The sequence below is a fragment of the Oncorhynchus kisutch genome, linkage group LG25 (assembly GCF_002021735.2).
Source record: "Oncorhynchus kisutch isolate 150728-3 linkage group LG25, Okis_V2, whole genome shotgun sequence".
Lineage (NCBI taxonomy): Eukaryota > Metazoa > Chordata > Actinopteri > Salmoniformes > Salmonidae > Oncorhynchus > Oncorhynchus kisutch.
Window position 1 is genome coordinate 17,083,902 of NC_034198.2, and position 125,131 is coordinate 17,209,032.

At 44.5% G+C, this 125,131-nt stretch overlaps 4 protein-coding genes and 1 non-coding gene across 10 annotated transcripts; 1 reads left to right on the plus strand and 4 right to left on the minus strand.

Annotated features, from left to right (window-relative positions):
- Positions 1-18,767: 18,767 nt before the first annotated feature.
- LOC109870480 (transmembrane protein 94-like) lies at positions 18,768-48,899 on the minus strand. 5 transcript variants are annotated; one of them, XM_031804788.1, is made up of 31 exons: positions 48,650-48,898; positions 47,198-47,575; positions 41,382-41,504; positions 40,909-41,036; positions 37,620-37,756; positions 37,225-37,439; positions 36,304-36,455; positions 35,720-35,822; positions 35,528-35,614; positions 35,245-35,361; positions 35,109-35,165; positions 33,657-33,761; positions 27,904-28,080; positions 27,250-27,459; positions 27,041-27,133; positions 26,824-26,932; positions 26,548-26,721; positions 26,271-26,373; positions 25,395-25,603; positions 25,044-25,225; positions 24,689-24,904; positions 24,485-24,584; positions 23,072-23,180; positions 22,683-22,872; positions 22,533-22,610; positions 22,283-22,368; positions 22,109-22,190; positions 21,300-21,558; positions 20,578-20,671; positions 20,242-20,412; positions 18,768-19,990 (listed from the first exon to the last, which is right to left on the minus strand). In XM_031804788.1, the coding sequence occupies exons 2-31, from the start codon at positions 47,219-47,221 to the stop codon at positions 19,918-19,920; spliced, it is 3,963 nt and encodes a 1,320-aa protein (XP_031660648.1). In that variant the 5' UTR covers positions 47,222-47,575; positions 48,650-48,898; the 3' UTR covers positions 18,768-19,917. The 5 variants fall into 5 exon arrangements, with proteins under 5 accessions (XP_031660648.1, XP_020316587.1, XP_020316588.1 ...); XM_020460998.2 differs by having other exon boundaries at positions 26,824-27,133; positions 48,650-48,691; XM_020460999.2 differs by having other exon boundaries at positions 19,918-19,990; positions 26,824-27,133; positions 48,646-48,899.
- A 3,713-nt stretch (positions 48,900-52,612) lies between these two features.
- LOC109869995 (unconventional myosin-XV) lies at positions 52,613-83,798 on the minus strand. The gene is made up of 58 exons (XM_031804584.1): positions 81,396-83,798; positions 81,010-81,186; positions 80,381-80,445; positions 79,801-79,864; positions 79,569-79,678; positions 79,295-79,369; positions 78,971-79,168; positions 78,788-78,851; positions 78,576-78,689; positions 78,240-78,419; positions 77,925-78,038; positions 76,408-76,466; positions 76,163-76,286; positions 75,865-75,960; positions 75,463-75,720; positions 75,303-75,358; positions 75,041-75,259; positions 74,896-74,941; positions 74,677-74,801; positions 74,352-74,466; positions 72,339-72,514; positions 72,120-72,210; positions 64,652-64,723; positions 64,481-64,538; positions 64,041-64,261; positions 63,723-63,958; positions 63,355-63,524; positions 62,937-63,183; positions 62,643-62,823; positions 62,365-62,428; positions 62,237-62,269; positions 61,902-62,083; positions 61,385-61,666; positions 61,063-61,141; positions 60,691-60,949; positions 60,102-60,189; positions 59,646-59,919; positions 59,370-59,473; positions 59,201-59,260; positions 59,042-59,117; positions 58,792-58,910; positions 58,585-58,703; positions 58,284-58,425; positions 58,048-58,159; positions 57,579-57,909; positions 57,245-57,381; positions 56,901-56,977; positions 56,692-56,768; positions 56,471-56,601; positions 56,165-56,259; positions 55,999-56,076; positions 55,813-55,909; positions 55,476-55,624; positions 55,217-55,341; positions 54,879-55,012; positions 54,592-54,725; positions 54,268-54,405; positions 52,613-53,249 (listed from the first exon to the last, which is right to left on the minus strand). The coding sequence occupies exons 1-58, from the start codon at positions 83,796-83,798 to the stop codon at positions 53,160-53,162; spliced, it is 9,900 nt and encodes a 3,299-aa protein (XP_031660444.1). The 3' UTR covers positions 52,613-53,159.
- A 3,582-nt stretch (positions 83,799-87,380) lies between these two features.
- LOC109870169 (LLGL scribble cell polarity complex component 2) lies at positions 87,381-112,104 on the minus strand. Of its 2 annotated transcripts, XM_020460553.2 has the most exons (27): positions 111,777-112,104; positions 102,941-103,050; positions 102,699-102,796; positions 101,961-102,042; positions 100,843-100,958; positions 100,466-100,624; positions 100,136-100,298; positions 99,920-100,052; positions 99,727-99,781; positions 99,430-99,584; positions 99,138-99,349; positions 96,896-96,963; positions 96,579-96,732; positions 96,244-96,348; positions 95,853-95,948; positions 95,519-95,715; positions 95,252-95,399; positions 94,955-95,102; positions 90,955-91,071; positions 90,672-90,838; positions 90,257-90,521; positions 90,001-90,151; positions 89,870-89,892; positions 89,556-89,603; positions 89,204-89,246; positions 89,061-89,119; positions 87,381-88,917 (listed from the first exon to the last, which is right to left on the minus strand). In XM_020460553.2, the coding sequence occupies exons 2-26, from the start codon at positions 103,013-103,015 to the stop codon at positions 89,062-89,064; spliced, it is 3,036 nt and encodes a 1,011-aa protein (XP_020316142.1). In that variant the 5' UTR covers positions 103,016-103,050; positions 111,777-112,104; the 3' UTR covers positions 87,381-88,917; position 89,061. The 2 variants fall into 2 exon arrangements, with proteins under 2 accessions (XP_020316142.1, XP_020316143.1); XM_020460554.2 differs by lacking the exon at positions 89,556-89,603 and having other exon boundaries at positions 111,777-112,102.
- Positions 112,105-112,256: 152 nt separating this feature from the next.
- LOC109869881 (BTB/POZ domain-containing protein KCTD21-like) lies at positions 112,257-115,516 on the minus strand. The gene is made up of 2 exons (XM_020460165.2): positions 114,634-115,516; positions 112,257-114,495 (listed from the first exon to the last, which is right to left on the minus strand). The coding sequence occupies exons 1-2, from the start codon at positions 115,039-115,041 to the stop codon at positions 114,019-114,021; spliced, it is 885 nt and encodes a 294-aa protein (XP_020315754.1). The 5' UTR covers positions 115,042-115,516; the 3' UTR covers positions 112,257-114,018.
- Positions 115,517-120,932: 5,416 nt separating this feature from the next.
- trnaa-agc (transfer RNA alanine (anticodon AGC)) lies at positions 120,933-121,005 on the plus strand. Its single transcript has one exon. It is a non-coding gene; the product is annotated as a tRNA-Ala (tRNA).
- The last annotated feature ends 4,126 nt before the right edge of the window (positions 121,006-125,131 follow it).

Here is a 125,131-nt window from a genome sequence, read left to right on the forward strand (position 1 = left end):
GTTTGTTGCTAAAATCCCCACTGGGTACTGGTGATGTTAGGAAACTTTGCAGTATTTCATTTTTTATGTATTATTTCATACATTGTTAGCCCAGAAAATCTTAAGTGTTATTAAATGGAATATGACTTTCCCGAAGCGGATCCTTTGTCCGCAACACCCGAGGCATTTGAACTGATTCCAGAGGCCGACCCAAAACAACACTGCAGTCTTCTAGTCAGACTTCGGTAGGCTTATATCCACCGCTTCCGAGTATATTACTCGCTAATGTCCAGTCCTTAGATAACAAAGTTAACAAAATCAGGGCACGGGTTGCTTTCCAGAGAGATATCAGGGATTGTAACATACTCTGTTTCACGGAAATATGGCTCTCTCAGGATATGCTGTTGCTGTCGGTACAGCCGCCTGGATTCTCAGTGCATCGCGCCGAATGGAATAAACATCTCTCCAGGAAGAAGAAGGGCGGGGGTGTATGTTTCATGATTAACAACTCATGGTGTAATTGTAACAACATTGAGGAACTCAAGTCATTTTGTTAATCTGACCTAGAATTCCTCACAATCAAACACCGACCATATTATCTCCCAAAATAATTATCTGCGGTTGTTGTTACAGCCGTGTATATCCCCCCTCAAGCCGATACCACAAAGGCCCTCAAGGAACTTCGCTGGACTTTATGCAAACTGGAAACCATATATCCTGAGGCTGCATTTATTGTAACTGGGGATTTTAACAAAGCAATTTTGAGGAAAAGGATACCTAAATTCTATCAGCATATCGACTGTAGCACTCGCACTGGAAAAACGCTGGACCATTGTTATTCTAACTTCCGTGATGCATACAAGGCCCTCCCTTCGACAAATCTGACCACGACTCCATTTTGCTCCTCCCTTCCTATAGGCAGAATCTCAAGGACTATTCAACACTGGTCTGACCAATCGGAATCCATGCTTCAAGATTGTTTTGATCACGCAGACTGGGATATGTTCCAGGTAGCCTCAGAGAACAATATCGACGTATACGCTGATTCGGTGAGTGAGTTTATAAGGAAATGTATAGGAGATGTTGTACCCACTGACTATTAAAACCTACCCTAACCAGAAACTGTGGATGGATGGCAGCATTCGTGCAAAACTGAAAGAGTGTACCACTGGAATTAACCATGGCAAGGTGACTGGGAATATGGCAGAATAAAAAAAGAGTAGTCATTCCCTCCACAGGACAATCAAACAAGCAAAATGTCAGTATAGAGACAAAGTGGAGTCGCCATTCAACGGCTCAGACACAAGATGTATGTGTCAGGGTCTACAGACAATCATGGACTACAAAAGGAAAACCAGCCACGACGCGGACACTGTCTTGCTTCCAGACAAACTAAACACCTTCTTTTCCCACTTTGATGATAATACAGTGCCACTGACGCAGCCCACAACCAAGGACTGTGGGCTATCCTTCTCCGTGGCCGACGTGAGTAAGACATTTAAATGTGTTAATCCTTGCAAGGCTGCCGGCCCAGACGGCATCCCGAGCTGAGTCCTCAGAGCATGCGCAGACCAGCTGGCTGGTGTGTTTACGGACATATTCAATCTCTCCCTATCCCAGTCTGCTGTCCCCACATGCTTCAAGATGGCCACCATTGTTCCTGTACCCAAGAATGCAAAGGTAACTGAACTAAATGACTATCGCCCCGTAGCACTCACTTCTGTCATCATGAAGTGCTTTGAGAGACTAGTTTTTTTCAGCAGGATAGAACAGCTGCCTCCGGTAAGACAAGGGCTGGCGGTCTGTGTATATTTGTAAAAATAAAGCTGGTGCATGAAATCTAAGGAAGTTTCGAGGTTTTGCTCGCTTGAGTTAGAGTATCTCATGATAACGTGTAGACCACACTATTTACCGAGAGAGTTTATCAATTATTTTTAGCTGTCTATTTACCACAACAAACCGATTCTGAAACTTGGACCACACTCAATGAGGAGTATACGGCCATAAAAAAAACAGGAAAGCGCCAGTCCAGAGTCTGGGGACTTTAATGAAGGGTAAATAAAATTGATTTTACCTCATTTCTACCAGCATGTTCAACCTTTTAAGCATCAGACACTTGTTTTCAATTTTCACCAAAAATGACATACCCATATTCTAACTAGCTCAGGACCTGAAGCAAGGATATGCATATTATTGATACAATTAGAAAGGAAACACTTTGAAGTTTGTGGAAATGTGAAATTAATGTAGGATGTAATGTAATTAATATAACACATTAGATGTGGTAAAAGATAATGCAAACAAAAAAACATGTGTTTTTTATTTTTATTTAATCATTCATCATCTTTGAAATAAATCCATAATGTATTATTGGAGATTAGGCCCAATTTATGCCACTAGATGGCGGCAGTGTTTATGCGAAGTTTCAGATTGAGCCAGTGAAGCATTTCAATACTGGACAATATTTTGTATCAAGTCTGCCCAAATGTGCGGAATTGGTCAATTGATACATTTAAGTACATAACTATAGAGAACAAACTAAAATTATATGGTAATACACAATTTAAGTTTACACACTCCCAGGAATGTCATACATGATGGATCATTAGCTTATACACTAACCTTCACACATCGAGATGGCTGGGTGGGGTGGGTGTGGCGCCAGAGACAGTAGGGGTTCAAACTGTAGAACCCAGTTCCTACATTTGAATTTAAAAATTGATTTTATCAAACAGAACTATAGTACATTTTATCTCGGGACCCTCAGGAAGACAAATCAGAGCAAGATTTGATTTGGATCTCTTTGTGTCCCCATTTAGACTAATCTTCCAAGAGTCCTTAAACATTCAAATACAATTCATAATACGAACACATTTCCACATATAACACACTATTACAAACACACATAATATACTAACATAATGACCCAATAAATACTCAATCTAAAAATAAAAATGGATTCTTCATCTACTATAGTCCCACAACATTTCTATGTTGTGCCTAAAAATGCATCAGGTCAATGGCTTGGCCTGACAAATAAATATTTTTGAAGTAGTATCCTAATAAAATCACCTTGCTATAGGTTTATATCACCCCAATTATGCATAGCTTTCCAACGAGTTTCTTAAACCCTTGGTTTGCCTCTTGGACTTGGGTTTTGGACTGAATCATGGCCTATTTCTCCAAATTGTCTTTTGTGAGAAAATAAAATGTTATTACTTAGCCTTCGTCTTATTATAACTCCTGTCTTAAAGTCCTATGCAATGGTTGTTTGGTTGTTTTAACTTGTGCTCCTTCCAACCTCCCTTTCAATTGCTGGATAGCATTTCTTACAGAAATCTCTCATTTGATAGGCCTAGCTGTAAAAGAGGAGAGGTGGCATAGCCCCCCAACAAGAGAAATGGGACAATGGATATTTACACACACCTTTGTTGGACACCTTGATTAACTCAGCTTGGTGATTCAACCTTCTTCAACTTGATCTATTTCGAGACTATTGGTGAGAGACCCTGTTACTTTAGCAGGTAGGCTACAAAGCTTTTGTTGTTGTTGGTACTATTACTGTTTGTGTATGTAGGCATATGTGTTGATAATTTAATATTCCTACTTGAGTTGGGGTCAATTGGAGGAAGTTCTCAACAAAATTGAGAGAACTTGACATAAATATATTTTCCTTATCAGCCTATTAAGAAGTAAATTAAAATAGATATGACTACCTCTTTTCAATGATTGCATTGGAATATAATTTATCTTCCTGAATTGATTGCCAAAAAAATTCAAATTGATCCCAATCCTGAGGCCCAAATCCGACACTCAAATGAGATGAGGATCCTACTGCACTCAATGCATTACGGTTTCATAGGCTACCCAAGTCACTTGCATTTATAGTTTTACTCTGTGTTCAAGTAGACATAGTTATTCGAAAGCTTGTTTCTTTATTATTGTTAATCATTCAAAATGTACAGGCCTACAGTGGTTTAATTGGCATAACTGTGTAAATGCCCAAAAATATATACATAATGCAAATAAGGATGTTCTCTTTTGTAGTGCATGTTCTCTGGTTTACATGTTTTGCATTTTATCTACTGAGTATTTCAAACCCCAAAGTTCTCTAAAAGCCAATGTGTATTGCATTGTGGGCTATGGGGGGGGGGGTAAAATAAAGTGCTGATGGATATGTAGGATACAGTCCCCCTCCAAAACAACACTTACAATATAGACCCTACTGAGTATTTTCCAACACACTTTAGCTGAGACAGGTCAAAAAGTTCTCTCTACAAGCCAATATCGACCCCATGTACTGACTATAACAGTGTATTATTGCATTGGAGGCTATTTAGTGGGCGGAGTGAAAAGCCTGCAGCAGGCCGTGCTACACAGCCCCCCTCCAAAACTACACTGAGTACTTCCCACCCAACTTTAGCTGAGACAGGTAGAAAAGTTCTCTCTCAATAATCTCAACATACTAGAGTCAACATTGTATCATTGTATTCATTATTGATTTTAGTTTTTATTAACCATATTTTGTATTTGTTTTCAAAACTGTCTTATTGCCTTCTCTTGTTGGCACAATAAAAGTGTCAATTGATTCAAATGCTATATCTTTTGAAGGAGTTTTGAAATACGGGCTGTTATTTTGAAGGTTTGACATGAACATACAAACGTGATGTCATCATTTGTGCTGCTGGCAGAATACTAGTTTCAAAAATAAATTTAAGACTTGATGATTGCAAACTGTAAGAAAAAGTATGTGTACAGTCAGTGTGCTAATGTATTGATGTCAACAAAAAATAAAGCAAATATACAGACGAACGATCGATACCGATCACGTTTCAATGTCATTTATATAATATCATTTCACACGAATCAAAAGTGAAACTAAACTGATACAGGCTACCACACCCACAGTGAATATATTTGTTGTTTGCCAGTTGAAGTTATTCAGGCTGCAATGGCAGATGCATACGCATTTGGACTGCTTGTTGAGAAGGAGGGGAAACCCAATATTCCCAAACTGAAAAACAAGTTGGTAAAATACACTTTACATAAAAAAGTATGTGGACACCCCTTCAAGTTAGTGAATTCGGCTATTTCAGCCACACCCGTTGCTGACAGGTGTATAAAATCGAGCACACAGCTATGCGATCTCCATAGAGAAACATTGGCAGTAGAATGGCCTTACTGAAGAGCTCAGTGACTTTCAATGTGGCGCCATCATAGGATGCCAGGTTTCCAACAAGTCAGTTTGTAACATTTCTGTTGTCCTAGATCTGCCTAGGTCAACTGTATCAAATCAAAGTTTATTTGTCAAGTGCGCAAAATACAACCTTACAGTGAAATGCATACTTACAAGCCCTAACCAACAGTGCAATTTTTAAGTAAAAAATATATTAGGTAAACAATAGATTTTAAAAATATATTTAAAAAAAATAGTCGATATACAGGTGGTACCGGTACAGAGTCAATTTGCGGGGGCACAGGTTAGTCGGGCTAATTGAGGTAATATGTAGATGTAGGTATAGTTCAATGGACTATGGATAGATGATAAACAGAGAGTAGCAGCATCGAAAAAGAGGGGGTGGCGGGACACAATGCAAATAGTCAGGGTAGCCAATGTGCGGGGGGGGGGGGGGGGGGGGGGGGCACTTGTTAGCCGGGCTAATTGAGGTAATATGTACATGAATGTATAGTTAAAGTGAATATGCATAGATAATAAACAGAGTAGCAGCAGTGTAAAAGAGGGGGTGGCGGGACACAATGCAAATAGTCTGGGTAGCCATTTGATTACCTGTTCATGAGTCGTATGGCTTGGGGGTAAAAGCTGTTTGAGAAGCCTTTTGGTCCTAGACTTGGCGCTCTGATACCGTTTGCCATGCGGTAGCATAGAGAACAGTCTATGACTGGGGTGGCTGGGGTCTTGGACAATTTTTAGGGCCTTCCTCTGACACCGCCTGGTGTAGTGGTCCTGGATGGCAGGCAGATTAGCCCCAGTGATGTACTGGGCTGTACGCACTACCCTCTGTAGTGCCTTGCGGTCAGAGGCCGAGCAGCTGCCGTACCAGGCAGTGATGCAACTAGTCAGGATGCTCTCGATGTTGCAGTTGTAGAACCTATTGAGGATCTGAGGACCCATGCCAAATCTTTTCAGTCTCCTGAGGGAGAATAGGTTTTGTCATGCCCTCTTCACAACTGTCTTGGTGTGTTTAGACCATTCTAGTTTGTTGGTGAGGAACTTGAAGCTCTCAACCTGCTCCACTACAGCCCCGTCGATGAGAATGGGGGTGTGCTCGGTCCTCCTTTTCCTGTAGTCCACAATCATCTCCTTTGTCTTGATTACGTTAAGGGACAGGTTGTTATTCTGACACCACCCGGCCAGGTCTCTGACCTCCTCCCTATAGGCTGTCTTGTCATTGTTGGTGATCAGGCCTACCACTGTTGTGTCGTCTGCAAACTTAATGATGGTGTTGGAGTCGTGGGTGAACAGGGAGTACAGGAGGGGACTGAGCACGCACCATTGTGGAGCCCCAGTGTTGAGGATCAGCAAAGTGGAGATGTTCCTACCTACCCTTACCACCTGGGGGCGGCCCATCAGGAAGTCCAGGATCCAGTTGCAGAGGGAGGTGTTTAGTCCCAGGATCCTTAGCTTAGTGATGAGCTTTGAGGGCAATATGGTGTTGAACGCTGAGCTGTAGTCAATTAATTACATTCTCACGTAGGTGTTCCTTTTGCCCAGGTGGGAAAGGGCAGTGTGGAGTGCAATAGAGATTGCATCATCTGTGGATCTGTTTGAGCGGTATGCAAATTGGAGTGGGTCAAGGGTTTCTGGGATAATGGTGTTGATGTGAGCCACTACCAGCCTTTCAAAGCACTTCATGGCTATGGACGTGAGTGCTACGGGTCTGTAGTCATTTAGGCAGGTTGCCTTTGTGTTCTTGGGCACAAGGACTTTGGTGGTCTGCTTGAAGCATGTTGGTATTAGACTTAATCAGGGACATGTTGAAAATATCAGTGAAGACACCTGCCAGTTGGTCAGCACATGCCCGGAGCACACGTCCTGGTTTAAAGGTCTTACTCGCGTCAGCTACGGCGAGTGCGATCACAGTTGTCCGGAACAGCTGATGCTCTCATGCATGCTGCAGTGTTGCTTGCCTCGAAGCGAGCATAGAAGTGATTTAGCTCGACTGGTAGGCTTGTGTCACTGGGCAGCTCGCGGCTGTGCTTCCCTTTGTAGTCTGTAATAGTTTGCAGGCCCTGCCACATCTGACGAACGTCGGAGCCGGTGTAGTATGATTCAATCTTACTCCTGTATTGGCGCTTTGCCTGTTTGATGGTTCATCTGAGGGCATAGCAGGATTTCTTATAAGCTTCCGGGTTGGAGTCCTGCACCTTGAAAGCGGCAGCTCTACCCTTTAGCTCAGTGCAAATGTTGCCACAGTCACTGTGGGGACAACGTCCTCGATGCACTTATTGATAAAGCCAGTGACTGATGTGGCGTACTCATCAATGCCAAAAGTCCCGGGAACATATTCCAATCTGTGCTAGCAAAACAGTCCTGTCGTTTAGCATCTGCTTCATCTGACCACTTTTTTATAGAGCAAGTCACTGGTGCTTCCAGCTTTAATTTTTGCTTGTAAGCAGGAATCAGAAGGATAGAATTGTGGTCAGATTTTCCAAATGGAGGGCGACATTGTTGCAAATGTCCTGTATTCATGGATGATTATGTTGAGCATGATTTTTTATTTTTTACATCTGTGCGAGGGGTTATTTTGTATCCCATGCAGCCAGGTAAAGAGTTCTTGAGAAGCAAGAGCACGAGATCAGGTGGGAGCGTAGCCCAAAGGCCGGCAGATGGCAATATTGAATCGTTTCATCTTTCCCTCCAAAGGGAATGCATGCAGCTAGCTATACACTCCTATATCCTGTGGGCCAGTTTGTACATAAAACATTCTCCATTCAGGGTACAAATGCAATGATTTCCTCTTCAACAGCGAGAAGGCAGGAAAAAAAAGGGGAAAATATGGGTACTTTATGAAACAGGAGTTTTCCATGCTAGAGTGGTCCCAGACATTGCCATCTGCCGGCCTTTGGGCTAGTTGGATTGAGGAATGCTGAAACTGACCGTTGCAATGCCATCAGATGAGGTCAACACAAGTGCACAGTGGTGATGTGCAGTTTGCAAACAATTGGTTATTTTTGAACGACTCTTTACTGATGTGAGTCATGATTCGTTTTTCTGAGTGACTCGTAAATTTTTGTGGTTCGTTTGACCTGCTGGCTGCAATGAGTCCTACAGTATGATACATGCTCCTCTGGCTCAGCGGCTCCAGATACATTGCCTGGATGACGCGACCCATGCGACAACAAAGCGAAGAGCTGGTGTGCATGGCCAAAGAGCTCTATTTTCATGTAATTTGATCATAGCACCGGGTCCAAACCAAGTGCCAAAGCCTTTTAGCAAACTCCATGCGTTTACATTTGTTGGATGACAGGAAAATTAAGCTCTTTAGCCATGCAAACCAGAGTTGGGTTTTCCATGAAAAAGAAAGAATTATATGCAGAAGATTCCCATACCTACTGCAAAATATGTTGGTGGATCTTTGATGTTAGGGAGCTATTTTGCTTCTGGTTGCCTCTTGCTTGACGACTAAAACGGAATTATTCCGCTGCCTTGTAGTTGCTACATACTTAAGTCGGAGACTGCCATCGCTGAAGTCATTTGTGGTGATGTCGAAATGAGTGGTTTTGTTCAAAACAATCTCTAACCAATAAGAGTATCAAAGCCAGACACATTTTCTAAACGCTGCATACCCACATATGTCCTGGCTCAACCCATTGGTTTTTGGGACCAATCAGAACGGTTAGAATGTTTGCGTTCTAGAAATCATAGGAGAGGTACTCAGTCTCTTTTCCGCAATGAGTCCCTAACGTCCATGGTTGTGGAGTTTGGTCGGAGAAAGGAGTCTGGGTAGCCAGGTCAGGTTGCCAGGAGGCAAAAACTTGGCCGGAAGTGGATCTTCCAGCAGGACAATAACCCCAAGCACCCATCAAAATCCACAATTAAAGTTAATTGACCACAAAATCAAAATTTTGCAATGGCCATCTCAGTCGCCAGACTTGAACCACATTGAAAACCTGTGGTTTGAATTGATGAGGGCAGTCCTTAAGCGCAGGCTAAGGATATCATAGATCTGGAAAGATTCTATATGGAGGAATGGTCTAAGATCCCTCCCAAAAGGCTCAGTGCCATTACCCTCACAAGTTGAGGTATTGAAAACAGGTGCCAATAATTTTGACCCCTATCTTTGAGAACTACATTTTTCTGAGCAATTGTATTAGTATAATATTTTTTTGCATACAATATAGCTCCCTATTTGTAATTTCTTTGTCGTTTTTGCTCACCTTTATCGTGCCAACAATTTTGGACCGGCCTGTAGATAATTGGACAGTGATGTTCCATCCAAGACCTTTAAACCCCATTAGGTTACTCTGTCTAATGTGTGTCCTGTATCATGGGAGAAGAGGCAAATCTGACTGTACTCTGGTGCTGTTCAGGCCACAGGTCTGATTTATAGGGTCAGTGTAGACCTTATACATTTATCTAGTTTTGTTGTGTTGAATAAAAATAGTTGCACTCCCATGTAATTGTTATTCAAAGACATTTTCAATAAGTGCATTCTATCCAATCTCAAAATGTCCTTCTCTTAAGCCTCAAGCAGCCACCTTTATCTGAACACCACAATATCCCTTTTTATTGCTACGGGCATTGTACGCTTGTAATTCATGTGGTATACAAAGCTAGGTGGAATCAATACATTCATATAGGCCTACTGTTTTATTTTAAAATACCATATTTATTGACAATTCGATTCAAAAATCAACTTTTGCAACAAACAAAAAACTGAAATCATTTTACATTTAGAGCTTTAAAAAAAATATATACAAAATATAAATTTGAAGTACAACAAATAATCAATCACAGCAAGTCAATCGACACAGGGTTCAGCTTCAAGCATTTGTATGAACACAGACAGAGTTCCAGAGCCTTGGTTGCTTCACCCAAATTGGTGTATTCCCATCCCAATCAACCCATAGCATGTACCTTCAACACCTCACAAAGTGTCTTCAGAAAATATTCACACCCCTAGACTTGTTCCACATTTTGTGTTAGACTGAATTTAATTGATTAAATTGAGATGTTTTTCATCACTGTCCTACACGCAACTTATGTCATAGTGAATTATGTTTTTAATTTCTTTCCCACACAAATTAATAAAATATGCCTTGAGGTAACTATTCAACCCCTTTATGGCAAGCCAAAATAAGTTCAGGAGTAAACATTAGGTTAAGTCAAATAAGTTGCATGGACTCACTCTGTGTGCAATAAGTGTTTAAACATGATTTTTGAATGACTACCTCATCTCTGCACCCCACACATACCGATAATTGTAAAGGTCCCTCAGTGGAGCAGTGAATTTCCAAAACACAGATTCAACCACAAAGACCAGGGAGATATTCCAATGCCTTGCAAAGGGCACAGATTGGTAGATGCAGAAAAAAAAAAGACATTGAATATCCCTTTGAGGATGGTGAAGTTTTTAATTACACTTTGGATGGTGTAGCAATACACCCAGTCACTACAAACATACAGGCGTCCTTTCTAACTCTGTTACGGGACAGGAAGGAAACCACCTAGGTATTTTACCATGGAGGCCAATGGTGACTTTAAAATTGAGTTTAAATGGCTGTAATAGGAAAAAAAACTGAGGATGGATCAACAACATTGTAGTTACTCCACAGTACTAACCTAATTGGCAGAGTGAAAAGGAAGTTTTTACAGAATAAAATATTTCAAAACATGCATTGTTTGCAACAAGGCACTAAAGTCATCTAAAACATTTTGTGGCAAAGCAATTCACTTTTTGTCCTGAATACAAAGAGCTCGTTATGTGTGGGGCAAATCCAACACGTCACATTAGTGAGAACCACTCTCCATATTTTCAAGCATAGTGGTGGCTGCGTCATCTTATTAGGTAGTCTTGTAATTGTTAAGGACTGGGTCGTTTTTCAGGATAAAAAAGAAATGGAGCTAAGTTTAGGCAAAATCCAAGAGGAAAACCTGATTCAGTCTGCTTTTCCACCAGATACTGGGAGATGAATTCACCTTTCAGCAGGACAATAACCTAAAACACAAGGCCAAATCTACATGAATTGCTTATTGAAATTCTACTAGGCAAATCGGTTAAGAACAAATTCTTATCTACAATGACAGCCTACTCCGGCCAAACACAAACGACGCTGGGCCAATTGTGCGCCGCCCTATGGGACTACCAATCACGGCCGGATGTGATACAGCCTGGATTCGAACCAGGTACTATAGTGACGCCTCTTGCACTGAGATGCAGTGCCTTGGACCGCTGCGCCACTCGGGAGTCCCAAGGAAACAGTGAATGTTCCTGAGTGGCAGAGTTACAGTTTTGGCTCAAATCTGCATATGGCATGACCTGAAAATGGTTTTCTAGCAATGATCAACAACCAATTTGACAGAGCTTGAAGAATTTTGAAAATAATAAAATGGGCTAACGATGCACAATACAGGTGTGGAAAGCTCTTAGAGACTTACCCAGAAAGACTCACAGTCAGGGGGTTGAATCTAATCAAGATTTAATAGGGTTTCTTTTTCTTTAAATAATAATTTTTCTTCCACTTTGACAGAGTATTTTGTGCAGATCTGTGACAAAAACAACAACATTTAAATCACACTTTGGAAAAAAAGGTTGTGAACTTTCTTAAAGATTGGATAGGTGTGAGCAACATGGATTTTTATGGCCGTGTTGCTTATGCCGATCCAATCCTTTCAGATCTACACGTGCCTAGGGGTAGATCTGGAGCTGGGCCGTAGAAGAGGGTTAAGTAAGTAGGTGTCTAGGTCGGTCAGTGTGGTGAAAAAAACGCTAGCGACACCTGCAGTCCCATGCTCCACTGAGTTCACATTACATACTCAAACTGAAACAATATTATCATGACCAAGACCGGGCATCCATAAGGTCTTATTCATGCATATATTTAAAGCAATGAATATCAAATGGGAAATTAAAACAATGCATTGAAATGTACTGTATGTGCAACGTGTGGATGCATTCTACTGTAGTGTATAAAAATCAACATATTCAGTTGCTGACTTCAGACATCCGTTTTCCCTCGTAAACTAGGCTCATTCAACAACAGTAGGATAGACTGGGGGCAGTTGTAACGGGGGTCAATTGTAACACCTTGCATATCTCCAAACTTGCTGTGATGAAACTCACAGTGCATGGTCTCTCTCCCTGCTTGAAAGGTTACAGCGAAATCTCACTCTTTGCACATTTTATGGGAAAATATATATATTTTTTTTAGGGGTGAATGTAGTTCCCCCCCACCCCAATCGGTTGTATTTTTCCTTTACGGTCCAATAATTCAAAAACGAGCATAATTTTCATCACTATATACTGGCTGAATATTGACGTGACACTATTGTTGTCTCTTGACAGGCACATGAGGTTTTGTCATGGTTGCTAGGGTGGTTGGCAATTGTAAAGCCGTGTTAAAAATGACCCTGAGCCAAGCAGCCAAATTATGAAAACAAGTGATTTTTACAAGCATGATACAAATACTAACTAAATAGCCTTGGGGTCCAGTAGCATACCAAAGAAGTTGTAAACAGTCGTCTGGGAACCATCAGACTAATCAGATGTTTCGAGAGGAACTGAATAGCCATGCTCAAACATACTGTAATCATTGGTTACGTACATAGAAATACTAATTTGTTGCAAAATCATTACATACGTCTATGATAATTCATAAACATTCATGTTTTTTTTTTAAGTTAAGTGAATTTGGTTTATTTTTTAGGTGTTACATTTGACCCCAGCTACTGTTAAAAAAAAACATATTTCAAACCCTCTCTCTGGCCCTGGTACTTGGAGACAAACTTTGACTTCTTACAGCTGAGATAGGCTACCAACCGTCGACCTCAGCCTGAGTCTATAGATGGGCTAACTGACAACATCACGAAAACGATGTACACGCTTCAAATGGGGCAGAAGTCTGTGAGAGGTTGTGATTCTGGATGGCCAGATAGCTACTAACAATGACAAGAAACTGCCACGTGGGGAATCGTGACTCGTTTCAGCTAGTTTCATCTTGTTCTTGATACCATGTCTTGTTTTGAGGTGTTTTAACTGATTTCATGTCAATGCTAATATGGCTAAAATTAGCTTGGTAACTAACCAACAACTGTAACGAGTGCTCATTGTGCAACATTTATTTCGGTTTTCAAGAAACAGTCGACAAAATATAGTTTACATGTTGTCAACAACCTAAGTCAATCCTGTCTGTTTGTACCCATAGTTGCGCACGCGTCGGTTGTGTTGCTAAACAACCAACCCATCTATTGTCCTGCTGCAGAAGGCCACTTCACACCTATGTGCTAGGGACCAGGTTTCCAGGGAACAAAGTCAGCTGACCTGGTCAGCCAATCAGTGGCTTAGCCTGGAAGCATCAGAACCCCACTCTGCCTCTCAACTCTTCAGTTCTTTCCAGGAAGGCAGGTTGAGAAGGGCTCTAAACTGATGTCCACCTCAACTCATATCTGGACCCTTTCCACATGGACAACACTGCCTCCCAACTGGTGTTAGTGAGTCTTTGACAATGAACCACTATACATTATCACTTCCATTAGTTTTCTCCCCTTCTTGTTTGCCATGTATGTGAGCTTGTCCACGGAGCTCCAGCCCTGGGTCCATGGACCTCATCGGCCCATGAGGACAGTCTAGTGTTCTCTTCCTGTTTGCCGTGTGTTTGGTGTATGGAAATGTGTGAATTGTATCCCCATCTCCTACTGGTCATTTACGCCTTCTAACCGGGGTGCTGGGAAAGTTGTACCATAATCTAAACCGGTACCTCTTTCAGAGACCACCAAATGGTGCGCTTCTTTTTCACGGTCCTTCGAGCCGGATAGGTGCAATTGTCCTGGACTATGACCAGTAGTGAAGGGATGCAGTTCATGCTGCATACCATACCCAGGACGAGGCACACACACTGGCAAGAAGAGGAGGACCGGGAACTCCGGAGACTCCAGTGTATAAGGAAGAGGCTCCAGCGTATCACAGATGCTGTCATCAAGAAACTGCGGGAGGTAGATGCGAGGGGTGGCATGGTAACATCAGGACAAACCCAAGGCACTATGTGGGCATAGAGAACCCGCAGCGCCGGTCCTGAGTCCTGCCCGTCCAGCAGCCACTAGCTCCACAACCTCCGCCTGGCTACTGGCAGCACCCAAAAGCCTGCACTCCCCAGTAGGCCGTCATTGTGAATAAGATTTTGGTCTTAACTGACTTGCCTAGTTAAATAAAGGTTACATTATATTTTTTTAAAGCCCCTGAGCACCGATGGATCGACCAACTGCATCCTGAGCCCAGGACAGGGCAGCAGCCTCAAATGGCTTGGGTGCCATGGCCACCGGTCCAGCCACCCCCTTACTCATGTAGAGTGGCCACCGGCACGCCAGCCAGTTCTGCCACCACCTGGACTCCAACATGTCCGGTGGTCACTAGTGCACCAGGAGGTGCTCCAGCCAGTGCCCTCACCAGTTCCTCAGCCAAGACTACCACCAGGACTCCAGCGGTCTCCAGTGTCACAAGTGCTCCAGCCAGTGCTCCCAAGCTAGTTACTCGGACAGTCAAACGGTCACCATCGGAACCTGAGCACATCCAGCAGCCAGCTCCGCACCCAACCTGCACCCCAGGAGGCGCCACCACAAGCAGCACCTGAGCCAGTGAAGCCATTGCCAGGGCTGCAGCCAGTCCAGCAAGCATCAGAGCTCCAACCTGCAGACAACCAGCCAGACCTGCAGCTACCGGTGCCTGAGCCAGCACCCTAGCCAACACTAAAGTTACTGTCACTCCTGGGACAGCCATAACCGGACTCAACTCCGGAGCTGGTCCCTACACTACCTGCTACTCTTGCAGAACTGCTCGGCCTGGACCTGACGCCCACGACGACTCTCCAGCAAGAGTCCCAGTTGGTGTCCCATCCAGCACCAGAGCCTCCAGCGCCATGTACTCTGGACCTGCAGTCGGCTGACTCTGATCCTGTTCTGGTTCCAGCATCAACTGCAGTCCTCAAGAACTAGCCCTGACCTCGGCACAGCGTCTGGCCCTGTCCTGGACATACCGGCCGACTACGCTGCAGTCCCAGGCCCAACGCCATCGGCTGATCCAACGGCAGCCCTGGATTCCCCATCTGGACCTGATAGGATACAATTAGCGGCTAGCATGCTACACCATATATACAAGAGTTAACTGCCCTGGTATGAATGATTAAGAGTCAGATGTAAGTTTACTATTTATAAAAAATGACTGGCTTAGTTCAAGTGGTCTCTGAGCAAAAAAACAAGACAAAATCGTTTACCAGACTACCCTATCTAGGATACATATTAGATCAGTGTTTTTACATTATATCTTACTCACACACATCTCTTATCAGATTATGTAACTACTAACTACCCTATGAAATAATGTACTTAAAAAGTAAGTACCTACACTCCAGTGGAGGCTGCTGAGGCGAGGACGGCTCATAATAATGGCCAGAATGGGGTAAATGGAATCAAACACATGAAAACCATTTTGATACCATTCCACCAATTCTGCACAATCCATTACCATGAGCCCGTCCTCCCCAATTAAGGTGCCACCAACCTCCTGTGGTACACTCCAATCAAAGGGAGCCTATGAAGGGCACAAGTGTGCGAGCGCCCTGAGCCGAGGTGTTAATCCTAGGCACCATGTTTTTGTGCTCTCTTAGGCCCAGAACAGACTCCTAGTCAACTTAGCATTTGACCTTCATTGTAGCCAACAATCAAAATAGAGAAAGCGGGTGTGGCAGACACATGATAAAATAAATCCATTTATATATACAGTATGACTTGGGACGCAAGGTTTTCCTGACCCCGTGAGCCAACCAGGGAACAACTCTGGGTCTCACGATCAGATGACATGGTCAGAAAAAACTCCTGGCCCTGAAGAGGTAATTCACCAGAAGCAGAAAGCACGATGGAAAAGGCCGGTTTGTGCAGCATGACAGTTTGTCTGACAGCACATGATACATACATCATCTATAACAAAAGCATCAATAAATAAATAAATACAATGTATAAATACACAGGATAGAAAGAAAGAAAAACTGAAAAGCTGCATGGGCAATGGCAACTCATGACAATCTGCTTCCCAAATGGCACCCTATTCTCTATAGTGCCCTACTTTTGACCAGAACATTATGGGGCCAAGGTCGAAAGTAGTACAAAGGGTGCCATTTCGGACACAGAGAAAGTCGTATAACAGGGATAAAAAAGTTCAAATGGATCTACTGATTTGATCACCCAACACAGACAGGTAGCCCGGTGGGTGAGTCTTTCTGCTTTTAGGCCGGGATTCAACACGAAACGGTGTGTGTGCGCGCTTGACATTAGTCATTTCCAATTGAGCCGACATCCGCAGCGTTTACCTTAAATGCGATCTCCACGAATCCAGTAAAATTGCCTTTGAAAGCAGCATTGTCTACAAGCGTGATCTGATTGAATCCCGGACGTAGTCAGCTTGTGCGTTGTTGATGTCGAACGCAGAAACATGCACCCAGGCTAGTAAAAAGGCAACTGAATGATATGAAGCACCTTCAGAATACCCTGGAACGCTCTAGAAGGTATTGTAACCGAGAACACCACAGACAAAACCTTGTTAGCTACAGTTGAAGACAGTCCCCTCTTTACTACAGTACTCTGGTGGGACGAATAGGATGGAAGAATGTACACAGGGATCAAACCAGTCTATGATGATTATAAAATAACAAAACCTTCCTACAGTACATGAGTTTCAAAGTGGCATGCTAGCACATTCAAATACAACTGACCTAAACAAGACTAATACAGTTGTACTTTTTCAAAGTACATTATATTAATATATATTCTTTATTGCATTACAGCAGGAGGATTTCCCTTGGCTTAGCTCGGGAGTCGGAGCATGTGTGTGAAACAAAGAAAATGTTTGTTAGAAAGGAAAATGTGGAAAAAAGAAAGAAAAAACTAAATATATTCTCTTACATTCTGGTTTAGAAAATGCCATGTTCATTATCTGGTTAAAAGGCTGGGTTATAGAGAGTAGCCTTGAGATTGCTTGCTGAGAAATGCTTAGTGTGTTTCCCTAGGTTCCCCATATTGACTTGAATCCAATTTCCTCCAGACATCACCTGATGGTAGGTGTTTTTCTCGTCTGGTATTGGGATATTCTCCTCGGGCAGTGTTTCCCCTATATGCATTTTCTTTTTATATACACTACCGTTCAAAAGTTTGGTGTCACTTAGAAATGTCCTTGTTTTAAAAGAAAAGCACATTTTTTTGTCCATTAAAATAACATCAAATTTATCAAAAAAACAGTGCAGACATTGTTAATGCTGTAAATGACAATTGTAGCTGGAAACAGTTGATTTTGTTAATGGAATATCTACATAGGCGTACAGAGGCCCACTATCAGCAACCATCACTCCTGTGTTCCAATGGCACGTTGTGTTAGCTAATCCAAGTTCATAATTTTAAAAGGCTAATTGATCATTAGAAAACTATTTTACAATTATGTTAGCACAGCTGAAAACTGTTGTCTGATTAAAGAAGCAATAAAACTGGCCTTTAGACTAGTTGAGTACCTGGAGCATTATCATTTGTGGGTTCGATGACAGGCTCAAAATGGCCAGAAACGAACTTTCTTCTGAAACTCGTCAGTCTATTCTTGTACTGAGAAATGAAGGCTATTCCATGCGCGAAATTGCCAAGAAACTGAAGATCTGGTACAACTCTGTGTACTACTCCCTTCACAGAACCGCGTAAACTGGCTCTAACCAGAATTGAAAGAGTGGGAGGCCCCGGTGCACAACTTAGCAAGATGACAAGTACATTAGTGTCTAGTTTGAGAAACAGATGCCTCATAAGTCCTTAACTGGCAGCTTCATTAAATAGTACCCGCAAAACAGAGTTGCAAAGAAAAATCCATATCTCAGACTGGCCAATAAGAAGAAGAAAAGATTAAGATGGGCAAAAGAACACAGACACTGGACAGAGGAACTCTGCCTAGAAGGCCAGCATCCCAGAGTCGCCTCTTCACTGTTGACGTTGAGACTGGTACTATTTAATGAAGCTGCCAGGTGAGAACTTTTGAGACCGTCTGTTTCTCAAACTACTTGTCATCTTGCTCAGTTGTGCACCAGGGCCTCCCACTCTTTCTATTCTGGTTAGAGCCAGTTTGCGCTGTTCTGTGAAGGGAGTAGTACACAGAGTTGTACCAGATCTTCAGTTTCTTGGCAATTTCGCGCATGGAATAGCCTTCATTTCTCATTACAAGAATAGACTGACGAGTTTCAGAAGAAAGTTCTTTGTTTCTGGTCATTTTGAGCCTGTAATCGAACCCACAAATGCTGATGCTCCAGATACTCAACTAGTCTAAAGGCCAGTTTTATTGCTTTAATCAGAACGACAGTTTTCAGCTGTGCTAACATAATTGCAAAAGGGTTTTCTAATGATCAATTAGCCTTTTAAAATGATAAACTTGGATTAGCTAACATAACGTGCCATTGGAACACAGGAGTGATGGTTGCTGATAATGGGCCTCTGTACGCCTATGTAGATATTCCATTTGAAAAAAATGGCAGTTTCCAGCTACACTAGTCATTTACAACATTAACAATGTCTACACTGTATTTCTGATCAATTTCATGTTCTTTTTAAATGGATTTATTTTGTGATTTTCTTTCAAAAACAAAAACAAGTGACCCCAAACTTTTGAACGGTAGTGTATCATCATTTTTGGGATGATAAAATATTTTCAGTGTAAACTTAAACGATTAAAACCATATATAATGTACGTAGAAAAGATAATGGAGCAATATTTTTGTTTTACTTAGATCATCTTTGAGTACTAACAATCACCAAAATAAAACTAGAATATAAAATTCCCAAAATGTCATGGCTTTGATTTTGTTATAGTTCTGAGTCACTCAGATAGCGTAAGAACATGGCATGAGCCATAGGAAATTATCTTTAAAACTGTCAAATGTTCTCTCTGCCCCATGGCAAAATTGCAGGAAATTTGCTTTAAAACCGCTAAATGTTGCCTCTGCGGCCAAGAGGAGGGCCTCTAAATCCACCACATTGGCCACGCCAACTAGCCCCCCACGTTTACTTAGCCACCGCTGCTGAAAAAAATCCTGGGGGAAACCCTGTCTGGTATTGGGGCAAAAGAAAGGAGGAACATGCTGAAGTGTGATAACCCCTATGTGATACAGTGAGAGACATTATCATAGAACAGTGAGCATACCCCCCATCCCTAAGCAGGTTCCCTAAGCAGGAACTACAGTAAATCATTCCCCAGGCCTTCAATAACATTCCACAATATTATAAATACTTCTCAGTTTTTGTTTGCCTTTCTTTTAAAAGTAAAAAAAAAAATGCTTTGGGATCTTTCTTTTATATAAAAAAAACTATTATACCATAATACAATTTAAACAAGGATCCCCCCCACCCCAAGAAAAAATTGGATTATCGCAGTGATAAACCACCCAGCATGTGTAGCAGTTTGGTTGAGGTTAGCGCTACCTGCTAGGAGCCAGTGCTTTCGGGCTGAGGTGGGTTGAGTGCTCCTGGGTTTAGGTCAATGGGCACTGAGGAGGAGTGCGATTATGAGCTTGAGGTAGAAGTTCCCCTCAACCACAGATCTAGGATCATATTATCCTTTCTCCAATCCTAACAAACAAGAGGGATGAGAAACGATCTGACGCAGTGTCAGCAGTTAGAACCAACTTCGAGGGCTGATTGGTTCCCAGCATGTATTGCCACGCCCCTCTGTTCATTGTCTGAGCCAATCAGAAGGGAGAGTTCATCCCCAGTTTGGTCTCAAACTGTAGCTTCTGTCTCTTCTGGTAGCGAACCCTCACCCTGCAGACAGATGGAATGGACCGATCAACACATAAGAACAGTTTTTCGCCCCACATGACTATCCCTTCTCTAATCCTCTTCTCTCATCCTCTTCTCTCAACCATTCGGTCATCCGCAATCTTCTGCCTTTCTCTCCCTCTCATCATACCACTCCTACTCTACTTGCATAGTTAAATAAAGGCTAAATAAAAAAATAGACTCATCCTTTCCCCTTCCTACTTCTCTCCTCCCCTCCCCCTCCTCCATCTTACCGTATCTCGTGTAGTTTGACAGCCTCATTGAGCAGCACCACCACCAGGGAGGACAGGGAGACAAATAGCCAGGCCAGCATGGGGATGTCCTTCAGGTCAAAGGTCAAATGTGCCAACCGGTCCTGCCACAGCTGGTAGTCCACCGTGGCCTGCACCAACTGACCCAGCAGACTGGAGGTGGGGAGGAAGGACGGGGAAGACCAAAAGAGTGAGAAAAGAGTATCAGTTGATGCCAAAAAAAGCTGAAACTTCTCTATTGCAGCTGCCTTTTAATACTTGTCAGAAACAGTTAGGCTACACGCGCACACACACAAACAGAAACACACACACACTTACACAACGGGGACAGTGAGGCACCACCAGGTGTTGCTGAAGGGGTTCTTCTTCCACAGCGGCTGAGAGCGATGGACATAGCTCAGAGAGATGACCACTGGGAAAGGAGGGCGAGAGAAATGGAATGAAAAGAAAACGTAAAGATAAAGACATGAATCTTGGCTCTCTATATAGGGCCCTGGTCAAAAGTAGTGCACTATATAGGAAATAAGGTGCTATTTGGGATACACCTGGAATTGATAGATGCAGGGGTGAGAGTGACACAGAAAGCTCCTCCTGCCTCCCGGGTGGCGCAGTGGTCTAAGGCTGTGCCACCAGAGACTCTGTGTTCGAGCCCAGGCTCTGTCGCAGCCGGCCGTGACCGGGAGGTCCATGGGGCGACGCACAATTGGCCAAGCGTCGTCCGGGTTAGGGAGGGTTTGGCCGGTAGGGATTTTCTTGTCTCATCGCGCACTAGCGACTCCTGTGGCGGGCCGGGCGCAGTACATGCTAACCAGGTCGCCAGGTGCACGGTGTTTCCTGCGACACATTGGTGCGGTCGGCTTTCGGGTTGGATCCACGCTGTGTTAAGAAGCAGTGCGGCTTGGTTGGGTTGTGTTTCGGGGGACGCATGGCTTTCGACCTTCGTCTCTCCCGAGCCCGTACGGGAGTTGTCGTGATGAGACAAGATAGTAACTAACAATTGAATACCCCCCCACCCCCCCAAAAAAGAAAGCTCCTCCTACCTGTGTGCAGGGCCAGGAACCCAGCCATGACTTTCTGAGTGAGCAGCAGGCCGTTGGACAGCTCCCTGAACCAATGGGGAGCGTCCTGAGCCGAACTGACCCTGAGGATATCACTACAGCTGATGGTGGTGTTCTCTGCCATGGTCAGGTTGTTGGCCCTCAGGCAGACCTCGTGCAGCGTGAAGCCAAAGCCCAGGAGGTAGGCACACACAGTCAGGCCAAACCTCAAAAGGAAACAACCCAGGAAGTAGTTCTGCGTCTGCAGGAAGTAGATATACACAAATCTAAATGTTAAAAGGAATGCCATGGTACACATGTCATGATTAAGATAGATAACACATCTGATAGATAAACATCTGATTCAGAACGAGAAGAGGTGAAGGGAGCATATTTGGAGTTGGCCAATCATGAAAATTAATATAAACTTAGCATAGTCTAAAGCAGGGCTCTCCGACCCTGTTCCTGTAGGTTTTCACTCCGACCCTGTTCCTGGAGAGCTCCCCTCCTGTAGGTTTTCACTCCGACCCTGTTCCTGGAGAGCTCCCCTCCTGTAGGTTTTCACTCCGACCCAGGAACAGGGTCAGAGTGAAAACCTACAGGAGGGGAGCTCTCCAGGAACAGGGTCAGAGTGAAAACCTACAGGACGGTAACTCTCCAGGAACAGGGTCAGAGTGAAAACCTACAGGACGGTAACTCTCCAGGAACAGGGTCAGAGTGAAAACCTACAGGACAGTAGCTCTCCAGGAACTGGTCTAGTGTACAGTAATATGTCTAAAACCGGGCCGGTGTGGGTAAAGTACAACACGTACCTTTCTGGGGATGGCATCTTGGTTCTTCCCCGTGGCCACGTTCATCACAGAACTTTCTGGTGGCTTTCCTAAGAACGACACACTGCCAACACAACACACATAGTTATCATGTGTAATGCTGTTCGACTATATAACATTTGAGTTTGAAACCCATATGGTTAGTAGCAGTGATACCTGAGCAGTGGACAGCTGAAGCAGGACAGCCAGAGGATATCAGTGATGTTCATGGGAGGTGGGAGCTGGGCGAGGCAGGCCAGAAACTACACAACGGCAGGGAAACAAACAATACTTTCAGAAAATGTTCAGCTCTCAGCTCTTTTATGATAGAAAAAATAAATAGGCTGGTATGAGAAACTGGGGTGATAAAAAGAGCATTAGTATTTCAAGAATGCGAGGCTAAGGACAGTCATGTTCTCTCTCTCACCTGGATGAGGACCAGGGTCAGCTGACACTGCAATAGGAACAGGAAGCTCTTGCGGATACCGTACGTAGTGTGACGCGCCTTGAAGGGAATAATACACGTAAAATAAATATATTGTATCTCTGTGTGCGTGTGCAAGTGTACGTGTCTCACCTGTTCTATGAGTTTGACCATGCTGACCGACTCCCCCTGGTGGAAGGTGACAGAACAGGCCAGGGTGTTGAGTTGACCAGAGAGACTGAGGGGAGACAGACCCTCCACCTCCCCGTTCAGGCCTGCTCCTGTCGCGTAGCCGAACGTCTCCCACGAACACCGCGACGGGTACAGGGGGTCCAGGGCGATGCTGGGGGAAGGACAGGAGGTTTTGTTGTTATTCATCTTTGTTTATGAGGAACGGTATTGTGACTTCATAATTTCATTAAGGCCTGAAGCAGTTGTGTTATCAGGTTGTAAGTGAATGTATGGACGCACATCTTAGACTATTTATAAATTAACTAGGCAATAGCTGCCGTGTTTGTGACATGCGTTTGTTTCACGTGTACCTGAGGTCGCTCTGTAGGAAGAGGCAGCTGTTGCGGAAGTTGGCAGAGCTCCCCAGGCAGCACGTCACCTCTCTGTTCTCCTGCATGATCTTTATCATCTCACACATAGCTACACACACAAAAAAAGATTCAGAACAATCTCACACGTACAATGAGCAAAAATATGAACCTAACAATTTCAAAGATTTTACTGAGTTACAGTTCAAATACGGGAATCAGTCAACTTAAATAAATTCATTAGGCCCTGATATATGGATTTCACATTACTGGGAATACAGAAGGTAGGGTCGTGGATCAGAAAACCAGTCAGAATTTCGTTTGACCGCCATTTGCCTCATCCTTCGCATTGAGTTGATCAGGCTGTTGAGTGTGGCCTGTTGAATTTACCCCACTCCTCTTCAAGGGCTGTGCCAAGTTGCTGGAAATTGGCGGGAACTGGAACGCGGTCGTACACGTCAATCCAGAGTATCCCAAACATGCTCAATGGGTGACATGTCTGGTTTAGCATGCAGGCTATGGAAGAACTGGGAAATGTTCAGCTTCCTGGAGTTGTGTTCAGATCCTTGTGACATGGTTGTGCATTATCATGCTGAAACATGAGGTGATGGTGGTGGATGAATGGCTCGACAATGGGCCTCAGGATCTCATCACGGTATCTCTGTGCATTCAAATTGCCATCAGTAAAATGCAATTGTGTTAGCCTGCCCATAACATAATTCCACCATGGGGCACTCTGTTGACATCAGCAATCTGCTCGCCCACAAGTTGTCATAAACGTGGTCTGCGGTTGTGAGGCCGGTTGGACGTATTGCCAAAGTCTCTAAAACAATGTTGAGGCGGCTTATGGTAGATAAATTAACATAAAATTCTCAGGCAACAGCTCTGGTGAACATTACTGCAGTCAGCATGCCAATAGCACACTCCCTCAAAACTTGAGACATCTGTGGCATTGTGTGACAAAGCTGCATATTTTAGAGTGACCTTTTATTGTCCCCAGCACAAGGTGCACCCGTGTAATGATCATGCCGTTTAATCAGGTTCTTGATATGCCACACCTGTCAGGTGGATGGATTACCTTGGCCAAGGAGACATGCTCACTCAGAGACGTAAACAAATGTGTGCAAAAACAAATCGGAGAAATAGGCTTTTTGTGCTTACGGAAAATTTCGGGGATCTTTTATTTCAGCTCATGAAGCATGGGATCAACACTTTACATGCATATTTTTGTTCAGTGTAGCTGTAACAAGCATAGCTACATTGCAAATCTTGAGATAAAATAAACTTAAATACCATGATCAATTGATTTGTATATTAAAAACATAGTAATGTCTTTGTACCAAATACTAAGCATAGTCTAAAGCAGAAAAGGTTGATTCATGTACGTGAAGTGAACTGTAATATGTTCTGACTCACTCTCTGGGGTACAGTCGGTGAAGAGAGGCACCAGCAGAGGCACGTTGTCAATGTTCTTCAGGTGAGGACGAACCTGGTGGATACCACGAGGTAGCTTCGCCTAGAGAGAACGAGAAGGGTTAGCAAGAAACAGGTGTAAGTCACAGTTGAGAAGAGAAAACGAGAAGAAAAGAGAAGGAAAGACAAACAGTATTTGTCCTGTACTCTGTTGCAGTCCTCCAGGAAGCTGGGAACATCAGCAGTCTCCTCCTCTGGTAACAACGGCCCCTCTGCCTCATCTCGGGAGTCTTGGTGCAGGTCATCATGTAGGGAGTCCTGGCCTGGGCTGTTGGGGGCACCGTCACAGGGACTGTCCCTGTTTGGGGTCAGAGAGATGTGACAGTTCCACCCTGTCTCCAGGCCCATCTTCTCTGCAAACACCTTACACATACACAGGAGAAACAGACAGACAGGCAGATTGTCACCATTGTCATCAGCTTTACCGTCACAAACATCTCAGAAAACACACCGTACTGCACCACATCGTCACCACCACAAACATCTCAGCAAACACACAGACCTTGCTGCGTAGTTCGTCCTCCATGGAGAAGTAGACGAAGCGTATGCAGGCGGTGACCAGAGCGTCTATGAGCCTGACGGTGTCCAGACGAGCCTGGAACTGGGAGGACACCATTCCCATGAAGATCTGACCACTCAGAGCCTGAACACAGTCATCCTTCTCCACACCTTCTCCTATACCCTCTATGGAGAGATGTCAGGGGAGAGAGAGAGAAAGGAGGGGGACAAGACATGAAAATAAATATAAGCAAAAGTCACACTAAGGTACAACACAAACACATTGTAAGTGTAGCTGCATTATCCTCTCTTCCCACCCTCTCCCCTCGTCCCACCCTCTGAACTCCTCCCTTACCATCAGAGCTCCAGGAGTTCCTGCGGGAGTCGTATTTGATAGGGGTGGTGGAGGGCAGTTCTACCCCAGAGAAGAGGTTGGGTCCGGGGGCTAGCTCCACACATTTCCCATTGAGCTGGTTGGACAGGGACACCTGCATGGGCTTGTAGGCAAAGGCAGAGCAGTAGCCCGACAGACAGGCACGCTGGTAGAAGTCCAGAACTTTCTTCCTGTAGGGGGGTAGCCATATAAAGAGTGAATAATGCATGAAGGCCTTTATGTTTATTGTGGTATAAGCAGAATTCTATATAATTCCAATGCAAGAACCCCCCAAAATTGTGCCCAGTCACTGATTTCAACAGCCCCCTTAGCCACGTTATCCTGGTGCCGGGTCTGCTCATTAGGTTATTATAAGGCTGCGATAAGACTACATAAGGCTGCAATAAGACTGTGATAAGACTACATAAGGCTGCAATAAGACTGTGATAAGACTACATAAGGCTGCAATAAGGCTGTGATAAGACTACATAAGGCTGCAATAAGACTGTGATAAGACTACATAAGGCTGCAATAAGACTGTGATAAGACTACATAAGGCTGCAATAAGACTGTGATAAGACTACATAAGGCTGCGATAAGGCTGTGATAAGGCTGTGATAAGGCTGTGATAAGACTACATAAGGCTGCGATAAGGCTGTGATAAGACTACATAAGGCTGTGATAAGGCTGTGATAAGACTACATAAGGCTGCAATAAGGCTGTGATAAGACTACATAAGGTTGCTATAAGGCTGTGATAAGACTACATAAGGCTGTGATAAGGCTGTGATAAGACTACATAAGGCTGCAATAAGGTTGTCATCAGGCTGCTATAAGGTTGTCCTCAGGCTGCTCTGACCTGTCGGAGCCAGAGAGGGGATAGATGTCAGATCCATCCCAGACGTCAGTGCAGGCCTCCAGGATGAGGTCAGCTGAGCCGTGAGACAACATCTGGACGTTATCTAGGGGTGAGAGGTCAGGGGTCACAGAGGTGCAACAAAACAATTCCAAGAAAGAGGTCAAGGCTAAAGAAGAGGGTAAGAGACGGAGAGAGCGAGAGAGATGGAGTGAAAGTGAGCGAGAGGGAAGAAAGACAAAGAATAAAAGAGCTATAGAGATTCGCTAGCTATTCTCACTGGAAGAGGAGTCTCTGATGAAGAGGGAGATGAGGTGGCTGATGGGAGGTTGTCTCTTGGTGAAGTTGTGTTGGCGTCGAGGGACAGACTCCTTGGCCTTCTCCCCACAGGGCAGCTGGTACAGAGCTAGGTGGTTCTCCTGTTTGAACAGCTCCCTCGCCCCGGGAGTGAACCCTGAGAAACACACGAGAAGAAAAAGAGTGGAATAGAAAGGGTCAGTGTGTGTATGCATGCATGCGTGTGTAGGTGTGCATCTCTTCCCTTCCTCATCCTCACCTATAAGCCTGGACAGCTCACACAGTCCCCAGGGCACGTGGACGGGCAGCACGGCCCCGTGGCTTTCCTGCAGCGCCAGGTTACTGAGGTGGTCGGAGAAGCGGCAGAGCTGCTGGGTGACGCTGGCGTTACACAGGTTGAGCAGGATGTTGAGGCCCAGGGGCTTGAGGCTGGGCAGGTGGCACTGCCAGCCCTGCTCGTCGAACTGGATACTCACCGGGTTCTGCTGGTCCTGAGACAAACTCAGCATCTCCAGGTGGTAGTCACACACGTAGTCCTCCGCGTCGTTGTCACAGCAACCCACCATGTCCTGAGAGAGGGGTGGCGAGAGAGAGACATGGGAAAAAGGAGGGGAATGAATGCTGTGCAGTAAGATAGTGATGACAAGAGATTGATATATTGTGTTTGTGTGAACGCGCGCCTTACCTGTTCAGGGCCCTGGTCCCCTCCCTCGGTGTTGTGGCTGAAGCTGACATTAGATCCTGAGGGGTGTTTGGTGCGTGTCTCCTGCGCCTGCCGCCGAGGCTGAACTGTGTCTTCGGAACGGCCGGTGTCATGTGAAGTCTCACTGGGCTCATGCCCGCCCCCCATCCCATCCATCACTGGCATACACAGCAGAGCCTCCCCCTCCTGGGTCTGACAGATAGGATGACCAGCCAAATCAGACTTTCAATCACTGAAAAGATTCTATCAACTGTCAAAACGTGTCTCAGTCACTACCTCAGATGCTTTAAAGGAACTAGATCATGGTCTCACGTCAGATAACGCGACGGTCGTGTCGCGTTAGAACGACTCCATCTGACGGAAGACAATGGAAACTAGATACTAAAAAAGAGAGCAATTCTATCATCATTGACATTCTATATTCTAGTACTACAGGTTTAAAATGTCACTTACAGGAACTCGTAGACAATAAGAGCCCTTATAGGTAACCGAACGATACATCTGATTTTAGTGGGCAAGAACAGGAGAAGATGAAGAGCAGTTGATGAAAAAGTAGCAATCTACAGATGTATTACCCCCCCCACCCCTCCACCCCAAATACACACCACCTTGTCTACTCAAAACACAAACACGCACCTCGTCACGGTCATCGTCGGTCTCCATGCGGCAGAAGGAGTTGACAGACAGGTCATCTCGCAGGTCTTGCTGACTGTCGTTGTGAGGCGGCTCCACGCGACCACTGAAGAACAACACGGTCTCTGGACTGGGGTTAGGCCAGGATAATACACCCTGTTTGTCCACACAACACAACACCTGGCGAGAGAGAGAGAGATAAGAGTTATACCCGTGATCCTTTCGACGGCGAAAATATTCATCAAACACCTGCATTGCAGTGGCAATTGACAGGACGATAACAGTCCTCAACTGGCAGCTTCATAAAATAGTACCCGCAAAACACCAGTCTCAATGTCAACAGTGAAGCGGCGACTCTGGGATGCTGGCCTTCTAGGCAGAGTTCGTCTGTCCAGTGTCTGTGCTCTTTTGCACATCTTAATCTTTTATTCTTATTAGCCAGTCTGAGATATGGCTTATTAGCCAGTCTGAGATATGCCTAGAAGGCCAGCATCCCGGAGTCGCCTCTTCACTGTTGACATTGAGACTGGTGTATTGCGGGTACTATTTAATGAAGCTGCCAGGTGAGAACTTTTGAGACAGTCCGTTTCTCAAACTAGACACTAATGTACTTGTCATCTTGCTCAGTTGTGCACCGGGGCCTCGAACTCCTCTTTCTATTCTGGTTAGAGCCAGTTTGCGCTGTTCTGTGAAGGTAGTAGTACACAGTGTTGTACCAGATGTTCAGTTTCTTGGCAATTTCTCACATGGAATAGCCTTCATTTCTCAGAACAAGAACAGGCTGACGAGTTTCAGAAGAAAGTTCTTTGTTTCTGGACATTTTGAGCCTGTCATCGAACACACAATTGCTGATGCTCCAGATACTCAACTAGTCTAAAGAAGGCCAGTTTCATTGCTTCTTTATTCAGGACAACAGTTTTCAGCCGTGTTAACATAATTGCAAAATGTTTTTCTAATGATCAATTAGCTAACACAACGTGCCATTGGAACACATGAGTGATGGTTGCTGATAATTGGCCTCTGTACTCTTATGTAGATATTCCATAATTACTATTATATATATATATTTTTAAAATCTGCTGTTTCCAACTACAATAGTCATTTACCACATTAACCATATCTACACTGTATTTCTGATCAATTTGATGTTATTTTAAAATGGACAAAAAACAGTGTGCTACCGAGTGGCTAAGACAAGCAAGTCCCATACTATTGTGGAGGACTTAGTTCTTCCTGCTGCCGCGGATATAGCTGGGACGATGCTGGGCAAAAGGCCAAAAAAACTATACAGACAATGACTTCATCAAACAACACTATTTCACGACACATCAGTGACATGGCAGGAGATGATTTGAAACAATTACTGCTTCGCCTACAAGCCAGTGAATTCTATGCGGTACAGCTGGATGAGTCAACAGACGTGGCAGCCGGGCACAGCTCCTGATATCCATTACGTTTATGGGGGTCAATTAAGGAAGACATCCTCTTCTGGAAACGAGAACAGGAGAGGATATTTTTAATGTACTGGACAGCTTTGTGACATCCAATGGACTTTGGTGGTCAAGATGTGTTGGTATCTGTATTGATGGCGCAAAAGCCAAAACAGGGAGACATAGTGGAGTGGTAACGTGTGTGCAAGCAGTTGCTCCCGACGCTACTTGGGTACACTGCAGCATCCACCGAGAGGCTCTTGCTGCCAAGGGAATGCCTGAGAGCTTGAAAGACGTTTTGGACACTACAGTGAAAATGGTTCACTTTGTTAAAGCAAGGCCTGTGAACTCTCATGTATTTTCTACACTATGCAATGATATGTGCAGCGACCATGTAACACTTTTACAACATACAGAAAGAAGTGCGCTGGTTATCAAGGGGCAAAGTATCGACTTCTTTTTTTAAAATTGAGAGTCGAGCTTAAAGTTCTTACTGACCATCATTTTCACTTGTCTGACCACTTGCATGATGATGAGTTTCTCACACGACTGGCCTATCTGGGTGATGTTTTTTCTCACCTGAATGATCTGAATCTAGGATTACAGGAACTCTCCACCACTATATTCAATGTGCGGGGACAAAATTGAGCCTTTGATTAAGAAGTTGGAGCTCTTCTCTGTCTGCATTAACAAGGACAACACACAGGTCTTTCCATCATTGTATGTTTTTTTTGTGTGCAAATGAACTCAAGCTTACGGACAATGTCAAATGTGATATAGCGAAGCACCTGAGTGAGTTATCCCTTTCATGACCTGCCTCCAGTCCACTTACCAATATCTGAACAAGAGACCCTCATCGAAATTACAACAAGCCGTTCTGTAAAAATTTAATTTAATCAGAAGCCACTGCCAGATTTCTGGATTGGGCTGCGCTCAGAGTATCCTGCCTTGGCATATCGTAAAATGCAAATTAATTACTTAAAAATCATACAATGTGATTTTCTGGATTTTTAGATTCCGCCTCTCACAGTTGAAGTGTACCCATGATAAAAATTACATACCTCTACATGCTTTAAGTGGGAAAACCTGCAAAATCGGCAGGGTATCAAATACTTCTTCTCCAAGCCGATGACCTCATTTCAAGATGGCCGCTAACTACATTCCAGTTAACGTTGTGGAGCATAAACAAAATACGTTGATGCTCACTAAAAGACGGGACTCCACAGATCGTGAGGATATCTTACATTTTCTGCCTGTGACCAACCATTAGTGATCACCAGCCCCTAGAGTCAAAATGTTTATTTTACAAAACGTTTAGGCTACTAATTTGGAGAAGCTTAGTTACCGTGACTAGACAGTCACAAGGAATTTGACTACTTACGACAAAACTTTGATTATAATATAGCTACAGCATGTCAAAAGGGCAGGGCTCCAGACTATGACCCTTTAGTAGCATTTTGTGACCTTTTGACTTGGCTGTACGAGTAAAACTATTTATTTAGTCTCATCAGTGCGATCTGAACATTCATTATAATGGTCACCTCACTCAAATGTTTCAAAACTTGATTTGGTCAAACAGAAAAGTGCATCATCTTCATGACTCCTGTAATGAAAGTGTCTTCCCAGCCCATGGGCCTGTTTCGCTGGGACCTGCTGCTGTGATGAGCGAGCCACTCTCCCAGAGATAAAAAAATAAAAAAAGGCTTGTGATTGTATAACATTTAACGGCTTTTTTTGGGGGGGGGGGGGGGATTAGCCCCAAAATAATTTTGCCTTTGATATTAGTGCACATAAAGATCAGGGTTCCCTTAGCCCGAAATAGCCGGCTTTTGGCCAATATTTATTTTGTTGAGAAGACAATACATAAAATCGCAGCCAGCCAATTGTCGGGGAGAAGGAAAAATCCCATCGCAAAATAATGCTTTTTTAGCCTATTCATTGATGGAAATACCGGTCTTTGTAAATACATTTGACTGGTCAAACTTATCGGTCTATAAGTTAATCTGCATAATTAGGTAGAATTAAATTGGCACGTGTACAGTATATTCGTTATTTATCTTATTTGTGCGCATACAGCATTCAGATGGGGCTCCCGAGTGGTGCAACAGTCTAAGGCACCGAATCTCTGTGCTAGAGGCATCACTACAGACCCTGGTTCGATTCAAGGCTGTATCACAACCTGCCGTGATTGGGAGTCCCATAGGGCGGCGCACAATTGGCCCAGTGTCGTCCGGGTTAGGGTTTGGCGGGGGGAGGCCGTCATTGTAAATAAGAATTTGTTCTTAACGGACTTGCCTAGTTAAATAAAAGGTTCAATCAATCAATCAATCAATATATATATATATATATATATATATATATATATATATATATATATATATATATATATATATATATATATATATATATATATATATTTTTTTTTTTACAGATAAGAGCATTTGAATGGAAAATCTGTCAAACAAGGCGAGAGCTGTTTGAAACCTGAACGTTTTAATACATATTATGAGGCATGTCTTACCATGCTTCAAAGTTGCCTATCAGATCTAGTCTTTCTAAATTTCTAACAGATATGTCTGTCACATGAAAACGCTGTCATGTGCCTTCTGACAATGTTGTTTCCCACTAATTATATTAAGGAATGAACATTCACGAGTAGCCTAATGCCTTGCGCGCATTGCTGTGCATAGAATGCCAAGAGATAATACTTCCAACACTTTAAGCTAAATGTTCTGATCTGTTGCACTTACCTTTTTTTAAATGTAGCTTAGGCCTACTGGTTGAATTTGGGATCTGTCCTCCCACAACTGTCCCAGAGTCTGTTTGGAATAGGCTATTTCTTTCTCGACATGCTGACCAATAGAATAGGTCAACTTTTCTACTATGGGTGAACAGTAGATTGACAGGCTAGGTATTTTGCTGTTTGTTACTTGTCTCGTTGGCTGAGGAAAAGTAAATGTGGACAGTTAATATAACATCTTTAAAGTGCACATCAGAATTTGGTAATGTTCTGTCATTCTGAGCACCATGGGTAGAGGGCCAAATCAGGTTACACACCCAATGTCTATCGGCCCGGGTAAGTTCAAATGTTCCTGGTCAAAAGTCCCGCGCCACATTTTCCTAATGCAAACCCTGATAAAGCTGGAAGCAAATTCATCTCCATTGAACAAAATTCATAAAATTCTGGAACCCTATTTTAAAATTCTAATATAACAATACCTTTTCAACCAACAATTCATGACAATCACTGGATTAGGTCGTACATCAAAACATGCTGGGTTATGCTGTTTGGACATGTCAGATGAAAATATATTTATTGAAAAGCATACCATCTCAGTAGTCTATTACATAGTCAAAAGCACTATGAATGACTTTATTGAGGTGATTAAAAAATATATATATATATTGTGTGACACCACAGAAAATAATTGGTGGGACCAAATCATGGGCTGGTGACACCAACTGAAAAAGTCAGTGGCAACAGTGTCACCAAGAGAACATGTTAGTTTGGAGCCCTGTCACAGGGTGTGATTTTTTATCAGCTGCAGAGTAATGTGTTCTTCTGCCAATTTGGCTGTTGTGAAGAGAATCCGATACGATATTTTTCTCCCCAATTTCGTCACATTCAATTGGTTGTCTTGTCCCATTGATGCAACTCCAGTACGGACTCGGGAGAGGCGAAGGTCCTGCATCCTCTGAAATACAACCCCGCCAAGCAACACTGCTTCTTGACACACTGCACACTTAACCCGGAAGCCAGGTGCACCAATGTGTCAGAGGAAACACTGTAGACCTGGTGACCGTTGTCAGCGTGCATGCACCCGGCGTGCCACAGGAGTCGCTAGAGCGCGATGGGACAAGGGCATCCCGGCCGACCAAACACTCCCCTAACCCGGACAACGCTGGGCCAATTGTGCTTCGCCTCATGGGTCTCCCAGACGCGACCTGCTGCGACACAGCCCTGTATCGAACCAGGATCTGTAGTAACGCAGATAGCACTGCGATGCAGTGCCTTAGATCGCTGAAGCACTCGCAATAGGATGTTACGGAGAAAAATATGTCGGCAGGGTAGGAAACATTTATTTGATTGTTTTCGTACCTATAACCCCCTCTGAATTTTTTTTTTACTAAACTAAATAGACAAAATAATTATAAAAAGAGTGCCAAAATGAACACTGTTATACACACACACTGAAGAACAACACTGTCTCCGGACTGGGGTTAGGCAGGATAATATACCATGAATTGTCAATACAACACCGTGTGTGTGAGTGAGTGAGTGAGTGAGTGTGAGTGAGTCACACTCACATACAAACTAGTACTTACAGTGACAGAGCCGAGTGTGTGTAGCAGGCTGGAGGTGTAGCAGAGAGTCTGGGATTCTCCCCTCAGCACACCCACCAGGTGTCTCCACACACACCGCAGCATCTCCTGCACACACACAGTTACACCTCATCACATTTACACCCACTACTGGGAAAAAAAGATAAACAAGTCATAGTTGACTAAATTTTACGTTTGTCAGACATTATAAGAACGCAAAACTGGTCTGATGTTGAAAGGAGTGCCCAACCCTCAACATTGCTTGTGTAGATCGCAATCCGAAATGAATGGTGAAGATTAAACGCAGGAAGACTGTCATTACACTCCTCAATCAAAATACCTGCTGAAATTCCAAAGACTATGAACACTATTGACATATTGAAATCTATAATGTCTTCGAAAAGTCAAGACTTGCTGCTAAGGCGATTGAGTCGAGCTGCTACCATAGTATGGGAGGACAGACTGCAGAATTACAGGCTGCCGGGTTAAAGACGGCAGAATTACAGGCTGCAGGGTTACAGGCTGCAGAATTACAGGCTGCAGAATTACAGGCTGCAGAATTACAGGCTGCAGGGTTAAATGAAGCACATGAAATAGCCTTTATGCTCGGTTGTGGTCAGTAGCATCTATTCTACAGCATATATTCTACTAGCTATATACTAGTGGCAAAGTGGGAAAATTAATCATCTCAAGAACACCTCAAACTTTGAGGTTTTGGAACCTCAATGCGAGTAAAACACAGCATTGGTAGACGTCCTTTAGATGTCTTGAGTCTGACCTTACACTCTCAGATGCTTCCTTTTCTTAACTCCTTTCCTTATGAAATCATATTGCGCCCACCAATTAGGTCGTTTTCAGATTAGTGTTCATCAAGTAAGGCACTTGAGGAAAGGAGGGTGTTTTGAGAGTAAAAGGAGACAGCTAGTGGGGCTGATTTTCCCATCATGCATTACAAGCAGGCGGGCAAAGTCGGCAGTCACAGGCTCAGGGTAGGGGCCAATCCAGAACCAAGCTCAAGCCCTTCCCCTTCTAGCGGGGAGGGGGCTGGGGGTTAGCTCATGACTGGGCCAATGTCAGTAGCGCAGCAGGGGTTGGTGGGGACTGGGGTTCGTGGGTGTCGAAGCGTTACGTGATCAGGTGAAGAAATGGTATGATGACAAATTACCAAAACAAGATTAGTCAAATTTGCCCTCCCATCAGGGAAGATCTGATTGGCTGACAAATAGAACTGATAAAAAGATATCGTCATGCCAGATGAAGAAAATCAACAAAATAAGAGAAACAATGCAAAACTAAATACATGATTGTAGTACTAAACTCGAACAACAAAAGAAAATACGTGAGGGCGTGAGCTGCGTACAGGGTTTCATGGTGGGCGGTGCAGTGGCGAGAGCGGGCAGCGGGCAGCGTGAGGACAGGGGGAGGGCGAGGGAGCTGAGAGTTGAGAGTTTATACCTGGGAGGACACCGCTTCAGTATAGCTGCTTAGAGTGTCCTCAGAGAACTTAGCAAGCTGGGGTGAGAGAAGAGGCTAGTTAAACCACACAGGAGCCTCTCTGTCTCTCACACGCAAGTGTGTGTGTGTGTCTCACCAGGCCAGTAGGAGAAGCTCTGCTGGACTCAGCCAGGACACTAGCCTCTCCATAGGCATTGACCAGCACCCACATGACAGGAAACAGCAGGGGAAGGATGGGCAGCACTCCCATCAGCTGGAACACACAAAACACTTACTACAATAAGGAGAATCTGCTATATCTTATTGCACATCATCTCTGGATGAGATTCTGTCCCCACAGGTTAAGCCTACCCTGACATATGATGTATGAAAAATAAGGAGAAGAGGCACGACCAAGAAAATGTGTCGAGTCTCCATACCTGCAGCTGGATGAAGTTGAAGCGCCCAGGAGTGAGGCCGGGGGCGTTGCAGAAATACCGCACCGTATTCACAACCAAGAACGCCACCTATAGGATGAGAGGCGTGACATATGAGGGACCGCATCCAGTAGAGAATTAACTGTGCATCCGCGTGTGTGTGTGTGTGTGTGTGCGCGCACGCTTGTCTCTCACCAGTACTATAGGGCAGGCGAACTTGGCCATGATCGACTGCACGGTGAACCTCTCATTATCCAGGGCTGTGATTGGTCGAGACAGAGCCAGGTCAAGACTGTTCCTGTACAGTACAGAGTGGAATTCAGCCAGGGGTGTCAGTCATTTTAGATAACTTTATGGGACAGTTTACTGGACCCATGCAGATCAAGCCTAATCCTGGAGAGAAAAGCATGTTTAGTTCAAGCGTAGGCTTAATCTGGGTATGGGAGACTGCTTAAAAAGTGACCATTTCAGGCTTCCCTCGACTCTAGTGCCATGATTTGCGCAAACTTTATACTCGAGTTCAATTTTTGGACCTTCTCGAAATAAGAATAAACTTCATTTGTATAGCACTTCTCAAAGTAAATAACAAAATGCTTCACATCATAAAATACCCAAATAAAAGCACTAACAAAGAGACAACGACGGAGAGAAAGATGGCTCCTCCTCCTCCGCAAAACTAGCTAGTGGTGAACTGTTACCTCAAACTCGTTCACCTCACCAGTCAAAGTATGTCAGACGGTCCAGCCTCAAAGGTGGACTTGAGTGGAAGCATTACCAACCTGACGCTGTCGAGGATGGGGGTGCGGACCACCCTGAAGAGGCGGTGCTGCTGGGGGCTCTGGGGAACCCTCTTCTGGTCCCCCCGGGGGGAGGGAGGAGGGGAGAGAGGTGGGAAAAGGTCACCTGGCTCCAGAACTATGTGCTCATCATCCTAGAGAAAGGAGATGTAGAGGACACAGGGAGTGAATACAGGTGAGAGACATACACATATCTCATCCTTGATTTTGTATTTATTATGGATCCCCATTTCCTGGGATCCAGCTAAATTAAGGCAGTTAATTTTTTAAAACATTACAATACATTTCACAACACATTAAGTGTGTGCCCTCAGGCCACTACTCTACTACCACATATCTACAATACAAAATCCATGTGTACGTGTGTTTATGTTATCATGTGTAGGCAGTCATTGTAAATAAGAATTTGATCTTAACTCACTTGCCTAGTTAAATAAAGGTCATATTAAAATGTGTGTGTATGCATGTGTCTGTCCGTCACAGTCCCCACTGTTCATAAGGTGTATTTTCATGTGTTTTTTAAAAATCTAATTTTACTGCTTGCATGAGTTGCCTGACGTGGAATAGAGTTCCATGTAGTCATGGCTCTATGTAGTACTGTGCTGGGATTGTGAAGAGACCTCTGGTGGCATGTCTTGTGTGGTATGCATGGTAGTCCGAGCTGTGTGTTAGTTTAAAACAGATGGCTCGGTGCATTCAGCTTGTCAATACCTCTCACAAAATACAAGTAGTGATGAAGTCAATCTCTTCTACTCCTGAGCCAGGAGAAGAAGAAAGAAACGACTGATGTCTGAGGAAAGCAAAGCCCTCCTGTCCCGGTCTAAGTGCTATGATGTCTCTCTCTACCCATCCTCTCCTCCCTCCATCCCTCTTTTTCCACCCTCTTCACCCCTCTCGTCATACCTTGATGCCTCTGAGGGAAGCGAAGGCCTCCTTTCCTGGCCGTAGTGCTATGACGTCTCCCTCCACCAGTAGGGACACAGGCAGGTTGACCAGTTTGGAGTCGCGGTAGGCCCAGTGGAGCGACCAGGAGGGGGAGGAGGGGGTGTACAGGTCAGGGTAGAGGGAGGGAGACCACCTCACCCCATTACCCAAATCTGCCCATCCCGACAGGTAGTCTGGAGGAGGGAGAGAGTGCGGAGGGTAAAAGATCGGATCACAAAACAAAAACAGTGGAAACTTGCCAACCTCAAGTAAAGTAGTGTTTATTTCACGATGTTTTCCCTCTAACTGTCCTAATGTCAACTAATCTCCTCTATATCTCCTCCCTCCATCCCAATCTCTGCTCTTCCGTTCACCGTTGAGCTGATTGATGATGCTGTTGAGCCGGTGCACCATCTCAGTCCTCCTCAGCCTCTGCTGTCGACCAATCAGCATGAAGCTCAGCGTGAAGAGCAGGAGGAGGGCTGCAGCGTTCACCAACTCGATCCCAGAACTAGAGAGAGGAGAGGAGGAGCGAGGTGTCAAAATTGACATATTTCACTGACTGTTTTGTCTTCCTGGGTTTCACAACCTTAGTTCACCTTGAAGTATCTCTGACAGGAATATTTGGGTAGCAGTGACAGAGGAGCCGTCTAACTAATAAACACTAAGGCCGGCAGAATTGCCCTATAATCGTGTAACCGACGGTTATGGATGAAGAGCATCCTGAAAATAAAATAACCGTTAAAAAATAAATAAAATAAAATAAAATAAATGAAGTGAACAGCTGACTGAAGACCAGACCGCCAGGCTGAGGTCTGTTTCTGCAGTAACATGGACTCTTAACATGATGAAACTTTGTTTTCCTCTGTGTTGTAGCCTTGTAGTCTTCGGTTGCCTAGGCCAGTGTTTCCCCCAACTCTGGTCCTCGGGGACCCCAAATAGTAAATTTTTATGTTGTGGACAAGCTCACCAGATTCTACTTGTCAACTAATCATCAAACCCTTGACAAGTTGAATCGGGTGTTTTTGTCCAGTGTGTGTGTACTTACGGGTGTTTTTGTCCAGTGTGTGTGTACTTACGGGTGTACTTATGGGTACTCGAGGAACGGAGTTGGGAAACACTGTCCTAGGCAATGCCCCTCTCCCTTTAGCAGCAGCACACATAGAAAAGAATGAATAAAACAGGCATGGAAGCTCTAACCCTGGCAATTTGACTGGTAAACTCACAATGGCTGCCTGGTATTATGATGCAATAACTTCCATGGTAATGTAGAATGTTCATTCAAGTGATAACCCAAGTAATGCAATGGAATGTACTTTTTGTATATACAGTTGAATCAACAAATCACAGCACATATTAAGGTGCATCGCATTATCACACGTCTTGCTTTTACTTCCTGCTTCGCTCTCATGGGCTCACTCGGCAATGGCCACCAGTCCACCCATTATGCCACAACGGACTTGAATGGGGACGCCGGTTCTATTCCTATGGCAACACAAGCAATCAGGGGCGGAGGAGAAAATGTGTCTTAAAAAAAAACACTTTCCTTGACACCCAGCGTAATAATGGTCATACAGCGGACATAACCTGTAATATGGTCATAACACTTGTGGCATATATTGTGTTATTTTATGGCTGGTTATGACACCTACATAAGAGTTTCAAAACCCACAAAGCAAGGCAAAACACTCCATTACACCATAAACATACTGTTGACAGGTATGCCATGTTAAATATATACATTTACCATATTACATTTTCATTGTAATTGCACACACATTGATGTCAGACATGCACCTACCCCAATGCTCTGTTGCTGATGACTGGGATGAATGCAGGAGCAAATATCAGGAGCGGGACAAAGACACCCTCTTTTTGACTGACGGCTGACATAAGGCCATGTACGTGATAGTAATCTAAGCCAGATTGGCCTATGATGGTTATAATGCTTCTTAACAGGGTCATAAAGTGTATTTTCTACAAGTTATTTCAAAATATGATTTTTTTTTTAAACATGACTAAAGAATTCATTTATAACAAAGGATGTAAGAAAAAAAAAACATTCAAATGAAAGGAAACTGCTTGGCAGGGAAAAATCTAATTTGAATAAATGCGGGTTTTTGACAATTGTGTGTGTGTCATAACCAGACATAAAATAACACAATATGCCGCCACAGATGTAAATACAGTGCCTTCGAAAAGTATTCAGACCCCTTCACCTTTTGTTACATTACAGCCTTATTCTAAAATTGATTAAATCAATCATTTCCCTCAATATATACACAAAGTCTATATGACAAAGTGAAATCAGGTTTCAAATGTTTTTTCAAATGTATTAAAAATAAACAGAAATATCTTATTTACATAAGTATTCCGACCCTTTACTATGAGACTCGAAATTGAGCTCAGGTGCATCCTGTTTCCTTTGATCATCCTTGAGATGTTTCTACAACTTGATTGGAGTCCACCCGTAGTAAATTCAATTGATTGGACATGATTTGGAGAGGCACACACACCTGTCTATATACAGTCCCACAGTTGACAGTGCATATCAGAACTAAGACCAAGCCATGAGGTCGAAGGAATTGGATTGTGTAGAGGCAAAGATCTGGGGAAGGGTAAGAAAAAATGGCCAGACAGAAGCCACTCCACAGTAAAACGCATGACAGACCGCTTAGAGTTTGCCAAAAAAGCCAGAAATAAGATTATCTGGTCTGATGAAACCAAGAATGAACTCTTTGGCCTGAATGACAAGAGTCACATCTGGAGGAAACCAGGCACCGCTAATCACCTGACCAATACCATCACTACAGTGAAGCATGGTGGTGGCAGCAATCATGCTGTGGGGATATTTTTCAGCGACAGGGACTGGGAGACCAGTCAGGATCGAGGGAAAGATGAACGGAGCAAAGTACAGAGAGATCCTTGATGAAAACCTGCTCCAGAGCACTCATGAACTCAGACTGGGGCGAAGGTTCACCTTCCAACATGACAACGACCCTAAGCACACAGCCAAGACAACACAGGAGTGGCTTCGGGAGAAGTCCCTGAATGTCCTTGAGTGGAACAGCCAGAGCCCAGACTTGAACCCCATTTAACATCTCTGGAGAGACCTGAAAATAGCTGTGCAGCAACTCTCCCCATCCAACCTGACACAGCTTGAGAGGATCTGAAGAAAAGAATGGGAGAAACTCTGCAAATACAGGTGTGCCAAGTTTCTAGCGTCATACCCAAGAAGACCCAAGGCTGTAATCGCTGCAAAAGGTGCTTCAACAAAGTACTGAGTAAAGGGTCTGATTGCTTACGTTTTACATAAGATTTCCCAAAACAATTTCTTGCTTTGTCATGATGTGTTATTGTTTGTAGATTGATGGGGGGAAAAAAACAACTTAATCCATTTTAGAATAAGGCTGTAACGTAACAAAATGTGGAAAAAGTCAAGGTCTGAATACTTTCCGAATGCACCGTATCTGGGTCATGACAGTGTTATGACAAGTTATGTCAGCTGTTAGGACATTACGACATGGTTATGACCGTGTTATGACACTGGGTGTCAGGTAAAGTGTTACTACGGTGACCGCAGCCATTTGGATGGCCAATAACTATCATCCAAAATTCTATGACTGTCAGAGCCCTAATTCACACAAGCACACAGTTACACACCTGCCGTGTGGCTGGTCGCCGTAACAACAGAGAAGTCCCAACACCACCAGCAGTGTAAGGGCAGCTCCTGGCCAATGGAAACAGGAGTGTCGGTTGCCATGGTGAAGGAAGCTCTTCACCCACTGCTCCTATAACAACATCAACAAACAAAACACGTGTTTGACACATCTCAATACGCGTGTGTCTGTTTTTGGTTATACTATCCTATACAGAAGTCCTCACAAGGATAATAAAACAAGGAAAATTCGGACAAGTGGGGACATTTCGCCGGTCCCCACAAGGAAAAAGGCTACTTCAGTTTCAGGGGTTAGGTTTACAATTAGGGTTAGGTTTAGGGGGTTGTGGTTAAGGAAAATATGATTTTGAATGGGAATCAATTGTTTGATCCCCTCAAGGACAGAAAAACAAACGTGTGTGTGTGTGTTGCGCATGCATCTGTCTGTGTGTGTGTGTGTGTGTGAGGTGGTACCTACCCGTGCAGTCGGTTGTTTCCCACGGCCTGTGGTCTGGTGCTGGTCAAGCAGGGTGGTGAGCTGGTCCCTCAGTGTCCCCAGAGCCTGACCAGTGGACAAGCCAAGGGTCCCCACCCCCTCCTCCTGAAAACCCACAGGAACAGACGCGCACACACAGACAAAAAAAAAAATACCTACTTTGAAATCACATTACAGTCAACAAAGACTGAAACATTTCAAAAGGCCACAGATTCATGGACACTGGAGACACAAAGCACCTTCTCCATATAGCCAGGCGGCCCATGACAGCTGACACAGCAGTACCCTACTAGCTGCATTGCCTTGGTCTTACGCACAGGCGTACAGACACGCACAACCACAACAATCAATATAAACAGATGTGCATAATCAACCATTATCCTAAGTTCACATTTGTTGCCCCGAGGTTCTGCGCTTCTGTTATATGGTTCTAATAAGCTAAACTCATTCTTGTTTGTTAAACCTGAATTCGACTATCACCAAGGAGCTAAACTCACTGCAGCCAATAGGATTGTATGGCTTTATGATTTTAATGAGCGTAATACAGCAGAGACGATGTGATGTACGGTTCATTATTCATCTTTGCACAACGGAAGTGACGCAAACTGCAGAGAAACAACCATATCTAACATGTCAGTGGGAACCCAATCTTTTCCCACACTTCACACACACAACTTCATCTCAGCGCTGGTTTTAAGCTCTACATCCCACACAGCTATAAATAACTCACAATTTTCCAGAGTAAAGGAAGCCTGCAGAAAATCCTCCAGACATGGATAAACACACAAACGCACCCTGCGCATAACCCTGTTTTAAGCAGAACACCGACAACAACACGACCGCCAGCAAATTGACCTGGATTAACCAAACACAGACACTTTTCCCCTCATTTCTCTTCCCCACCCATCAGCTCTACGGACCTTTCATCCCCATTCGGACTTCTTACTTACTGTCCCCCTCTTCCGGAACCAAGTTCTCAGCTCCAGGACCATGATACAGTTGTTCCTTTTCTTTCTCACTTTCTCTTACTGTTGTCTGCTATGTGAACCTGTCATTGATCGACTAAAAAGAGTAATATTGTATCCAGGTGTGGAGAGCGTGTGAGAGGAGAGGACAGAAAAGACCTGCAGGGAAGGAGAGTGTCTGATGACCGGAGAGAAAGGGCACCCTGGGGACTAGTCAGTCTGACGTTAGAGCCTGGGTGACACTGCTTCAGCATCCTAATGCCTCCCTAGCCTGTCTCATCTGGCTCTCTTCTCTGTCTTGCCCAGCCCTAGCCCATCCCAACACAGAGTGCCGGCTGGACTGTTCTGGCTGAACGTCCCTCTTTCTGTGCAGTGGCTGGCTCCATGATACTGCTGATACAGGATAGTGACCAAGCCGGGTCTGAGTGAGTGAGTGAGTGAGTGAGTGAGTGAGTGAGTGAGTGAGTGAGTGAGTGAGTGAGGAGACAGAGAGAGAGAGAGAGAGAGAGAGAGAGAGACAGAGAGAAGGGGAGGGCGAGAGAAACTGGCCTCACTGAACCCTGGCCCCAGGTCCAGAGGAAAAGACAGATGAATAGAGAGAGAGAGGGGAGGCAGATGAAAGCTTGAAAGAACAGAAGACATAAAAAGAGTGCACGGGCAGCAAGAGGAAAAAGGAGATGCAAAAGAGAGAGAGGAGAGAGAGAAACTGGCCCATCCAGGGTTGTGCTTTGTTCCCTTCCAGCCAACACAGCACATAATTCAACACTGCAGCAGTGGAGGGATGGAGGGAGAGAAACGAGACAGACAGAGAGACGTCAGTGAACCTTGGTTCTGGTCCAGAGAGGTGAAGAGAGTAGAACAGTGAATACACCAACAGAAACACTAGAGTCAAACACAGTCAGAGTACATAGAACATACAGTTGTGGCCAAATATATTGGCACCCTAGCACTTTTGACGAACGTATAGAAATTGTGAGAACAATAATAGGACCAAAGCATAGTATACATTGTTTAAGGAATATATCAGTGAATACCACCTCTTCCAGGGTTATATAGGAGACACTATATCTCTCTCTGTACTCAGCCAGGGGGCAGAAGAACCATGCCTAAACCAATTAAAGATGGGATGAAACGCTAGTTCCAAGAAATACAATTTAAAGTTTAGTACGGCTAGTCCTACATCTTTTCCGCTTTGCAAGTTTGTTCATTTTATAGGGCTCGATTACCTTGCCATATGTACCGAACAAAAATATAAAAAGCAAACCGCTACAGTTTGAATGTTTTTACTTAGTTACAGTTCATATGGGGCGGCAGGGTAGCCTACTGGTTAGAGCCAGGACCGGAAGGTTGCAAGTTCAAATCCCTGAGCCGACAAGGTACAAATCTGCTGTTCTACCCCCGAACAGGCAGTTAAGCCACTGTTCCTAGGCCGTCATTGAAAATAAGAATTTGTTCTTAACTGACTTGCCTAGTAAAATAAAGGTAACATTTAAAATAAAAAAATAAATATGGGGAAATCAGGCAATTGAAATCAATTCATTAGGCCCTAATCTATTGATTTCACACGACTGGGAATACAGATATGCATCTGTTGGTCACAGATACCTTTAAAAAAAAAATGGGCCTCTGGATCTCGTCACAGTATTTCGGTGCATTCAAATTGCCATCGATAAAATGCAATTGTGTTCGTTGCTTATGCCTTCCCATACCATAACCCCACCATGTGGAACTCGGTTCACAAGGTGGACATCAGCAAACCACTCGCCCACATGACGCCACTGACAAATTCTCTAAAACGACATTGGAGGTGCTTTTTATAAGTTAGAGAAATTAACATTAAATTCTCTGACAACAGCTCTGGTAGACATTCCTGCAGTCAACATGCAAATGGCATGCTCCCTCAAAACTTGAGACATCTGTGGCATTTGTGTGTCACAAAACTGCACATTTTAGAGTGGCCCTTAATTGCACCTGTGTAATGATCATGCTGTTTAATTAGCTTCTTGATATGCCACACCTGTCAGGTGGATGGATTATATTGTCAAAGGAGAAATGCTCACAAACAGGGATGTAAACAAATTTTTGCACAAAATGAGAGAAATAAGCGTTTTGTGCGTATGGAACAGCACTTTACATGTTGCGTTTATATTTTTGTTCAGTGTACATTTTGAAATCGCACTATTTTATTCCAATAGCCAGAAAACAAACAAAAAATGTATTTGCCGTGGCAATAAAGACCGGGAGAATAAACCCTCCTCCTCACAGCTGCCCGTGTCCCTTAATGTTGATTATGTGGTGGCTACTGACAAGGAGCACATGGCTGAGCTCTTTAAAATCACCACTTCATTAAGTCAGGATTCTTATTTGACTCAGCCATGCCTCCTTGCCCATCCAACATTTCCTCATCTCCCAGCCCTTCTAATGCAACTAGCCCTGATGCTCCTCCCTCTTTTTACCACTTCCCTGCTACAAAGTTACTCCCTGCAGGTGGTCACCGAGTTCGAGGTGATAAAGGAGCTCCTTAAACTTTACCCCCAAAAAGGGGGGACCCTTTTTTTGTAGACCCTTATTTAAGGTTGCTGCCCCTATCATCGCCAAGCCTATCTCTGACCTTTTTAACCTGTCTCTCCTCTCTTGGGAGGTTTCCAGTGCTTGGAAGGCAGCCACTGTGCATCCTTTATTGAAAGGGGAGATCAGGCTGATCCAAACTGTTATAGGCCCATTTCTATTTTGCCATGTTAATCAAAAGTGTTGGAAAAACATGTCAAGAATCAACTGACTGGCTTTCTTGACATCTATAGTATTCTCTCTGGTATGTAATCTGGTTCCCGCTCAGGTTATGGATGTGTAACTGTAACCTTAAAAGGTCCTAAATGATGCCACCATGGCCCTTGGTTCTAAGCGATGTTGTGCTGCTATTTTTATTGACTTGGCCAAAGCTTTTGATGCGGTAGACCATTCCATTCTTGTGGGCCGGCTAAGGAGTATTGGTGTCTCTCAGGGGTCTTTGGTCTGGTTTTCTAATTACCTCTCTCAAAGAGTGCAGTGTATAAAGTCAGAACATCTGCTGTCTCAGCCATTGCCTGTCACCAAGGGAGTACCCCAAGGCCCGACCCTAGGTCCCACGCAATTCTCAATTTACATCAACAACATAGCTCAAGCAGTAGGAAGCTCTCTGGTCCATTTATATGCAGATGATACAGGCTTATACTCAGCTGTTGTATATGGCACATGTGAAAAATAAGTATGATTTGATAGGCTCATATGTCACATTAGATCATTAGAAACTGATTCGGGATAATGTTTTGTGCCTATTTGAATGTAAAGTGTACTCTTTTGCTTTAGGTTATAAGCTCGCCAGGCATTAATGAGGTTGTAATCAGAAAGTATAATGGAGAGCTTTGATTGCCTGTGTATAGTACTTGGCCTTATTAGATTAGTCCAGAATGACATTTATTTATTTCCCAATACCCAGATGGAATTCAGTTAATTCTAACAAGATGCTGTTCAGACAATCAAAAAACATAGGAGCATATGAATTTGGAGAGTACACATTAATAAAGGCTATTTTCTTTCCATTCAAGATACATTTAAGGAAAGTGATTCTCCCTTCTTGGTCTTCGCCTTTACCAAGAATGGTGATTGAGTTACTTCTGTATCATTATGATTACACCTTTAGTTTTGTTAGGGGCTGTTAAAAGCAGCCAGTTTGTAAAAATGGTTCACTATTCTGTGTGTGTCCTTTTGGTTTCTTACTAGAATATCAAGCCAGCTGGAACGCTTGATAGGAATATTAAGCCCTTTCAAATTCCATGAGAGAAGAACTAGTGTAGCAACTGTTTCTCAAATGTAACAGTTATATTTAATGCTGATAAGTCCATGGATGTAAAATAAGAGTATGAACCACAGGAAAACCCACCCATTGGTCACTCCCCGCTCAGAAGATCCTTTTCATACACACCACCACCCCATTTCAAACTACAATACATGACATCACCAATGTCCCATTCATTTCAGCATACTGTCAAAAGGCATAGGCCTAAAGGAAAACAGTAAAAACACTGAAGATTCTAATCTAACTCCGACAGTCTCTAGAACATCCATGGGTGTCTCCTCTCCTTGAGCAGTCAAGAAAAGTAGGCTTTGTTTCTGGCTGGACTGTTAAGAGCTAATAATTACATAATCCACAGCACATACTGTATGTGGGACCAGAGAGATAAAAGTGGAGAGGTGTTCTTCTTTGAACCTGTTGAATCAGAGCACTGGCTGGCAGTTTTCCAATCCCTACCCTATCCTACGCCTGGCTGCTGTTGACCCAGTCGCTCACTGTGAAATGCCTCTCCTCCTAGACTTGTATGTTTAACGAGCATTACTGACCCTGACAATAACTGATAGCACACGCCGGAAATAGAGAGGGAGGAGGGTGAGAATGGAAAAAGGTGAAAATAAGTGGATGGTGTGGTTTCTGACCATTGTCAACTTATAAACATTCAGCTCAGGTCTTTTAAAGTACCAGCTCATGACAATGACTTGACAGTAGTTTTTTGTAACACCTGACCAAAAACATCCGTTTCAATGTGTGTCTTGAATAGCCCACATTTATTGACCAACATCAAAAACCTAGGAGGAGCCCTCAGGAGCAGCTAGAAGGCAATTTGCTGGGATCCGTCAGCACACACACAGAGAGAGACACACACACACACACAGAGAGACACACACACACACAGAGACACACACACACACAGAGACACACACACACACGTCCCAAGGAGCCTCTCCGTTTAGCACCACTCCAGGGAGCCAGCTGACGTCATTTGGCGCTAGGCAACTCACCTGCTTCTTATCCTGTAGCTCCATGGCAACCAGCGCAGGCTCTCACCATGCTCCGAGCCTCACACACACCTGACGAGGCTAGGCAGAGACTTCACCCTCTCGATCTCTCCTCGATACTCTCGATGTCGTCTTGATACCCCTCTTTGTCTTCTCGACACTCTTTCTCGATGCCCCTTCCAACCACAACTTGGGCTGGAGGAAAACGTCACCCACTGGCCCCCTGCCGGTGCCGCTATGCCAGCCTGCTCTGCCAGTCTGAGGGGAGGACCACGCACGCCCACTGGGACTCACAGCAGGGCACACTGGGAGCTGTAGCTAGATGCTCAGTCAAAGTTGTGTTGAGGAAATCGTCCTCATTACACGAATGGCTGGGTAGATCTTGGTAGGGAAGAGATAAATAAAAGGAAGGGTAAATAATTATGCCGTTGGCATGACATATGGCATTCAGTCTGCAGTGATATTATACATTGGCTGTTGGTCAGTAGGTTAGTGGGCCACATGCGGTGAATACAATAGTGCTGTTGAAAACATTGTTAGTCCGAAGCCCTAAAGCTACTGACAACGCGCCACCACTATAAGCATATTTCATCCTCTTTTATACAAAAACAACTGAGTCAGCAGGCTCTATTGGCTCACACTACACAACATTGTGCCTAAAGTTACCAGCAGAGAGAGAAAAAGAGAGCCAGCCAGCCAGCCACCCAGAGACAGAGAGCTAGAGAGGACAGACAGGGAAACAGACAGACATACATATAGAGGGAGAGAGACATACAAGAGTGAAACTTTCACTCTTAACAGGTAGTACAGGAACCACACCCCAGAAAGCAACTGGGGCAAGCTAAAGTACATATAAACATTTCATTGGAACTAATATAGTCCAGTCACAACATCCTATGTCAGAAACAGAACTAAACTTGTCCGACGCCCGTCTATCGCTAAATCCACCTGGCTGGACGACGTACAACATATTTAAATGTCATCACTTTCTGCGTATGCTTATCCTTGGATTAATTTACCTGTACTATTAGACTGTCTGATCTACAGGAGAGATACGAGGAGCCAAATCCCACGCGGTGTTATTATAGTGACTTTCTTGTGTGCATATCGCGAGTCTCGTTTCACATGCTAGCAAGTTAGCTTACTAGCTAACTGGGAATCTATCGTGGCGAGCTCATATTTTCTGCAATGGAAAAGCATGCAATGCACTAAGCTAAACTTCGCACAATCAACATTGTGACAAAACAAGTGTCAATGTCGCCTTACCTAAGCACTGTTTCTCACTCATTGCTAGCTCGCGAATAGTACGCGCTAACTTAGCTAGCTGACGTTTCCATACCTGCAACCCAACGTCTAGGTTCGTCTTCTTCGCGATGTCAAGAACAGCCTGCGATAACATGCACACTAAGCACTATTAATGTACCATATATCCGCATATCTATCATACTCACGTACAGGTTGCAACACGGTCTGTATCTCGTCACCCCGTTTAAAGCTAAATCGTCTCTCAAATATCAAGTGTACAGAGAGGAAGCAAGAGAACCAACTCGGCAGAAAATCTTTCTCCCTCCAGCTGGTGGCGTTTTTTCGTTGTTTCGCCCACCAAGCAAGGTCAACGAGAGTGTCACATTTGGTCAACAAAATTGTGTATGGCTTATTTGCTACATGAGGTTTATTTGATTGGATAGCAGTTTCACAATGCTTAAGTTGTTATGAGCGCACTGACATAAGTAGAACACGTGAACTTTGAGAAAAAAACCTTTATTGGAGTTATTTCAAGATGCTTATGCATATTCATGTCATGAGGCGAGTAACATAGCATATCCACTGAATACAGGCGGTTCAAGTCAACAACTCTAAGCGAATATTCAAAGCAGATGAGGGAGTGGCGTTTTTGGTTGGAGGCGATGAAGCACGGTTGTGATAGGTTGGGATTCCTGGAGGGCTTACCATAGGTGGAGTCCTGCTCTTTTGATTTGCGTGTGTGGGGCGATGGCCCAAGTCAACCGTTCTATTTTGAAATAGGATAGCTACTTCTTCATTGAGGCCTTATGGCGGACCACATCCTTTAGTGGCGAGTTGCCGCCACCAACTGGACGAGGGTAAGCATTTCTCCAAAGATTAATTCCATTACGGGGAGGGAAAAAGAACATTAATCTACACAAACGAACAAAAAATAAATAGCCCATTCCTTCAGTCATTCGAGAACCCAACTGCCATGCTCAGGCTTTAGGCCTTGAGAGGGTGGGACCGCATGATACAGTACTCCATGTAGCTCTTCCGATGTGAAATCTTTTAATCCCAGAAATATTTCAGCCGCAGAAACAATGATGTCATGTGTATCTTTCTTGATTTATTTTCCGCGTGTGCAGTGCCATTTACCACCATCGCTATAAAAGACAAGAGTCCACTTTCTTCACATGAACAATTGCTGGGTCCACTGGTGATTCACTGGACTTTCAAAGATACTCATTCTTTCTATCCTGTTGACAGCCTCTGCATTGGAGACTCACCACTGCCCTGATTTTAGCAACCTCATTCTCTTATACCCTACTCGGGCATTCCAAGAATGTCACCTCATGTTCTCCACCACAGTTACAACCCTTTGCTTCTTGGCCATTATTTTGTGCGCCACAGTCGGGATCTCCTTCAAAGTGATCTTTCCTACACGTCCCACATCGCATCTTGGCTTCTTTCTTCTGCAGACACGTACTACATGTCAGCGCTGACACTGCAAAGGACTGGATAGTACACATATCCCATCTGCACTCGGGTCAGGAGGGACACCATATCAAACAGCAAAAGGTACAGACAAACTGTTCTCTTTCCTGCCGTCAACAAAACCATTCATCCTACAAGCATCAGCCACTCCAGGAGTATTCTTCAGTATATCCATGTCAAGTTCTTCTGAGACTCCAGAAACGACTCCCTTGACAGGTGACCTTCTCCGTAGCTCAAAGCACGGCACGGCATAATCTTCAAATCGAGTGAGACCCACCGTACTCTTTTTCTGAGCTGCAGAAACATAAAGCAATTCAAATAAGTCCACTCCTCGTGATCTTCATCAACGTCACTTTATCCAAACCTTTCTCCACCGTGTTGAATATTTCCAACGGATTCAACAAGTCGGGCCCCAACATTCCCAGAAAATGTACTCCTACCAGATACGAAGGGGTATTATCAACACAAGACATTTCCTTTCCCATCTTTCGGACAAAAAGTCCATTCATCTTCATTTCCACCACCATCCGATTCAAGTTCCTCTTCTGCTTCCAGCTTCCTCTACCTTGATTGCGTCGCCGTGCTCATAGCTCTTAATTTGATCAATACGACACCTACCCTCCACTATCTCTCTGTATGTAATCTATTTTTTTTACAGGTGAGTAATACTGGGTAGTGGGTTGACAGATGAAAAGCCTTAAAACAATAAATCCAGATTTATGTACAGAGCCTTCAGAAAGTATTCATACCCCTTGACTTATTCCACATTCTATTACAGCCAGAAGTCATAAAGGATTATGATTTTTATACAATACCCTATAACGACAAAGTGACATGTTTTTTTTTCAGCAAATTTATTGAAAATGCAATACAGAAATGTCTAATTTACATAAGTATTCTACACCCGAGTCAATACTTTGTAGGCACACCTTTGGCAGCAATAACAGCTGTGATTCGTTCTGGGTAAGTCTCTAAGAGCTTTCCACACCTGGATTGTGCAACATTTGCCCATTATTCTTTTCAAAATTCTTCAAGCTCTGTCATATTGGTTGTTGATCATTGCTCGACAAACATTTTCAGATCTTGCCATAAATTTTCAGGTAGATTGAAGTAAAAAATGACTTGGCCATTCAGGAACACGTGGTTGAATCTGTGTTTGAAATTCTCCGCTTGACTGAGAGACCTTACAGATAATGATTTGTGTGGGGTACTGAGATAAGTAATTCCGAAATCATGTTAAACACTGTTATTGCACACCGAGTGAGTCCATGCGACATATTTGACTAAAACACATTTTTACTCCTGAACTTATTTAGGCTTGACATAAAAGGACTCAAGACGTTTCTCATTTCTATAAATTTGTACACTTTAAAAAAAAAATATATATAATTCCACTTTGACATTATGGGGTATTGGGTGTAGGCCAGTTATGGGGTATTGGGTGTAGGCCAGTTATGGGGTATTGGGTGTAGGCCAGTTATGGGGTATTGGGTGTAGGCCAGTTATGGGGTATTGGGTGTAGGCCAGTTATGGGGTATTGGGTGTAGGCCAGTTATGGGGTATTGGGTGTAGGCCAGTTATGGGGTATTGGGTGTAGGCCAGTTATTGGGTATTGGGTGTAGGCCAGTTATGGGGTATTGGGTGTAGGCCAGTTATGGGGTATTGGGTGTAGGCCAGTTATGGGGTATTGGGTGTAGGCCAGTTATTGGGTATTGGGTGTAGGCCAGTTATGGGGTATTGGGTGTAGGCCAGTGACACAAAATGTGCATTTAATCCATTTTTAATTCTGTCTGTAACACAACAACATGTGGAAAAGTCAAGCCTAACTATTGTGTACAAAGTAAAACTTCCTAACGTGAAAGAAACATCTGCTAGAAAAACACTAATGAGCTTCTTTTTTTTTTAAAGAGTGAGGACGGAATACAAACGGCACATCTAACAAATATGTATGCCCTCAATCAACTCATCCAGGGCCTCAATCAACTCATCCAGGGCCTCAATCAACTCATCCAGGGCCTCAATCAACTCATCCAGGCTGATGGCTGAATAGAATACAATATAATTAAATGATCAAAATTACGTTTACAGCCTTGTATTGGCTACACACTCAGAAGACTAACAATCACAAGTCTCAGAACATAAAGTTCAAGGCAGGGCTGGATGATCACAGTACAAGGCAGAGTAACTGCAACACTAGGTAACCAACTGACAAGGAAACTATAGGTTTCGTAACTTGAAATTAGGGCAATGCATGTTTTGTAATGGTTTCTCTGCAGTCCTCACCATTCTTACAAATATCTTGTTGGACTCCTCAGCTGTATCAGTCAAGTCAGAACGAGAAAGGACAGTTTGTGGTTTTCTAAAGTTAAGTAAGTAGCCTTGCAAAGTTAAGTAAGTAGCCCTGCTCCTATGAGCTTGATGTACAAGTACACCCCCTGGACAGGAAGCTAGTCTATTGTAGGGCCTTAACTCCAATCTATCTCCTTAATTCTGAGTGCCAAGCAGAAGTGCACCGGGTCCATCTTTTACAGTGTTTGGTATGACAGCTGACGAACAAACTCCCAACTTTCCAATCTCAAGGCATACAATCAAACCACAAGGCAACTCAGTGGTTTTGTAGGCCTATCATATTAAACACAGCTGGAAACCAGTACCTCTTTATGACAGTTTTTCCATTCGTAATAAACCAACCACATATAATTGAAACAATGCCTTATTCAGCAATACTTTTTAATAGTTATACACAAAGTAAACAAGAACAGTTTCATCCATCTACAAAATAATTTGATTTAAATTACAAAAATATTTACTACAAAGAAACACATTGATAAATCGGTTATATAAAGATATATTGCACGGAAACCTAACACGTACAAAGCAATATTCAAATTTGGACATTCATTGGTATTCAAAGGCTGTGATGTTTTTTTAAATAATGAAATGTTTTAGGCATTGATTTGTTTTGATATTTATCAGTGCAGGTCCGCTTATCAATAGGCTCCCTCTCTGAGTGCGTGTTTGTTGGGAAATTGAGAAAATGAAACCTGTAGTGGATAGAATTCATTTCTCAACCATTTTCATCAATCAATCACCAACTGGAGTATCACTGACACAGGAGAAGGAATGGTAGATATGGAAAGTGATTCGCTTTCATTGCGTATATGAATCAATGATTGACAGTTGTAGAACTCATTTCCTATCCAACTGCAGGTGTGTGTGTGTGCGTGCGGGTGTGTGTGTGTGTCTAGGGGTTGCGGCTGGAGACAGAGCTATTGATGGGTGGTCTCACCAGCTCCTCCATGATGACAGCAATGATGTGGCACAGCTTCTTGGCCTGTAGGGCAGAGCACACACACATTCATGGAATCCACACTTTATCAAGGAAGGTACTGTACTAAATGATCTGTACTGTACTAAATGATCTGTACTATACTAAATAAATGTACTGTACTGTAGTGTTGTCATGCCTTTGAACAATTCACTTCATTTGAATACAATTTTAATAGAATATTTCCATTTCCATCAGTTGACTATTGAGGAAGTTGCTTTGGCTAAAGGTATCAAGCGTAGCCAGGGGCGTCATGCACCTCAGAATCTGAGGGGGCACAAAGTGTGTGAGGGTGGCTAGGGGGTGGTCCGGAGGGGGGCTAGGCCCCCTGTCTGTAAATTGGATAAATTAGCATTTTTCAAACACCTGAATCTAGAGAATCTAGAGCCATAATCATTATGCTTAAGTCTATGTGAAAAATCAGTTTATTTTTCTGCTCATCTTAGCATTCCTCTTGAGCTGTCTGTATCCACCTGACTGATATGCTTCTCTGCTAAAATCTGCGTAAAATATTGAAAGGATTGTCTTATTCAGTCCATCTAGTAATTGCTTGCTAAGATAATTAGACAAAGCTAGATACTCTCATTTGATTGATAGCCTGAAATGGCTTCTTGGTAGCTAGTTATGAAGTTGGGAACCTATTTAGGCTAGCTAAAGCCAACTCAATAAAAACCATTACTAGTATTACAGAGAAACAATATATTTTGTATTTTGTATTTTATTTTTTGAAACAGGACAAATCTTATGGGCATGATGCCACAGAGTAGCCAAGCACGGTTTAAGTGTCTTCTTGAAATCTTATCTCCCAGGTAGCATGTGTGTGTAATGTGTATTGCCCTTCGTGACCATATCCTTTTCACTGTGTAACCATACACTTTACAGACACTAAAGAACAAACCCTTCCACCAGTGGTCACCAACCTTTGTTCCTGGAAAGGTTGTGGTGTGTTCAGCAAATTGTTCTAGTTCTACACAAAACCGGGGGTTGGTGGCCCCGTCGTTCACTGCTGTGTATTGTACTTCACCTGTTTGAGGTGGATGGTGATGGTTTTTAGTCCTGGGTTGCCGTAGTTGATCTCCACTCCAGGCACCTTCTTGTCTTTCTTGGGTTTAACTGAGCGCAGTGACTGCACTTCCACCAATGGGATCATGAATGCCCGCTCCTGAACAACACAGGAAAATTATAATAAAGAATTAACAATAGCAGACATCTATAAAAGTCAATAGATCCATATAGTCAGTCGAGATCGATCATTTCACCCATATTTTGGGAAACACGGTGCCTGCATTTCCTATGTTTGGGGTGTCTCTCCCTACATAAATGGTGTTGTTGGGTGTAAATGCGGTACCTGCATATTGGGATGGCAGAACAGCACTCCTTCTTGGTTGACAGCCACCAGGCAGGGCGAGGGGCAGCTGCGATGGCTGACTTTCTGAGCCAGGAAGATATTAGAACCGAACAGAGGCAGGGAGCTCAGGCTCTCTGAGGGTAAAGAGAGCAAATCAATCAATACAATTCTATTCATACAGCAGTATAGATACTGTATCTATAATGCATTATCTAGCTACAAACACATTTATCACAAAATTCTTCCCAGCAAGCAAGGCAAAAAATTTAATTGTGTGCGTGCCTCACCGAGGAAGCGTGCCTTGGCGTCGCGGGGGCTGAGGGAGCGCATGGCGGTTATCTCTCTGAGGGAGATGGTGTGGATCTGCTCCAGGTTGGTGCTGCCCCCTTCCTGTTGGGGGAGGTACCCCTTCAGTTCTAGCCTGACGGCGACAAAAGAGAGAGACAACTATCAGAAACTATATCACACTTAACATAGGACAGAGAGAATAATCGCTTATGTCCGGTCTGAAAACAACAGTGTGGCTCACAGTGAGAGCTGCTGAGTGAGACACTGGGGCAGGTGCTGCAGAGTGCGGGGGCTAAAGGCTAGGGGTTAGGGTATAGGGGTTAAGGGTAGTACTCACACAGAAGGCTCTTGAGTGAGGCCCTGTGCCAGGTGCTGCAGGACAGCCAGCTCTGCCGTCTGCTGGACGACAGCGGCACCACTGCCTGGCAGGATCAGTTTGCCATCCAGGTAGTCACCCAGGACCTGCACGCAACAGACAGAGAGGGCCAGATGAGGTTCATTCATTACAGGGACAGAAGGGCTGTCACCAGGGCCTGACGTAATGCAAAGTGGTTTCAGTGGTTATAACAGAACTCTAGGGGTCATTACTATGGTACCTGTTGGAAGTGGAACTCCAGGTAGAGGTCGTTGTCGAAGTGAAGTCGGTGTGTCCATATGACGCGGTGGAAGGACAGGACGATGGAGCCGTCGTCCAATAGGAAGTCAAACAGGTACTCATCTGAGTGGAGAGGCCGCACCATCCCATCTGATGTAGGAGAGGAAGAAGAGAGGTAGTGATAAGGAAGGGATGAAAAGAGATGAGAGCCATAGAAAACTAGGATTTCCTTAGTTTTGCTGTCACACAATTAATATAAACTTTTTGTGCATTGTAGGTAAAGTGTTTTGGGGAGTCATTTGGGTTAATAGATAGAGCATGTCTGTATGTCCACCTACCCTTGTCCCGAATGGCATGGATAGAAAACTCCTTGACTTCTGACGGGTCCTGGATGCCCATCTCTGTACACAGCTCTTCCACCACCTCTAGAGCCACCTGGGCACACAGAGTCAATCTTTATCATAATGGTAATTAAAGGGATGGGGGGAAGAGGAGAGAAGTAAAGGGAAGGAGACTTGACTTACGCTGAAGCTGCGTATCTTACAGATGAACTCCACTCCGCCTGGCAGCTTGATGGGGAACCGACGAGATTGTCTGCCGGCCTGCAGAGAACAGACACACAGCGACAGTTGTACCGCTTATCTTACATAATAACACGATTTCCACACTTATGTGGAATCCCTGCCTTACCAGTATGGCTTCCATCTCTGCGTGAGAGGGGACGTGTCTGCGACCACCGTGGATCAGAGTCCCGAACATGCTCTCCTTACAGTTTTGAGACAGCTCTGAGATAGAGGATAGACACATACATCATTGCATTAGATACAGAAAAGCTCTGGGTTAACAGACACAGACACATGTTTGAAGGGATCTCCTCTGGGGCATCGCCAATGTGTGAGGGGTGCAGGGCTGTACCTTAGTAGGGGTGTGTTGGTCTTGGCTGATGTCTCGTAGGTGGCGTGTGACAGTAGGTGTTCAGAGTGCGCGTGTGCGTACCTTGGTAGAGGTGTGTGGTGTCTTGGCTGATGTTTTGTAGATGACATGTGATGTAGGGGTTCAGAGTGCCAGAGCATGGGAAGAACCCTGCTACCAGGTTCAACAGACGCCAACCCCGGGTACATCTCTCTCTGTATAACGCATGCGCACACAAGTTAGGAATTGACCCTCTGTACACTACTCGCAGGTAAAGGTTCGTACACAATCTGCCAGCTACTCACTTGTGTGTGTTGTTTGTGATCTGTTTGATCACCTGGCAGTAAATCTCATCTCTCAGAAACTCTTTCTCCTTCCCTAACTGAACACACAAACACAATGGGACAGAAATGACTCCATGTTTCCATTCAAGCAGCTGGTATCCTCATTGAGAGTGTAAGGTGAGCGACGGTGTTTGCGTGTGAGCTGTGGGTGTGCAACGGGAGAGGCTCACCATCAAGATATGGCTGACACAGTCTCCCTCAGACGTGTGCCTCCCAAGAGGCTGGTCTCCCATGAACTGCATCACACCTTCAGAGAGCGAAAGAGAAGTGGGAAAGGGGAATATTGAGATGAAAGAGGTACAATGCACACCTCAATAGTGTGCGTCACAGGAGGTTGATGGCACCTTAATCGGGGAGGATAAGTGGAATGGGATCAAGTACATCAAACAGATGGTTTCCATGTGTTTGATACCGTTCCATTCGCTCCGTTCCAGACATTATTATGAGCCGTCCTCCTCTCAGCAGCCTCCACTGGTGTGCGTGTGTGTGTGTGTGTGTGTGTGTTTGGACTCACTCAGGAAGGCCTGGACAGCCAGGCCATTGAGCTCAGGATCATTGTACAGGATGAGGGATTCCTGAATAGGAACCTCTGTGTACTGAAGCACCTCTGAGAAGTTTATACCTCCATTAAGCAGACCTTTACCCTCCATTCTGTTATAGAGAGACAAAGGGAGAAAGACAAAGGAGGGGGGATTATGAAAGAGGGCGCGAGATGGAGCAAGGAAGAGAGAGTCCGAGAGAAAGTACATAAGGAGAAAGAGAGGTAAGTATATGTCGTTATGGAAGAGTTATTACACTAAGGAAAATATAGGATTGCATACATCATATAACCTTGTTACCCCTCTCACCTGGTGGCAGTGTCTCTGAAGTATTTCATGGCAAACGCTGTCATCCGGAACGTCTGGGCGTCACTCATCTCACTGCCCTGGACAGATACTTGGATGGAACGAGCTGACCCCAGCATGGAGCTCCCTCGGCTGGGCTGTGCTGAGCCAGTGTGGGGAGTGGACCTGGGAGCTGGGGGTCTAGTGGCAGCGGGCGGCTTGAGGGCTCTCATGCTCTTCCTCCTCTCGTCGAGGCGGTCAAGGTGGACGTGGTGGTAGTCAGGAGGGGCAGACGGCTGAGTGACGTCGATGGAGAAGAGGCCGGAGCGCCCCCCGATGGAACCAAAACACCAACCTGAGAAATAAGGAGAGAGCAGGATTAGGACTGTCACACATAAACACACACACACACACACAGAGCGAGAGAGAGAGCGGGGAAAGAGAGACAGAGACAAAGAGAAGGAGAGGTCAAAAGTCAGTGTGATGACCTCACCTGGCTGGAGGCCGTCAATGGGCAGCAGTTTGATGACGTCACCCTTGCGGAAGCTGAGCAGGCTCTTGTCGTCGGTCACAAAGCTCTTCAAGGCAATCACATGATCTGAGCCCTGAGAAGGTTTGACAGGATGTTACACACAACAAAGATACTATCTACACAGTAAGATTTAGTGTACCAGAAAACACATGTGTACAATCATTTGTACGATATAAGATGAAGAGGCGGGTGGTTACATTGATGAGTTCTTGGTGGAACAGGCTGACCATGGCAGTGATCTGTGGAGCCCTGTTGCTCTGCAGCTGTAGCTGCTCTCCCTTTAGACTGAATTCCACGATGTCGGCAGACCGCAGTTCCACCGACAGCAGCTCTGCATAGCTACACAGAGAAAGACACCGCACGGTACACACACCGGGAGAACATATACGGACATGCACACACACACACACACACACACTAGATGTATATTCCCACTCAATAATTCAAAAAGGCTAAAGGTCCTCTAATTCCGGTGTTGTGGATGAAGAATAGGCACACCTGTAGCTCCGTAGCAGGCGCAGGTGTTTGGGGTTTATGCCTGATGCTCTGGCCACCTTCATCAGTCGAATCCCACGATGAGACACGCCCAACAGCTGGGTGTCTCCGCTGGTACCACCCTACCTCACACACACAGGGGAGATGAGCGTGTGTCTGTCTGTCAGCCTTGCTGTCTGTCAGAGAGAGAGAGAGAGAAAGCTAACTCACTTTGACAGGAAAGAGTCGTGTGAAGTAGTTTTCCCAGTTGTCCCTGGCAGCCATCACTATCCTCTTCTTCATAGTGTCGTCCTGAAGCGAGCTGATACTGGTGCCCACGTGGAAACTGGCTGGGGAGAGAGGGGAGGGGTGGGAAGAACATGAGGAAAGAGCGGGATGGAGGACTGGAACACTCATTTTTTTTACCTGGACTCGCCAACTGACTCACCTGGTAAGAAAAAAAAAAGACAAATAAACTCACCTAGTAGGTCTTTCATTTTTCTCCGGTCCTCTCTGGTGATCCTCACACAGGTGTCAGAGTACGTGTCTCTCATGATCTGAAAGGATTTAGAGTAATAGATGGTGTGACATGTGTAAGCCAGTGAAGAAAAATGGCCACGGGGAAATAACCAGTACTGACCTGCTCACAAAGGAGGTTGAGGATGTAGGGGTGGTTGAACCCCTCTCTGGGGTAAAACACCTGAACACAGAGGGAATTATAAGGACTGACTTATAATGCTAAACACACAACACGTGTAGAACAATACAGACGATTCCAACGTTCTCTTCGACCTGCCGCTCCAGCTCACCTCCTTGCGTAGGAACAGTTTGCCAGGCATGGCAGAGTTGGAGAAGTAGACGCTGGCAGAGAACCTGTGGAGCTGGGAGCGAACACTCTCCTCCCCAGACAGATCTATGGAGGACAAACAAACAACAACGAGTTACTTTACTTCTCTGTGGAGGTATGACTGTAGTGTATGAGTTATGAACGTGTATCTGAGGCTACGGCTGGACAGGCAGTGTGTACACAGACATGTGTACCTTTACTGTATATTTCCACCTGCATTTCAGGTAGCTGGACTTACTGAGTGTGGGGGCAGCCTTGGCGGGAGGGTCTGGCAAGCTTTCAAAGATGGCTGGGGGATAAGGAGGGGTGGACTTGGGTGGAGCAGGCGGAAGGTTCTTGGAACGACCCTGCGTGCCAAAGAGGTCGGCCAGGGAGCGCTGTTTCTGCTTCATGCTGTTGGAGATTGAGCGAGGCCCTCTGGTGGAGGGAGGAGAGGATTGCCACGCTGGATTGCCAGGCTGTCTCTGACGGGGGGGCTCCCTCTGGATGGGGGGAGGAGGGGCCCACTTTCTCTGGAAGGGATGAGAGGAGAGAGGAAGCGAAAGAAGTGTAGGACTAGAGCCTTTAGTTATAAATGAACCCATCAGTAAGTGATTGCCAAGACTGTTCTTCTGCGTACAATATTCCTAGTCCGCCAAATCAATATTTTTAGTTTGCGTTCCTGGCCCTTTGTTAACCCCAGCCAAACTCTAACCTGCTGTTGTACAGGTCCTTTATTCATGAGGATCGCCAAGGCCTCCTCTTTAGGATCATTCTTCTTTACAAACGACCGGGCTGGAACCCTGGAGAGGAGCAAGACACAGGAAGTTGATGGTATATGGTACCTAGAGGAAGTTGATGGTATGTGGTACATAGAGGAAGTTGATGGTATATGGTACCTAGAGGAAGTTGATGGTATGTGGTACATATAGGAAGTTGATGGTATGTGGTATAGAGGAAGTTGATGGTATGTGGTACATATAGGAAGTTGATGGTATGTGGTACATATAGGAAGTTGATGGTATATGGTACATATAAGAAGTTGATGGTATGTGGTACATAGAGGAAGTTGATGGTATATGGTACATATATGAAGTTGATGGTATATGGTACCTAGAGGAAGTTGATGGTATGTGGTACATAGAGAAAGTTGATGGTATGTGGTACATATAGAAAGTTGATGGTATATGGTACATAGAGGAAGTTGATGGTATATGGTACATAGAGAAAGTTGATGGTATGTGGCACATAGATGGTACAAGACCCAATAGAGAGAAATTAGATGGATCCACTGTCCCACTGACCTGACGGGCTCGAAGGGTCTGGGGTCACTGGCGGGGCGGTTCTGGTATTGTTTGATGATGTCACGGATGCTGGTGGTGGGCGGGGGCGGGGAGGCAGGGGGGCTGGGGGGGTATGGGTCTCTGGCAGGAGGAGAGGGGGGAGGTTGCAAAGTCCTGGGGGCTGGGGGTGGAGAGGGGGTGCGGGGCCTGGTCTGTTTGGGGGGGCTGCTGGGAGCAGGGCGAGGCTTTAACGGTTTGGCTGCTGGCTTGGGCTGAGAACCTGACAGAGTGAATGACAGCACAGGCAGATGGGTCTTAAACAAGACAAGACTCTCAACATCAGCTTCTCAGATGCTGATTAGGTATCTGGAAGGTTTATTCAGCTCTACTCACCAATCTTCTGGAAAAACTCTCTCTTCACCTTGAAAGACTCACGCTGGTCTGGACTGGCAAAGTCCACATCCCTCTCCGGCTGGAAAATCAGATGTACACATAAAACATGATACAGGTAAGTTAGTGTTTCACTGTTAGTCTACACCTGTTGTTTACAAAGCATGTGACAAATACACATTTGAGTCTGTTTGCAAGTTAATGTTGTTTAATGGGTTTCTTTTGTAATTAAATGACACATTTTTGGCTAAGTACATAAAGGACACTAATCAAGCAGAGCAGCAAATAAACAATACTGTCACACCCCTCCCTCCCTCCCTCACACCTCAGGTATATGGTGCTGTGGCTGTGTTTTCATCTGGCTGGGTGTGCGTAGCGGTGGTGGGGTGGGGGGATTTGTGTGGAGTGGGGGTGGGGGTGATGGGGCGCGGGGGGGTGTGGCGGTTCGGTTAGCCTGGCGTCTCTGCTCCTGTCTCTGCTCCTGTCTCTGCTCCTGTCTTTGCTGCTGCTGTCTTTGCTGCTGCTGTCTCTGCTGCTGCTGTCTCTGCTGCTGCTCCTGAGCCTGCTGCTGGGACATGGTCATGGCTTGCATTGTCATCTGCTGGGCCTAGAAGGGGAGAGTGAGAGGAGAGAGAAGAGAGAGAAGAGAGAGAAGAGAGAGAGAATAGAGAGAAGAGAGAGAGAAGAGAGAGAGAGAGAGAGGATGGGCAGTCACTAGGTGGTCATGTTAGAACAGAAGCGACAATATCATAAGAACTGTTGAACAAGGAAAGGGTTACGGTGGGTTTGTTTTCCCTGGCATGTGGGTTCCCAGTTTTCCTCCAGTGTCTCCCAGTCCTTACCATGAGCAAGGCCTGTTGGTTGATGAAAGCCTGCTGCTGTGCTGCCATCTGCTGGGAGTCCACGGCTGGTGCAGCTGGCTGGGGCATCATCATGGTTGGCATCATAGGCATGGGGGCAGATGGCATCATACTTGGCATCATCTGAGCCCCGTAGCCTTGCATGGCAGGGTTCATCGGCATTCCTGGGAGACCAAATAAATATGGGACATTTTGGAATTGTAGGAAGAAAAGTGGGGAAATAGTGCACGATAGAGAAAAATAAATGACTTGACCATAGTTGAGGAAAAATATTTAAATTAGAATGTGTGTATTATTACATTGTTCCCCTCACTCACCCATAGAATAACCTGGCATTGTCATTGGGACACCTGCAACACAGGTATTGTATTTAACATTAAAATGAAAACCCATAACGAGAGAAACGGAGAGATGAGGGAGACAGAGCAAGCGAGAGATACAGTACCTGCTCCATACATCCCTCCTCCTCCTCTCATCCTTCTGTTCAAAATGGCCATACGCTCCCTATCCTAAACACACACACACAACAGAACGTTTTGTTATGCAATCTACACGTCACATACAGTAATACGATCCACAAAACTGTAGTTACCTAATCCCCAGCCTTGCCTTGTAACCAAGACAAAGGAACAGAAGACACAATCCAATCAGTAACAGATAATCACAGGTAAATACACAGTTACAGAGCACATCCTATTAGATATAACATTGAATGGTGCTGACCCCTGGTCCCTGGTCCAGCACTGGGTCAAAGAGGTCATCCAGATAAGCATCCATCTGACGACCACGAGAACCCTCTGACGGCTGGTAGTCTCCGCCGTCCCAGTGAGCCTCCTGCTGGGGGAGACCAGGGGCCTGCATGGAGGGGGCCGGGGGGATGAACCCATCTAGATCTGTTATCATCCTAATGGCGAGAGAGAGGGAGGGTGAAGTTGGGGTCCTGTGTGTGTGTGTGTGTACAGTGTGTGTGTGTGTACAATGTGTACGTGCATCTGTGTGTGTGCCCGCCGGCCTCACCGGTTTCCCTCGTTGTTGAACAGGTAGTCAGTGGGTGTGTGTGCGGTCCCCAGTGTAGTATCAGTCTCTCCTCCAGCCAACAGGTCCATGACAAAGTCACATCCAGGCAGGTCAGACCAGCCCTCATCAGCCAGCAGAGACACAGACCAGCCCCGAGGAGCCTCACCTAACCCTCTGAAGTGGAGCAGCCACGAGGCCAGCTGCTCTCCTGTGGTCCAGGACTCTACCTCAGCTGTAATCTTCTCCTCTGGAAGAGAGAGAAAGCGAGGGAATAAAACGGACATCCCTGGTGCTGCAAACAGCAACCACTCCGGCCAGGTGAAATATCATGATAACACCGAGCAAATGGAACCACAACGTCAGAAAGGCAACGTGACAAGCATGACACGGAGATGACTTATACACCTCTTTCTCTCACCGTTGAAGGTGTGTACGTCCAGAACCATCTTTCCTCTCCTCTGATTGGCTGTCCACTCAAGCTGGGAGGGGGGGTGGAGGCGGGATGTGGGGGAGGGTAGGTGGTGGGAGGTGAGGAGTTTGTGCTGGCACAGAGAACGATATTCACCTGGACCCTTGTCAGACACATACCTGTCCACAAGTGAGACAGAGAAACACAGACTTACATATCTGCACATGTCAGACACAACCAACTAACCAAATATGGTCGACAAAGAGAGGACATATTTTTATGGTAGCTAAAACTATAATAATCTCAATTCCTACACAATTTGCTAATGTGATTGCTGGGTGGTACACAAAACTGATTTTGCCCACTAAGCTACGTACTTGAGCAAGGATTTGTCAAGGGCTGGGGAAGGGGTGAAGGCACTGAGGCAGCAGGCTAGTAACAACCAGCCCCGTAGGGACCCCTCCTCTGACTCCCTGCCCCAGGTGGTGTAAGCTATCTGGGCTAGGATCTCATCTCTCAGGGGGGGTCTGGTAAGGCCCTGCTCCACAATGTAGTTCCCCAACATCTGCTCCTGCCAGCCACTCAGATCACTGTCCCCTGCAAAGCGCAGGATCTGGAGAGAGAGACAGAAGGGTTAAAGAGATGAGATATTGTGTGTGCGTTTGTGTGTGTGTGTGTGTGTGTGGGGAACTGACCAGTTTGTAGATCTCCAGAGCGATGCAAGCGTCTTCAGGCTCCAGATAGGTCAGAGGTCGCTGGAGGGAGTAGCCCTGCGGCTGACACCAGCCATCCTTCAGCGTAGTGTTGGCGTATCGTGAGAAGGGGTAGCTGTCTATATCGAGGGGCAGGGTGAGGGCGTGTCCTGCTTTCACCTGTGGAGGCGCCACCTCTGTTACCCCAGAGCCATGCTGCCGCCCTGGTGCAAGGACACATAACTACAGTCACACACAGAGAAAAGACCCCAGAGAACAATGGCAGTCCTGGGTCCAATCCAGCAACAGCCCACCCGTTACCTGCCACTGCTGTGTTTACACATCAAAATATGAGCATTATTATCGACATCATTTTTGTTGTTGTTGCCAATACCAGATGCCCTCAACCCATCTCCACCAATCCCAGCGCTGCTCACACTCACCTGCTGCGCTGCGTAGTCTGGCCGACAGCTCAGCTGGGATCTCCAACATTCCCACATCCTGGAAAAGGCAGGGAATTATCAGGAAGGAATACGTTATTGGACCAGAGGCTCCTTTTAAACATATGGCTTTGATTTCTATATCTACTAATACCTTGTGTAGTGACCTCTTACCATTCCTGTGGAGGTGTGATCTTCAGTCTCAGTGGTGGGTTTCACCGTGCTCCTCTCGTTCCTCTCTTGTTCCTGAGAGCAAACACACAGGTTCGACTGAGTTCAGCCCTGAGCTATCTGCATCTCATCTTATCTGAACTCGTTTTCATACAATCAGGACCATGCAGAGCACTGACGTGGAGTGAGGACCCCTCCTTTCAATCACACAAGAAACAAACAGACTACACATGATCACAGACCTGTTAAACCTTTACACAAACAGGAATCTGAAGTTCATTTAATCCCATTCAATTAAATCCAGCCTTTCTCAAGTATTGAATAAACCTTCCACTGTTTCTCTAAAAGTGTTTCTCTTGTACCTGTGCTCAGGTGTTGTTGTCCTACCTGCTCAGGCCAGGTATGTCGAGGTCTGTCAGGTTAACAGACCGAGAGAGAGAAAGTCCAGTCCTATTCTTAGAAACACGGCCTGTTATATATCCCAGCTGCCTTCGCTCCGCCCATAACACAGGCCACACGGATACCAGAGTCCAGAATGCACACCGTAATCTAATGGTTTACAGCCTGAGCTTCATACAGCTAAAGTTGCTTCCTCATGTCACTCCACTGTAAGTGTATCATCGCGTATTCTTGCAATATGAATGTATGTATGTACAGTTGAAGTCGGAAGTTTACATACACCGTAGCCAAATACATTTAAACTCCGTTTTTCACAATTCCTGACATTAAATCCTAGAAAAAAAATCTCAGTCTTAGGCCAGTTAGGATCACCACTTTATTTTAAGAATGTGAAATGTCAGAATAATTGCAGAGACTGATTTATTTCAGCTTTTATTTCTTTCATCCCATTCCCAGTGGGTCAGAAGTTTACAGACTCTCAATTAGTATTTGGTAGCGTTGCCTTTAAAATTGTTTAACTTGGGTCAAACATTTCAGGTAGCCTTCCACAAGCTTCCCTCAATAGAAATTTTGGCCCATTTCTCCTGACAGAGCTGGTGTAACTGAGTCAGGTTTGTAGGCCTCCTTGCTGGCACACGCTTTTTCATTTCTGCTCACAAATTTCTATAGTATTGAGTTCAGGGCTTAGTGATGGCCACTCCAAAACCTTGACTTGTATGTCCTACTTTGGAAGTATGCTTGAGGTCATTGTCCATTTGGAAGACACATTTACGACCAAGCTTTAACTTCCTGACTGATGTCTTGAGATGTTGCTTCAATATATCCACATAATTTACCTCCTCATTATGCCATCTATTTTGTGAAGTGCACCAGTCCCTCCTGCAGCAAAGCACCCCCACAGCATGATGCTGCCACCCCGATGCTTCACGGTTGGGATGGTGTTCTTCGGCTTGTAAGCCTCCCCCTTTTTCCTCCAAACATAACGATGGTCATTATGGCCAAACGGTTCTATTTTTGTTTTATCAGAAAAGAGGATATTTCTCCAAAAAGTACAATCTTTGTCCCCATGTGCAGTTGCAAACCCTAGTCTGGCCTTTTTATGGCAGTTTTGAAGCAGTGGCTTCTTCCTTGCTGAGCGGCCTTTCAGGTTATGTTGATATAGGACTCGTTTTACTGTGGATATAGATACTTTTGTACCTGTTTCCTCCAGCATCTTCACAAGGTCCTTTGCTGTTTATTCGCACCAAAGTATGTTCATCTCTAGGAGACAGACCTCATCTCCTTCCTGAGCGGTATGACGGCTGTGTGTCCCATGGTGTTTATACTTGCGTAATATTGTTTGTACAGATGAACGTGGTAACTTCAGGAGTTTGGAAATTGCTCCCAAGGATGAACCAGACTTGTGGAGGTCTACAATTTTTTTCTGATGTCTTGGCTGATTTCTTTTGATTCCCCCATGATGTCAAGCAAAGAGGCACTGAGTTTGAAGGTAGGCCTTGAAATACATCCACAGGTACACCTCCAATAGACTCAAATGCTGTCAATTAGCCTATCAGAAGCTTCTAAAGCCATGACCTTTTCTGGAATTTTCCAAGCTGTTCAAAGGCCCAGTCAACTTAGTGTATGTAAACTTCTGGCCCACTGGAATTGTGGTACACTGAATTATGAGTGAAATAATCTGTCTGTAAACAATTGTTTGAAAAATGACTTGTGTCCTGCACAAAGTAGATGACCGACTAACCGACTTGCCAAAACTATAGTTTGTTAACAAGAAATTTGTGGAGTGGTTGAAAAATGAGTTTTAATGACTCCAACCTAAGTGTATGTAAACTTCCGACTTCAACTGTAGATTATCTGAAGTGTATTGATGGGTGTGGGTGGGTTAGACAGCACACACCCACACAGAATGTAATTGCCTGGTTAAGAGATTTGCTAATGTGATTGCTGGGTGGTAGATTACGAAACATGTCAGCTATGTCTGTGTTGATGACTGATTTAAAGCGATAGTGTACTACAATAGCTGTATCTTAATCCTTGATTACTTTGCTGCAATCCACTATTTTTGGTAATACGGGGGGAAATGTCTATTCATCCACTCGACAAAGTTCAAATGGCACATAGTTTATGAGCTGATACACAAAACAACATCGGATTCAAAACTTAAAAGTTTTCAGAAATGGCTGAAGAATTACAACATTTACCTGGAGCCAACTCTGCAAATAGCACTGCTGGGTGATTTGAAAAGTCATCATCAATCAACAATATAATAATACTTTTAGCAGAAATATTTATCTTTAATTTACAATCTGGAGAAACTATGAGAATAGAAAGGTTCAGAACTTTTGGTGAAACATCACAGCACAGTTGAAAAATATATGGCAAATAGAAATCCAAAACCGGATGGTGTTAAGAGACGGGAGGGGTTGTGTGAAGCTGAAGGAAGGGATTAAAACAACAAGATAACTCATGTAAAATATACTGGGTCCGTAAAATGTATATACTATAGGTTCTGAACTTCTCTGAAACAGCACAGTTAAGAATATATGGTAAATGGAAATCTTCAGAGATAGATGGGAGGGGATGAGGGTAGCATTTGTTGAACCCTTTCTTAGTTACTACATGATTCAATGTGTTATTTCATAGTTTTGATGTCTTTACTATTATTCTACAACGTAGAAAATAGTCAAACATAAAGAAGAACCCTGGAGTAGTTGTGTCTGGAAATGATGCAGACAATTACATTGATGATGCTAAACATATGAAACAATATATGTATTAAGTAACGGGTGATAAGTGCAGACAAATAGACTCTCTATCTCTCACCTGGCAAGAGCGTCCGTAGTCCAATTTCCATAAAACAATAACACCAAATGAAAGAAATTCAATGAACAGCACATAATAAGGAAACTAAAGGATACTAAAAGAAGAATTTGGATTAATAATTTAAACCAAGGCAGTAAGTATGTTTCTGACACCTGCTCGTCGAACATCTCATTCCAAAAGTTTTTTTTTTAACCTTTATTTAACTAGGCAAGTCAGTTAAGAACAAATTCTTATTTTCAATGACGGCCTAGGAACAGTGGGTTAACTGCCTTGTTCAGGGGCAGAACGACAGATTTGTACCTGGTCAGCTCGGGGATTTGAACTTGCAACCTTTCGGTTACTAGTCCAACGCTCCAGCCACTAGGCTACGCTGCCGCCCCAGAGGAGTTGGTCCCGTCTTCGCTGCTATAACAGCTTCCACTCTTCTGGGAAGGCTTTCAGCTAGATGTTACTGTGGGGACTTTCTTCCATTCAGCCACAAGAGCATTAGTGAGGTTGGGCACTGATGTTGGGTGATTAGGCCTGGCTCACAGTCTGCATTCCAATTCACCCCATAGATGTTTGATGGGGTTGAGGTCAGGGCTCTGTGCAGGCCAGTCAAGTTCTTCAACACCGATCTCGACAAACCATTTCTGTATGGACCTCTCTTTGTGCACGGGGGCATTGTCACGCTGAAACATGGGGGCCTTCCCCAAACTGTTGCCACAAGTTGGAAGCACAGAATTGTCTAGTATGTCATTGTATGCTGTAGAGTTAAGATTTCCCTTCACTGGAACTACGAGGCCTAGCCCAAACCATGAAAAACAGCCCCAGACCATTATTCCTCCTCCACCAAACTTCACAGTTGGCACTATACATTCGGGCAGGTAGCGTTCTCCTGGCATCCGCCAAACCCAGATTCGTCTGTCGGACTGCCAGATGGTGAAGCGTGATTCATCACTCCAGAGAACGCATTTCCACTGCTTCAATGGTGGCGAGCTTCACACCACTCCAGCCGACGCTTGGCATTGGGCATGGTGTCTTAGGCTTGTGTGCGGCTGCTCGGCCATGGAAACTCATTTATGAAGCTCCTGACAAACAGTTATTGTGCTGACCTTGCTTCTAGAGGTAGTTTGGAACTCAGTAGTGAGTGTTGCAACCGAGGACAGACGATTTTTACGCGCTACACGCTTCAGCACTCGGGGTGCTGCTACTTCGCGGCTGTGCTGTTGTTGCTCCTGGATGTTTCCACTTCACAATAACAGCACTTATAGTTGACCGGGGCAGCTCTAGCAGGGCAGAAATGTGACTGACTTGTTGGAAAGGTGGCATTCTATGACAGTGCCACATTGAAAGCCACTGAGCTCTTAAAAAAAAAAAAGTTTTAAAAAAGGCCTTTCTAACGCCAATGTTTGTCTATGGAGACTGCATGGCGGTGTGCTCAATTTTTTTTTTTTAACAACTGTCAGCAACGGGTGTGGCTGAAATAGCTAAATTCACTCATTTGAAGGGGTGTCCACATACTTTTGTATATGTAGTGTATAAAGAGAGGAAGAATAGAAATTCCCAATAAAGCATCCATGGTAACATAGCAAAACCTATAAACCTATTATCAACAGTATACCCTTCCATCTCGCCTTCACCCTCTCTCTCTCTGTTTTTCCCTAACAAATCCCCCCTTCTCATTCAGTCTTCATTCGACAAAATAATAAATAAAGTCTTGAGCTGTAGAAAACTAATATCAAAGTATTAAAAAAACGACATGATAATTAATTATAAATAGAAGAGCCTACCTGTCAACAATCCTGAGGTGTAAGAGTTACTCCAGAGTGAGACAGACCGACAGGCAGAAGGAGAGATGCTACAGCCTGTTATTGCAGTAATAGGGGCTGAAGTCCGAAAACAATAGGAGTATGTGGCTAGAGGTGTGTGTGTGTCTGTGTGTAACAGGAAACAGAGAGAGAATGGGCGTGGTAAGTGTAGGTCAATTGGAGGAGGAGGAGAGGGCTGAAATATTTACATGGGTGACCACACCCTACTTCCATCCCATTACCTGGCAGTGACGCATTGAGGGCACAGCAGGCTACCTGGTGACACATTCACTTCAATTCACTTACGCCTTTCATCCCAAAGATCAGTTCTAGGATCAAAAGTACACAATTCCTGTAACTACATGGGCAAAGTCACCTGTTTTTGCCAGGTAAGTTACTGAGTGGACAACTTAGTCAAGTGATATTATTTTAAAACAGAAGGGATCCACACCCATATATTTATTAACAAGTAGATATAAAATCAGTCCCAACTTCTTAACATCCTAGTTTAGTAGCCGTGGAAACTAGAACACTCCTTGTAGAATTTATAAGGGTCTCTCCTCACAGGAAGTGACTGTATCGTAACCTACGGATCGGAACTATGGACGCCTCGGCTCTCCCCAAACACAAAGATATGGATTTCCAAACAGTTACTATGTCAACACAATGAGAAATACTTGAACTTATTCCAAAACTAAAGTTCTCACACAGTCAACTCCTCAGAGTCCAAAGTCTACTGAATCTGAAAAGGAACCAGGGCTATTTATTTAACCATGGAATATAAACATGAGTAACAAACACCAACAGATAGTACCAAAGCAACAGTCATACTGTTTGCAAAACTTTACCAAGGCAACAATATAGCACAGTTAAACGTAAAAACAGCCAGGCTCCCACGCTGCTCCAAGGCCATAGGATTAAACTACAGTAGTAGACTATGTAAGGTTTTATATTATGGTACAACAACAGTATCAAGATGCATTCAATGAAGATTCAGGCAAAACATGGAAGGTAATGACTTCAGGGCGGGAGAGAGGGAAGGGGGAAACGACTTCAGGGCGGGAGAAAGGGAAGGGGGAAACGACTTCAGGGCAGGAGAGAGGGAAGGGGGAAACGACTTCAGGGCGGGATAGAGGGAAGGGGGAAACGACTTCAGGGCGGGATAGAGGGAAGGGGGAAACGACTTCAGGGCGGGAGAGAGGGAAGGGGGAAACGACTTCAGGGCGGGAGAGAGGGAAGGGGGAAACGACTTCAGGGCGGGAGAGAGGGAAGGGGGAAACGACTTCAGGGCGGGATAGAGGGAAACGACTTCAGGGCGGGATAGAGGGAAGGGGGAAACGACTTCAGGGCGGGAGAGAGGGAAGGGGGAAACGACTTCAGGGCGGGAGAGAGGGAAGGGGGAAACGACTTCAGGGCGGGATAGAGGGAAGGGGGAAACGACTTCAGGGCGGGATAGAGGGAAGGGGGAAACGACTTCAGGGCGGGAGAGAGGGAAGGGGGAAACGACTTCAGGGCGGGAGAGAGGGAAGGGGGAAACGACTTCAGGGCGGGAGAGAGGGAAGGGGGAAACGACTTCAGGGCGGGAGAGAGGGAAGGGGGAAACGACTTCAGGGCGGGAGAGAGGGAAGGGGGAAACGACTTCAGGGCGGGAGAGAGGGAAGGGGGAAACGACTTCAGGGCGGGAGAGAGGGAAGGGGGAAACGACTTCAGGGCGGGAGAGAGGGAAGGGGGAAACGACTTCAGGGCGGGAGAGAGGGAAGGGGGAAACGACTTCAGGGCAGGAGAGAGGGAAGGGGGAAACGACTTCAGGGCAGGAGAGAGGGAAGGGGGAAACGACTTCAGGGCAGGAGAGAGGGAAGGGGGAAACGACTTCAGGGCGGGAGAGAGGGAAGGGTGAAACGACTTCAGGGCGGGAGAGAGGGAAGGGTGAAACGACTTCAGGGCGGGAGAGAGGGAAGGGGGAAACGACTTCAGGGCGGGAGAGAGGGAAGGGGGAAACGACTTCAGGGCGGGAGAGAGGGAAGGGGGAAACGACTTCAGGGCGGGAGAGAGGGAAGGGGGAAACGACTTCAGGGCAGGAGAGAGGGAAGGGGGAAACGACTTCAGGGCAGGAGAGAGGGAAGGGGGAAACGACTTCAGGGCAGGAGAGAGGGAAGGGGGAAACGACTTCAGGGCAGGAGAGAGGGAAGGGGGAAATGACTTCAGGGCGGGAGAGAGGGAAGGGGGAAAACATTCCTCCTTTACACCTGTGTTAGGGTTCTTTTACCATTGGTGTTGTGCAACAGAATGGACTGAGGCAGGAATTTATAGCACTATCTATAAAGGCTGTAAACATAATATGGTTGCCAAGTAACATGTTAATTGACTCAGTTATAGATAGGCTGATTATTTTCTCTGTGTGTGCGTGCGTGTGTGCGTGCGTGCGTACGTGTGCGTGCGTGTGTGCACATGTATCTTACCCTCCACTGTCGTCTCTTGATTGTGTTCCTGGTGATCATCATTGCAGCCCAGAACTGAGTGAAGGACAGTCTCAGACGCTTGTAATACTGCCTGTACACAGACGGGGAACCAGTCAGTCACTTTCAGGTGGACACACTAACTGCAATCTCAATCTCAAGACTTTTCGTTTTTCTTCCGTCTCCTCCCTTGTTACACATCTCTCTCTCATCTCTCCATACCTGGCCTGATGTCCTCGTATGTGGCTCTGGATGACAATGGCCTTCTGTTTGAAGAACCTAAAGTTGCGCCTGCAGATGAACCCTCTGATGTTCCTCTGGATGGTAACCGCAGCCCAGGTCTGAGTGCTGTTCCACTTGTCCTCCACACGCTGGTACAGCACCTCCTTCAGAAACACCTGCACGCACACCACACATTAAATACTTGATTTGAATCCAATCCAATTTACATTCAAAAAGGATCCAAACTTTTTAAACGGCACTCAAGTGCAAAGGCCTGCTCCATGTAGTTGTCAAATGAGCAGCCAACTTCCAAAATGAGCGCCTCCCCTCACAACAACATCTGCCGTATTTGGCACACAGGAGAACACATCAGCATTAAACCAGGTTCCTCTTACACAATCAATCAATCAAATGTATTTATAAAGCCCTTTTTAAATTTTTTTTTTTTACATCAGATGATGTCAAAGCGCTGTACAGAAACCCAGCCTAAAACCCCAAACAGCAAGCAATGCAGAAGCACGGTGGCCAGGAAAAACTCCCTAGAAAGGCCAGGACCTAGGAAGAAACCTAGAGAGGAACCAGGCTCTGAGGGGTGGCCAGTCCTCTTCTGGCTGTGCCGAGTGGAGATTTTAACAGAACATGGCCAAGATGTTCAAACGTTCATAGATGACCAGCAGGGTCAACCATGTTTATGGATATGTGCTATTGGTGAGACAACCTGTCACACCACGCTGGCTATCAGGTCGAGAAATCGGTCACGACTATCAACGAACAGCAACCATACACAACATTGGCAACAGACTTCATTACATTTGATTCAAAAGGCACTCGCACATCTGAGCAAACTTCGCATGGCAACAGTTGAACAAGATGAAGGAAAAAGGAAACCACACACTGCTCTTGATAGTATCACTGATCTTTAATAAGCATACGTATCGGTCTCATGGCCTTCATCAGAGCTTTTGTGAATTTTATGTATGTAGAATACCATAGAGTACCATAGAGTACCAGAGCGCTAGATTATATTTTGTTGGTAGAACGTGCAGCTTTAACAGTAAAGGTATTGTGCTACATGGAATGGGAGACCGAGTGGTCAGCACAGTCCAGATTGGGGACGCAGGCCGGTCCAGTGCTGTCGTAGCTGCATCCATCTGAAACCAAGGAGTGTTGTCCTCGATGTAGGATGAGATGTTCCATCAGGGGGACAGAAGCTTCCGCAACAACACAGGGGTCCTACACAACAACACAGGGGTCCTCCACAACAACACAGTCACTGGCTCCGTGTCCATCTGAGCTCCACTCCAGTCCTGTTACACAGGTCGTTGAGGTCCGGCCAGTCTGACCAGACTCCAAAGCCCACAGCACAAGTGTCCAATTTTCCATTGGAAAATTAAGTTGTCCTCAGTGTCCGTGGCCTCCTCCGTAGGTGTAGTAATTTTCCAGCTGTGGAATCGTCAGTGTTGAGCATGTTCAACAGGCGAGTCAGTCTGGTAGCAGTGTAAATCCACTCAAAATCCGGGACACCCAAACCCCCCTCTCTTTGGCTCAGGAAGGTTTTATATATTTTATTTTACCTTTATTTTACTAGGCAAGTCAGTTAAGAACAAATTCTTATTTTCAATGACGGCCTAGGAACAGTGGGTTAACTGCCTTGTTCAGGGGGCAGAACGACAGATTTGTACCTTGGCAGCTCGGGGATTCGAACCTGCATCATTTCGGTTACTAGCCCAACACTCTAACCACTAGGCTACCCTGCCGCCCCATAACGTCACGTGTGTGTTTAAGCATATTCACTTTCTCACCACTTGAACAGTTGTGTTATTCATTTCCTTCAGAACCTGTGAGATATGCACATTTGCAAGCAGATGTTGAATCTTTGCTAGACACACACACACACACAATCAAGTTTACTCTTTAGACCCCGGTCTAAGATACTAGACTTGGCTTGCTTGGATAGAGCTTCTTTTTCTTCTATGAAACAACTGTACAACGTTACAGTGGCTTCTTAGGTACCTTAGTGAGTCCTAGCTGGTACTGTCCCTCATCAGCCCCTACAAAGTTCAGCAACGCCACGGTCTGCTCCTTATCAGACATGGTGGCTGGTCGCTCCACCAGGAGGATTCCATACCTGGGTAAGAGGGAGATGGGACGGGAGGGATAATAATAATTTGAGGAGAAGCTCAACGAGATCTATGAAGCAGCAAGTGGTGGTTGGCTCCGAGTTTGACTTTCTCCCAGTGAGATACTGGTATACTGTACGGTTGGTACTGTATGTGTGTGGATGGTGGTTAAACCGTGTGAATGAATATTAGTTTGCGTTGGTTGGTTTGGCCAGTACCTCTCCATAAAGAAGGAGAAGGGGATGCGGATGGGGAATCCCTCCTTCCTGATGGTGATGGTCTCAAGTATCCCAGCATGCCTCAGCTGGGTTGACACATAGTCCACATCAAAGATACCGGGAAGCTGAGGGCAGACGGACAGGATATGAGATCATATAGGTTTGTAACTTTTGGCCTAGAAAGGGCGCAGTTGGCTACATTTAATGTTGCATACCCACCTTGACATAATTTGGCTTGAAACATCGAATAAAGGTGGTTTTACACCTGGATGGAAGGGGGGAAAAACAGATCATCCACCACTGCCTTGCATCTCTCAGCAAACAAAATTAAAATATATTTTGCCTTTTTGTAAAAAACCCTGACCTCTCTAGTCGTGTGGTGAGCTCAGTCAGGGACTGTTGGAAGTGTGCTGCCACCGTGGAGGGCTGTTGCCTGTGACCTTTACCCCTCCAGCCCAACTCTCTCTGCTGCAGGTAATTATCCTGCACCTTACGGAACAGCCCTGACACCATCTGAGATACAGAGACCGATTGATTGATTGAATGGGTGATTGAGTGAGTGATGGATTGATTCCCCTTAAGCCTACAGGAATGACAAGTTCACCTTCAGTCTACTCCTAGCAAACAGCTCAACCACCTCTGTACGGAACTGATCATGGTTCTTATTCAGAAAGTTATGGACCTACGGAGAGAGAGGAACATAAAGAGGAAAGAAAATCACTCTGTCCATCCATATCAACATGTCCTAACTCAGTGGTTCCTAAACATTTAAGAAGCTAGAACCACCTGGTACGTGACAGCTCCGGCGTAGTGATACACAGTGAAGACAGGCAGAGGGATCTTGGGCTTAGTGTAGTGTGGGCTGTTCCCATGGTGATAGTGGCACTTTTGGAGGAAGGTGTGGTCGGTGGCCTGGGGTAGGCAGGTCTGGTCATCCAGTATACGGAGGATACCATGTGGTCTGGAGGAGATGAGGTCCAGACAGGAGTGGAAGTCCTGCAGTGGGACAGGGTACCACTGGATCTGCTCTGTACTGTACTCTTCCTGGAGAACACACACACGAATGCACGCACACGCGCCACCGTTTTTTAATCAGTATTCATGAAAGTCAACCCCATTAACTATTAGAGACGCACAATGACTTTACTGATTGTTTGACTTGTGAACTCTGACCCCGGGCCCACTGACCTGTTCCTGGGTCACCACGGCCTTGTTGACAAAGTGCTGCAGCTGCTCGTTGGCAAAGTTAATACACAGCTGTTCAAAGCTATTCACTCCCAGGTCCTACAACACACAGGTAAATATATGTTTAATTAATGCATATAATATGCAATAGAACAGGGTGGCCCAACCCTGTTTCTAGATAGCTGCAGTCCTGTAGGTTTTCCCTCCAACCCTAATCTAGCTCACAATCTAGCATATTATCATTTGATTAAATCGCACATTCTCCATTAAAACATTTACTGTGGTCCTCATTGCCCCTCACCTCGAAGCCGTAGATGTCTACTATCCCCACGGTGCTGTCCATTTCTGTAGGGCTCAGCCAATCATTGATCTGCTCCAACAGCCAATCGAACAACACAGAGTACAGGGCCTTGGCTATGGCATCTCTAGGAGAAAGGGATAGATAATAGATCATTATTTTTCTATGCTGCTCTAGATAGTATTGATTAACTCCAAATATAAGGTGGAGGAGCTCACTCACACGGCAGTGCATGACTCGGTCAGTACCTGGATTCTATGGCACTTTCCACAGACAGGGGGCAGTAGATCCTGTCATAGGTTGTCTCCTGAGGAGGGACAGGAACAGTGCCTTCAGAAAAAAATGTATGCCCCTTGACCTTTTCCACATTTTGTTGTGTTACAGCCTGAATTTAAATTGGATTCAATTGAGATGGGGTTTTTCCCCCACTGGCCTACACACAATACCCCATAATGTCAAAGTAGAATGATGTTTTTCCCATTTTTATTTTATTTTTACAAATCAATTCAAAATGAAAAGCTGAAATGTCTCGAGTCAATAAGTATTCAACCCCTTAGTTATGGCAAGCATAAATAAGTTCCGGAGTAAACATTTGCTTAACAATGAACATAATACGTTGCTCTGTGTGCGTGATTTTTGAATGACTACCTCTGTGTACCACACATAACAATCTGTAAGGTCCCTCAAGTGATCAGTGAATTTCAGACACAGATTCAACAACAAAGACCAAGGAGGTTTTCCAATGCCTCACAAAGGGGTACCTATTGGTAGATGGGTCAAAATGAAAACAAATGGAGACTTTAAAACAGTCACAGAGTTTAATGGCTGTGGTAGGAGAAAACTGAGGATGGCTCAACGACATTGTAGTTACTCCACAATACTAACCTAATTGACAGAGAGAAAGGGAAGCCAGTACAGAATAAAAATATTCCAAAACATGTTTCATGTTTGCAACAAGGCACTAAAGTAACACTGCAAAAAATGTGGCAATGCAATTAACTTTTTTGTCCTGTATACAAAGAGTTTTGTTTGGGGCAAATCCAATACAACACTTTACTGAGTACCAGCCTCCATATTTTCAAGCATAGTGGTGGCTGCATCATGTTATGGTTATGCTTGTAATCGTTAAGGACTGGGGCGTTTTTCAAGGATAAAAAAAATTAACTGAATGGAGCTAAGCACAAAATCCAAGAGGAAAACCTGGTTCAGTCTGCTTTTCAGCAGACACTGGGAGATTAAATCACCTTTCAGCAGGACAATAACCTAAAACACAAGGCCAAATCTACACCGGAGTTGCTTACGAGTGGCCAAGTTACAATTTTGACTTGAATCTACGGGACGACCTAAAAATTGTTGCCAAGCAATGATGAACAACCAATTTGATAGAGCTTAATGGGCAAATGTTGCACAATCCAGGTGTGGAAAGCTCAGAGACTGACCCAGAAAGAGCTGTAATCACTGATAAAGGTGCTTCTACAAATGATTGTCTCGGGGGTGTGAATACTTCTGGAAATTAGATACTGTATTTCTATATTTCCTTTTACGATAAATGGAAATGTTTTCACCTTGTCCTTATGGGGTATTGTGTGTAGATTGGTGAGAAGAAAACCCATTAAACCCATTAAATCCATTTTCAATTCAGACTAACTAAATGTGTAATGAGTCAAAGGGTACGAATACTTTCTGAAGGCACTGTAGATCAGCTAATGTATGAATAGTTCAAGAGAGAATGAAGGGTGAGGGCTTGTGAAGGGTTTGTTCTGACCGTGACTTTGTGTGTGATGACAGTCTGTAGGGCCTCTGAAGACACCTGCAAGAGAGAACCTACTCTCCTGGCCTCTGCCTCACTGAAGATACGGGCCACCTCAAACGACTCACTCTAGATACACACAAGCGTATTAGAGTGAGTATTAGATATTTCTCTACTGTCTGTTTCTCACATACACTGTGTATCAGACATACAAATGAATGAAAAACATCCAAACATGCATACTACTCTGAACAACTCACATCCTCTTTGAGCACAGACAGACACCTCCTCACCTAAGAATACACCCACCATACACTCACCCTCCCTTACCCACTCTCTCACACACACCTCATAGGAACTGAAGCAGATATTCCCCAGCTGTAGTATGGAGGAGAGGATGGCCCAGACTGTGGAGATCTGGTCGGCGTGTAGACCAATCGTCTCAAAGCACTGGGCCAACAACAGGAAGTCCTGTTTGTCCAGCTTCCCCTTCAGCTCACAGGACCCGCCCTGACACAGAGAGAGGGAGGCCGAAGTCATCTATTCAGCTCGACTGATTGTTCCCTCAATCCTGGTCCAGGGAACACCTGGGATGTGCAGGGTTTTTTGATTCTACTAACGGATTCTATTCATTTGATCCTACTGATCCTACTAATTGGGGCTTACTTGGTTGAGGTAGTAGTATGTCTCTGCTCCCTGCAGATAGAGCTCCTGTTTGTCCCAGTCGTTCATCCCTGCCAGCAGCTCATAGAACACATGGTAGTTCCTCTCCTCATTGGCCTGACGCAGAGACAGTACAAGTTTGGTAACCCATGAGTAACGTGTCAGACTGAGGCTATGAGGAATATGCACCCAGTTGTCTCACACGAAGACCTCACCTGGAAGACAACGCGTGACTTCTCAAGAAGGTACTTTGACAGCGAAGTCCCCACCACCACACCCCTGTCGACCAATTAAAAAGATTGAAATACATTTTTCACCCCCTCCGGTTCCGTGCCAATTGAACACAACTTTGTTTCTGTACAGAGTGAAAGAGATGAGTTTCCTAGAGGAGGACATACTGGAGAACGTGGACGTGAAGGTATTTGCCAAAGCGACTAGAGTTGTTGTTGAGGATGGTCTTGGCATTACCAAAACTCTCTAGAATCGGCAGCACCTCCATGGGCTGTCTGAGGTTGTTGTTCCTGCCTTGGTACATGGAGCTGAGGTAGTGGACTATAAGCTTGGTGGCCTCGGTCTTACCTGATCCACTCTGACCACTGTAGAAAGAGAGAATACACTTCAAAATAGCTGGAGACAAGATGATAGGTCAATACAGGCCTCCAAAGAGAGAAGGAGAATAGGAAAGAGAGAAAGAAAGAAAGAGACTGGTGCCTCTGACATACCTTATGACGATGCACTGCTCTTGTGGTGAGCTCTGAGATTGGCTGAAGGCTGCATCAGCGAAGGCATAGACATGGCTGCACAAGTAGAGACACAGACCCACAGACTTACATTAGCAACAGGCGGATTTCCCTTGGCATTACTCTGTGCATGTTACTCTGCTGTCACTCAGATTGGCAGCATAGTTATAATTGTGTTATTCTGGCATTACAGTGGGTTTGGTTCATTCTAGGGTTCACTCTCGATTTACTCCTGGGTTACTCTGCTGTTACTCACGGAGGGTTGCGTTTCTGCTCCTTGCCCTGGTACTGCTGTCGGAGGTCCTCTGTGTAGAGGTCAAGGGGCTTGAAGGGGTTAAGTGACAGCAGCATGTTACCTATGTACGTCTGGGACACACAGGGGAAAGATGGTGGTTATCTGATATGGCTGAGAGGTAGAGCTGAGATACACATGTTGATATGGAGAGAGAGAGAGAGATTTCCTCATGTTCAGTTGTAAGGTTACATACGTAGATGGAGTCCCGGTGAAACCTCTTCTTCAGATTCAGCAGCACAGAGCTCTCACACACCTCCCTGGAGACATACACCAGTTAACAGAGAGGTGTGTGTCGGTTACCTTCTCAATGTAATCCGTCACAGTTACAAGTTGCCTGTCCATAACTGTAATCAGTAACGTAATTTTTTGATTACCCCCAAATCGGTAACGTGATTACTTTTTTTTAAATTACTTTTCCCTTAAGAAGCATTAGAAGAAGACAAAGGATCCATCAAACACATTTGGTGTGTCTCTGACTGGTTGTCAGATTCGCTCAGGTGGAACAAAGTTAAACTTGCACCTTTCAATGCTGAATTGAATGTCTCTAAGAAAACAGAAAGGTGCCCTAATATATTTTCTTTTCTCCCGCAAACATCCTCTCTGAATTAGAAGTTATCCTAGGAGTACTCACCTAGTTTTTCAAAAGTATCTAGTCTGATTACAATATTTTTTGCAGGTAAAGTCCACAGTTCAAAAAAATAAAATGCAATCAGATTACATGTCATCAGTTACTCCCACAACCTGACTGTGTGCACGCCCTCTCTCGCACTCACTCAAGCTGGGATAGATCCTCCACCTCGTCCACCTCCACAGCCTGGTCAGACCCTGGCATCGCGACCTGAAGGTGAACCCAGAGCAGGCACGTGTCAGCCACACGTCGCCCTCCAGAACCATGTACAATGGATCCTTCTCCTGACCCACTTACTGTGCCTTCTTTCCGTAGCTATATTTCTTGTCAAGCAGTAACTGTTTTTTTCTCCTTCACTTTTCATTGTACTCTAACCATATCCCTCAGTGCCATAACCCCGCCCAGAGCCCCTCTACCACAGGTAACCAATACATCTGTATTCATGGGAAAGGCTGAGTCACTGTGATAGTTGATACACTGTATGCTTGTGCCATGCTCTATTGTATTGGTACTGACTAGAAAATAAATAAACTAGTAGAGGTCTGCTTTACAGGCTTTAGTCAATACACACACAGACTGACAGCGGTGAATAGGAAGTGTGATGCTTAGTGAACAAGGATAAGTAGTTATATTGCCTGTTTTGCTCTCATAGATGCTTACCCTGAAGCTACAGCATTGTCCAAATGACGTTATCCATGCTGTGAAGTTGTTGGTCCAGCGCATCGCGGGTACATACCGTAAGTTCAACAAATAAAGCCAGAACGATCGCAGTACCGTTGTGTTATTGAGGCGACTCTCCAGCATGTCCTGAGCAGGGTCCTCAGACTCCCAGGGTCCTCTCCCGTTGTGGGTCGGTACAGTCCTGGTCTGGTTCCCATCCTCGTACACCGTCCACTTGGTCAGCTTCTCCACTGTCTGGTGGGGCAGGAGGGTATCCGCTCGCAGCCAGTCCTGTTGAGGGAGGGGATGATAGCGGAGTTTTGTGTAACAATTGTAATTGTGATACTATCGCGACATCTGTCCTATTGTGATACCCGAGAGGCTTACGTAAATTGGTTAACTGAAACGCTATCCTCCTATCCACATATTTAAAATGTTTTCTGTTAGATATGATTATAATACAAAGAAAACAATTCATTACCAAAAGGTCATCCACATACCTGGGGGTCTCCGCTCATACGAGTCGTCCCAGCCCAGTGCACCTCCAGAGGCCCGACAGGGTACAGCCCCCCCCCTCCCATCAGCTGGGCCACCTCTCGATCAGCCTCTTCTTCATAGTACGACCCCACCCTAGACCCAACTCTGGATGGTTCTCCAGTCAGTCTGACAGGTTCTCCAGACTCAGGACCATCAGTGGGGGGTCCGGCAAACCCAGCCCCTGTCTCCCTGTCTGGGACTATAGCTCCACGGCTGGGTCCTACTTCTATTGCAGCAGTAGTAAGAGGCTTGGATAGCTTGGTCAATTTGAATTGATCGTTGCCCAGTTTGCCCCTGGCTGCCTGGAGGATGCTGAAACCCTCATTGCCTTTAAGTGCCGCCTCCCTTTTCCTGTCCTCGTTGCTGGTGTCCGGTGTGGGTCTCTGTGCTCCTGTGCTCCCATTTGTACTTTCAGTCCTCTTTGGCTCTGGTGCTGCTCCAGGAACAGGCTTCTTTATGGACTTGAGGAGGGTGAGGTCCGGTTTGACTGGGAGTACCAGTCTGGCTCCTGGTTTGGGGGGCTTGGGTGCTTCGAGGGTGGCTCCCACAGCAGTGCTGGAGCCTGGGGTGGTGGAGGAGGCTGGCTGAGCAGTCTGGGATGGCTGGGCTGGTAGAATTCCTATGGCCTTTCCCATGCCCAGCTTGTTCATCCTGGGAAGCACGATGGCTGCTGGAGGGGAGGTGGAGTGGGGGTCGTCACCAGACTCCCCAGCTTGCCTCTTCTGGGTGACAGCAGACTTATCTTCGGCTCCGTTTCCAGAGGTTCGGTTCTTCTTGCTGGCCAGGCTGGTCTTACTAGCCACACGCATGGCCATCCGATGTTTAAGCAGGCTGTGTTTGGAGCTAGTGGCTCCCTCCCTCTGTTTGATGGCTTGGAGAGGGAGCCAACGTGAGAAGCCAATGGCCTGGGTCACTACTTTCAGTTTACTCCTCAGGTTGAACCCTTTGGGCATCTTCCCCCTGATCCAACCCGAGACGTGGCGTAGAGTCGTCACACCTTTCCTACGAGTGACGAGGCTGTCCGTGGGTTTGGCTGAGACTGGATCTGTCGACCCGGCTGTAGTTGCTTCCTCTCCAGGCCTGACCAGCATTTTATTGCTCCTTTGTCGAACGGATGCCATCTTGACTCTGCCCAGGACCAGGCCAATGTTTTTCCTGCTCCCCTGTTTGGCTTCTCCTTCACCATCTTGTTGCTCCTCTTTCACTTCTTCCTGTTCTACTTCACCCAGACAGGCTTGGCGGTCATTTCCTTTTGATTTCAATAGCATCACCCGTGATAGGCCTTTAGGGGCTTTGGATGAAGTTGAGGCAGCCTCATCCTCCTGCAACTCCAATGGGGAAGACGAAGCATTCTTGTCTTTGATGGAGGTTTTTGTTTGTTTGGCTAGCTTCAGGATCTGGGCCTTGTGTTTTGCAGCGTCAGCCTTGCTGAGGGAGACATCTTTCAGAGGCTGGGCTTCTTCCTCTGCTGGAGTAGCTTTCTGTTTCCCTTTCCCTTTCTTTTTCTCAGCTTTTTCTGCTTTCTTTTTCTCAGCTTTCTTTGCTTTCTCAGCTTTCTTCTTCTCTGCTTTCGTGGGTTTCTGGGCCTTCTTAGGTTTGTCAACCTTCTCTTCAGCCTGGCCTTTTTTCTTCATGAACATCTTGGATTTCAGACACCCTGCCGGTGCAGTGACGCTGGTCGTCAAACTGAGTGGTGGTACAGCGGTGGCTTTCTTGGGCGACCCTCTTTTCCTTGAAGTTACCTTCTCAGATTCACCCCCATCGCTGGTCACTGCCACTGATTCTTCCTCTTCCTCCTCTTCCTCACTGGTACTGACTGGCTCCTCTTCAAGTTCCCCTCGTTTCCTGATTTGCACTGGAAGTTCTTTTTCTGATTCCTCCTCTACTGGAGGTTCCTTTTCTGATTCTTCCTTAACCTGCCCCTCTGTGCTTCTCTCCGTGTCTGACACCTCAACCTCCTCTTCGCTGCTATCCTGTGTCACCTCTGTCTCGAGCCCTTCTGTCTCAGTTGTCTCCTCAATACAAACTAGCTCCTCCTCTTCGCTCTCCTCCACTGAACTCTCTCCTTCGCTCTCAGATTCCTCAGTCTCCTCTGTTTCACTCCCTATGACACCTCTTTTTTTTACAGGCTTTGTTATAGGTGTAGGTGTGTCTGCCCTCCCTCCTTTGGTTGGGGGTATTTTTGATCCAGGTTTAGATTTGATAGCTTTATTCGTACCGCCATCAACTGTCATGCTTTTCTCCTTCTGAGGGGATGATCTACCATTCGGACTTTTCCCATTCACCGTTTTCTTACCTTTCTCCTCTTTCGGCTGTTGTTTAGTCTGCTCTTTACCTCTCTTGCCATTCTCCTCTTGCTTTTTCATTTTACTCTCTCCCTTTTTAGTCTTCCCTTTGCCATTGACCTCTTCTTTCTGGTCTACGGTTTCTTTTCCATTTGTCACTGCAGGTGGTGGTTTGGAACAATTCTTTTCTACTTTTTCCTTCGGTTTCTTTCCTCTGTTGGTTCTCTCATTTTCTCTACGGGTCCTACCTTTGGTTTTTACAAGTGACATGTCTGAAGGATGTCCTCTATCAGCTTTTATTCATCTTTGGTTGGAATAAAATGGTTACCTGCAGAATAGGAACATACCTACTAAGAATATGGTAGATAAGTTCAAGTTATACAGTACAGGAATGAATACCAACGTATGAGACATACATTTCTTTTAATAAGAAATAGCCTGAAATGCCTGTTTGGATTTCATTGACATTTAAATATTTCTTATCATGTCTCTTACTTTCAGTTAAACCTTCGACTTGCCTGTTAGCACCATAATTACTCTGGTGCTAACACATGAAGGTTTAGATCGATCAATGAATAAATAAATGCAAGGGCACCAGGTCAAGTAATGAGTCTGTCAAGCATAGTCAGTCAGCATTAGGACAGGGTTTCAGGCGCTTTACACCTGGATGGCCACTTGACACACAAGTCTTAGGTTAGAGAGCCAGATTAGCTGCTAACCCCATTAGCTACAGTATCACAACAGTAGTATCATACTTGCAGTATAGTGGATAGTATATTATAATACACAACATAGTACTTGCTATGGCTAACTACCACAACACAATTTAAGGTTATTGTTAAGCATTATCATATAGAAAAACAAAACCCAAATGAAACATCCTAAGTGGCTATAAATGTTTGATCTCAGATGGGATAAAGTTACACTGCAGAGATCTAAACCATGTTTTATCTGTAGGTCAATCTAAATGGTTCTACCCTGCTGGGGTAGCGCAGTGAGAGGATGTATCAGGGTGATATAGCTTACCTGGCCTCTCGGGTGATCCTCAGGCATGGCTGGGGGTCCAGAAAGTGTTTCTGCTTGTCCTCAAGTACTGGTGTCACCTACACACACATTGACCCACCAATAACGACAACAAACGCACACACACACATAACTTAACCCCAAACAAAGACAACATACACACACAGTATTTGAATAATTGAACTGTCTTTGGCAGTCCGTTCAGATATACAGCTATTCATATGGGCAGCTGGTGAATGAGGGAGAGGAAATGTGAGAGCAGGTGTGTGGAGACACTCACAATAGGTGGTGACAGACAAGGGAGAGCGAGAGATGGAGAGAAAGAAAGAGCAGTGGCTTCTCAGAAGAGAGAGATTCCATCAGTGCTCTGGAATTAAAGGGCTATGCTCTCCTTCCATTTTTCCCCTCTTCTCTATTTCACCTTAAATTCATAATCTTTCCAGTTGAATAGCATTACATAACTTATCTATAAAAACCTATGCAAGCAATTTTTTTATTACAATTATGGACAAGGTATGTATCAACAATGTGAAGGCTCTATATTGGCTACAAGGTGTACAATATTACAATAAACTCTGAACAGAGCATTCTGGCATAGATCATCATAGTCCCTATTGGCTAAGGGGCTTTCTGGCTCATTAGAACAGACTAATTAAATACAGTTGGGGGAAAAAGTATTTAGTCAGCCACCAATTGTGCAAGTTCTCCCACTTAAAAAGATGAGAGAGGCCTGTAATTTTCATCATAGGTACACTTCAACTATGACAGACAAAATGAGAACAAAAAAATCCAGAAAATCACATTGTAGGATTTTTATGAATTTATTTGCAAATTATGATGGAAAATAAGTATTTGGTCAATAACAAAAGTTTATCTCAATACTTATATACCCTTTGTTGGCAATGACAGATGTCAAACGTTTTCTGTAAGTCTTCACAAGGTTTTCACACACTGTTGCTGGTATTTTGGCCCATTCCTCCATGCAGATCTCCTCTAGAGCAGTGATGTTTTGGGGCTGTTGCTGGGCAACACGGACTTTCAACTCCCTCCAAAGATTTTCTATGGGGTTGAGATCTGGAGACTGGATAGGCCACTCCAGGACCATGAAATGCTTCTTACGAAGCCACTCCTTCGTTGCCCGGGCGGTGTGTTTGGGATCATTGTCATGCGGAAAGAGCCAGCCACGTTTCATCTTCAATGCCCTTGCTGATGGAAGGAAGTTTTCACTCAAAATCTCACGATACATGGCCCCATTCATTCTTTCCTTTACATGGATCAGTCGTCCTGGTCCCTTTGCAGAAAAACAGCCCCAAAGCATAATGTTTCCACCCCCATGCTTCACAGTAGGTATGGTGTTCTTTGGATGCAACTCAGCATTCTTTGTCCTCCAAACACAAGTAGAGTTTTTACCAAAAAGTTATATTTTGGTTTCATCTGACCATATGACATTCTCCCAATCTTCTTCTGCATCATCCAACTGCTCTCTAGCAAACTTCAGACGGGCATGGACATGTACTGGCTTAAGCAGGGGGACACATCTGACACTGCTGGATTTGAGTCCCTGGCAGCGTAGTGTGTTACTGATGGTAGGCTTTGGTACTTTGGTCCCAGCTCTCTGCAGGTCATTCACTAGGTCCCCCCGTGTGGTTCTGAGATTTTTGATCACTGTTCTTGTGATCATTTTGACCCCACGGGGTGAGATCTTGCGTGGAGCCCCAGATTGAGGGAGATTATCAGTGGTCTTGTATGTCTTCCATTTCCTAATAATTGCTCCCACAGTTGATTTCGCTTCGCGTTCCTAGGAAACTATGCAAACCAAGCTGCTTACCTATTGCAGATTCAGTCTTCCCAGCCTGGTGCAGGTCTACAATTTTGTTTCTGGGGTCCTTTGACAGCTCTTTGGTCTTGGCCATAGTGGAGTTTGGAGTGTGACTGTTTGAGGTTGTGGACAGGTGTCTTTTATACTGATAACAAGTTCAAACAGGTGCCATTAATACAGGTAACGAGGACAGAGGAGGTCTTAAAGAAGAAGTTACAGGTCTGTGAGAGCCAGAAATCTTGTTTGTAGGTGACCAAATACTTATTTTCCACCATAATTTGAAAATAAAATTAAAAATCCTACAATGTGATTTTCTGGGAAGAAAAAAAAATCTCTTTTTGTCTGTCATAGTTGAAGTGTACCTATGATGAAAATTACAGACCTCATCTTTTTAAGTGAGAGAACTTGCACAATTGGTGGCTGACAATACTTTTTTGCCCGACTGTAGATTTTTCCCTTTTTCCACCAACATAGATTGTTTCGAGCTGCCTGGTGTTGGAGGGCGGTCCAATAGAAGAGGTAAAGTTCCAGCAAAGTGATTGTGACCCAGGCAATAAGTGAACTAAGCCCTGCTCCATAATGGTGATTAAAACTCTTGGCTGTGCTTGTATGACAACTGATCCCTAATTTATCCACTTGACCTGCCAGCACCAAACTCACAAGGCTCAGGATATAACCAAAGCTCATAGCCATCAGATGTACTTTATTTTGACTGTTGCGGTTGAGTGGGGAACAGTCAGAGCGAGTCTTGAAGCAGCAACCCTGTAGTTCAATCAAGCAGTGAATGAAGTCAAACTTCATAGAAAGACAGACACGTGAACTCTTGTGAAAAACATATATTCATTTTCCAGCAGGACATTATGTAGTGTGAAAGTTATCAATCAAAAAAGTAGGGTTCTCATACTCCATTCACTACAAAAATATATTCTAGAGACCACAGAAATGCTAAAATACCCAGCATTTCAAGAAACAGTACCAAAATATTTTGTTGCAAGATCCGACTATAGCAGCCAACCCCCATTAAAAACACACCTAACCGTTAACAGGCAGAGAATCATATAGTACATATATATTAAACATTTGACTACAATATCTTAAAATTACATTCCTAAATAACATTACTCATTGCTGTGTTCAAAAAAGGGTTTACATTATAACATTTTAAAAACCAAGCCACCATAGAAAGTTGTAGCGTCATGTGCTACACAGGACAAATACCTACGTCAGGTTATAACTGGTTATTACACATTACTGCGCGGACGGTAGGAGAGGTAAGGAGGGAGGTCAGTTGGCAACAAAAGCTTGGGGAGACATTTTACGGCACAGTGGTCTTATACTGCTAGTCTGGTAGTCAGTTGTGTTTCGACGTTGGCTAAAGCAACAATAGGTCTGGCTACCAGGCTGGTGGTCTACCACCTTGTGTGGTTCAAAATTAACAGTACTGATTACACAGATACTCCATGTTGCTCTCGCACTCAAAACAATGCCTTGCTTGGAGTGCCAGAATAAATTTGATGATTTGTCAGCATAAAATAAAAAAATAAAAAAAATCTTGGCTCCCTTGTACAGTTTTTCCCATCCATCTAGGTTTTACATCTCCAATAATTACACAGAATCAAAACAAAAGGTTATAAAATCACAGGTAAAATTACATTACAAATAAAATCATAGGAATTAAACAAATAAAAAGAAAGTCCACCCCCCCCCCCCATATCTTCCCCCTCCCCCATATGAGTCTCTCTCTAGGTGACTAAGGCAAGCGAGGATGTGCAGAGCAAGGCTGATACTGGACAAATCAGAGTTTCACAGGTCAGCTTGAGTTCAAGGGTGAAAGCCTGACTGGTGTCGGGATGAGGAGGGAACGTGAGGAAGGGTTGGGTGACTAGGGTGTGTTTAATGCAAGTATGGCTTGTGTGTGAGAACTGTAAGTGGCTTTGGATAAGCGCGTCAGCGGAATGACCATACAATCATTACTAATGTGTGGCAGGTGTATTACAGTACAGTACAGTGGTTGGTCCCTAGGCACAGACGGTGGTCCCTCCATCTCTCTATAGCGGTGGGCCTCAAATGACACCCTGTTCCTCATACACTACACCAACCCCCCTTTATGGGCTTTGGTTAAAAGGAGTGCCCTACTTGAGGAATAGAGTGCCATTTGTGACAAAGCCAGTGAGTCAGTCTTTGGGGTTAGGGGCCAGGGTTCAGCCTCTCATGCTAGGGGTCAGTCTCTCCGGGGGCTAGGGGCCCAAGTGGTCAGTAGTGGTAGTAATAGTAGTGTTTGTGTAGACTGCGAGGCAGGAGTCAGGAGGCACTAGGCAGACTCCACGATGTCTCAGGCACAGGGATGACCAGCTCAGGCTGAAGAACAGGGAAAGAGAGAAAGAGAGAAAGACAAAACAAGAGATGACCGAACCAACAATGAGCAACCTGAATTCCATCACCATAGTGATATGTATCATATTCCGGAAGATTAATGTTGATGATACTGATCATAAACTCACCTCAATTGCTCAGCACATTCCCTCCAGCAAGAGCACTCGTCCCATTCTCCAGGAACGTCCTGTAGCAAACACACACAAATGAGTCCCTGCATAACACACTGAAAAACAGAGCTTGTAGTTGCGTTTCAGAGGGGAATACTCACGTCTGATCTACTTCTAGAGACTTCTGGATCTCCTGAAGCACAGCTGTAAGAAAACACACGTCAGACCACAGATGCACAATGATGATTGACATGAGTTGGGATGGTCATCATGAAAAACATGCAATGGGGTGGTTGTGGTTCACTGTGTAGCAGACAATCACTCAAGACTGCTGGTTGGGTTTACATGTCCGGCTGCCAAACAGGACAGTCAATGCAGACACATATCGATATGGCTCAGTTGGTAAGAGCACGGCGCTAGCAACGTCAAGGTTGTGGGTTCAATCCCCGCAGGGATCACTCGCACAAATGTTAAGCTCTGTTAAGGTTGTCTGGTGGTTCCTGAGGTACTCACTCTCATCATTCAGCAAAGCATGCTCCATCACACGTCTAGCAGAGCTCTCTGTAAACGAACAGCATCGCAGCACGCAATCAGGGCACAGAAGCACACAGCATGACAACACAGTGAGTGTAGATCGTGTGTTCGCAGGCCGATCAGCACAAGCAAAAAAAAAAAGAAAGGTTGACAGCCTAACAGAGCATTTCATACTGTGCGCTTGCTGAACAACACTGTTAGGCATAGACGCGTGCATGTTTTAGTATTATTTGCATAGCTATAGATAACTATATTAGCTCTTTAAAGCAGTAACAAACAGCATGTGATCTTACCCGCGCCATCCCTCGTGGAATTTCTGGAATGACACAGACAGCTATTCAGTAAAACATGAAAAGGTAATTGTGCCAAAAAGCTGTACTTCCAAAGTCGATGGTGAATACAGCTATAAAAACAGTGTGTCTACCTGCGTTCCACAGAGGCCCCGTCCGGCAGCGCCCGTGGCTGAGTGGTGCTGGGTGTCTCGGAGGACACCTCCACTAGAGACCGGGGCTCCACCACACAGCGAGCAGACAGAGAGAAACGCTCAAACTCTGACGGAGAGATCAGGTAGAAACCTGAGGGAGAAAGAGCGCAAGTAAGAAAAATTGATGGCATGAAAGAGCTGAATACATGAAATGCCAAATGCTTGTGAGATGTAAACTGTGTCTCTCTCGTCCTACCCTGTCCATGCTTGGTGAAGACGCAGGATGCAATGCCGCTGACGTCCTCCCTACGTATACAGGGGTACTGGACCTGCAATTTCACCCCCGGCAACGACACCACGTGGAGGTCTCCCTGATTGGTCAGGACGGTGAGGCCGCTCTCGCCGTAGTCGTCCGTGCGGGTGCTGCCGAACCAGGCCACGCCCACCCGGCGCACGCGTGAGCCGTCAATGGCCGTCAACTTCAACTTCATTTTGGAGCTCACCTTAGGCAGGGTGAACACCTGGAGAAAGAGCAGTTATAGTCTTGGAGGATAAACACATTTTGTGTTTCTTTACGAACCCTGGGGGGGGGGGGGGGGAGAGATGTCCCATCATCAGATGAGTGTGGGTAAGATGTGTGTGCGTGCGTGCGTGCGTGCGTGTCTTCTCACCTTGAACTGTTCCTCTGATATGACCAGTAGGCTGTGTGAACCCTGCATGTCAGGTGAGCGGGCCAGGTCGTGTGCCACCTCCAGGGGCTCAGGCAGAGGGGAACCATGGCCGTCCAACACCAAGATGCCCACTACTGGAGCACGGTGCATCAACTGGATCTCCTTAGCTGGAGAGAATGTTGGGGAATGGATTTGTACTTCATTGTCTGTTAAAACCAGAGTTGTGGAAGTGTGGACGACGGAGGCAAGAGAGAGCGATGTGTAAGAACATGCATGTTCTCACCAGGGTGTGCTGTGACAGGGTCCTCTCCTCTGCGTTCCACAGGCGGTAGGCGGAGCTGGTAGGCGAATACTGATCCCCCGTTGGTCCCTGCCCACAGAGAGGGTGTGTTGTGGGAGCCTGTATGAGGGGAATGAGCAGTATGAGATGTCATAAAATGTCTGTGTAGTGACAGCTCCGCATTTAAGTCTGAACCACATCAGTGAGTCTCCTCCCGATGCCGCGCTTCCCCTTTAACTCCCAATTAAATAGCCAGCATCAGCTGTGGAAAAGGAGCGATGCGAGAGAGGAAGGTTTCAAACCCTCAGCTCTGAAGCTTGTTCATACAGTGCTTTCAGAAAGTATTCACACCCATTCACTTTTTCAACATGTGAAAGTGGGATTAAAATGGATGTAATTATAAATCTACACAAAATATTCTGTCATAGTGGAATAATATATATTTTTTAAACTAATGTTAGCTTTTATCTTTCAGAAAAGCCATCTTAATTAGGTAAGTATTCAACCCAGAGTCAAGCACCCGGAGGCAATTACAGCGGTGAGTCTTTCTAGGTAAGTCTCTAAGAGCTTTCCACACCTGGATTGTGAAACATTTGCCCATTATTCTTTTCAAAATCTGTCAAATTGGTTGGTGATCATTGCTAGACAATAATTTCCAGGTCTTGCCATAGATTTTCAAGCAGTCAAAGCTAACTTGGCCTCTCAGGAACATTCACTGTCCTCTTGGTAAGCAACTCCAGTGTAGATCTTGCCTTGGTTTTAGGTTAATGTCCTGCAGAAAGGTGAATTCATCTCCCAGTATCTAGTGGAAAGCAGACAACCAGGTATTCCTCTAGGATTTTGCATGTGCTTAGCTCCATTCAGTTTATTTTTGATCATGAAAAACTCCTCAGTTCTAAACGATTACAAGAATACCCATAACATGAAGCAGCCACAACTATTCTTTAAAAAAAGGTGAGTGGTATGCAGCAATAGGGATTAATATTTTATAAGTTTCAATACAGGAAATTCATATTTATCCAGAGTCCCAGGAAATACAGAGGACATTGGAAGTGCCCATTTAAGCATTTAAAACCAAGATATGGTTACTGTGCCAGGGTTCTCCCAAAATAAGATTGGTGTTGCACCACAACGTTGGCTTGGCTGCGACCCTTTGTAAAGATTTCACAGTAAATTAAACTGATACTTAGTAATGAATAACTTTGATAGCCTATGACATTCTTGTGAATTGAGAAACAGGCTGATCATAAATTCAGAGCGTTATGTTCCTCAATGAATTCAGAGCATTTTTCATTTTAGCCATTTAGCAGACGGTCTTAACCAGAGCGAATTTGCTGAAGGATTTCTCATCTAGCCAGCTTGGGATTTCGAGCCAGCGACCTTTCAGTTACTGGCCCAATGCTCTTAACCACTAGGCTACCTGCCGCCACAGAGCGCCACAGAGCACACCCAGAGTAGGCAATAGAGTTCATACAAACTTTGTAATAGCAGTCTAACAAAAGTACAAATGACCAAAGTTGCCAAGCTTGTTAGATAACCTCCAAAGAATGACAATATCTCCTACTTGGCTAAATCAAGTCAATGATTATACATATATCAGATCAACTCATGAATAATGGGGAGAAGAGAGGAAGTTGCTGAAATATCAAGGTAACAATTTAAAAACAAATCCATATCTACTCTTATACAGTTTGTTGATCTCATTCTCTACAGAAGCTCTCACATGGGCAGCAATACGACAGTGCAGAAGCGGGGGAAAAGTTATAGCATTATTTTGACATGCATAGGTGAGATGTGCTTTGATAATGCAACCTATGGAATACAGAATACAGTTAGGTATTTTCATGCGAAACTGGAGTCAGGATTTTAGGTTTCTGTGGCATTGGGACTATAGGTAAATAACACTTGATTTAGGCTACAGTATCACATGCTAAATGTTTATGATCGGTGATAGATGAGCAAACGAATGAATTGGCTACCACTTCTACTTGTCTGCCGGAGATCAATTAATACACTAAATGACCAAAAGTATGTGGACCCCAGCTCCAATATTTTCACCATTCAGTTGATCATAACTAAGGTGAGTTTTCCTCCCTTTCCTTTCTCCGCTGCCACCCGCCTACACCACGTTCTCAACACCAGTTTCAGTCAATATAGTCTACTGTTTTATAGAAATCTGCCCTTCCCATTACTAAGTCATTTGTTGTATTGGTTTCGCCCCAAACATAACACTTTATATTAAGGACAAACATGTAATTGCTTTGCCACATTTTTTGCAGTATTACTTCAGTGCCTTGTTGCAAACAGGATGAATGAGGTTAGTATTGTAGAGTAACTACAATGTTATTGATCCATCCTCTGTTTTCTTCTTTCACAACCATTCAACCTTTGGCCTCATGGTAAAATCCCTGAGCGGTTTCCTTCCTGTCCCGTAACGGAGTTAGAAAGGACGCCTGTGTGTTTGTAGTGACGGGGTGTTATGTTATTATCATCTTTACTCATATACCAATAGGTGCCCTTCTTTGCAAGGCATTGGAAATCCTCCCTGGTCTATGTGGTTGAAATTCAGTGCTCGAATGAGGGACCTTACAGATAGATAGTACAGAGATGAGATAGTGATTTAGAAATCATGTTAACCACTGAGTCCATGCAAGGGGTTGAATACTTGACTCAAGACATTCCAGCTTTTAATTTTGTATTAATTTGTAAACATTTCTAAAAACATAACTCCACTGACATTACAGGGTAGTGTGTGTAAATTCACACTGTAAGACAATGTGGAAAAATACCAGGGGTGTAAATACTTAAAGCACTGTACCTTTGTTTTGAACTCTAAAGTGCACTACAGCCATGTCTGAACAAAAGCTAAAAACGCCACCAACATTCCTAAACAGATTGGAATGACAGGAAAAGCTCAGTTGATCTGTTGTTCTCCACTTGAGTTCTACTGTTGGGTCGGATTGACTCAGACTCAACTGTCAACTTAACATACAGTATTTCACTTATTTGTTTGGTTACTAAGAGTTGTTGGGGAATAATATATTGTGAATCCTAATCATTTGTAATGTTGTGGGGAACAAGTGTTTATGGGTTTTCTGAATGGGACTGGTTTTACACACAGCTTGTTGATGAACATTGAGAGAGGTCAAATAGGTTCACTTGAAATATTTTAAGCCAGAGGTACAGAACGTTTCCTGAGGAACCTACGTTATAATTATTTTGTGACTGATAGTTTGTGTGATCATTTATTTTTGGGATAATACAAAAACGCAAAATAACCTTTTGTTTTGGAGTTATTTCTTTCACTGTTATGAGTTTATGAAAAGTTTATATTCCACGACTGACTTTTTCATGAGTCCTTTGTATTGGTCTATACTTGACAGAGATGAGACTGAATCACAAACAGAAAGGAGAAATAAAAAAATTCTCTGCTGGCACGATCTACCTGGCACCCCCTAAATAAAACCAGTGGTGTAAAGTAAGTAAAAATACTTTGAGGTACTACTTAAGTAGTTTTGGGGGGGGTCTGTACTTTACTATTTAAATTTGACAACTTTTACGCCACTACATTCCAAAAGAAAATACATTTTTACTCCATAGATTTTCCCTGACACCCAAAAGTACTCATTACATTTTGAATGCTTAGCAGGACAAGAAAACAGTCCAATTCAAACACTTACCAAGTCAACATCCCTGGCCATCTACTGCCTCCGATCTGGCGTTTGTAAATGATGTTTGAGTGTTTGAATATCCCTGGCTATCCGTAAAATAAAAACAAGAAAATGATGCCGTCTGGTTTGCTTAATAAAGAATTTAAACTTATTTTGATACTTAGGTATATTTTAGCAATTACATTTACTTTGGATACTTAAGTAGATTTAAAACCAAAAAAAGTCTGACTTTTCCTCAAGTAGCATTTTACTGGGTGACTTTCAAGTGAAAGAGGGTACCACTGACTAAAACTAACCTCAGAAGTCAAGTCAAAACCGTTAGTGTGACTTACTGTCTGAAAGGAAGGTATCAGCGAAGTATAGCGTGCGCACGAGGCCGGTGAAGGAGTCATCAGGGGATCGAGGCTCTATCTTTCTCTGGACGGGCGCCAACTCCATCTCAGCTAGCTCCGCCTCTAGACGAGCATTGGCCTGCTGCAACTAGAGAGAGAAGCCCGTTTTAGATACACTGGGTTGGATATGAATGCAGAAGCAGACCGCACAAAAAAATGGTGATCTTTAGGAACTTTCAATTAAGAATTATGCAGTCAATTTGTGTGGCCCAAGAAGACATTTTTGTAGTCATTTACCTTAGCTGCGTTGTTGACATGGTGTTTGCGTAGGGACACTCTGCTGCGCCTGATCCTTCTGAAGGACTGGCGGAGAGACTTCTTAATGCTCTTCACTCTGGACAGAGGACCTTCCATAGCCAGCTGGTCACTGGGGTTCAGAGTACACCTACAGGAGAGTGACAAGAAAGGGTTAACACACACGTCTATATACGATCTCCATTACCGTCCGTTATTTTGAAGTCATACAGACAGAAACACTCAACACGCCCCCCCACACACATTTACCTGACGAGAACGTTGTTTTTCTGCTGGTAGTCGTAGAGTCCGAAGCCGTGGCTGGTCCCGAATGTTACTAGTTTCCACTCAGAGTGCAGGGTGAGGGCAGTGACCACGGCCGGAGGCTGGCACTGGACCAGGGCAAAGGGCTGGAACCCTGGGGGGAACGTCACCGGCTCCTCCCTCACCTCCAGACGCGTGTGGCCCTGACATGGAGAGACGGTAACAGAAAAGTATTGATCACCCTTTTAATGCTAACCGAAACCCAATTCAATCAAAATTGCACTGCAGTTTTTAAACACACACTCCTAATGTCATTTTCTTGTCATTTGTCGTCGTTTACCTTCCAGCGGAAGCCCTCCTGTCCCTGTAGCAGGTCTGCTACGGTGGCCTCCACAGTCTGTTCTGCTGCCTCATCATTCAGCTCTAACACCAGGATCTATGGAGGGGAGAGGTGAGAGACGGACAGACCGTAACATCACATGTATTGTTTTGGACCAACAGGCAGTCGTATTGTACACTTATATGAACCACTCAGACATTCACATCTCTTAGTGTGTGTGTGGTGGTTACCTCTGTAGCTCAGTTGGTAGAGCATGGTGCTTGCAATGCCAGAATAGTGGGTTTGATTCTTGTGTGTGATATATATATATATAAACATGTCAGACACGGCAGTTAGGCTAACTGGCCACCAGATGGGGGGGTAGTGGTTGGTTTTCCCCTGGTAAACTCACCTGTCCAGCAGTGCCAGCTACAGTCAGGTAGCCGCTGTATTTACACAGGTGGATCTTCTGAATGCCGAGACGAGGGTCGTCACTGTACGGGTCAAAACAACCCACCTGGAGGGAAGAAGAGGATGTGGACAGGTTTCATACACTGTCTCAGTGTGTGAATCGGCTATCTATTCTGATTCACGAGACACATTCTCTCCCACAAAACACACCTACACCTTGTCTAAAAGGATGTCTAAAAGGACTCCACTTTACCTTTGTGCTCCCTGTATGTGATTATACACACACAACCGAATAGTGGAAAACTCTTTACACGTTACTTATACAGACACACACACCTTTCTGAAAGGTGGCCACTCTCCCTCTGTGCCCTGGTTCAGGTTGTCATTGGGGTCTGAGTCAGTGAGGAACACCCCTGCCGTGCTCAGCTTGTACATGGGGTACAGACACACCCCCGACGCGTCCCAGAAACGCACCGTACCGTCCTCGTGCCTGTGAGAGGAGATTACATTTGTGAGGATCAACAAATCAGAGGAACAAAAACATGACTGACTCTTTGAAACCCTGTTTGCAGTCTACATACAGCAACATTAAAATGTAGATCATAACTTGCATTGAAATGAGGACTCTGAAAATGTTGTGAATGTCTACCGACCCTGTGAGCAGTAAGTCTCTCTGAGGGGGGTCTGGGGCCAGGTTCTGTCCTCCTGTCATAGGCCACGGCTGGACGGAGGGAGAGGGAATGGGGGGGGGGGGGGGGGGGTGTAAAAAAATATAATTAGGATGAAAGCAAGAGAAAGAATTTAGGTCAATTCAATGTGCTCCATCAATTCAAGTTTCCAATTAACAGAATGTATTTTCACATGCAGTGAAATGCTTTTCTTACAAGCACTTTCCCAACAATGCAGTAATCAATATCAGTAGTACTAGAAAAGGTAAATATATATATATATAAAAAGGAAGCTAGCTATATACAGGGTCAGTGCCAATACCATATTTACCATGTGCAGAGATACTGGAGTGGTTTTATACAGTACCAGTCAAAGGTTTGGAAACCTACTCATTCCATAATAGTGAAGTCATCAAAACTATGAAATAACACATATGGAATCATGTAATAACCAGCTTCATGATGTAGTCATCTGGAAAACATTTAAATTAACAGGTGTGCTGTGTTAAAAGTTGAGGAAAGAAATGCCAAAAATTAACTCTACGGGATCAGTGTTTGGGATGAGTTGGACCGCAGAGTGAAGGAAAAGCAGCCAAGAAATGCTCAGCATGTGGGAACTCCTTCAAGACCACTGGAAAAGCATTTCAGGTGGAGCTGGTTGCGAGAATGCCAAGAGTATGCAAAGCTGTGATCACAGCAAAGGGTGGCTAATTTGAAGAATGTAAAATGCTTTTTTGATTCTACATGATTCGATGTGTTCTTTCATTGTGTTGATGTCTTCACTATTATTCTACAATGTAGAAAACAGTAGGACCACTCAGCAAAAAACACAGCAAAATGAGTAGGTGTGTCTAAACTTTTAAATGGTACTGTATGTATAGGGGTTAGGTGACTAGGCATCAGGATATACAATATCATTAACAGTGTGGTGGCAGCGTATGATGATGATTGTATGCATGCGAGTGTGTAGAGTCAGTATGAATGTGTGTGTGTGTGTGTAGAGTCAGGGCAAAAACTCTAATAAAATAGAAGGGACAATACAGACTGTCCATGCAGCCATTTTGTTAGTTATTTAGCAGTCTTATGGCTTGGGGCCTGTTGGTGTCAGATTTCTTGCTCTGGTACTGCTGGCTGTGCAGAAACAGACAGAACAGTCTATGGATTGAGTGGCTGGAATCTTGAACAATCCTTGAACAGTCCTTCCCGCCACTTGATAGAGGTATTGGACGGCAGGGAACTTGGTCCCATACCAAGCAGTGATGCAGCCAGTCAAGATGCTCTCAATGGTGCCGCTGTATAACGTTGAGGGATGTCGCGCCTTCTTCACGACTGTGTGCGGACCATTTTAATTAAGTCCTTGGTGATTTGGACACAGAGGAACTTGAAGCTCTCGACCCGCTCCACTGCAGCCCTGTTGTCATAATGACGTCGCTCCACTGCAGCTCCTTGGTCTAAAGACATTGAGGGAGGGGTTGTTGTCCGGGCACTGGCGTCAGTGTTATTTGGCCCCTAAAGTTTTCGGTGGGGGGATTTGCATTGTAAGACTGTAAAAACACCAGGAAATCAGCTCCAAGTGACTTCAATTTAAGAAATCTGTTCCCAAGTATTCCCACGCATAATAGAGACGTGATCATATACAAATGTAAGAACAGTTTTAAATTATTATGATTCAGGGAAACATCTCTGTTTGGGCTTCTTGTGGTTAATTTGCAGTTCACAAATAATTTGTGATCGCGTTCCGGCCCCACCCGACCAAACGCTCAAGAAGAAATTGGCCCGCGGATGAATATATAGTTGAAGGTCCCTGCTGTAGGCTGTCTCGTCGCCGTCGGTGATCAGGCCTACCACCGCCGTGTCGTCAGCAAACGTATTTGCATTGGTGTCTTGCGTGGCCACAGTCGTGGGTGAACAGGGATTACAGAAGGGGAATAAGCACACACCCCTGACTGGCCCCCGTGTTGAGGGTCAGCGTGGCAGAGGTGATGTTGCCTAACCTCACCACCTGGGGGCGGCCCATCAGGAAGTCCAGGATACAGTTGCAGAGGAAGGTATTCAGTCCCAGAGTTCTAAGCTTGGTGACGAGCTTGGAGGGAACAATGGTGTTGAACGCTGAGCTGCAGTCAATGAACAGCATTCTTACATAGGTATTCCTGGGTGAAGGCAGTGTGGAGTGAAATGTTTATTGTATGTGGTGCAGGACCATGCTTGGGCAGTGTGTGTCACCTACCTTCTTAGAGTAGTGTGTGTTCTGCAATGTTCCGGCAGACAGGACCCTCTCCCACAGCTTCAGGGGTATAGCAGAGACATGGTGGGAGCAGGTGATGGCCGAGCAGTGGAGAGGCACCAGGTACGGAGTCTGGATGACCGGCCACCCTTCAGTCTGGAGATCAATCACTACCAACTCCTCTTCTACTAAGACCACCAACGCACTGGGTTCGCCTGGACAGAGGGAGAGGGGTTAGCCTGTGTGTATGTGTTTCTGAACCTGCGTGTGCACGCGTATCCCCCTGCCTTTCTACCTGTATGGTCTGGTCCGTCTCTGATGACGAAGAAGTCAATGATTCTGGAGGTGAAGTCCAGAGCCACGTGTGTTTTACTGTGGATCACACTGATACAGTGTCTGTCGCCGTAGCTGGCCCGGGGCATGCCGCCACTGAGGAACAGGAACGGAGGCCTGGATATAGACATACAGGAGAACCAGGTTAGAAAACATTTACAGATGGATTAATGTGTAAGAATGGAGGATGTGAAAAAGGAATTGACAAGAGCAGGCAGAGCGAGAGTGAGGGAGGAGAAAAAGAGAGAGACTCACTCACCCCTGTTCTGTCGGCAGCTGGATGATTTTAGAGATGGCCTTACAGGGGAAGTGGCCTACAGAGGAGAGACAAATCAATTTGTCAAATCATCAATTAACCTATTCACCATTCAATCAATAACATTATCCCCTTTGCTGTGTTTTGTCAGCTTCCACAGAGAGAAACACTGTGTTGACTTTTTGGGGGTCCTCACCGTACGGTACTTCGGACTTCTCCTGCTCGCTCTGTGGGTCATCCCCAGCCACCTTCCAGCGGCAGTAGCTGCCGTCGCTATGGGAACTGAGAACATGGCCACCGTCCTCCGTCCACCACACGCTCTCCAGTTGCTACAGAAGCAAAACCAAACAGGGAGTCAAGATCACAGCTCTCGACATCCAGACACCAACACACAGACACACACATTGTATACCTGTGTAGCGGGGATGTGTTTGACGGCTGATTGGCTGTCCAGGTCCCAGATGACCATGAGGCCTCGTCCGTATCCAATCAGAACTTGGCGTGGGTTGACGGGATTCTCCTGTAAGGACTCGACATGCTCCAGGCTCCTACGACCTCCATACTCCTCTGGTACACTACGGAATGAGGGGGTTCCGTTTTAGCACAATTATCGATCAAATACATTTGTGGCAGTGTGTGAGAGAAGCATTTAAACATGAATCAAGTTGTTTCCGTCTGTTTAGGATACCAATATTTCCCATTTAGACTCAATGAAAAGGAAGTGCGTGTGGTGTGTTAGTACCTGTTGGTGACTTTCTCCAGGCTGATGTTCCTCTCCTCTAGTTCTCTGAAGCCTGGTACCTTCACTATGAACACGTGTCCTCCCTCTGTTCCTAGCAACAGCAGGTCCCCAGAAGAGTGGGCTAGCACCGCTGTTACACGAGTTACACTGGGGGGAGCACTGATGGAGGGAACGAAAAAAAATCATATTCAAGGTGCATATGTGTTCGCCACTGAAGTGTGCATGTCACCATAGAAATAGAACCTCATTCTAGTTCTGTGCATGTCTCACAGTGGGTCCTCTTACCGGGGCAATCCAATGAGTGCGAGTGTGTGAGGAAAATAAAAAAAGCTTGAGAAGGGATAGGAGAGATGTTGTGGGGGTGGTGTGTCTCTCACCCCGGGGGTCCAGTGAGTGTGAAGCGTCCTATCTCCAGCAGCTCAGAGACACCATGGTGAGCTCTGAGGGTCCACATGTGGAGACTGTTGTCATCCAACAGAGTCACCAGCTCCACCTGTTCAACACAGAGCAACTAGAGATGTTAAAAAAGACCGTAGGATATTATGAGGACGTTAGGAACACGTTATGACTGTCAGGAGGACGTTTTGGGGCTGTTAAACACAGCTTTACTACTAACGTTTCCAGCAATGATTAGATCCACATATTGGATTCTAGGGCTGGGCGGTATACTGTATTTTACGATGTCGCGGTATTGACGCACAGACCGGTTTGGGTTTTTAATGTTACTTTCTATGACATTATTTGAATGTTCGGTTTGTTAAATGTGATACGCCGTGTGTAACGTCCATTTCATCATTTAAGTTACTACTTGAGTCATCGCTCTCCACGCCACTTTCCACACAGAACTAGGCCCGTCCCGTCACTCAAGGAGCACATGTTTTTTTTTTTGACTGCAAGACACTTGTATTCAGCCTGCATGGTTAATACAGAACATGCAACAACGTTGATAACAGCTGTGTTCCCTTAGCTTTTTAATACGAATCCACTAACATTCCAGAATTACACCATTAGCTTGTGTTTCTTACATCTGCAAAAGGCTAGTTTGTCTTAGCAAGGGGGCCTAAATCCTGTTAACCACTAATTCTAATGGTTAGTTTGCAAAGAAATGTACTCAGTCGGAGCAAACATAGCTGGTTATAGTGCTGTTGGTCTACATAACCTGGTTCAAGTATCCATGACATTACCCTGAGGAAGGCACAGTGATGCCGAAACGGTGGTAAATACCCAATAAATTACTGGGAGTTTATATATGGAGTGCGCAACTTTATTTTGATAGTTTATTCGCCATTAGTCAGCACCTCCACACAAACTATTTTTTCTGGGTGTGTGCCAGCTCATCTTTGTTAATTATTCAAAAATATAAAATAGCAATTATATGTTTTTTTTTTGTAATATGATATTTTGGCCATATTGCCAAAGAAGATCATTTCAGTAGCAAGTGTGAATGGAGCATGTGATAAGGTGCTGCCAACGTGTGTGTTGAGCAGCCACTCACCTGGTGTGGCAGGAAGTGGACCTGTGTGACGGCAGCGTTCTCATCGTGTAGACCCATGAACTCTACACCTGGGCCACCGTAACTGACCACAGGTTAAAGAACACACACACACAGCATGGCACACCAACACAGTGTACACACATGCGCAGCAAACACAGACACACACAAAGCATGATGTGTACACATACAGCCACCCCCCCCCACCCCCCCATTCATAGACACTGGTTCTTATTTTTCTACTGTACTGAAACGGTCCACATGCATCTATAGAAAGAAGAGATTTTCTGTTATCTTTCTTTGTGTCTTATCTGGCTGCCCTGCCCTTGGCTAATAATACTTTCATTCATAGAATTAATTGTGTTATCAAAAGAACAATTTCCCCTATTGTGTGAATTAATTATAATGACAGAGAGAGACAAGGGTTATCATAGTGACTGGGAGTGAATGGTGGGAGTGTACTGACTGGTTCCACACTGGCAATGAGTACGATTGTGTAAGATGAATCAACCACACACACACTACGACAGAGATAGACACACAGCAACTGTGCCTGTCTGGTAGTCAGAGTTGAGCAACAACCTGGGAATATAAAAATGACTCCACATGACTCCACACACTAACCACAGACAGCTAAAGCAGAGGGGAGACTGCGACAAACTGGTTCAAACGTGTGAACACTTAAATCTTGCACTCCTACACAACCAGACAGACCTCTCCCGTGTCTATTGAAGAGGATACAGTTTGATGGCTCCGGAGCGTGTGCCGATGGCCAGGAGCTGTAGACCGGGGCTGAAGCCCAGGGCACTGGGCTGGTGAGGAAAACCATGCTCCACTGTCTGGGTGGGTGAGTGAGAGAGAGAGAATTATAGAAACTGGCAAGACAAATTCCCTGATAATTGTCTGGAATTGGGATCATAGCCTTCCTGTTGAGACTAGAGATCAAAGCCTTGTCAGATCAGACTGACTGTCACTGGTCTTACCTTGTTGAACCCATAGAGCTCCTGTTTGATCCGCTCTCTTTGGGACTCCTGGCCATGTCTCCTAAACCTCTTCATCCTCTCAGGAGCACACAGGCCCAACTGCTTCACCTCTACAGAGAGACAGTGGGAGAGAGGAGATTCATTTAATAGGACGACAGGCATTCACAAGTCTCCACTCTCTTCCTCTCAGTCACTCGACTATCTGAAGAACGTGGGCGTGGAGAGATGGAGAAAACTTTCTGGAGCAAAACAAAAAGGAGGAAAAGCGAGTGAAGACACAGCAAACTAAACCAGGGCTCCAGGAAAAACTCAGCTCAGATGGTGTGTGTTGGCCACTGACAGAGACAGGCAGATGAGAGAAAGGAATTCCATGGGAGGAGCATGGCCTACTCTTCGCTTTCTTGTCCGTGGTCAACACACACACTGCCTGAGGGGGTGGGGCTCGTCTCAGACAAGAGCTAGGGGTCAGAGGTCACTGGAGGCTCAACTAAAGAGACCATTGTTCTACTACTAAACACTGATGGAAACACCTGTCACACCTGCTGTTTCCAAATAGGCCCTTCAGAGAGAAAGAGGAAAAGTGAGAGAAAGAATGAGTCTGCTTTTCATTCTTTCCTTTATCAATAACGTTTGCGCGACGCTTAGGGCATAACGAACCATGACCCGATCACAACCTTTTAAAAACAACTCTCCTCTCTTTTCCAGACAATTTAAAACCCCTGGACTCTGACTTTCATTTCACTAAGAGGAAGGAAGAGTACTGGACAGCTTTCTCTTCATCTCTACACATACTAACACATTCCCTAAGCCCATCCCATGAAGGAGAGGTTAAAGCCACACGTTGGTTAGACCAAAAAATTTCAGTGGTCTAACATGCTGACCAGACCGTTCACGCGCGTTGGTTTTTGTCCACCCACACCAGACGCGATCAGGACACACAGGTTGAAATATCAAAACTAACTCTGAAACAACTATGTTAATTTGGAGATATGTCGAAAAGCTTGAAACATTTATGGCAATTTAGCTAGCTAGCTTGCTCTTGCTAGCTAATTTGTCCTGGGATATAGACATTGGGTTGTTATTTAATCATAAATGCACAAGGTCCTCTACTCCGACAATTATTCCACAGATAAAAGGGTAAACAGACTTAATATGGCAGATGGCAACCAACTTTAAGGTGCATTACCACCACCAACTGGAGTGTGGACAGCAGTTTATCTTTGGGTACATGCTCTAAAACCAATGAGGAGATGGGAGAGGAGGGACTTGCAGTGCATCAAGCGTCACAAATAGAACCGTGTTCTATTTTAGAGCCTGACTACACAGCCACGCGCGAGCAGTGTAGGTGCAATGATTGAATTATATGTAAATGTATTTTGCGACGCAGGCGTTGAGGTCAGCATATAAACCTGTCTACTCTGACTGAACTCAACCTCAAAGCAGTGTCTCCCTAGGTGATGACAAAAATTAAATGTTCCCCCTCAAAAGACCTACAAAAAAAACAGGCCAGTGTTTCAGGCCTCGCTGATTTTAAAGTAAAACTAAAAATGTCAACAATGATTTCATAAAAACTACAAATGATAATACTGCAAGCCGGGATAAGCTATGAGACTATTTTCTGTCTAGGCCTACTCAGTCTTCGAGACAAGAGTGAGACATACTTTTGTTATTATTACCCTGATATCAGCGGCAAGATGCCGTTAGTCATTAGGCGTGTGAGGGATTATGGGATAGTGGAGGACTGACTCACACCCTCACCAAGTAAACTTCCTCGTTTGGATCCTGGAGACTAAGGGAGTGGGATGAAGTTGCATGCTTAAGGATTTGGGGAGGGTAGGCTTACACTAGATCTGTGATAAATGTAATATACTTAGTTTTTTTAATAGAAGAGAGTTCCATGTTAAATGTGTGTCATACACATTTGTCTAGTACCCATTCTGTTCCTCTGAGTCCTCTAGACCCAAGGGGCCAGCAGAGCAGAAAGAAGCAGCTCAGTGCTCTAAGCCTGCTAACAAAGGCTGGGTGGGAGGTCCTCTTTAGGGCTTCACCCAAAGAATGGCTTCCTAGGCAAGGACAAGAATCTGCTCTGCTGATGAAAACTGAGGGTAGCTGTAGGAGGAACACACAACGCACATGCAGGCACACCGCAGTATGGAAAAACCTGGCAGTCTTATGGCAGTGTTCAATGTAAACACAGACCCAAGGAAGCTAGTCTACATTACTGAAACAGACAACATGGTGATTAATTGTAGGATTTCAACCAGTGACAGTTAGGCAAGGCCTACCCAGTGATTATGCATCCCATACGCTCCCATTAGAACATCACTAGCAGAACAGTAGTGTTTAGAACTGTCAATTCAAACAGAAAGTTCCACCTCTTCCTGTGGCTTCCTTGTGACTCTCTTTTCTTCAGAGTACAAAAGGCTTGGAAAATGGAGCAAACTGAAAATGAGTGACTTATTCAAGGCTACAGTACAGTTAGACAGGTTTGGAGCCGGGGAATCATGTGCAGTATGTCACATGACATATCCTAACAGACAGACTACATTTCCATTCATAACACCCTGTGGACAGTATTCTGGCAATAAGGCTTAGGGGAAGTCCCCAAAGGGAAGGGATTTGTTCATTACTTGGAAAAACAATGCTATGCTGAAGCCAGTGACACAGAAACTAAGTGGCAAACATCCACAGTGTCAGTGAGTGGACAGTACAGCCATTCTATTCCACTAACTAAGAGAAATCCGCCATGGATTTTCCCAGGAATTCCATTTGGACAGAGCAGGGCAATGACCTTGTGTTGAGAAATAGGTACACAGACAGACACCCACCTCACAGAGCAATTATCCGAACCAGCAAGGGCCGTTAACAGTGTTTAGAAACTTGGTCAAAGATTTACAAGACAATGAAGCTGACCTGGCCTTGCTCTTATACAACACAGATGTCATTCTTGATGACACAGATCAAACAAGCTGAATGAGAGCAGCATTGTTTTAAGTGGGGGCGATATGGCTTCAACAAAATTCATATTAAATTCTTTGGAAATGCTTGGATAGGGAGGAAATCACACTCCCGGTTCGTTAACAACGCTCAAACTCCCAGCATTCTACCAACTCAAACCATCAGAGATGAGAGGGGATGTACAGAGAGAAGAAAACACACACAAACGTGCCTGGACAGGGCATCAGACGTAAACTAGACTTAGTAACTTACTGCTACAGTGAAAATCTCACTTTTAAAAGTTCATATTCTGTTAGGCTTACCCATCCTGAAATAAAGTTGCTGACTCATTCTACACCCATATTTGTGGTCAAACCATAAATTGTAGGGCTGGGAATTGCCAGAGAGCTCACAAGACAATATTATCATGATACTTAGGCTAGCTGCCGATATGAGCTGTATTATGATTCTCACGATTCTATATGTATTGCGATTCGATGTTCCGAACATATCGCTCACCATATATCTGCTGCAGAGGGACAAGAGAGCCATGAGAAAAAACGTTTTGATCAATCACGGAAATAAAAAGGGCTGAAAATAATTTGGCTCCATATTTAAAAGGAGAACAAGCTAGGATGAAAACAAATACTGGAGTTCTGGTGCAGGTACAGCCAACTAGCCCAAAAATATTGCGATATTGTCGATACACCGTAATTTTTGTATATTTTTTTAAAGAAAATCCAGATATGTAACTATCAATCCACCCCCCCCCAAAAAAAATCTAATAAATTGGAGAAAACACTTCAAAAACTCAACCTCAAAACAGACCGTTAAAAAAAGATTCCTCATCGGGGATGACCAATCAGCAGTATACTCTAATTTATATTTGTCTATGACCGGTATACATGTACACCATTCTGTTGTTTGGCGTATACTCACAAAAGTCCAACACAGAAAAGCTGCTTTAACAGATGTAATTACCATTTTTTTCAGAAGGAAAACATTTCACTCATATTGTAATTAATTATAGGTCATATTTCATAGAATTCTGGAAACACTGGACAGTTACATTAAGCCCGGTCTTTAAACAACATAGCTGACATTGTAATTCAGACCGAATGGCCAGGAAAAATGCCTGGCATCTGAAATATTCTACTTATGTTCTTATGCAATCACCAGCTATGTCAGAGCATGTAGAAAAAAAGCGACTAATAAGTCACTCCCATGAAACCGGCCGATAAGCAAAAACAAGTAGTTAATTAACCGAGAAGGGGGAGTTCATGTTTGGTGTTAAAAGTGTGTCTATAAAACTAAAAAGCCTAATTCACTCACACACAAACAATAAGAAAACCTGTCTGACGAGTGCAGGAGACAATACAGCCAAGGAGAATTAGCTGTGTTGGCAAACGTGGTGTGATCATGAAAACATTAAGATGAGACTACACCTCTCTCCAGTCCTCCTCCCACTCTCTTCCCTCGCTCATGGCATAGAGGCTCAGCTACCTCCTCTCCTGCACTCTCTCACTATGGAAGAGTGGGACATTGGAGTTTCACTGACCCCAAATTATTTAGTCACGCTTCTCTGTGAATTTGCAAACAGACTCTTAACCTTTGTCCTAAGACGCAAGAGCATAGGACTGAACGTCTAGAAATCCTTCATACGGAGTCAGCCTGCATGACAATGCAGCACACAAATTCAATTTAGGCCTCAACGTCTAAAAAGGAGAATAAGCGAGAAAAGGGAAGGGCGGCTGTGTAGGCTGTCACGCTGGTACAGGCTGATCCATAACCACTCATTGCAGGGCTAGGCCTATTCTTAGTGATGAGTCCTCTCACTCAGCATCAACGGATGGGACCAGACTCCTCAAATACTTTAGAAATAGATCTCATCCCTGATCTGCCAGTAAGGTTGGATTTGTGAAACCAATAACATCATAACCTTGATATTCACGTCTACAATCAGTGACAAGGATAATTGATTGCAGGGATTCAAGGAAGAATATATTCACGGGAATCAGAGCAGAGATGTTTTTCTCGTAACTGTCTGGACAGAAATAAAATATTTTCGGGGGTCTGGTTTCATGTATCAAGCAGCTCCTGAAGCTGTGCAACCTTTAGAACAAAAGCTATACAATGTGCACCGACTTGAATAGAAAAATAAAGTCTATGCAACAACACATTGTTGTCACATTCTTTCCTAGTTGTTCATTATTGACTGTTGTTGGAATACATTTTGATGCATTACTTAGGACTAGGAATTGCCAGGGGCCTCAAGGTCCGATATTGTCACAACGCTTAGGTGACGATATGATATGTATTGCGATTCTCACGATTCTGTAGTGATTCAATACTGTAATTCTATTGCGATTTGACGCGCCAAACATACTGCTCACTATATCTCTGCTGCAGAGAGCCTGAGAAAACGAGTTTGGATCAGTCCGGGAAATAAAAATACTTAAAACATGCAGCCTCACCATTTAAAGAGAAGATAGAGAAGAATCTTTAGGGTGACAAATACTGGAGTTTTAGTGCAGGTACAGCTGACTACCCATACCCTTTTTTTTACAATACCAGATAAAAGTTGACACATTGTGGAATAATAGTGAAAAGATCAACTATGAAATAACACATATGGAATCATGTAGTAACCAAAAAAAGTGTAACAAAATCTAAATATATTTTAGATTTGAGATTCTTCAAAGTAGCCACCCTTTGCCCTGACAGCTTTGCACTCTTGGCATTCTCTCAACCAGCTTCATGAGGAGGTCACCTGCAATACAATTAACAGGTGTGCCTTCTTGAAAGTTAATTTGTGGAATTTCTTTCCTTCATAATGCATTTGAACCAATCAGTTGAAACAAGGTAGGGGTAGGATACAGAAGATAGCCCTATTTGGTAAAGAACTAAGTCCATATTATTATTATTTCAAGAACTTTGAAAGTTTCTTCAAACGCAGTTGCAAAAACCATCAAGCGCTGTGATGAAACTGGCTCTCATGAGGAGCGCCACAGGAAAGGAAGACCCAGAGTTCTCTGCTACAGAGGATAAGATCATTAGAGCCTCAGAAATCAGCCTCAGAAATTGCAGCCCAAATAAATGCTTCACAGAGTTCAAGTAACAGACATCACAAGATCAACTATTCAGAGGAGACTGCGTGAAATCAGACCAGCATGGTCGAATTGCTGCAAAGAAATCACCGCTAAAGGACACCAATAATAAGAAGAGACTTTCTTGGGACAAAAACACACAAGCAACGGAAACAGTCCTTTGGTCTGATGAGTCCAAATGTGAGATTTTTGGTTTCAACCGCCGTGTCGTTGTGAGACACAGAGTAGGTGAAGGGATGATCTCCGCATGTGTGGTTCCCACTATGAAGCATGGACGTCGTGGTGTGATGGTGTCGCCCGCAAAGCACAGAATTATTTAGTATTCAAGGCACACTTAACCAGCATTGCTACCACAGCATTCTGCTGTGATAAGCCATCCCATCTTGTTTGTGCTAAATACGACAATCATTTGTTTTTCAACAGGACAATGACCCAACACACCTCATATATATTTAGATTGGTTTATTACCTTTTTGGTTACTACATGATTCCATGTGTAATTTCATAGTTTATGTCTTCACTATTATTCTACCCTGTAGAAAATAGTAAAAATAAAAACACTGGAATGAGTAGGTGCGTCCAAACTTTTGACTAGTACTGTATGTATATACACAGGAGTCAAATCTTAATAAAATATTGTCACACAACTGTATTGACCCCCCTATTACTTAGCTACTTAAAACATGACCTAGAGGCCTTGGTAAAACAAGCGAGAGAAGTTAATGTTACTGTTGAAGATTAAGTTAAATGTTAGCTACTCTACTTCCTCACCTGTCTCATTAGCTAACAGTCTATTTCTCCTGCGAGGTAAACTGTTCCACATTGGTAGAGGTAAAACAGGAATTAGGCCAAGATAGGAGACTGTAGAGTGTGTAGGTTAACGAGCCACTGACATGACACGTTCAGTGAGGAATTGCATCTAGCCAACTCGAAGCAGACTTTAGGTTGTTTAGAGAATGAATCATGTGGTCACTGGTCAGTCAGTGTCTTGTAAAAATGCTGCATCCGTCCCTTCATAACTTTACGCTTTTCCATCATTCTGTGCTTGGCTAAGCAGTAAGCACCCTTATCATGGCCTACTCTAATGAAAACAACTTAGCCAGAGCGATTTGATCTCAATGCTTCTTTAGCTTTCCTTATCAAGACTGATCTACAGATAACTGGCAAAATAAAGGAAACACCAACCTTGTCTTAAGGTGTTGGGCCACCACAAACCTCCAGAACAGCTCCAATGCACCTAGGCATAGATTAATTATAGTGTCTGGAACTCTATTGGAGGGATGTGACACCATTGTTCACCAAATTATGGAATTTCTCATTGTTTTGTTGACGGTGGTGGAAAACACTGTCTCGGGCACCGCTCCGGAATCGGGTTGAGATCTGGCGACTGAGACACACACAGCCTAATCCCCCTATGCTCCTTCTAGTCATGTTGTTTTTACACATGACCCTAATCATTATGGGACTTTATTTGTTTAACTCATGAACGACACCTGCCTGGCAGCACCTGCTTTTAATATACTTTGTATCACTCGTGTTTTTTATTTTGGCAGTTACCTGTACATCTTGGGACAGGTGCTTGTTTTGCTTAGAAACTAGGCGTAGTTTCAGGTGGAAGTTTATCATGTCCCAATGGCAGGGGTCTGCTGGGAACAAAGGGGTGTTGTTTGGCTAGCACAGCTGCAGGTGGGAATGATGGACTGGGCAGTGGAATGTCTGTCCTTCAGTGGTAGCCTGTCTGTCCCAGTCTTTTTTCCTGGATAGAAACTAACACCACCCAAAGGTACAGTAAGCCTCATACTCTTGACTGAGTAAATACTTAACACTTGTAAAAGCCATAAAAAAGGTAGCAAAGTGTGCAAATTCATGACTGCATATTTGCATAGGTTTCACCGAACAGATGACAAACAGCGGGCAGAAATGAATACAATCTTAAGTAACCTCCATTTTTCAGAAGCCAAGAATGAAGTGAACGTCATGTACAACCCAAAACAGTCTTGTTGACATTTCTAATGAAAACAATATTGTCTTATTTTGGTCGTGAATTTCCCCCGAAACCGGTCAAACCGGTCTAACAGATGACTTCTTACCACAAACCCATACGCCCCCTCCCCAAACATAATTACTCATTGATGAAACCTTACTCTACAGTTGCCTCAAACTACCTGCGAGACGAGGAAGACACCTTGCTCCCACCTACTCGTTCCCGTTGCCAAAGTTTTACCTTTCCATCATTATGCAACAGTTAGCTAGCTCAGCTGACTTAAAAACGTGGTGAATGGTTCGTGATGTGGATGGCCCTGGACGGGGAATATTTTCAGTTAGCTAATAGACACAGCGGCCGCTAGCGAGTTTGTTACAGTAGCGTTCTGAGTTAGCTAACGTTAGGTAGCTAGCTAACGTGAGCTATTTCACAAACTTGTGCAGCAAGCAAGTTAACAGGGTACTTGTATTTCAGTCCGGTGCATCCAAATGTTAATGATTATTTAATCTATGTCTAAAGTGTACAGACCCTTTAATTCCTGGTCGAATGGAAATGAATCTGAATGGCTTGGCAGCGGCTCACCAACACTGCCAAGCTAACTAGCTAACGTTAGTCAAGTTAACACAACAGCAACTAATCTCTCGAGGTTAACGTTGCCCTGTTGACGTGCTAACTAGCGAGTGTTATCCAGTTAAATTACACTACAGCAGTAAGGTTAAGTAGTAGCATTTTAGCTGGCTAACTAACGTCATGCTACAACACCTGTAGGCGCGACACTCCTCTCTCACTCGGGCCCTTCGAAACTCACCTGACTCCCAACGGCCGTCGCCCCAGCTGTGTCCAAAACGCTTTCGCCCGCTAATTCACTAAGCTTGGTCGGCGTCCAGTTTGCCACGTTTCAACTTCCCAAACCAATTTCAAATCAGAATCCAAAGGACATCGCCTGCTTGCATTGAGGTATGTAAATACAGACCCTGTGTTGGTTTGTTTGGAGGCTCGCTCGTCCACCTATCTTTCGCTTGCCCTGTCTCCGCAGCCTCGAGGTGATGATTCCCGATGCCCCAGACCCGCAAAGCGCAACTTGACTGGCTAGCCTCCGCTGAGACTCCTCCCTTCACATCCCCTTCCGCAATACGAATCAGCAAGGGAGTAATGCATGACCATACAAATAGGTTTGGCTCCGAATGTAAAGAGTCAGATGTTTATTAATATAAAGTCAACTTTGGAATTTCCCCTAGTAGATTTTCAGAAAGCAATGTTATATTGTGAACAGATGTTGCATGAAGTATAAGGTCTCAAACTCATTCTGTTTATTTTGCAGAATTACTTATAGTGTAAACAATGATCTCACATTGATGGCACTTTTCGGAGTAATTGTATAATACAACATAACAGTGTTTGAGGCGCAACCACAAGAGATTATACTTCACTTGATTTAGTGCGTGGCAATTATTAACTGTATTAGAATCATGATAGTTTAAGGCACTCTGAAGAAAAGTCATACAAAAGATTGCTTTTCCTGCTAATTTCAACCCCATCTGCTTGATTAAACATTGCTACACCAGCAAACAAAAGACCCTGCAAATCAATAGGAATGTGCTTTTTTTTTGTGGTCAAGTTGTACATAATGGAAAAATGTACAGTGTTCGCTCTTTATTAGCTCAGGACCTCAGCTCCTTGTGAGGGAGTTGTGATGTAGAAAGTTGGGGATCCACTGTATCGCCCCTGTAGAGATACATATACAGCCAGTGAATTCATTCATTTGCTTTTGAGTTCATTCAAAACACTGAAAACATTATTGGAAGGATAATAGCAAAGCCATACCCATAATCCTACCACATACTTTATATGTTTCCTTTGGAAATGCAAGTTACAGATGCATTGCGAGCTGAGTAGATGGGGGTAGGAGGAAGGGGCTAGAGGTTGTTTTCCAACCGGGCATCTTTCCTCTCCATATACTTAGATGGACATCACATTATTGTATCTGACCCATTATGGCAATTGTTTGAGCGTGGGCAGCGACATTGAGGCCATCTCCATTTTGAAGTAGTCCATTTTCTTGTTCTTCTACTTCTATGAGTTGGCGTGCATACTGCCACCTAGAGCATGTTTGAAAAGCCAAGGTTGACGAATATAATTAATTGGCTAATCCCTCCTGATGACTCGTATGGAATCATGTGATCCTTCCTTAACACATAAGAAGTACCACCCAGTTGACTACTTAAAAATAATGAAAGTCCCCAATGGTGCTGCCCATGCTAAAACAGGTTTTTGGGCACTACAGTCCTCCATGTTGCTCTCCCATACTCATCTTTTCCTCTCACATATTTCTTCCTTCCTTCCTCCAATCAAAAATGACACATCTTATCCCACTTCCGTCTACCAGACAGGAGCTTGCATCAGTCTGATTGATAGGGGTTCTGGGAGTAATAACTTTCATTTAGTAGTGTTTATTATAGTGTACTTGATGTGCTGTAAACAACTCTACAGACTGGTCAGTTTGTTACACAGTTCTCTAACACTTTTTTTTACAAAACATTACCAGCAGAAGTACTGATACCCACTCTTTGGAATGTTCGGATCCCCCCTCCTACATTCTCACAGATACCCCACCAAACACTCCGTCTAATCACACACCCGGTCTATGTCTCTCTCTGCCTCTTTAAGAATTGCACTGATCATCAACAGGATGAACGGACAACCATTCCTTATCGTTGGGGACAGGGTATATTCTGTAAAACCAGATGTAGGCCGACCCTACAGTTTAGAACAGACTAGAACACGTCAAGAACAGTCTGTTCCACTGCAGGTTAGAATTCGTTAGAGGGTTCAGATTGCAGGATCACTCTCAGCTTCACACCAAAGAGAGGATTGTAAACATCATAGAGCGACCTTTGAACTTTACAGTATTAGTAAAGTATGTTAATTATTGACCATCCATAAGCAGTCATGTGCAGTAGGTTATAAACATTATTGGGTGACCTTTGTTATTTTAGTCTGATTAAGTCCATAACTGGTGGTTCAGTGGTGAGCTGGAATGAGCTACATCACTACCGTACAAGCTGCAGAGTATGGCAGTTCAAAACGTCCATGGAGTCAGGAGTCACCGAGTCAACCCTAAAACCCTCTGCCAAAGACACCGTGAGCAGCTCCTCCAAAAACCTGTGCATGTCTTTGACCTCACATGGGCTGCGGCTAGGGGTGATGGCATCACAGAGGTCACCAAAGTGGGTCTGTGTGGCCCAAGAGTCCGAGATGACGAGTCCTCTGTACCGCTGTTTCTCATACTGGTCCTGGGGAAGTTCGTCTGGCCGGGGAACCCACTCCAGTTTCAGACGGTTGTAGCGCCGGTCACTGGGGAGGGGGGAAGTAAGACCCTGGGTTGTGCGGTAAGAGAAACGCTCACAGAGGAGAACCAGAAAGGTACGCCAGGTGCAGAAGATTTCGGCGGTGAGGATGCGCACTGAGCATGTGCGGAGTTCGTAGTTCTCGGGAGCACGCCGAAGGTTGAAGTGTAGCACGCGCACCTGGAATGAGAACGACAGGCTGATGCTGCAGTGCTAATGGTGCATGTGTGAAAGAACATCTGCATTCCACAACAGACCCACATGCACACACACACATGCTTACACTATAATACTAACACACAAACAATGCACACACACCTGGCAGTCCACGTCCACCAGCAGCAAGGCTCTTCTGGGTGCATCTCTCAGGCTGAGCGCTCCAGCCTCAACGTGCCGCTGTATCTCGTCCAGTAGGGGTCGTATCTGGAAGAAATCTGCTTCCCTCCTCAGCAGCCTCATCTCAGAGAACCCGTCCGGCAAGTCCAGGGAGCTGGAACGTAGGAAGTTCAGGATATAGCGGAAAATCTTCCCGTCGCGGTCGATGAAAACGTTTCCGCGTTTGTCCCTAAGCGTAGAGATCTGTCCGGTGAACATGGCGCCCAGCATGGAGTCTCGGTAGCGAGTCAGAGTGTCCAGGGTCGTAGTGTAGATCTCACCGCCAACGTTGAGGGAGACTGGGTCCGACAAAGAGTTACTGTTGCTGTCCGAGGAGTTTAGGTTCAGCATCCTCAGGCACTGAAACGACCTCTGCTCAGGCTAGAACACTAGATGAGAACACACAAGATTGGAAATGGTAGAACTGTTGTCATATCACTCTGTCTCTTTCTATGGAATTCAGCAGAATGTTCAAAGGAAGTTATACGTCTCAAGTGTCTTTTGTAGCCTGAAGAGACTTTCCTTTCAGAAGCGGCAGGGCGAAGTCGTAACCGGGATACTAGCAAGTCACAAAAAGACCCCAAAAGGATGAAATAACAAAAAGATCCGAAAAGATTGGAAGCTGGATCTGTAAAAAGCCGGTGCTCTGTGCAGGTGGATTTATCTATCTGTAGTTTTGTTTCTCCCCATTATGGTCCCATACTGTGTAGGATTCCTGTTGGTGAGCTGAGGCCTGGTTAGTTGCATAAGACTGTTTGTGTCTGAGCAGCTGGCAGTGAGAGAGACGGGAGAGAAGGACAGCGAGGCGGAAGAGAAGGACCGGAATGCTAATAAAGGGGCGCTGCTAGCTTTTATTCTTCTGCCGTAACCCCTACTGTCACACACACACACACACACACACACACACAGACAGGGGCGCGTACACAAACACATACACATACTCTCTGGAGACTGTTCGGGCAAGACACAGTTTGTCTTAAAGTGACAGTAGAGATTCTAAAAGCTCTTTTACCCACAGTGACCAGTTTGTGCAATCTTGTTCCCAAGTCCCCTTCACACAGTGTGTGTGTGTGTGTATTCCTCCTCACCTGTATGCGCTGCATGGTCCTGTCTATGGCTCCAGGCTGCAGTAATGTGACAGTACAACCTCCAAAACCTCCGCCTGTCATCCTGCTGCCGAACACACCTTCCACATCTACGGCTGCAGACACCAGCTCATCCAGTTCCTTACAGCTCATCTCACACAGGTTCCTGACAGTAGGGAACACATTATGGATGGATACTTTATATTTCTATCATATTTTATATGTGGATGAATAAAACAGGAATCTGCCCTATTCACTTGAGTGAGTTGTGGCTTTCCACCATGAGTTTGACAAATTCTTTGTATGTCCCTTTCTTCAGGGCCTCTTCTGCCTGGGCCGTAAGCTCTATCTCCTCAATCACTTGACGAGCCCTCGATAGGTGTCATCGTCCAATCGGCTCTTAGCATCTGGAACAATTAAAAAAATAACACAATGCTTGAATGTATAAGAATAGAATAGAACAGATTATAATATCCTCTCGTTCTCACCCTCCTCGTCCATCAGTGTGGCATCTCTCAAGCTGGCCTTTTCCAAGATGGCGACTGCCTCCTCACACTGTCTTCATCTGCCATGGTACTCGCTGCCCATCAGAGAATGTTTGACGTTCTAATTAAGGATGAGGATGACCAGGCCTGAGGCAGACAGAGGATCAGGAGTTGACTCCAGAGATGTGAGGAAACAACAAGAGTATATAATACAGTCATAACACAGTAATAAACAACACTTTCAGTTAAGCTTTAGCTTTACTTTAGCATTAGCCATGATCCTTTAGCATATGCCTATAGCAATGGTTCCCAACCTTTTCACTCATTTCACCCGTGTCCCCCACAGTTTGGGAACCACTGGCCTATAGGACGATTCCACACCTGCGTAGGCAGAATATATTTTGGGTATCTCAGATTGTTCTGGCAATCCTCACATAATTTTAGCCACTTTTTAGACCTATACATGCCTCCTGTAAGACCCTATGATCCCTGAACCATACATGATACAGATGTCTTAGTGTCAGTATACTCCTTGTAGTGTGTTCTCAAATATGGAGTATGTCTAGATGAAATACACATTTTCACATTCATTTATTCAACATAAAAAGATATCTCAAAAATACATTACTTATTTTCAGACATATTGTTTGGAATGTCAAAGTGTGCTTGCTCTCTGGTACTTTTAATGGCATGGCCCATTTTTCCAAACTACAACATTTTCAGACAAGATAGAACTGCCAAAGGGGGCGGTGTTGCAATCTACTGCAAAGATAGCCTGCAGAGTTCTGTCCTACTATCCAGGTCTGTACCCAAACAATTTGAACTTCTACTTTTAAAAATCCACCTCTCTAAAAACAAGTCTCTCACCGTTGCCGCCTGCTATAGACCACCCTCTGCCCCCAGCTGTGCTCTGGACACCATATGTGAACTGATTGCCCCCCATCTATCTTCAGAGTTCGTGCTGCTAGGCGACCTAAACTGGAACATGCTTAACACCCCAGCCATCCTACAATCTAAACTTGATGCCCTCAATCTCACACAAATAATCAATGAACCTACCAGGTACCTCCCCAAAACCTTAAACACGGGCACCCTCATAGATATCATCCTAACCAACTTCCCCTCTAAATACACCTCTGCTGTCTTCAACCAAGATCTCAGCGATCACTGCCTCATTGCCTGCATCCGTAATGGGTCAGCGGTCAAACGACCTCCACTCATCACTGTAAAACGCTCCCTGAAACACTTCTGCGAGCAGGCCTTTCTAATCGACCTGGCCGGGGTATCCTGGAAGGATATTGATCTCATCCCGTCAGTAGAGGATGCCTGGATATTTTTAAAAAATGCCTTCCTAACCATCTTAAATAAACATGCCCCATTCAAGAAATTTAGAACCAGGAACAGATATAGCCCTTGGTTCTCCCCAGACCTGACTGCCCTTAACCAACACAAAAACATCCTATGGCGTTCTGCATTAGCATCGAACAGCCCCCGTGATATGCAGCTGTTCAGGGAAGCTAGAAATCATTATACACAGGCAGTTAGAAAAGCCAAGGCTAGCTTTTTCAAGCAGAAATTTGCTTCCTGCAACACTAACTCAAAAAAGTTCTGGGACACTGTAAAGTCCATGGAGAATAAGAACACCTCCTCCCAGCTGCCCACTGCACTGAAGATAGGAAACACTGTCACCACTGATAAATCCACCATAATTGAGAATTTCAATAAGCATTTTTCTACGGCTGGCCATGCTTTCCACCTGGCTACTCCTACCCCGGACAACAGCACTGCACCCCCAACAGCAACTCGCCCAAGCCTTCCCCATTTCTCCTTCTCCCAAATCCATTCAGCTGATGTTCTGAAAGAGCTGCAAAATCTGGACCCCTACAAATCAGCCGGGCTAGACAATCTGGACCCTTTCTTTCTAAAATTATCTGCCGAAATTGTTGCCACCCCTATTACTAGCCTGTTCAACCTCTCTTTCGTGTCGTCTGAGATTCCCAAAGATTGGAAAGCAGCTGCGGTCATCCCCCTCTTCAAAGGGGGGGACACTCTTGACCCAAACTGCTACAGACCTATATCTATCCTACCGTGCCTTTCTAAGGTCTTCGAAAGCCAAGTCAACAAACAGATTACCGACCATTTCGAATCTCACCATACCTTCTCTGCTATGCAATCTGGTTTCAGAGCTGGTCATGGGTGCACCTCAGCCACGCTCAAGGTCCTAAACGATATCTTAACCGCCATCGATAAGAAACATTACTGTGCAGCCGTATTCATTGATCTGGCCAAGGCTTTCGACTCTGTCAATCACCATATCCTCATCGGCAGACTCGACAGCCTTGGTTTCTCAAATGATTGCCTCGCCTGGTTCACCAACTACTTCTCTGATAGAGTTCAGTGTGTCAAGTCGGAGGGTCTGCTGTCCGGACCTCTGGCAGTCTCTATGGGGGTGCCACAGGGTTCAATTCTTGGACCGACTCTCTTCTCTGTATACATCAATGAGGTCGCTCTTGCTGCTGGTGAGTCCCTGATCCACCTCTACGCAGACGACACCATTCTGTATACTTCCGGCCCTTCTTTGGACACTGTGTTAACAACCCTCCAGGCAAGCTTCAATGCCATACAACTCTCCTTCCGTGGCCTCCAATTGCTCTTAAATACAAGTAAAACTAAATGCATGCTCTTCAACCGATCGCTACCTGCACCTACCCGCCTGTCCAACATCACTACTCTGGACGGCTCTGACTTAGAATACGTGGACAACTACAAATACTTAGGTGTCTGGTTAGACTGTAAACTCTCCTTCCAGACCCATATCAAACATCTCCAATCCAAAGTTAAATCTAGAATTGGCTTCCTATTTCGCAACAAAGCATCCTTCACTCATGCTGCCAAACATACCCTTGTAAAACTGACCATCCTACCAATCCTCGACTTTGGCGATGTCATTTACAAAATAGCCTCCAATACCCTACTCAACAAATTGGATGCAGTCTATCACAGTGCAATCCGTTTTATCACCAAAGCCCCATATACTACCCACCATTGCGACCTGTACGCTCTCGTTGGCTGGCCCTCGCTTCATACTCGTCGCCAAACCCACTGGCTCCATGTCATCTACAAGACCCTGCTAGGTAAAGTCCCCCCTTATCTCAGCTCGCTGGTCACCATAGCATCTCCCACCTGTAGCACACGCTCCAGCAGGTATATCTCTCTAGTCACCCCCAAGACCAATTCTTTCTTTGGCCGCCTCTCCTTCCAGTTCTCTGCTGCCAATGACTGGAACGAACTACAAAAATCTCTGAAACTGGAAACACTTATCTCCCTCACTAGCTTTAAGCACCAACTGTCAGAGCAGCTCACAGATTACTGCACCTGTACATAGCCCACCTAAAATTTAGCCCAAACAACTACCTCTTTCCCAACTGTATTTAATTTTTATTTATTTATTTATTTTGCTCCTTTGCACCCCATTATTTTTTTATTTCTACTTTGCACATTCTTCCATTGCAAAACTACCATTCCAGTATTTTACTTGCTATATTGTATTTACTTTGCCATCATGGCCTTTTTTTGCCTTTACCTCCCTTCTCACCTCATTTGCTCACATTGTATATAGACTTGTTTATACTGCATTATTGACTGTATGTTTGTTTTTACTCCATGTGTAACTCTGTGTCGTTTTATCTGTCGAACTGCTTTGCTTTATCTTGGCCAGGTCGCAATTGTAAATGAGAACTTGTTCTCAACTTGCCTACCTGGTTAAATAAAGGTAAAATAAAATAAATAAATACATAAATGCATGTTATATTTCATTAACCAACCACAGCCCTCCTTTAGGATTGCACATTCAGCAAATCCCCAGCAGAGGGAGTTCCCTTTGAATTCATTTCCCATTCACTGTGGCAGTGCTCATAAAATGCCTCAGAACAAAATGAGCAGAAAGCCTACTCTGGAATTTGTTTACATCCTTGTTAGTGAGCATATGTTCTTTGCCAAGATAATTCATCCACCTGGCAGGTCTGGCATATCAAGAAGCGGTTTAAACAGCATGATCATTACACAGGTGCACCTTGTGCTTGGAACAATAAATGGCCACTCTAAAATGTGCAGTTATGTTATGCAACACAATGCCACAGATGTCTCAAGTTTTGAGGGACCATGCAATTGGCATACTGACTGCAGGAATGTCCACCAGAGATGTTGCCAGATAATTGAATGTTCATTTCTCTACCATAAGCTGCCTGCAGCATTGTTTTAGAGAATTTGTCAGTACATAAAATCAGCCTGGCTCCCGAGTGGTTGGGCCTGGGTCCCCAGTCGGTGGGCCCCTGTCCAGTCATGTGAAATCCATCAATTAATGAATTTATTTCAATTTACTGATTTCCTTCTATGAACTGTAATTCAGTAAAATCGTTGAAACGGATGCATGTTGCGTTTATATTGTTGTTCAGTATAGATATGATGGTTATTTTATCAATATTTTTGCACAAAGGCTTTTCCTCTGGCGTTACCCGACACAAAAAGATCCCACCATCTCGAACGAACTAATATCTGTTAATCGAAATGTCCTGTTTCCATCACAGTTTTTTGTATATGAATAACTGTACCCACATGAAAATGCATTTGCATGTGAGTTTAAGTACTCTAAACTTCCTCAAGGTTACAATCCGGGGGATTAGCTCAAATGGTAGAGCGCTCGCTTAGCATGCGAGAGGTAGCGGGATCGATGCCCGCATCCTCCAATATTTTTTTTCGCATTTACTAAGGAGATTTCTGTGGTTTATTCAATGACAGTGTGTGTACATATCTAGTATTTGTGTAGTGGATATTTCTGTTCAATACAATAAGTACGGAATATTCTAAAGTTATTACTTGGAATATAATTGCATTGCCTTCAATGTTCTACAGCATGAATGTCCAACTCCTTTCATTGCTTTCGCTCTCGACTCTCTATTCCAGTAGAGGGCGGTATGTTCTCATCCAACTACATTAAATCTAAAATAACGATAGAACCTGTGCAATTTCGACCAATGATCATTGTTCAGGCCTATATCAAGGCCTATATCAAGAGTATTTTCATAAACAGTTAGTTCATGATTAACCCATAAAAAATGTATGAAAATGTTTAAAAATGTTTTAAAAATGTATGAAAAAAAATTCAAGTAGAATGAGAAAGGGAAGGAAAGAGGAGAAGTGCTACAAATTGGTCCCATTGCCATGGGTATGTCTCTCACCATTGCTATGCTGTCTGGAATGTTAAATACACACATGAACACACGCACACACACACTCCCCCAGCTAAATTACACATTTGGTACAAATACAAACCAATTTAAGTTCTCGGAAAGGTCCTCTCTAAAATTAATCTCGGACCTGTTTAAATCAGGATGTAGGGATGTGGCCTAGTGGATTCAGTAGCCTAGGAAGAAGAGTTATAGGTTCCCACTGAAATTAGGGTAAAACTTCAATTTAAATACAATGACTTAACCTGACTAACAGGTTGTTACATTAATCTCATTTCAAATTGCATTGAAAATTCCACATAGAATAGTTAAAAATCTCACATAGAATCTACATGGAAACTGCAACACAATTCATGTCATGTGGTGTAAATACCTTGATCATGCAACATCAGCTCCATGTCACGGTTTCATCATATTTTAGATGTTTTTTTGTGTGGTTTTTTTGTGGCTTATTCTCACAATTAGATCACGGTCTTTTTTCATCCTATATTCAATAGTGTACAAAACATTAGGAACACCTGCTCTTTCCATGACATAGACAACCAGGTGAATCCAGGTGAAAGTTATGATCCCTTATTGATGTCACTTGTTAAATTCACTTCAATCAGTGTAGATGAAGGGGAGGTGACAGGTTAAAGATGGATTTTTAAGCCTTGAGACAATTGAGACATGGATTGTGTATGTGTGCATTTCAGAGGGTGAATTTGCAAGACAAAATATTTAAGTGCCTTTGAACGGGGTATGGTAGTAGGTGCAAGGCGCACCTGTTTGAGTGTGTCAAGAACTGCAACGCTGCTGGATTTTTCACGCTCAACAGTTTCCCATGTGTATCAAGAATAGTCCACCACCCAAAGGACATCCAGCCAAGAGCAGGCCAGTTGTCAAAAATGGGTAATTGATGAAAGAGGACAAAGGAGGCTGACACAAATTTTGCAGAGCAAAATATGGGATACAGTTAGTCAATTTACAGTCCAGTACAACATTGGCGTCCAAAGACCCATAAAAGAATCCATAACTCGTCGTACCTTGACACGAATGGGGTGTCTTCTTTCAGCAAAAAAAGGTTGCAGTTGCCTAAGGAGCGAAAACACTGGACACTGGAGAAATGGAAAAACATTGCCTGGTCTGATGAATCCCGATTCCTACTGTTTTACACTGGTGGGAGGACTAGGGTATGGAGAAAACCAGATGAGTTCATGCATCCATCATGCCGTGTAAACATTTCAGACTGGTGGTGGTGTGATGGTGTGGGGTGTATTTTCATGGCACACATTGGGCCCCTTGATAAAAGTGGAGAAACATTTGAATGCCACAGGATATCTGAACATCACCGCCTATTAGGTACATCCCTTCATAGCAGCAGTGTATCCATCTGCGAATGGATTTCTTCAGCAGGATATTGCCCCATGGCACAAAGGCTAGGATAGTCCAGGAATGGTTCCACAAACATGACAGTGAATTCAGCTTAGTGCAGTGGCCTACCCATTCACCAGATCTCAAGCCAACTGAGCATCTGTGGGCTGAGAAGGAACGAGCTAGAGATCCACTAGCAGCCAACTTGACACAACAGTGGGAAGCATTGGCTTCAACATAGGCCAGCATCCCTGTGGAACGCTTTCAACACTTTGTAGAGTCCATGCTCCAACGAATTTAAGGGGGTGCAACTCAATATTAAATCAAATCAAATTTGATTAGTCACATGCGCCGAATAAAACAGTGAAATGCTTACTTACGAGCCCCTAACCAACAATGCATTTAAAATAAAATAAAATAGGGATAAGAATAAAGAAATTAAAGTAACAAGTAATTAAAGAGCAGCTGTCGTGAAGAGGGCAGTCGTGAAGAAGGCACGACAAAACCTATTCCACCTCAGGAGAGTGAAATGATTTGGCATGGGTCCTCAGATCCTAAAAAGGTTCTACAGGTGCACCATCGATAGCATCCTGACTGGTTGCATCACTGCCTGGTATGGCAACTGCTCGGCCTCCGACCGCAAGACACTACAGAGGGTAGTGCGAAGGGGCCAAGTACATCACTGGGGCCAAGCTTCCTGGTACCATGGTCATTTACAACATTAACTGTGTCTACACTGTATTTCTGATCAATTTGATGTTATTTTAATGGGTAAAAAATGTGCTTTTCTTTCAAATACAAGGACATTTCTAAGTGACCCCAAACTTTTGAACGGTAGTGTAAATAAAGAAAAACCTACACCGAACAACATGCAACAATTTCAAAGATTTTACTTAGGTGCAGTTCATTTAGGAAATCAGTCAATTTAAATAAATTATTTAGGCCCTAATCTATGGATTTCACATGACTGGGAATACAGATATGCATCTGTTGGTCACAGATACCGTAAAAAAAAGGTAGGGGCGTGGATCAGAAAACCAGTCAGTATCTGGTGTGACCACCATTTTCCTCATGCAGAGATGATCAGACTGTTGATTGTGGCCTGTGGAATGTTGTCCAACTCCTCTTCAATGGCTGTGTGAAGTTGCTGGATATTGGTGGGAACTGGAACACGCTGTCTTACACATTGATCCAGAGCATCCCAAACATGCTCAATCGGTGACATGTCTGGTGAGTATACAGGCAATGGAAGAACTGGGACATTTTCAGCTTCCAGGAATTGTGTACAGATCCTTGTGACATAAGGCCAATGTTATAATTATTTGATTTATTTCACCTTTATTTAACCAGGTAGGCTAGTTGAGAACAAGTTCTCATTTACAACTGCGACTTGGCCAAGATAAAGCAAAGCAGTGTGACACAAACAACAACACAGAGTTACACATGGAGTAAACAATAAACAAGCCAATAACACAATAAACAAGTCAATGACACAGTAGAAAAAAGAAAGTCTATATACAATGTGTGCAAAAGGCATGAGGAGGTAGGCAATAAATAGGCCATAGGAGTGAATAATTACAATTTAGCTGATTAACACTGAAGTGATAAATGAGCAGATGATGATGTGCAAGTAGAGATACTGGTGTGCAAAAGAGCAGAAAAGTAAATAAAATTAAAACAGTATGGGGATGAGGTAGGTAGATTGGGTGGGCTATTTAAAGATGGACTATGTACAGCTGCAGCGATCAGTTAGCTACTCAGATAGTTGATGTTTAAAGTTGGTGAGGGAAATAAAAGTCTCCAACTTCAGCAATTTTTGCAATTCGTTCCAGTCACTGGCAGCAGGGAACTGGAAGGAAAGGCGGCCAAATTAGGTGTTGGCTTTGGGGATGATCAGTGAGATATACTGTACCACCTGGAACGTGTGCTACGGGTGGATGTTGTTATCGTGACCAGTGAACTGAGATAAGGCGGAGCTTTACCTAGCATAGACTTATAGATGACCTGGAGCCAGTGGGTCTGTCGACGAATATGTAGCGAGGGCCAGACAATTAGAGCATACAGGTCGCAGTGGTGGGTGGTATAAGGTGATTTGGGAACAAAACGGATGGCACTGTGATAGACTGCATCCAGTTTGCTGAGTAGAGTATTAGAAGCTATTTTGTAGATGCTTTATCATGGTGAAACATGAGGTGATGGTTGGGGATGAATGGCACGACAACGGGACTCAGGATCTCGTCATTGTATCTCTGTGCATTCAAATTGCCATCAA

Bases quoted from the DNA above. Each gene is read 5' to 3' on its own strand.
- LOC109869881 (XM_020460165.2), bottom strand. From the start codon at position 115,041: ATGCTGAACCTAAACTCCTCGGACAGCAACAGTAACTCTTTGTCGGAC. The intron at 114,496-114,633 runs GTGTGTGTGCAT...TTCTCATTCCAG, and splicing joins TGGTGGACGTGGACTGCCAG to GTGCGCGTGCTACACTTCAA.
- LOC109869995 (XM_031804584.1), bottom strand. From the start codon at position 83,798: ATGAAAAAGCAAGAGGAGAATGGCAAGAGAGGTAAAGAGCAGACTAAA. The intron at 79,169-79,294 runs GTATGTCAGAGG...CTCTTTCTACAG, and splicing joins GAGCAGTGCATCGTCATAAG to TGGTCAGAGTGGATCAGGTA. The intron at 74,802-74,895 runs GTGGGTATGCAA...GTCTGCCCTCAG, and splicing joins TCAAGCCAAATTATGTCAAG to CTTCCCGGTATCTTTGATGT.
- LOC109870480 (XM_020460998.2), bottom strand. From the start codon at position 47,221: ATGGAGCTACAGGATAAGAAGCAG. The intron at 35,615-35,719 runs GTGAGAGACAAG...CTCATCCTATAG, and splicing joins TCGCCTGCCCTATAGTACTG to GTGGCGTTCTTGGTTGTGAA. The intron at 25,604-26,270 runs GTCAGAGCAGCC...ACCCCCCTACAG, and splicing joins CCCCTCTCTGGCTCCGACAG to GAAGAAAGTTCTGGACTTCT.
- LOC109870169 (XM_020460553.2), bottom strand. From the start codon at position 103,015: ATGAAGAGGTTTAGGAGACATGGCCAGGAGTCCCAAAGAGAGCGGATC. The intron at 100,299-100,465 runs GTACTAACACAC...CTCATTCCGTAG, and splicing joins CTGGAGAAAGTCACCAACAG to TGTACCAGAGGAGTATGGAG. The intron at 89,604-89,869 runs GTAAGATCACAT...GTTCGTTTACAG, and splicing joins TTCCACGAGGGATGGCGCGG to AGAGCTCTGCTAGACGTGTG.